This window comes from Perca flavescens, chromosome 4, assembly GCF_004354835.1.
Source record: "Perca flavescens isolate YP-PL-M2 chromosome 4, PFLA_1.0, whole genome shotgun sequence".
NCBI classification, from domain to species: domain Eukaryota; kingdom Metazoa; phylum Chordata; class Actinopteri; order Perciformes; family Percidae; genus Perca; species Perca flavescens.
In genome coordinates this window covers 21452450-21596628 of record NC_041334.1, presented here as the reverse complement: position 1 = coordinate 21596628, position 144179 = coordinate 21452450, and the positions used below count along the sequence as shown (strand labels likewise).

Here is a 144179-nt window from a genome sequence, read left to right as displayed (position 1 = left end):
AAAATACTGAGTCACAAGCAAAACATAATGCAAAATATGACCAGTGAATAAACGAACCAGCATGCATACCAACATGTATGCAGGCAAGCACGCAGAGAAATACTGCATTTACCGCTTTCATTAGTAGCAGCACACATCCAGGTCTGTGTGGCATTATCATGGAAGCAGTTATACCATAGGTCTGTGATTTCTAAATCATCCCATATCCACCAGGACTGCAGAAATAAAGAAATATTTTTGGATCAGATTTCAAAGACAGTTTCTCAGAATGAGTGCACAAAACCACAGTGACGTGCAGCATTGTTGTGTTTGGTTTTATTCGCACTACACAGGGATTAACGATGACATCTACTGTAAGATGAAAGACAACACAAGTTAAGGCATCAGTTTACATGGGAATCACCTTCTCCAGGGTAGCGACGAGGAGCATGGCCAAGGTGACCAGATGCAGCACAGTTACGAATATGAGCAGGAAGACCATGGCTGCTTGGAGATGAGGGAAAAGTCTGGTATCCTGCATAAAAACAACCCTGCTGTGTTATTTTTTTATTATAGGATGGTGTCTGTACAAATCCATTAATTTTATTATTGCTGGTTCCAAATAGAACCAACCAGCTCTGTAGTCAAAGAAACACCATTTCGTCCATGTCATTTAAAATGGCCAGCAGATTTCTGAAGGCAGTGGCCTGTAACAGTGGACCCTCTATCTGCCTCTTGAGGAAACTCTGAGCACCCTTATCATTGATCTCAATATCTGCACCGACAATCTCTGCCCATTTATTAGGCCACAAGCATGCAATGTCTTCAGAGCCTGTCCAGTCTCTGAGGATCAGAACATCACCTCCCTGTAACCGTTGTAAACAAGCATGCAGTCTGAACCCCTATCTACCAACGGTCTGACATACTGTTGTGTCCTTTTTATGAATCTGGGTACAAACTTTATACCTAGTATAAAAGGATGACAATCTGTTATTCAGGTTTTATGTAAAAAATAAAAAATATGATTGTATTCCCTTTTCTTAATATATTCAAACACATTCCCCAATGACTCACACCAAAAGTTAAATGACAACAACTCTGAATAAGAGTGATGAATGACTCAATCATTTGATCTGCTTTTTCCATCAGAGACATTTTTGAGAACACAAAAAGAGGAAATCACATTATTAAGAAAGACTTTTTGGGGCTGGTTCCTTTTTAGTTTAAGTTCCCCTAGATATAGTTATAAAAACACTACTTACAAAAATAAATAAAGACAGAAATTTGCATTGTGGCCTACTTACGTACAGTAAAAAACTAAATGAGGAATTATTCAAAAACATGTGTGCTGTTTTTCTACTATAATATATGTGGTTAAATCTAGAAAGGGCATAATGCACAAATCAAATGCATTTCATTTTTCCAATCAAAAGTTGAGTCTAAAATATCAAAACTGTGCATTTGGTACATTTGTTTCTGGGGCCAGAAAGAAAGACTGCTGCTTGGTTTCACAATTCATTAAATCTATTTTCAAATACAAGCCTAAATGTAGGACTAAAGGAAAATCTACTAAATGTAGACATTTCCTTTTCCTAAATTACCTTTCCACAACTGTACCCTTTCAGGAGTGGGTATTCTACACCTTGCACATGTTTGTCTTTCTCATCCAGCTCTGCCCATAGAAGAGAACCACTGTTGCTATTAAATTGTGGACAATTCAGAGAGGCATGTGTTTGATTACATACTACTACATCCGGTTTATGTAACATTTTGAGGTAACTGGCACAGACAAATGAAAGTAACCACTGAAATTGTAAGCACTGTGGAAGAACAGAAAAGCATCCTCATAAACATTATAATAAACAATAAGTAATAATAATAAAATATCATAATCATATCATGAAGGACTCTTTGCACATTTGGGTGTGACCTGCATCTCATGTGGCAATAGTTACATCATACTTAACTGTGTGAAAATCCAGGAATGACATTTCTGTTTATTCCAACATAACCCAGATGAAGTTCTTACCCTTCAGCTTCAGTGCCTTTGAGTCTGTACCCTTGACCGTCTTTGATTTTTTTTCACCCAGTTGTTGTTATCCTCCCTCTTTGCTCTTTTTGTCCTCACAGACGTTTTAGCTCCAAAACTTTGAGAGAAGGGTACAGATGAGGAATGTGGAGTTAGATATAGGAGGAGTTCTCAACACCCATTTCCTCTAAAGTTTCTCTGCCCTCCCCCTCAAATCTGTGGTCTGGACCAACCAACTCAACACAAAAAATAACATTCCTCAAGACCTGCATAAACACAGAAATTTTTTTCAAAAGCTATATTGCCGACATCCAATCTGCATAGAAATTTGGAACAAAACATGATGCGGTAATAATCTATTATTCAGACTTTACCGAAGTCAGAGTGAGGGGATTGAAAGGCAGGAAGTATGACTGATTGCTGCCCACATTTAACTGGATATGTGCAGGAAATCTCAGACCCAAGACACAAGTGTTTAATCTTAAATTGAATCCCAATAAAAGCATAAATACACAACACACATTAACATGCCATATTACCGTAATGTCGTCAGTTGCATTACAGCCATGACCCCTGTTGCATGTACCCTCTCTCTCTCCCCCCTGTTTTCAGTCTGCCTCTTCAACTATCCAATAAAGATGAAAATCATCTTGCAGTTTATTTTAATGCTGTTTATATTGATTGCACCTACAGACATGTTTATTTGGTCTCCAAAATTGATGATGTCATTATAGCCCGACCGATATATCGGCGGGCCGATATTATTGGCCGATATTAGGCATTTTCCAAACTATCGGTATCGGCATATATAATGGCTGATAAATGAATCTTTAAAAAATAAAATAAAAACAGACAAAACACCCTTCAACCATGTTATGAGTGTTGGTGTTGCATAGTTTGTCCACTAGATGGCACTCTACAACATCCCTGTCGGCAACACTTTTAGATTTTTTTGTTGTTATTGTCTTTTTGTTCAAAGGACTTTAAGTTTCATATCTTAAGTTTGTATTTTTATACATCTGTTTATGTTTTGTTACGCGTTTCTGGATTTTTTTTTTTAAACATACAGTACTGTGCAAAGGTTTTAGGCAGGTATGAAAAAATGCTGTAAACTAAGAATGCTTTCAAAAATGGAAGTGTTAATAGTTTATTTTCAGCAATTAACAAAATGCAGTGAATGAACAGAAGAGAAATCTGGTGTGACCACCCTTTGCCTTCAAGACAGCATCAATTCTTCTAGGTACACTTGCACAAAGTTTTTGAAGGAACTCGGCAGGTAGGTTATTCCAAACATATTGGAGAACTAACCACAGATCTTCTGTGGATGTAGGCTTCCTCAAATCCTTCTGTCTCTTCATGTTATCCCAGACACACTCGACGATGCTGAGATCAGAGCTCTGTGGGGGCCATGTCATCACTTCCAGGACTTCTTGTTCTTCTTTACACTGAAGATAGTTCTTAATGACCTTGGCTGTATGTTTGGAGTCGTTGTCCTGCTGCAGAATAAATTTGGGGTCAATCATACGCCTCCCTGATGGTATTGCATGATGGATGCCTATATTTCTCAGCATTGAGGACACCATTAATCCTGACCAAATCTCCAACTCCATTTGCAGAAATGCAGCCCCAAACTTGTAAGGAACCTCCACCATGCAGACACGCATTATTGTACCGCTCTACAGCCCTTTGGCAAACAACCTGCCTTATGGTACAGCCAAATATTTCAAATTTTGACTTTTTGGCTGCAACTCTTCCATGAAGACCACTTCTGGCCAGACTTCTCCGGACAGTAGATGGGTGTACCTGGGTCCCACTGATTTCTGCCAGTTCTGAGCTGATGGCACTGCTGGACATCTTCCGAATTCGAGGGAAATAAGCTTGATGTGTTTTTCATCTGCTGCACTAAGTTTCCTTGGCCGACCACTGCCTCTACGATTCTCAACGTTGCTCGTTTCTTTGTGCTTTTTCAAAAGAGCTTGAACAGCACATCTTGAAACACTGCTTTGAAATATTTGTCTGGGAGAGACCTTGCTGATGCAGTATAACTAGGCTACCTATATACTAGAATTGGTTGACCTGACTACACTCCTACAAAATCCCTGACTTTTTGCAATTACCTATAAGAATTGATGCTGGTTTGAAGGCAAAGGGTAGTAACACCAAATATTGATGTGATTTTAGATTTTTATTTTGTTCGCTCACTTTGCATTTTGTAAATTGATAAATATAAACAATCATTATTTATATTTTTTGAATAAATTCTTAGTTTACAGCATTTTTTCACACCTGCTTAAAACCGGCCGATTTACTTTTCTTTACTTAAAGTGCTCATATTATGCTCATTTTCAGGTTCATAATTGTATTTAGAGGTTATATCAGAATAAGTTTATTAGCTAAATGTACTTGAAGTATTAAAAGCAAAAGAACTCTGCAGGGGAAAAAATGGCCACTATGAGTATAATATAGGCAGAGGTGGGATACAGCTCAGTTTTATAGTTTAATCTATAACAACAATGCATGCATAACAAGTAGCTTACCTCAAATTAAAAATAGGATTTATAAAGCAATTACTTACATTCCACCACTGCCAGTAATAGAGGTAGGCCTATCGCATACTTTTAGTCTAGTTTAAGCCAAAGATTATGTGAAATGGATTCTTACACAAAGATTTATTTTTATTTATTTTTTTACTAATGTTTACCAGTAAATCTAAACTATTCACACTTAACGGTCCCATAAGACTCCTTCAAGGACCCACGGACAGCCCACAATCAACGTGCGCGTAAGAGCCGTGAGTTTTTACAACAAGTAACAGAACCTCGCACCACTCCAACCAGAGCCAATTGTACTTTACTGTTGGTTCAGCTTCAACCCTTATCACGTTTTCGCTGGTAGCCTATTGACGTGGAAGTCTCGAGTAGCTATACCGTCTCAAAGTTGTTAAGGAGTTGAGTGAGTGCGTACCGTTAACGTTATTGGACAACGGGGAGACGGACTCGAATGTTTACGTCGTAGTGTTAGAACGCGAGGCTGAGTTCTGTCTCGATGCCAGTGTGAGTTGATTTTCGGTGTTCGGAGTCGATCTCGGACTTTTTGAAAAAACGACAAAAAGTTCAAGCTGCAATGTGATGTGATTGATAAACTACGGTCAAAAGTTATTTAACACCGTAGGACAAATGGATCAACCAGAGGTACCAAGCACATTCTACTTTTTCTTCGTTTCTAACCTTAGCTAGCTAAAACTTTGGACCGTCAAACAGTTGATGAATGTAGCTCTGCAAGCTGGTGATTAAATTACATTAACCCCTCAGCATGTTGTTACATTTACCCCATGTAATTTAATGGTTGAAACCATCACCTTAGTCAAGTCAACACTATTACACAACAGTATTATCCGCTTGATCTCTAAAAGCTATGATGTTTTTTTTTATGGCTGCGCCATTTCATCAAATGGAAACGTTGTAGCTAGATGTCTTGCAATACGTGTTCCTACTGGCATTCATCCTGATAGTTTGCATCTTTTGGGATCTTCACTAGAATGTTAAACAAAGTTCTATGGGTTTCAGCAAGTGTGGCTGCAGAGCATGTGATTAATGACTGTTAATAAGGGGTGAACGTTATTACACAGGATAAAGTTTGGTCAGTTAGCGGTTATAGGCTGTTCAACTGCAACACATTGGCAATGCCAGCTGTCTCCACTGAGAGAAACAGCTGTTCCCCAAAATGTGCTAACAACTTAAATCACAGCTAAGAGGAGCGTCAGTTATCTCACTCTAGTTCAGAATTAGAGATATGTATCATCATTCATAAGAATTGTTTTGACATCTTGAGATGTAACATGTAAGCAGCATCACTCCCAGGAAAAAAAATTGATAATCACCTAATCTTATCCTAAAACGTTGTTTATGTATTTTAATCTTTTAGCATCATCAGTTTCCCTTACAGGGAGTGAACTGAAGTGACAGTGTAAGATAAAAAATACATATTTTAATAATGATATCTAGGGCTGGGCAATCAATATCGTGATATGAGACTAGATATCGTCTTAGATTTTGGATATCGTAATATTGTGATATGACACAAGTGTTGTCTTTTACTGGTTTTAAAGGCTGCATTACAGTAAAGTGATGTACTTTTCTGAACTTACCAGACTAGTTCTAGCTGTTCTATTATTTGCCTTTTTCTCACTCAGACATTATGTCTGCATTACTGATGATTATTTATCTAAAATCTAAGTTTGAAGATATTTTGTTAAAGCCCCAATTGTCAAACCCTAGAATATCGCTGCAATATCGATATCTAGGTATTTGGTCAAGAATATAGTGATATTTGATTTTCTCCATATCGCCCAGCCCTAATGATATCATATTCACACAGTAAAATTATATAACGTTCACATTAGAGACTGATTGGAAAGATGTAATTCAGTTTCTCCTCCAACAATGCAAGACAGTAAGCCCTTTGTAAGTATGAGATAAGGTGGTTTGTCTGTGACCTTGTCCACATACAATCACCCATACCATCTCTAGGAGGAGCCAGAGCAGATCGCCACATGGTTCAGTGAGCAGGGACTCCCTGTTGACTCCCCTGTGGAGGCTAAGCTGCGTTTGCTATGGAGTGCCCTCCAGCGCACAAGAAGTTGTCTGAGCAGTGTGACATGGGAACTGGACACCCAGCGCTCACAACACTTAGCAGAGATGGCAGAGGTAAGTTATCGCTGTTGAATTACCAGTGACACTAGAAATTGTCACGAAGAGCAGAAATAAATGAAGGTTTGTGTCCACTTTCTGTCTGTAAGGTACGCAAGTCCTTGGAGCAGATCCGAATCTTTACAGAGCACAAAGATGTTTTGGCTCAGGAGATACAAGACGAAAACGATCAGCTTAAGGAGCAGCTGCGACGTCTAATATCCCTTCAAGGTTGGACATTTTTACCTGTACACTACCTACAAATATGAATACTCTAACAGCATGAGAAGTAGTGACAAAATTCAAACTTCTGGATCTTTATCTGCACTATGACAAAGTCTTTTTAAACTGTTGTATGCTTTTCTCCCCCCTAATAGATTACATATTTTAAGAATATATTAAAGGCATTTTTGTCTTATACACTGAAGGCTTTCAACTTATCAGTTTTTACGGTATCATTCACAAGTTTTTCTTCAACACAAGCCATGTTAGCTGTCCTATCTTTTTTTTGGGGGGCGGGGGCATTTTTAGGCCTTTATTTCCACAGGACAGCTAAGGACATGAAAGGGGGTGGGAGAGGGGGAATGACATGCAGCAAAGGGCCGCAGGTTGGAGTCAAACCCACGGCCGCTGCGTCGAGGAGTAAATCTCTATATGTGTGCGCCTGCTCTACTAACTGAGCTAACCCAGCCACAGCTGTCCTATCTTGATTGATAATTTTTGAAGACATGTCATTCTTAAAGTTAGCCCCGCCGGAACTCTCTCATCCACTGTGTCCCGGATGGTTCCATAGAAAAGCCCAGGGAAGCGGCTGTGCGCTGCTCTTTAATGGAGGTGGAGCGGTTAACTGGATGTAGGCTACATTTACCAAACCAACTGTCACAGCGGGTGAGGAAGAGGCAACAAGGACAGACAGGGACAGGTCAGGGATTTATTGATGACATGAATGTACATAAGCTTACTGGCATGGGGTAGAAAGTCTGAACAGAAGTAACAGAGTCCACGGTTAACGGGAATGGGGAAATGTAAAAGGGTGCAGGCAGAGACAGGCACATATACAGAGTCAGGTTCCAGGTAACAGGAAACGTGTTGCAGGGTAAGGGGCTGAATGAGAGAGTCAGGTGGCTGGGACAGGTGGGAAAGTCCGGTGGATGGATGGGGAATGACAATACAGGGGCCTGGGGAAGTGGGGATGTGGCAGAAAAGCAGAATGGACAAAACAGGACTAAGGCAGACCAACCAGTTTTAGTCTTCATCCTTGAAGAACACAAGACATGTTGGTAAAGCTGACTTAAACTGACTGCATTCTTGAGACAAGACAAGACCCCAGACACCCCCAGTACACAGATATTCAGATTTTAAAGCATTAGAAATCCTACTCTGTCATCATTCTCTGTTGTGATTAGATGCCCAGATAAACGAGGTGGCTAAGATGCTGTACCAGCAGGGTCTCACAGAGTTGATTCACAGCAGCCCCAGTGAGCAGGTGGCCTATCTCCTGGTGGAGAGAGCCTCCTTACTTGAGATGAGTGAGGATCCTAACAATCTGACGGGTGATGGAAACACAGTCAGCCTGCTGGGATCTGAAGCCCAGGCACTGAACACCAGTGCACACCAGGTTAGAGGAAGAACCTTAAAGATGTTGTTTCAACTGTTAAAAGGGCATGCTGTACAGATACATTTCTCTGTGGGCAAAGAACTTATTATATTATGTGATCTAATGTTATTCCACAGTCTTCCCACAAGGGGGCACCACGTCACAGCCAGAGCCCATGGAAGAGACTCTTTGGACTCCACAAAGCTTCACAGAGCAAACATACTTTTGTTCCTGTATGTCATTTTATCTAGAGTAATGTTCCTTTATCCCATACTAACAAAACACTAAGTACTGCACTCAGGTCAGTTGAAAAATCAGGAACTATCAGCCACGCTGACTCCTTTTTTGTGTATCCTAAATTGCACGCTTGAATATGAGGATCTTTTTGCATGTTTCAAAACTTCCGTTTTAGCAGTATCAAGATAAACATTAACAACTTTTTTTGTTCCAGTGTTCTTAAGCTTTGTTACCAGCTCAAGCTAGGGAACGTTGCATGTCAGGAGAAATTCAAGATGCTACACTACTGATGCATCTTGATCCAGTGCACTTCTCAAGGTCTCTTGTCTGTTCTTGTATGCATGTATTTATGAACATTTCTCGTTTGTATGCATTGGGGTTCTCTTCAAAATAGGGTTATCAAATTAAAATTTGGTCATTTGGTCGGTTTGCTCTTTCCCTCTCTCTTTAGGCTGAGCCCAGGCATTTGGCTGGCCAGGCAAGCAGCATGGAGAGGGAATGTTCCCGTCTGGAGCGGGACCTGGAGGAGGCCTCCCGCCGGCTGGCCATGGCCCACAATGAGATCCGGCGTTTGACTGATGAGCTGGAGTCTGCTCATTTGACTCAAAAAGATTATGGTGATAGATATCAATTAGCTACTTACAAGCAAACTGTGTCATTCTCAAAGAGATTTGTCATGGTGATAACACTGTAAACTATCACCACTATGTCAACATTGCCTCTATTTTTCAGGAAATCAACACATCAAAGCTACAACACATACAAAAAACACAACACAAATACAACGGCTACAACACAAATACAACAGCTACAACACAAATTCAAAAGACAACACAAATACAAAAGCCACAACCCTTTGTCAAAATTAGAAAAATTAAAGCTTAAATCCTTGGGGAGGAACAAAATTGTGAATCCATGAGCACAGTTTACAACTCAGTGGACACAGTTTACAAAACTGGGCAGTTTATAAACTGTGCACGCAGATTTGGAAATGGTCTTTATTTTCTCAGCTGACATGGACGCTCACTTCCGTTGTAGCTATAAAAAAAAAAAACTGTGGTTTTAGCATTTGGGTTGTTTTTCTTGCATTTGTGTTGTGGCTTTTGTATTTGTGATGTAGCTTTTGCATTTGTGTTTTGGCTTTTGTATTTGTCTTGTAGCTCTTGTATTTGTGTTTTAGCTTTTGTATTTGTGTTGAACCGTCTCGGCCACCGTAAGATCTGATACTAACATTTGGTTGAATAAAATAACAATTGAAAAACTTAAATTATCAATGTTTGTATTTTCAATATGTTAAAATACTCACAATCAACCAGCATTTCGTAATCAAGAATGTGTGAAATCCTTTAACATGTATTATTTATAATCCGATGAGTGCATTATCTGACTTTATTTCTAAAGACGTGGTGGAACTGCGAAAGGCCAAAGAGCTGAACGATTGTCTGGACCTTGAGATCAGAGCCTTGAGGAGCAGGGTACGCACCCTGGATGCTGAGAAAAGCTCGCTGCAGCAGACGGTAAGATACCTGCTGGAATAATATATTTTATTGGTACACATTATGGTGAGATAACACCACATTCAAGATTTTTTTATTTTCCACAATTTTTGCAGTAGAGACTTTTGACTTTCAGTAACAGAATAAGCTTATATTAATAGTACTGGTAGGAACCACACACTTCACTCTCATTGATGTTTTGAGTTGGTAAGTTGTTACAAATTATATATTTGGTGTGGGGTGGACCGAACACCTTACATTGGCCTAATTTGTGCCCACAAAGGCAATATTTCAGTCTCTTATTTCAGACTGTGGGCCCACATTAAAAGTGGAGGTAAGTCATACTTTTAGCTGCGTGTGCGAGTTCTGCATGTTGTAAAACACATTTACAATTAAGCCTGAACTAAGTGCTGTTGCCCTTTTATTTTCTGTTGTGTTGACTCAACAAAAGGGGCTCAAACTCAGAACCTTTGATGCCATAGGCAGGTGCTGATCTCAGGGAGCTATTACCTGGGTGAAAATGAAAGTGGCCTCACAACATCTAGTAGACAAGGGCAGAGGTGTCAAGTAACGAAGTACAAATACTTCGTTACCTTACTTAAGCAGAAATTTTGGGTATCTATACTTTACTGGAGTAATTATTTTACAGCATACTTTTTACTTCTACTCCTTACATTTTCACGCAATTATCTGTACTTTCTACTCCTTACATTTTAAAAATAGCCTCGTTACTCATATTTCAGTTCGGCTTGTTTTCATTCCAGCTCGTCAGTCATCGTTCAAAAAAACACACACACAAAAAAACCCTATCCAGATCGCTCCATCCGGAGAGAGTGAATTTGATTGTGGTTGGATGAGAAGTATAAACATAGCTATTCCGACTCCCTATTGGTTCGTACGCGATCCATAACACCTGTACAGACCCGGTGCTAATACGCCACCGGTGCCTTAACGACCGTTATCTACCGAACCGAATAGCAACACGGATTTCGGTGCCTTAGGTGCCTGCGCGATGCTCCGAAAACGGTCTTTTCAAACCCTAGTATCTATACTTCTACTTGAGTAATGAATGTGAATACTTTTGACACCTCTGGACAAGGGGCAGGATTGCATGAAAATGCAGAATTTTAAACTACTGTAAAAAAAATGTATTTCCCACTAGAACATTCTGAGAATGTGTGTACTTGGTTAAGACAACATAGAGATGCCTGTAATTTATTTTCACAAGGATCAAAAGATGACAAAGTGATGTTTAAAGATGCTCTATTTTGCATTCACTGCAATGGCGTAGATGAGGACACAATTAAAAAATGTAATTCACTTTTTGAGATAAAATTCTTTTGCACACCAAATCTACAGTGACCTCTTAATGTTGTGATTTTTTTTCCATGAACATCAAAGATTTAGTTTAGAAGAATTTGCAGAATGTGTTTACACTACTGTGTGCAGTAAAAGGTTTTAATGCACTGTGGGCTAAACTTTTGATATAAAAATCTGAATGGTAAATTTGTGGTGGACAGTCTTGAGAAGTTCCCCGAATTTGGTGTCAATGAAAACCAAAATGTGCGTTGATTTATTATGAAGTTTGAAAGTACTGATTAAAATTAAAATGCTGACAGCTAAACGGTGTAAAAGTTTGTTTATATTTCAATGTAGAGGATTTCCAACACCGAGACGTACGACAGTCTGCAGCTGCTGTTGTCTGAAAAACAACACATATGTTGCGTTCACTTGAAATACGCCTCGCCAGCTTCGTGCTGCATTCAAAGTTATTGTAAAATACAGTATAATTTTCCCATGCAGTGGTTGTTTTTGTCGTTTAACAGGAATTTACTGGTGAAATAAGAAAGAGGCTCGATATTTATAGAACATTATATAATTTATTTTTATATAACTATTTGACTGAAATGGTTATCAGAAATAATCTCAGAAATAATTTATTTAAAAAAAAAAAAAAAAGTGTGTAATCATGTTACTGCATTGAAGAGCTAGCGCCCACGTTGTTTAATTAGCAAATGCACCTGCACCCATCTTTGCACCCATGGGCATGCTGGTCTTACAGGGAGGTGTGTTCAGGTGAATTCTTGGCGTATTGCTATCTTGAGGTAGCGGGAAAGGATTTAATTTCAGTATTGCTATTATGTATTTTAAAGGGGTGATAGAATGATTTTATAGGGTATTTTACACTGTTCCTTAAGGTCTCCTAATAGGGTATGTAACATTGGTTGGGCTGAAAATTGCCCGAATGCTATTTGGAACAAGAGCTTTTCTTCCAAATACGGTATGCTCATGAATATTCAGAATGAGCTACGCGCTGATTGGTTTGAGAAAACTACATAGAAACACATGGGAGACTTGACAGCAGGTCTCATATTTCAGACGCTGCAAAGTTATACATTTTTTATCGTGCTATTTTGTTATTAAATTCACTTCTGATACTTTTTTTTTTTTTACTACAAATTACTTTTTGGGAGAAGTAATTTGTAACTGTAACTAATTACTTTTTTAAAGCAAGATGACCAACACTGCATAAAAATAGGATCATAGTAATGCAAGTTATCATGGATTGTTTGCATGGCTGTCAAATACGCAACAACATTTATTTTAATTTTATTACATTTATATAGCGCTTTATCATAGACACTCAAAGAGGATTTGGAGGGAGGGGGGGGTGGGAATGCTCTCTAACACCACTAATGTGTAGCACCACCTGGGTGATGCACGGCAGCCATACAATGCCTTACAACGCCAGACCGCTCACCACACATCAGCTAGTTAGGGAGGGGGAGGGGAACATATTTTTAGTGGTGGGGGAAACTGGAGAAAACCCACGCAGACAACATGTAAACTCCACACAGAAAGGCCTGGATTTGAACCCAGAACCTTCTTGCTGTGAGGCCCCAACACTAACCACTGGGCCACCGTGCTGCCCAAACATGGCACCGACTATACATTTCAGCTCTCTCCCAACAAAAATAAACTGCTCAAGTTTAATGATTATGAAGCATCATCCAAGTGTTGCCGGATGTGTGTATCCTACGCTAGGTTGAGTGCAGTCAAGTTGAAAGATATGGATTACTTGCAAATTCCAAATGTATCACCTGTGTATATTGTTATGAAATTATAAATCTCCCATCAGTCAAACCTCTAAAATTTGATCGCGTAATGCTTCTCAGGTGGCGTCTCTGCAGAGGGAGGTGGAGCGGCTGCAGTCAGTTCTGCAGGAGCAGCAGCAGCAGCTCCTCACTGTGCAGGTTCAGGCCAAGCAGGCTAATGAGTTAGCTAAAGTAAGTCTCACTGTGCAAATCCTTGAGAATTACATGATAAGATTACATCTGCTTCAGCTATCACCAAAGCATGCAGAGCAGAGCTGGATTTTATGTCAAACAGCAAAGGTTGAACACAGTTTAATAAATCTTTGTGTGCATGGATATCTCCGCAAAGAAATTCAGTTTTTTACTGAACGGTCTCATACGTTTCTATTATTATTATTATTATGAGTTATGTGTCAAACATATTGGTATCAACAGACGTGATGCATTAAAGGAAGTTGCAGTCGACACTTGTCAGAATGTTGATCTTGTTGCGCTTCTAGTCCCAGGAAACTGAAGTGATTCAGAGCAATGAGATCTGCAGACATTTACAAAGTAAGCTCAGCGCTCTGTCCAGATGCCTTTTGGAGGAGTCAGAAGTGAATGATTCCAAAACATTAAAAGATTATTCAGAGGATTCAGATTACGTTAAAGACAAATTCATGAACAGACTACAATGGTCTTTGTTTCTTATTACATGATGTCAAAACCTTTTCTTATCCTTTCAGATACGATCGGACACCTCCCACAATGACCTGGATTACCCTATAGCTACCACCTGCAGCAAAGAAAACAATCTTCAGGATCAAAAGTATGATGTTCTACCTCTATAAAACATCCAGCAGCTACTTTATGTGAATTCCAACTCTCAATGTTGCAATAACACATAGGTCAGTGAAGGTTTCTGTGTGTGTGTTTGAAGGCTGTGGAAGCAAAATGAAGCTGATTTGGAGAACTGTGAAAACACTCACTGTCATCTGAGAGAACACAAAGAGCTGCAGACAGAACTACTGCTGCTGCAGAACAAGGAAAACACACTGCGTAAGGTAATTTCTTATGTATTTCAATATACTGTAATTGGTAATTTATCAGGACTTGGTTTGGTTACATATTACAACTTCCATTTATTGTACAACTGTCAGCCAGTACTAAAGGGTGGAAACTGTTGCCAGCTACATGTTAAGCTCACAGAAAACAAAGCTGTAAAATAATCTGAATTTGCCAGCGTAAAATAACGTACTGCATGCACTGTAACTGTTACTTTCTGTCTCTGCTGACATCTGTACTTTGGACCCACAGGAGTGTCCTCATTGCCAAGAGGCAGTGATGACTCTGTTGACAACCCAAGAGGAGTGCAAGACACTCAAGGATGAGATCTGTGAAGCCCTTAAATGCCTTGACAAAGAGCGGAGGTAACAGGCCCAAAAGGTGTTGCCGTCAGCTAAAAAGCTACAAAATTCCAGAAAACTAAAAAAACACAATATAAATCTTGTAATTTTTGATTTTAGCCAATAAGATTTCTATGTATGAACAAACACCAAAGTAATGTGTTATTTTGTTCCATCTCCTTTACAGTAAATACCATGAAATGAAGGAAAAGCACAAGGCAAAACTGTGTCGAGCCAAACAGAAATGTGATGATGAAACCACATGGCGTGACAAGAAGATAAAAACTCTAGAGCGAGAACTGTCCTTTTGTTCCCATTCAGTAGCAAAGGTACGTCTGCAGCTTTGTCCTACTTTACACAATTGAAACCCAGTAGGTTTGAGGTGGGGCAACTGAATGTCATTCTTGTTTAAAATTCCATATCATCTATTTCTTTTATATTTAATAAATTTTTTTATTCACATGACAGAGTTTAACATCAATATTTATTCCCACCTGTGTTAATATAAAATGTTTTGGTTTGGTCTGGAAAAAAGGATTACAGTTTTTTTTCTCCCTGTAGCTTCAGTATGGTAATACATTGACTAAGTGACCACTGTAACAGGCCGTCATGGTTAATGTTCAACTGTGGTAATAAGCAGGAGATGCCGAGTCATGGTGTAATTCCTGTATTATTAATTTTTTTTTTTTTAAATTGAGATTACGTGTAATTGGATGATGAATTGAAGGAATTCAAATAGTTTTTCTTTTCCCAGGAAAAAGAGCTTACCATAAGCATTACCGCGGAAAATGAGAAACTACTTGTTGAGAGGAGAAGGCTACTACAACAGCTAAATGAGGAGGAGCACAACAAGAACGACAGTAATCTTACAGCTTCTTTGTCCCAATGCAGGTGCTTAACTTACACAATCAACGCTTAACTGCTTGATGAAACACATTGAGTCCTACATGACTACTGCACATTTAACTAATGTGTGTTGATTAACAAAGAAGAAATGTTTGTTTTGATCTCAAGGGTGGATTTTCTAGAGATGGAAAACAAGAAACTAGGAAACAAAATACTTCACATGTCCAAGCAGCTAGCTGTCCTGGAACGGGGACTGCAAAACATGCAGTCGCTCCACTTTGCTGAGGTACCGGGCCCAGTTAAGTCTTCTTGATCTTTATATGCTGGAGTCTCTGCTGTTGTAGTTTGGCCATTGTAAAGCTACTTTAGATCAACTGCCTCCCTAACTAGGGACATGGCTAAAAGTCTGTAGCCATGCCAGCAACCATGTGAGACTGTAATGCTTCACAGACACCAGAAAACAAAATTGTTGCATGGATTGACAAGACACACACCAACCAAAGTATTGGAAACATTTTGACCAGATGAAACGTTAAGAAATCATCAAAGTAATTCTAAGTCATCCTGTGGGGGACATGAATGTGTGAAGCAATTCAATGGAAATTCATTTTCACAAATGGCAACCTGCTGAACGCACTAGATGAAAAGTCAGAGGATCACCAAAACTCTGGATTAATGTCTGTAAAATATCCATCCAACACTGTAGTTGTTGAGATATTTCAGTTTGGATCAAAGAGGTGGACCAACCAACCAAAATTGCCATTCTGCCATTCCTAGAGCCATGCCGCTAGCATAGCTAAAAATGGAGAGGCAATTTGGCTATTAGACCCTTTTGACAAGTTGGGTAAAAAATTTAAAGTTTGGCCTGAGAGTTGCATCATAGGAACCCCGTCAGACGTTGCTAATCTTCCTTTCAGGCTCATCTGTACTTTTTTTAGCCTCAGAAGAACTTGGCTCAACTTAGCTGTATACTAATGTTAGCATTAGCATGTTATAACACACTCACATTCAGGAGGTTAGCATGATAACGTGCAAATGTCATGGCAATCCATCCAATGATTGAGATATTGGATTATAGAGCAAAGTGTTTGACTGACAAATACTGATCGATCAACGTTGCTGAGCCACGCATCCACCTTTGCCAAATATTGTCTAATAAAGAAAGACAAATTAATTTTTTACCAATCTGACATTTTGTGTTTTATTTTATTAGGAACGGAAGAAAACCTCAAATCTTATGCAGGTTTTTAAATCCCTCCCTTTGCAGACTTCAAGGTAAGCCTGATCCCAATTCTGAATTTGAGCAAAACATATTTCCTTGTTAAATAAAAACACCACTAAATGAATTTTGATTCCGTCCCTAGTGTGATGATGCCTGAGTCATCTGATATTCAGGGCCTATTGGACAATACTCCGAGCAAGCAGACAGCCGTGACCTACTACCCTCACTGTTTGATCTCTGGGCCTCTGTCTCGATCAGCAGAGATGGGCTATCTGAATCTTACATCCGCTCCGGGACGCTCAGACCACTCCACTCCTCTGGCTGCCCTCAGCAGCTCATAACGTACATGTTCCTGAGATCTTCTGTCTGTCTGCAACGTGTATATATATACTGTACAGAAATTATTTTATTTTTAAATTATTAAACTTTTTTTTCCCCCTTACTTCCCTTATAATTTAATTTTCAATTTTATCCTGAGCACAACAACAATCTGGACACTTCCAGATCTCATCTTTTAACGGTTTAAAATCCAGACTTGTAACTTGAAAGCCTTAAAAAGTAATCTAATTTTAACACTTGAACTTCCCCTCACTACTTGAAACTGTTTCCCACACGATCAACACCGGCCGCTACATGTTGCGTTTTGTTTTTTTACGCCATTTAAAACGCACAGTGTATTCATTCAGCTGCATTTCCTTTCCCTGCTCTCCTCCGTCTCACACCTCACTCACACCCACACCATGAAAATGAGAGAAGACAGCTGGCGAAATACACAAGTTCACAAAAGGTTGGTATCTCTGGATACCTTTACACAATCACGCATTAAAAAGTGCTATAAAAAATATTTTCTATTCTGAATACAATGTTGTCATTGTGTTAATGTTGGAGTCCCGAGCCGATTCTTAACAAGCGTTGGCGCCTTCTTTAAAAAGTTAACTAGTCGCAAGTTTGTGGTAAAATGCAGTTGGGTTGTCGAGGACCAAACACAGCAGCTGTAAATAAACATCTTCCCCCCCCCCTCTGCAGCTTTAAATAAAATATGTAAATATATTGTTGGCATTTAGACTAAGAACAGTCATTTGACCAGTTGGCATCTTGGTCTGTTTAACACACTAAGACATCTGAATAGACAGTTGCTAAATCTCAATAGATTTCCAAACCCATTTCTTAAATAGTGCTCACAGGTAAATCGGTTGGATGTTTCAGCTACTTGTCAGTGATAGCTTCACACGTTACCTCCATTTCAAACTATCATGCGTACACAATATTAAAACAGAGTAAAATGTATAATAGACTCAAGCTGTGTTCCGTTCCACAATGTACATACACATAGGGAACACCCTGCAACGTCACAGACGGGAGATATCACTCCCTGCATGCGTTACCCTGATAACATAAACACCTTGGATACGTTGCTATTGTGGAAATTTTACACTACTGAAATGATATCTTAACGCAAAAACTGTTACCATCACATAACTTATTCTATTGAAATGTAACTTGTGAATAAATGTGATTTGATTAATTTACAAGATGTACAGAGTCACTCCAGCGAGACACAACGACTAATGGGTTATTTAGCTATCAACTTCCAGCGAAGTGATGAACCTTTGTTGAGTTCTTCCCTACACACTATACTGTTCCCTTTGAACTGCGCATATTTGCTCCCTACAGTTTGGGATCTCACTTAACATGGCTGGATACTCTGTGCAGTCAACTTCGCAGGGAACTACCAGGCGATTGGAACGCATGCCCAGATTAGGGTCTTATAAGTACTCAAAACAAATATATACACAACAATACTACTCCATAACTTAAATATTTTAGAGAAGCAATGTGGCCTTATTACCATATATTCAATAAACAGCACCAGAAACACAGACCAAACTAAATCATCTTGATTATCGTTGCTTTACCATAGTCTCTAAAGTGCAGCCAGGGCAACTTATTGGACAAAGCAAAATAACTTTCAGGAATGGCTTTTGATGGTCAGACCACCTGGCTGCAACAGGGCTGCAAAGTGGTCAAACTATTTCATTAGGCTTTAACGTGTATGTACTATTAAATGAAACGCATTTTTCCTTTAAAAAAAATAAAGAAACATCTGGGGCAGGTGCTTTGTGATATTATATTTCTCTTTGAAAGATTCTTACATTCTTAATTTCGACACCAACACTAGATACAGATAACAAAGGGCAGCAAATTGCTTTCCTGAATAGGAAAGCGGGACGGGCTTATGATTTATCTGTAATTCATAGGCAAAACAACCTGTTAAAATTAATGATTTATTCCACTGCAACTTTAGGGTCAATTCAAGAAAGTAGGAATTGGGAAACACACACACACACACACACACACACACACACACACACACACACACACACACACACACACACACACACACACACACACACACACACACACACACACACACACACACACACACACACACACACACACACACACACACACACACACACACACACACACACACACACACACACACACACACACACACACACACACACACACACACACACACACACACACACACACACACACACACACACACACACACACACACCTTGAGATAAAATGAACATCTACCAAAGGATAGCCACACTTGTAGGTATGCAAATAAATCCCCAAAGAGAACAAAGAGCAGGGAGCATGGGAACCTGAGAGCATAATGTTTGTCAGATAGTTTTGAATGTCATTTATGAAATATAGGAGGTGATTTTGCAATTAAGTCTAAAACACACTAAGGTGTGCGAAGTGTATCGTAATGTTTTGGTGCCCACAGTAGTCGTGTGACTCGTATGTCGCTCCTGTAGCCGATACTGGTGTCCCAGCAGTACTCCGGTGAGAGCACCTTGCTTGGTTTGTGAAGCCACAGGTACTTGTTGAGATGGCTTTCATCGTGCCACAGAGCCTCCACATTATTCTGTTTATCCTCCATGATGCTCTGATAGCAGGCCTCAGTCAACGCTTTTACACTCTTCCATGAGCCTCCAAAGATGGCAGCGTGGTAGTAGAAATCCCCAGTTTGCATGTATGCCTTGGACTTTGGGTTTCGATCGTAGGTAAACAACTTCTGTGGAAGGTGGTAGTAGTGGGCGTGGAGCAGAGCCACAGAATCTCCCAGAGCCTCAGAGCCAAATCTCCCAGTAAATACCTGATCCACGTCAAAGCAGAAGACGTGCGTGCAGTGGTGGCGAATATCCGACTCTATGACATCGGATATGGTCTTCATTCGCATCATAGAGATATCCTGCCACCTGGAGCTCTTCTCTACTTTGATAACCTTAATGCTTCGCTGAGGACGAAGCTTGATGTCTGGCACCTTTTCTGGCACGTCCGTAAACATGTAATACGTTACGGGCAAACCCACCATAAAGTGATGCTCTGATGAGTTCAGGAAGTTCTTAAGGTAAGCATCCAGGTACCTTTGGTGGAAGTGGAGACAAGAATAATGTCATGTTTTATTTTGTACTTCTTAATATGTGAGTAATATGAGCATGACTAATTCCTGAGGAAACTCGAGTCCTTTAATGTTTGCTATCTATCTATCTATCTATCTATCTATCTCACTCAGATAAACAAATGCACTAAATGAAATGGCAGTTGGCAGACCAGGATGTTTTTTTTAGGTCTGACAACAGTTTTTTTCATACATGTATTGTTGTATGTTGTTGTATGTATTGATGTGAAAACAAACCTGCCCACGGCAAACACTGTAAGAGCCACAGAGGATCCTTCAATCTTGTGCATCCGATCGTAAAAGTCAGGGTCAAACATCCCTTCCCAGATGATGGGAGCTTTCCAAGATGTACACGTTTGCACATCAGGTCTGGACCTGAAATACAAGACGACTGAAAGTTTAAAACCAACATATTAAAATGTCATCTTTGGAGGACTCCAAAAAAAATCTTCCTTAAAAGGAATACGCCACCGTTTGTTGAAAAATGGTTATTCACCGTCTCCTCTATATTTATATAGGTGGGAAAATGCATTTTTGTATCAGTGCATGCATTGTCTTAGTCCGGCGCCGCCGCCGCTAGCTTAGCTTAGCGTAATGAATGGAATCCTTTGTTGCCGTTTAGCATGTCATGAGTAAAAGTGACCCAACAACAACAAAAACAAAACCTAATTACTTCTTGTGGTCTGCATATTCACAACGAGTAAAAATAGCAATGCAGATTAAGACTAGATAATTTCCTAGGCAGATATTGATTTGGGACTATATTGGGTGGAAGTAGGCTACAGCCAATACACTACTACTCGGTCACAGAGATATCGGCAGCCTGCGGAGCTCCACGGGCTTTCGACATATATTTACATATATTTACACTTTGAATTTTGTCATGGTATTTATATTATATTACACATACTCTATGGCAGAGGTGGGTAGAGTAGCCAAAAATTGTACTCAAGTAAAAGTACTGTTACTTAGGAATAATATGACTCAAGTAAAAGTAAAAAGTAGTCATCCAAATAATTACTTGAGTAAGAGTCAAAAAGTACTCTGTGAAAAAACTACTCAAGTACTGAGTAACGTCTGATTTATTTTTTAACACAAGCATTCAATCAGACAGACAAAAATGCTAAATAATCATCTTTAGGCAAATTATAGTTCATCCAATCAATAAAATAAATTAAAATTAATTAATTACAAAATAGCTTAAATTAAAATAATCCAGGTAAATTCAAGTAGGCCTTCTTAAAAAATAAAATCAATAAAATAATAATACATACAAAATAAATAAGCACAAGTAACACAAATTTTCCAAACTACTATACTTTTTTAACCAGGCTCTGCAGGCAGAACTAGAACAAGGTAATGGAGCTGCTGTTTGGCACTTTTACTAAGGTAAACATGCTTTCATTATGAGGCCAGAGGCCTGGACTACGAAGCAAGATTTGGGGTTAACGAGGTAACTTCAGGTTCAACCCAGGGTTTTCTGTATCACGAAGGTGGATCACTTGATACCGGGTTCAATTGCCGTGGTAACTCATGCTGGACGCCTAACCTGGTCGGGAGCAGGTTAAGTTGGAGAGCAGAGATCAACCGGTGTAAAAGCACCGCCTACTGATAACGGCGTCACTGTTCTTATAGAAGATCAGGTAGAGCCCGGTGCGCAAAGAGAGAGAGGGAGAGAGCGGGTGTGCTCATAAAAGTTAAAACATTTAGAGACCGACAACCCTGCAAACATTTATATTTTTTATTTGCTCTCACGATCACTTCCACTGCCAGGGTTGCAACTGAAATAATAGGCTAAAGCAACGACAGTTTATGGAAAGGACAAGTATAATTATGGTCAGATCTTGGTCCTGACTGATGGGGAAGCGATATTGATAAGCGTTGATTTACGCATCAGCGTTGCCTATTTTTTGTTGCCAGCTGACGAGACTGCACAACTACGTTTTATTGGTGAAACACAGTCACGTGGTAGAGCCTTTAGCAGAAGTCTCTCTCTGTGTCAAAATAAAACATTAAAATGAGGCTTACGCGGGGGGGAATACAAACAATGACGCGTAGAATACCAAAGAGGTAAAAAGAAAAGTAATGAGCTCATTGTAGCCTAATGTAGCGGAGTAAGAGTAGTTTCTTCTTCACAAATCTACTCAAGTAAAAGTAAAAAGTACAGTATAGTGATTTAAAACTACTCCTGGAAGTATAATTTTTTCAAAAACTTACTCAAGTAAATGTAACGAAGTAAATGTAACTTGTTACTACCCACCTCTCCTCTGTGGTCTTACAAAGCTAACGTTTTTGACCAATTTCAATTTAATCAATTTTTGTGAATTGGAGAGGTCTCGTTAGGAGGAAGCTAGCTATAGCTCTGTTTGCCATTGATTCCAATGGGGAAACATTGGCTTTATTTACCTAAGAGAATCTTACATCTTTATTAATACAGTACATGGGTTGGAAGTTTTCCTTGCCCCCACAGCAATAAGTGAAATTGCTCATGGGGGATTTGTTGAGTCTTATTATTATAGAGTGTGGTCTAGACCTACTCTATCTGTAGTGTCATGAGATAATGTCTGTTATGATTTTCCCCCCCTCAACTAAATTCTAGCAATACAATACCAAACAATTTAACTGATTGGATTATTCTTTTTCCTTGTTCTCCATTTAAAATGTGCTTGTGTGTGAAATCATCTATACATCAGGGGGAATGACGTCAATACATCAAAGTTTAGTCCACATTGCCTGCTGTGTGAAGAGGTGCTGTGTGAAGAGGTGAGAGTGAACTTTTTTGTCCAGTAAAATTAAACTTTCCTCTGTAAAAAATGAATAAATAATAATCTACTATGTCAACGTAACAAATGTTATTATGGCCACCCAGCCCTCAAAACCATGCTGAATATCATTGCTTTATCAACCCAGCCAAAATGAGATTAACCGGCCACTAACACTAACAGATTAAGGGTGTGCTTTTCTAGGGCACTGTATGTTTGTAGGAAGTGTTCAAGCTTTATACATTTCAGTTTGTAAAACTAAGCATTGACTGTTTTACCTGTAATTATTACTGATATTTAACGGATTGGTTTCTTCTTTTTCTCAATTTAAAATTTGCTTGCGAGTTAAAACATTTATAATCTTTGGCTAAAGTAAGATAAGGAAGTATATTCTCCAGTCGTCTGCTTTAGTTGTCAGAGTACTGTGACCAAGTACATTTCACTCTATGGCTAGTAATATGCTGTAATAATTACACTAGTTAAATTTATTTGTATATTTGTAACTATATATAATTTTTCAAATTATGAAGGGTAACCTGATTTCTTTCAGTACACTATCAACCACATCAGCCTTATGTTAATATAAATTAAATTAGTTAAAATAACACTGGCAACACTTTACGGTAAGGGTACAGGTTTTCTGAATCTAGGTCACGCAGATCTCTGCTATTCCATTACAAAATTCACTTCTGAAACTTTTTTAAGCGAGAAATCAACTATGTAAAGCTCAAATATGGGCCGTTTTACGAAAATGTATGGCTAATTGCAAATTTTGTCCGACTGCGTGTCGGAGTTCAGCGGCCGGTGCTGCCTGGGTCGCTACATCGCTGCCCTGCCTGTCCTCCTTCACAGACCCCGGCCTGCTGTGAGCTCGATTGAGCTCGGCCGGCGGCCCGGTGCTCAATACCCGCGCAAACTTACCCTTTTCTGAGTGACTGGACTACCAAACCCCGCTGCCCTGACAGAGCTCCAGGGCCTGCAGCTCGCTGTTCCCTCTCCCCTCTTCCTGCTACCGGCCGGCCAGTGAGTGCCTGAGAGCGCGGTCAGCGAGCTTGTTACGCCCGCAATCTCTTACCGCAGCCCGCAGGTTCCAGTTAATCTTATAATGGATATGTGTGTTGAGTTATTTAAACAAACAATCGGGGAAATAAATGCCTCTTTTCCGCGAGTCTCATTAATACAGCCCGCGGTGAGCTGGAGTCCATCAATGAGAGCTAGCTAGCCTCTGTTGAAGATAAAAAAGTTAAAACCATGCTTATGTTTTAGTACAATATACTTTTAGTTAAAAAATGTAACTTAAAAATGTAAACTGTTGTGAGTGACACTGAAGCTGAGTCGAAAACAATTGTTTTCAATACTGATTAAGCCTAATCAACATTTGACTGCCTCACCCCAAACCTAGTTTCTAAAGAATTAATTAGCTCATATCGGTCATTTAGCATACTGGAGAAAGCTCCTTGTCCCCACACACTGAGACTTATTGTTTCTGCCTTTTGGGGAGCCACTCAGTCAGTCAATCAGCACTACCGTGATAAACAACATTTGTCTGTGACCTGGAGTAAACCTGAATTCAGAGGTGTGTCCTTAACCTGGGAGACTTTTCATTCAAGGAAAACACCCACAATGACACAGGAATATCATTTGGAAACAGAGGTGATTTCAGGGCTGCAAACTGTGACCCCACAAGGGGAAGCATGTCTTATAGTCCACTGCTGGCAGTGTTTCATGTTTGATTGTTTTTGTCATGTCGTTTTCATCGTGTTGTTCATTAAACCTTTTGCTTAATGTTTCAATTTGACCCCAGCCTCTCCTTCCTCCTCAGAAATCAAACGAACACGTCTTTTAGTATTTCTTAACACCTCCTCCTAACGAGACCTCTGACATTCACAAAAATGCATTAAATTGATATCCGAAATCGGACAAGTGTTAGCTAAGCTTTGTAAGACCTTGGGGAACCTGTACTATTCATGCCGTGACGAAATTCAAACTGTAAATACACTATAGTTATGCCGAAAGTGTAGCTAGCCGCAATCATTTCCCATTGTATTCAATGGGACACATAGCTAGCTTGCTGCTCCTCCTAATAAGACCCCTCAGTTCATAAAAATACCTTAAATTCAAATCGGACACAACGGTTAGCTTTGTAAGACCTTGGGGTAGCTGTAATATAAGTACCGTGACGAAATTCAAACTGTAAATATAGTTATGCCGAAAGCGTAGCTAGCTCTGCGATATTTCCCCATTGTATTGAAAGGGACATATAGCTAGCTAACTGCTCGTCCTAACAAGATTCTTTGCGTTCATAAAAATGCCTTAAAATCAAATCTGACACAACGGTTAGCTTTATAAGACATTGGGGTAGATGTTATATAAGTGGCGTGACGAAATTCAAACTGTAAATATATTATAGTTATGCCAGCAGCCAGCCGCGGAGCCCCGGTAGTGCAGTATCCACAAAGGGTGACTTCACCCTCGGTATGGAGCCCAGCATGCTGCCGCTTTCTTGTCAGACTGTGTGGAGCTCCTAAAGTCCGACACATCTTACCAAATTTGCAATTACCCATCAATTTTCGTAAAACGGCCCATATTTGAGCTTTATATAGTTGATTTCTCGAATAAAAAAAGTCTCAGAAGTGACTTTGGTAACGAAACATTGCAGTGTCTGGAATATGAGATTCTGTCGCGTCTCTAATGTGTGTGTATTGGGGATTCGCTCAACCAATCAGCGCGCGTCTCTAATATGTGTGTATGGCGATTCTCTCAACCAGTCAGCACGCGTCTCTAATGTGTGCGTATGGCAATTCACTCAACCAATCAGCCCATCTAAATATTCATGAGCATACCATATTTGGAAGAAAAGCTCTTGTTACAAATAGGGCCAAAACACAGGGAGGCATAAGGGCCAATCAAATATCAACCAGGCCATTTTCAGCCCAACCAATGTTACATACCCCATTAGGAGACCATAAGGAACAGTGTGAAATACCCTATATAATCATTCTATCACCCCTTTAATATCCCATGAATTATCAGGAATTGACGTGTTCATAGTCTGTCATTCGTGACCTCATACATGAACAACACAACTAAAGCATTAGGTACGTGGGCACATCATTATGAATTATTAAGCATCATGATTACCGTATTTTCCGGACTATAAGTCACACTTTTTTTCCTACTTTGGCTGGTCCTGCGACTTATAGTCAGGTGCGACTTATATATCAAAATATATATAATTTAACATGTTTTTACATGTTAATTCATACTGAAAACATTACCGTCTACAACCGCGAGAGGGCGCTCTAGGCTTGTGACAACTAGAACGCTCCTCCTAAAGACAACTGAGAAAGAAAAGAGATAAAGGTAGTAAAATATGCAGCTGAAAACGGTAATCGAGCAGCAGAAAGAGAGTTTGAAACTTATGAGGGAGACTGGCGAAAAGGTGACTCTTACTGCAATGAAGAAAACAAAGGCTAATCGGCTAATCGCGGGCTGAAAGCAAGACGGCCAGAGCTGGAGGAACGAGTCTGGAGGGGCTCGTTCACGGTGCAGTTACGTCTCCACGCCTTTTAATACCTCCATGCTCCACGCCCTGCTAGCTAGTTGTTCTGTGTGCTATTGTATAGTTCAATAACTGTTAATGTGTTACATTAACATACCGGACACCTACCGTATTCAGCGTATTGTTCTGTGTGCTATTGTGTAGTTGAATAACTCTTGTATTTATAATCTAAATAAATGCGACTTATAGTCCGGTGCGACTTATATATGTTTTTTTTCTCTTCATGACGCATTTTTTGACTGATGCGATTTATACTCCGGAGCGACTTATAGTCCGAAAAATACGGTATTTTTCTGAGGAAAAAAAATGTCATCACTGCGAAATTCTGATTTGAACACATCTTGTGCATAATGATGTGCCCACCTTACCTAATGTTTAGTTGATGTGTTGTTCATGCATGAGGTCATGAATGAGAGGCTATGAACTCATGTCAATTCCTGATGATTCATAAGAAATAAAAGGAATGAAGTAATGCACAAATCATGAATTAATTCATGAATCCATAATTCATGTACGCTTACCGTAAAGTGTTACCATAACTTTAGTTCAAGCCTATGGCAGCAGTTCCAAAGAATTGGTTTAGTGCCATGCAATGAAAAATACCTTTTCACAAAAATTTTCACAAGTTCAGTGGGTGCATTTTCCAAAAGAATGCTTTAATTCTGAAAAATAAAGTTGGTCCCACATGAAACTCACTCAATGTCTTTTAATATTATTTCTTAGATAGGTTACATACCAAGAAAATTCATGAATATTAACTGAGATAGCCCATTATGTTGTGAGCAGTAGGCCTATGTGTGCTGTTGGCAGAAAAGGGGAAATACCAAAGACCAACAGGTTAATTTGTTGCTTATGACTGATGTGATTAAATGGCTTCTCAACACGTCGAACGATTCCTTGGAAATATAAAAAACGTGAAATCTTGGTTCTCGTGCTTTGAAAACAAACAGCATTATGACTGTATGTGCACTGCAGCCAAAACTTTAGGTAGTAATGGTCTTACCAAAGGTCGAGGCTGGCGTCCACACTGTTGTCCAGAGACAGCATCTTTGCACTTTCCAAAGAGCATTTGTCCATAGGAAGGTAGCCTATTAAAAGTCTGATATCAAAAACAGAAATTACAGCCAAATTTTAATAATGTGAAGTTTGAATTTGGGTTTATGAATTGATCTAGTATGTGGTGTCTCTTATATTTAAATACAGACTCACCTCAAAGATGGAGATAAAAAGTAGAAAGCACAGAGCATGATAGGGATGCAAAGCACACATTTCAAAATGCTTTTTGTCTTCTGAACATATCTGCAGAAAAAAAAAAAAAAACATAGACAGTCAGATTAAACAGTAAACGCTTAATCTTATTTCAGGCTAAACAAAAAAGTTGTTAGTTAAAAAAGATGTTAGATACCCCATTGTTGAAAAACGCTGGCGTCCAAGCTCAGCAGACCGTGAACTCTCTTGTTGAAGAAAGTGAAGGCAGCTGTAGGTTCGTGGAAAATATTGCTATTCTGAGAAAAGAGAAGGAGGTGTTACACCTTTTCAAAATGATTCTACGCACAAGCTTGTTTGTTCAAATATGCCCACCAAAGTAGCCTACATTTTTAGATATTGGAGGTGATATTTTTGGTATTTATTCCAAAATTATACTTTTTTTGTTACCTTAAAGATAAAAAACAATTTTACAATATAAAAGTCAAACTTCTTGAATGTTAAATGTTTTAATACAAGCAGCATTTCAAGAAGTTTACCTTCATAAATACACTCTCAAACCAGAAAAATTATGATATACAGAGGCTTGCAAAAGAATTCATACCCTTGAACTTTTCCACATTTTGTCACTTTACAACCACAAATGTAAATGTATTTCATTGGGATTTTACATGATAGACCAACACAAAGCGGCGCATAATTGTGAAGTGGAAGGAAAATGATACATGGCTTTCAAATTTTAAAAAATAAATAAAAACTGAAAAGTGTGGCATGCAAAAGTATTCAGCTCCCTTTACTCTGATACCCCCCTGGCTGCAAATTAAATTTGCTGTCGCTAGGGTGCGTCTTGATTTCTAGAAGAAAGCCATTGTTGAAACAAAGCGATAAGAAGTCCCGTTTGCAGTTTGCCACAAGCCATGTGGGGGATGTTTTTGGCCTAAATGCAAAACGCTATGTGTGGCGGAAAACTAACACTGCACATCACCCTGAACACACCATCCCCACCGTGAAACATGGTGGTGGCAGCATCATGCTGTGGGGATGCCTTTCTTCAGCAGTGACAGGGAAGCTGGTCAGAGTTGACGGGAAGATGGATGGAGCCAAATACAGGGCAATCAAGAAGACTTGAGACTGGGGTGGAGGTTCACCTTCCAGCAGGACAACGACCCTAAACATACAGCCAGAGCTACAATGGAATTTAGTTTAGATCAAAGCATATTTATGTGTTAGAATGGCCCAGTCAAAGTCCAGACCTAAATCCAATTGAGAATATCTGGCAAGACTTGAAAATTGCTGTTCACAGACGCTTTCCATCCAATCTGCCGGAGCTTGAGCTATTTTGCAAACAAGACTGGGCATAAATGTCTCTAGATTAGGGCTGGGCGATATGAAGAAAATCAGATATCACGATATTCTTGACCAAATACCTCGATATCGATATTGCGGCGATATTCTAGGGTTGACAATTGGTGCTAGAACAGTCTGGTGAGTTCAGAAAAGGACGTCACTTTACTGTAATGCAGCCTTTAAAACCAGGAAAAGACAACACTTATGTCATATCACAATATTACGATATCCAAAATCTAAGACTATATCTAGTCTCATATTGATATAATATCGATATATTTTTCAATTCAATTCAATTCAATTTTATTTATAGTATCAAATCATAACAAAAGTTATCTCGAGACACTTTACAGATAGAGTAGGTCTAGACCACACTCTATAAATTCCAAAAGCCCAACAATTACAGTAATTCCCTCAAGAGCAAGCATTAGCAGTGGCTATTGCGACAGTGGCAAGAAAAAACTCCCTTTTAGGAAGAAACCTCGGCAGACCCAGACTCTTGGTAGGCGGTGTCTGACGGGCCGGTTGGGGGCGTGATGAACAGTGGTGATAACAGTCACATTAGAAGTCACATTGACTTTGAAGGTTATCGTGGAAGTTCATGTCATAGCAGGGCACATCGTGTCATACTGAGTAGTGCAGTCTCCTATACCGGATCCTGACTACTCTGTGCGTATGAACATCACAGCAGGGCGTTGCGGGATGTAGCGTGGCGCTGCAGAGCACGGGGGGAGGCTGCGGATGCAGCAGGACGCAGCAGGATGCAGCCGGGAAATGCAGAGAATCGCAGAGCATTGCTCTGCGAAGAAGAAACATAAGGACTCGGGGTAAACTCCCAGAGCTAGATTAGTAACAAGCATTTCTGGGACAGGATGCATACAAAAGTAACAAGTAGAGATGAGAGAGCAGCTCAGTGTGTCTTAGGGAGGAACAGCCTCCCCGGCAGTCTAGAATTGTAATAGCATAACTTAAGAGAGGCAGGTTATATTGCCCAGCCCTACTCTAGATGTGCAAAGCTGGTAGAGACATACCCAAAAGACTTGCAGCTGTAATTGCAGCGAAAGGTGGTTCTACAAAGTATTGACTCAGGGGGGCAGAATACTTTTACATGCCACACTTGTCATTTTTTTATTTGTAAAAACATTTGAAAACCATGTATCATTTTCCTTCCACTTTACAATTATGTGCCACTTTGTGTTGGTCTATTATGTAAAATCCCAATAAAATACATTTATGTGGTTGTAACGTGACAAAATGTGGAAAGGTTCAAGGGGTATGAATACTTTTGCAAGTTAAACAAAAGGAAAAAGATGTATTATCAAAATGTGATTAGTAGTGCAAAGCATGACAGTAAATGTGGAATATTCTTAATGATGTGATTGGCAGAAAATCCAAATTTATTATTATTAATTTTTCAGTTAATTATTTAAAAATACAGATCATCCACTTGCACAGCCCTGATTCAAATGGCAGATGACTGGCACAGAGAAATAGAAAATAAGTATTTAGTAGGGGCTGTGCTGTTGGATTTCACAGCGGCTTTTCATGTAATTGATCACAATTTGGTATTACAAAAACTGAAATGTTATGGTTTCATTTTGACTGCAATACTTTGGCTAGACAGCTATTTAGCAAATAGGAAACAGAGAGTGTACTTTAATGGAACTTTGTCTGAGGTAAAATAATTAAGTTGTGGAATTCCACAAGGAAGCGTTCTGGGACCATTGCTATATTCTTGATTTACCAATGAACTACCTTTAGCCTTACAAAAAAATGCAACAATGGTGAATGATGTATGCTCATGACTCAAAAATAGGCTATACATGGCGGAGTTCACAGCTGAGAGGTTTGAATGAGGAATTGCAGTCGGCATTGGAATGGGTAACAAATAAACCGGTTCTTAATTTAGCTACAAACCCCAATTGTTGTTGGGACGTTGTGTAAAATGTAAATAAAAACAGAATACAATTATTTGCAAATCCTTTTCAACCTATATTCAATTGCATACACTACAAAGACAAGATGTTTAATGTTCAAACTAAAACTTAGTTTTTTTTTTTTCCATCAAAAAACACCTGCTTGGAACAATCCACAGGTGAACACGTTAATTGGAAACCGGTGAGTGTCATGTTTGGATATAAAAGTAGCATCCCCAAAAGGCTCAGTCGTTTACAAGCAAGGATGGGGCGAGGATTACCACTTTGTGAACAACTGCGTTAAGCAAATAGTCCAACAGTTTAAGAGAATCTGGAGAAATCTCTGCACGTAAGCAGCAAGGCCAAAAACCAACATTGAATGCCCGTAACCTTCAATCCCTCAGGCGGCACTGCATTAAAAACAGACATCATTATGTAAAGGATATTACCATGTGGGTTCAGGAACAAACCATTGCCAGTTAACCCAGTTCAGTGTGCAAGAAAGTGCAGAAACGCCGCCGGCTTCTCTGGGCCCGAGCTCATTGGAGATGGACTGACGCAAAGTGGAAAAGTGTGCTGTGGTCTGACGAGTCCACATTTCAAATTGTTTTTGGAAATCATGGACGTCATGTCCTCCGGGCCAAAGAGGAAAAGGACCATCCAGATTGTTATCAGCGCAAAGGTCAAAAGCCGGCTTCTGTGATGTATGGGGGTGTGTTGGTGCCCATGGCATGGGTAACTTGCACATCTGTGAAGGCACCATTAATGGTGAAAGGTACATACAGGTTTTGGAGCAACATATGCTGCCATCCAAGCAATGTCTTTTTCAGGGATGTCCCTGCTTATTTCAGCAAGACAATGTCAAGCCACATTCTGCACGTTTTCAACAGTGTAGCTTTATAGTAAAAGAGTGCGGGTAATAGACTGGCCTGACAGCAACGGAGACCCCGGACTGTTGAGCAACTGAAGTCGTACATCAAACAAGAAAGGGAAAGGATTACACCTACAAAGCTTCAACAATTAGTGTCCTCAGTTCACAAACGCTTTTTGAGTGTTGTTTTGGAACATCTTGCAGGCATCAAATTCAAAATGAGTGAATAGCAAAAAAAACAATAGTTTATCAGTTTAAACAATATATATCTTGTCTTTGTAGTGTATTCAGTTGAATATATACGTTTAAAAAGATTTGCAAAACACTGTATTCTGTTTTTATTTACGTTTTACAGCCCAGCAGTGAAACTGCGAGGCATCATTAGTGATTCTACCTTTTCTTATTATTACACATCTTTCCTCTGCCATGGGAGTCTATGGCAGCCCATAGAACCGTACAGTAAAAAGTTGTGAAATTTGGCACATTGAATCGGGAAAGTCCCGTAATTCATTTCGCCAAGTTTTAGGTCTGCACCCCAGGCAGCCTAGCATCACCAATGGGTCAAAGTTGGCGTTGCATCCATGCAATTAACTTTTGAACCATATGCCCGACTTTGAACATCGAGATATAGTTGGAATCCTTGGATGAAGCTGAACTCAACGCACCCCATATATCCGCCATGTTGGACCTTCCGCCATATTGGATTTGATCAAAAACACTAAAAAGTTTAAAAAGGTCACAAAATTTCTCAGATTTTCACGGAACTTGGCACAGATGATCTTCAGACCAAGCCGCACAAAAGTTATTCCATTGCGTATTGATAATCGAAAGTGTTTGCCCATCACAGCCAATCAATAGCGAAGCCGCTAAACAGGAAGTGAACTCAGGGGAAGCATTCACATATCAAAACCAATATCAATACTTGGACTTATGACCCAATTAGGAGGAGGCTCAAGAAATTTGGTGACTTTTGACTTTTTGGGGGCGCTATAATCACAGGAAGTAGGCTCATATCTCAGCAATGCTTTCACGTATCAAAACCAAATTTGGTACATGGACTTGGGACCCTATCCTGAGGACACACAATAAATACGGTGACCTTCGACCACTAGGGGGGCACTAGAGATACAGGAAGTGAGCTCATATCTCAGCAACGTTTTGATGTATGAAGTCCAAACTTGGTACAGGGACTTGGCACTTGATTGTGAGAACGCACAAGGACATTGGTGTAATTTGGCCTCCAGGGGCACTGTAACAAAGTAAATGAGCGGATATCTCAGCCATTCTTTATCCAATTGCCATCAAAGTTGCTGTGAGTGCTTGCTCATGCCATGGCAACGCCATTCCTGCTAGTGTAGTGCTTGGCCCCCTCATTGCTGCTTGCAGCTATATTTTTTGTTATCATTGTTTCTGTGATGTTTTGAATTTTGTTTTGTTATAGTGCACTGCTATGTATAGATGCACAAGTTTTGGGGGCAGACTCCAGGAAGAATAGCTGTGGCTATGGCCCCAGCTAATAGAGATCTCAATAAATCAAATCTCCATCAAATTACGAAATACATTACGCAGTAAGTTTATCAACATTGTATGTCCACCATTGACTTGTAATCATTGTATATCAAAATAAAATAGTCTATATCAAATAATGCTGTCAAACTAAATAATTCTCATCAAAATAAAGTATGAGATGGTCATTTTGTCAAGAGAATACAAACAGCAATAAAAAAACAAAAGAAGGCAGTATTTGAAATAATATAGAGTAAGAATTAAATTTGATATACTGAATATGCTGTTTTACTGTAAATAAAGATGATGTAGTCTAGACCAAGGATCTTCAACAGGGGGTCCTCAGAGTCAAGGCAGGGGGGCCTCCAAACTATTGTTCATTTTTGAAAGTTTTTTTCCAAAATTAAAAAGTCTTATGAATAATAATAAATAATATGAATCCAACATATTATTAGCAAATATCAATCCCCACTGCTTACTGGCCTATAGGTAAGGTAGTCACTAAGGCCATCCACAAATACAGTTAATACTAAGGATTCACTGTGCCACATGTACTGAATGTTTTACATTAAAACATGATTTATAAAACCATGCCAACAATTATTAGGCTATTTTAATAGCTTAGCATTCTATGCAAAAGGATATAAATGCTTTAAGCAGCCCTACACATTATTGTATATGCAACTTCATTTTATACAATATATGTAATAGGGGGTCCCTGTTCCGTCTCTCTTTCAGTTAAGGGGTCCTTGGATTAAAAAAACTTTGAAGACCCCTGGTCTAGACTTTACGCTGCAAGATGTACACTTTCAAGGTGAAATGATGATTGGCACTGCATCGGTTTACATTTTCTGTTCTGTATCGACAACGAAGTTAGTTTTTATCTAAGACAACAAACCTTATTTCAATCACTTTAAGTTGAATCACGTAAAATACAGTGAGCTGATATGCTGGACAATATGTAACATTACTGTAAATTTGAATTTACATCACTGCATGGCAGCATTTTGACAATAATTATCACATACATTGCCTTTTCAGCGTTGGTGAAATAATTAGCAATTATTGCTCATGAGGCAAAACGATGATTCAGTGAATTCCAGATAATTTAAGAATGCGATCATATGAGTGTCTGTATCCTGAGGACTGAGCATGTGTGTGATTTGGATTTTTGTCTGTAAATTCATTATTTTGTTTGGCTCTGTTGTGATAATGAGTAAGTCGAAAAATACTGTAATAAGAAGCTTAAGAATAGGTCAAGAAGAGGATGAATCAGCAGGCATTTGATGTCAGCTTTCAGCGTTAGGTTCAGGTTATTGCGAATAAACTCAGGATAAATAGGTTTAACGTCTAGGAATATCTGGTGGAGTTATTAAAAATGATCGCATTGTTGGCTTAGACACATCTTCAAACTCAAATTAAACTGAACACGTTTGATTTTAAGTAAACCAAAGATATATTGTTTACTCAAAATATTGTACACAAAATGGTGTTGATAGCTAACTTACCTGTGAGTCGCTGTCACCCCCATACATCCATAACTCGTCCAAAAATATTCACAGGCCAATAATTAAACATGTACTTCAAGGTTCGCACACGGTGTGACACACTGCATTGGGTCCTCTGGTACAAAGTGAAGACGGAAGCGTATATGTATAAATGTCTTCTCTGGCGTCAGTTTACAGGTAAAGCAGGTAGTATTCCCCCCTCCACCCCCCCGCCTTCCTTGAGCCACGTGAGGTTCCTGCTGTAGGCCACACCTGTAGGTCTGCAGAGGTGGACTGGCTGCTAGAAAATGTTATTAGATTTACGTACGACCATTTCTGCTTTCCAGTCAGTTTTTACTTGCCTTTTTATGCGGAAGTTTCTCGAGTGTCCTTGTTAAAACTGCACGTGACAGCTCAGGATCTCTTGAAGACAATTAATTTACGCACGAGTTTTCCAAAGGATAGGCTAGTTGAATGTCACCAAACATGAGATGCAAAAAACTGTGTTGACGCACGACTGGACAGACATATGCACACAATTCTTCTTAACAGATTTATAAAGCTGTGTGCACCACGAGCCTGATTCCACACCCACAAGTTAGATAGATGTAGACACTCCCGTTGTCATCATTAATTCAGCAAATCGAGCTGAGAAAAAGACTATAACAACCTTTACCCATCATGCCTAAATGTTCTGCCTGGCCATTAATCCCAGTGAATGTTTCCTTGTGTGAGTAGGTGTGGCACTGCACAGTATGATGAAAGCTTTCTAATAGCTCCATTAAGTGACTATTCTGATAATACTGGATCATGGCTCACATGAATGTAGAAAATGAGAATTACAATTTACAACCATCTATCTTTTTGCCTTCTCATTGTTTTGATTCTCTGGCCTGCATGTAGACAGGACACAGCCAGCCTAAAGTGAACAGCCCTAGACAAGTTGACAATATAGGCTACTAAACCTGGGGCATGTTCCAACGTGCAAGTTTGCAAATTCCTGGATGCGTAAATGGAAGCCTCTGATCTCATGTTATTATCACGTTTTGCTCAAAAACATATCAAGATAATTCAGTATGCTGAGATTAAGACCCATGTTTTTCTCAAGTTTGTAGACCAAGTCACAGATCAACCTGAGAAGTCACAAACACAACTCCAGTAGATTGTTGACAGTGGTGGAGAGCAACTAAGTACACTTACTGTTGAGGTACTTGTACTTAAGTATTTCTATTTCATGCTGTGTGACTTCTACTTTCAGATTTCTAATTTACCCTACTACAGTTTACATTTATTGGTTACTAAGATTTTACATAAAAACAAGTTAAAGAAATGCAACACTTGCTTCATCATCATAATGTTTTCATGTTAATGAGTTGTTGGCAGTTCCACTAAAGAAACATTTCCCCTCTAAACTTCTCAGATGGTTCATTAAAATAACTTCATGAGGCCCAAAGATGTCAAATCATCCCAAATTTCACAAAAAAGCAAAGATTTGAGAAAACGCTTAAATAATTAGTAGCCTACAGATTTACTATGCCTGTTACCTTTGACATGTCAAAGGCCCTGTGTTGCAAAGGCATACAACTCTTTATATAAGCATTTTCTAAAATGTCAATGTTTAGGCCCCTAAACTACAACTCAATTATACATCATTGTAAAAGATCACTTCTGAGTTTAATATGTGCTGTGGAGTTAATGAATACGATGGGAAAAATATTGTATATGATTGACCGGAAATTCTGTGTACCCGCTAGTTTTTTTTGCTCAATGGGAGATGAGCTTTGAAAGGTAGCTGGCGGGTGTGAATGGCTCACAGCTGTTTGTGCCTACAGGATTTTTATCTGAGATTTTGTTTCTTTTATGAACTTTGAAAACTTGACGCCCGTTTCATGACGGAAGAAAGGATGATCGTATAGCCTATTGTTTGCATTCCTTGGGGAGCGCAGCGAGGTACGATGGGTTTCCATTCATAGTGATTTAGAAATTGTTTGTATGTTTGTATAGTCTATTTTGAAGCGTAATTGTTTGTAATCCTAAATGTTTGTTCACGTAACAAGTTTTGTATCCGTGAAAACATATGTGTGAAATGTTTGTGCATTTGTGTTTTCAATATAGTTTTCACGGTGCTAAGGTGATGATGAATTAACGAATGCTGAACGTCATGGCAAAACTATGAACGACTGGCAAACTAAATAAAAGACGCCTTATGCATCAGTCGAGACTCTCGTTTTTGGACCCAAGGGCTGTAACAGTGAAAACTCGACGCAACATCGGAGTTGCCTGCTATGCTGCATGCCGTCTTCGTTCTGGAGGTTGCCGACGTTGTTCCACGCTTACAGGCAAGGTCGTAGATTGGTAGCAAGCTTAATAACAGAGACTTCAGATGCGGTGAGAGACTCTTGTCAAGAAAAGAAAAGAAAAAAGGAGGGTAATTGAACTGTCTGCCTATATGGCCGTATCCTGATTTATCTTTTGTTTGTGAAGGAACTGTGTGCTAAATATTTGAAATGGTTGCATGTATGAAATGTTTGATTTATTTTCACTCTTAAAACTTGTGAAATGTGATGAAATTGTATGGTAAAAAGTTTTACATCTCGAAAGTTAATTTCAGCCACTATTTCTTATTAAGCTCTTTTGAATATTTAAAGTGGTTTGATGTTGCATTATCTTTTTGAGTAAGCCTATCTTAATATTTGAGGTGAGCAGTACTAGGCTACGCAGCCCTCTTATAACAACAGCTTCCTGAATTACTCAAATTTAGTCATACATTAATAGCGATACAAACATGTCTGTGTCAGGAGGAAAGGAAAAGTCCACTGAAGAGAAAGATTTAAGCACTGATAATGAACCTTCAACAGAAGAGAAATCTAGAGGCCCAGAAGAAAGGGTCTCTCGTGAACGAAAGGCTACAGAAAAGGGCAAACAAATGCGTGAAGAGGAAGCTAAAAGGCACGTAAAAGCTTTTTTGAGAGCCTATGAATCTTGGAAGCAGATAGCACGAGAAGCTAGAACTAGGCTCAAGAAATTCTGTTTGAAGGAGGATCTCAATAAAATAAACCAACAAGTTCAGAGTGGATATGACCGTGTAAATCAAAATTATGAGCCACTTCAACGCAAATCTCTTAGTACGTTAGAGATTGTGCAAAAATTGGATGCTTGTAATACACTGACAACAGAGATATGTGACCTTGTGAGTAGACGGCTAGATGTAGGCCTAGTTCAAGAGACCTTTAAAGAGGAAGCTGAAAAGGAGAGAGTACGAATGATCTTAAGTCGTGATGAATATAAATCTGTCTTTGGTGGGACAAACACTGAAAGTGTTACTTCAGAAGAATCCATCAAATTAGATAACCAGTCAATTACAAGCTCTAAGGCTTCTAGTGGGCGAGCAGATGCCGAAGCAGATCTTGCAGCTAAGCTAGAACAAGCAAAGTTGATGGAAGAGTTACAAGTTCAACAGACCAAACTTATTAAGTTGGAAAGTGAATGGAAACTCCATGAGTCACAAATGATGATACAAATGAAGCAGAAACAAGCAGAAGTGGAGCTGAAGTTAGAGGGGGAGAAAACAAAACTAAGAATGTTGCAAGCAAGCGTGGATGTGAACGTGGCTGCAGCTCGAGTTAGAACATACAATAAACTGGAAGGTGAAGTGGAGCACTTGGTAAGAGAACCTAATACAGCCTCTGCCGTCAGAACCACTCCAGCTATGTATTCAAACAGACCGTTCCAATCGCAATCATCATCTCAGAGTGTAACAGCCAACTTAGCTGAACCAATTGCAAGCTCATTAAGTCTAAATCGTCTGCCTGTTCCTGAACCAACTATGTTTGCTGGTGATCCTTTGAAATTTGTTGACTTCTTGATGTCGTTCACAACTTTAATTGACAGGAAACCTATCTCCGCTGGTGAAAAAATGCTCTATTTGAAAAGCTACCTCACAGGAGAGGCAAGGAAAGCTGTGGAAGGATTCTTTTACCGGAGTTCTGAGAATGCATACGAAAGTGCTTGGGCAGTTTTAAAGGACAGGTACGGAAATCCATTTATTGTGCAGAAAGCGTTTCGAGACAAGCTGATGAAATGGCCCAAGATTAGTCCTAATGATTCTTTAGCACTTAGAGATTTTGCCGATTTTTTAAGTAGCTGTGTGGAATCTATGCCCCACGTTAAAGGGTTTGCCATTTTAAATGATTGTGAGGAAAATCATAAGCTCTTGAAAAAATTACCGGACTGGATTGTACGTAAATGGAGCCGAATTGTAGTAGAACAGCTTGATGCATCTGGAGATTATCCGACCTTTGAACACTTTACTAAGTTTGTGCTGAAGGAAGCCCGCATAGCCTGTAATCCCATCACTTCTTCCTTATTCCTGAGCTCTAGCTCAGTAGATGAAAGGTTCCCCAAGAGGGCAAAGGCCCTCAGTACAAGTGCCCAAACAAAATATCATGCATTTAAGTCAGAAAGTTTATCTCCCTTCAAGCCAAAGCTGCCATGCCCTGTCTGTAAGGATGAATTGCACGGCACCGCTAAGTGCCCAGTCTTTGCTGCCAAGCTTATGGGAGATAAAAGAGCATTTATACATCAAAATTATTTATGCTTTGGATGTTTGCGTAAGGGACATATAACTAAAGATTGCAAAACACGACCTGTCTGTGGAGTGTGTAGCCGACGCCATCCAACCTGTTTGCATGAAGAGAGAGAGGAGAGATCCGGTGAAATGTCAAAGAGAAGCTTCACTTCTGGTTCTAAAGAAGGACAAGCAAATCAGGAAGTCCATAAAGTTTTTTGTCTCATGTAGTAACTCAGAATGCTTCTGCTACCTCAAGTATTGTCCCAGTTTTTTTGTCATCAGTGAAAGAACCTCCAGAAGGAAATTCTTACATATGCTCTTCTTGACACACAGAGCGATTCATCTTTTGTCTTGGAAGACCTTGTCAGAGAGCTGGATGTAGTTTCTCAACCATTACAGTTGAAGCTTAGTACAATGACTGCTGTGGACACAGTTATAGCCAGCCAAAGTGTGTGTGGTTTGCAAGTTCGAAGTTTTCATTCTGATAACTGCATACAGTTACGGCAAGCATACACACGTGACTTTATTCCTGTTGATAAGTCTTGCATACCAACCAGGAACACAGCGTCGCAGTGGTCTCACTCTAAACATCTTGTAAATAAGATGTCATCCCTTCAAGAGTGTGAAGTGGGACTATTGATTGGCTATGACTGTCCTTCAGCTTTGGCTCCCCTTGAGGTCATCACTGGAGGTGAGAATGAACCATTCACACAGAAGACAGAGCTGGGATGGAGTATCATAGGGGCAGTTAATCCCCACTTGGATAGGCATGGAAGTCAAAGATTCGTACATAGAGTTGCAGTGAAAGAGATGCCAGTTCCATCAGCCGCAGATGTCTTAAAAGTTCTGGAGCCTGACTTCAGTGAGAGGAATTCTGAAGGAAAAGGCGTCTCACAAGATGATGTGCGCTTCATACAGATTCTTAGTAAAACCATCCGGCAGAAAGAGGACGGTCACCTGGAGATGCCCCTCCCCTTTAAAGGCCACAGTTCCCCATCATTATCTAACAATAAGAAGTTGGCCATCATTCGTCTGCAGCACTTAAAGAGGAGACTGAAAGCAAATCAACAGCTTTGTGATCATTATAAGGCATTCATGGAGGATATGATCAACAAAGGAGACGCAGAGTCAGTTCCAGAGGCATCTGTCGGAGAGGTTGTTTGGTACATACCCCATCACAGTGTGTACCACCCGAAGAAGCCTGACAAATTGAGAGTCGTTTTTGATTGTTCAGCTAAATTTCGCGGCATCTCATTGAATGATACTTTGCTGACAGGCCCCGATATGATTAATTCCTTGCTGGGAGTTCTCTGTCGTTTCAGAAAGGAGAAGGTGGCCATCATCTGCGATATTGAAAGGATGTTCCATCAGTTCTTTGTCACCCCTGACAATCGCAGTTATCTGAGGTTTCTATGGTGGGAGCATGGAGACCTTGACTGTGAACCTAAGGAATATCAGATGGCAGTCCATCTCTTCGGTGCCGCCTCTTCTCCAGGGTGCGCGAACTTCGGCCTGAAATACCTGGCACAGAAATACAAAGCACATTATCCCTCTGCAGCGGCATTTGTCGAAAATAGTTTCTACGTCGATGATGGGCTAGTGAGTGTTCCCACAGTTGAGGATGCCTGTGAACTGATAGTTGAAGCACAAGAGTTGTGCAAGAGAGGAGGATTACGACTCCACAAATTCAACTGCAATAAAATTGAGGCTCTTCATTGTGTTGAGGCATCCGAAAGGGCGTCAAGGGTCGAACGCCTTGACCTCAACCCTGATTCAGTGTCAGTAGAACATGCACTGGGTATTCAGTGGCTAATTGAAAGTGATTGTTTCAGTTTTAATATAACTTTGAAGGACAAGCCAGACACACGCCGAGGCATTTTATCGGTCATAGCTTCATTGTATGATCCTCTGGGCTTTGTGGCTCCCTTTGTTCTGAGTGGAAAGTGCATTCTCCAGGAATTATGTCGTCGGAGCATTGGATGGGATGATCTGCTGCCTGAGGACTTGCGCCCACGATGGGAGGAATGGAAGGCTGGTCTACAAGGCCTGAAAGGAGTCTCGATTACAAGATGTTATCATCCACAAAACTTTGGCAAGATTGTGAGCGTAGAACTGCACCACTTTGCAGACGCCAGCAGTTTAGGCTACGCAGCATGTTCTTACCTTCAATATAAGAATGTCCAGAACAAAGTTCATTGCAGTTTTGTCATGGCAAAGGCTAGGGTTGCACCATCAAAGATCACAAGCATTCCCCGTTTAGAACTTTCAGCTGCTATTGTTGCAGCCAGAGTTAGTGTTCTGCTGAAATCAGAGTTAAACATGAAGATTGATGAAGAATTCTTCTGGACAGATTCTCAAGTCACTCTAGCATACATTAATAATGAAGCACGGAGATTTCACATATTTGTGGCCAATCGTGTCCAGCTTATAAGAGTGCACCAATCCGAGCCAGTTGCATTATGTTGATACAGAAGAAAACCCAGCTGATCACGCCTCTAGGGGACTCCGTGCATCAGATATTCTGTTAACAACGTGGCCATTGGGCCCTGCATTTTTGTGGAAGGAAGAGGTTTATTCGCAACCTACTTCGTCACCCGACTTGTTGGTTGGTGACCCAGAGGTCAAAACCATTCAGGCCTTTGCCATAAGAGTGAATGATTGCACAAACATGCTGGATCGTCTGTCTAGGATATCCTCTTGGACAACACTCCTTAAGGTAGTGGCGAGAATTAAGAGACTGGCGTCTGGACTAAAGTGTCAAACTGATGTTGTGACTATCGGAGAGCGTGAGAGTGCTGCCAAAGTGGTGATAAAGCTTGTTCAACAGCAAGCATTTAGTCGAGAGATAAAGGCACTTGGAACAGGAGAAAGTCTTCCACTGTCCAGTCCCCTTTTTAGCCTTGATCCCATTCTTAAAGAGGGCATACTTTGTGTTGGTGGAAGACTGAAACATTCATCTCTTAGTGAAGAATTTAGGCACCCATGCATTCTACCCAAAGATAGCCATATCACCCAGATTGTTTTGTCACATTATCATTCTCAAGTATGCCACCAAGGTCGAAGTCAAACCCAAATGGAGCTTAGAGCAAATGGATTCTGGATCATGAGTTGCAGCAAGTTGGTTGCGAAGCTGATACACAAGTGTGTTCAATGCAGGAAGCTGAGGCGTCCGGTAGAAGAACAGCGTATGGCTGATCTGCCTAAAGAGCGTGTTGAAGCATCTGCCCCGTTTACATACTGCGGCATGGACTGCTTTGGACCGTTCGTCATTAAAAGGTGTCGAAAGGAGTACAAGAGGTACGGCTTGATATTCACCTGCTTCTATTCTCGAGCCGTCCACATCGAAATGTTAGATCTATCCACTGACTCTTTTATCAATGCCTTACGGTGCCTTATCAGTCTAAGAGGTGGAGTGCGGCAACTCTACAGTGACCAAGGCAGGAATTTCATAGGAGCTAAGAATGAATTGAGAGAAGCACTTAAACAGTGTAACAATCAGGCTTTGGAAATGTTTCTGGCTGAGAATCAGTGCGAGTTTGTGTTCAATGCCCCATCAGCAAGTCATGCTGGTGGAGTTTGGGAGCGTCAAATACGCACCATTCGAAGTGTGTTGGATGCTACTTTGACTCAAAGTCTAGATAGGCTTGATGATTCCTCCCTGAGAACACTCTTTTACGAGGCCATGGCTATTGTTAATAGCCGCCCATTAACAGTAGATGGAATGAATGATCCCAACTCTGTTGAACCTTTAACGCCTAATCATCTAATCCTAATGAAGTCAAAGATAGCTCTTCCACCTCCTGGAAAGTTCGAGAGAGAAGATGTATACTGTACAAAGCGATGGCGTCGAGTTCAATATTTGATTGAGCAGTTCTGGAGTCGATGGAAAAGGGAGTACCTCCAGAACATTTCCACACGACAGAAGTGGCATGTGGCTAGGCGCAATCTCAGAGTGAACGATGTGGTCATTATAAAGGAAGACATCCTCCCAAGGAACCAGTGGCAGTTGGGGCGAGTAGTGGAAACCTCTACGGATAGTGATGGCTTAGTGCGAAGAGTGAAAATAAGAGTTGGAGAACAGAAATTAGGAAAGTCTCCATCTACACATTCTGTTATCGAGAGGCCCATCCAAAAGTTAGTGTTGCTTCTTAAAAGTGAATAGTCAGAAAGACTCATACACAGAGACACACGCATAATTCATCAGATTAGCATAACTCTATGCTTATTTGCACAATGGTCCAATATTGTGATAGTAACAAGTCTATGTAACTTTTAGAATCATGTATGATTTATTTTGGTATTATAATTATCATGACCTGATTGGTGGGAGTGTAAAAGATCACTTCTGAGTTTAATATGTGCTGTGGAGTTAATGAATAAGATGGGAAAAATATTTGTATATGATTGACTGGAAATTCTGTGTACCCGCAATGTTGAAATGTGTCCTTTTAGTGGCACCGTAGTTTTTTTTGCTCAATGGGAGATGAGCTTTGAAAGGTAGCTGGCAGGTGTGAATGGCTCACAGCTGTTTGTGCCTACAGGATTTTTATCTGAGATTTTGTTTCTTTTATGAACTTTGAAAACTTGACGCCCGTTTCATGACGGAAGAAAGGATGATCGTATATTGTTTGCATTCCTTGGGGAGCGCAGCGAGGTACGATGGGTTTCCATTCATAGTGATTTAGAAATTGTTTGTATGTTTGTATAGTCTATTTTGAAGCGTAATTGTTTGTAATCCTAAATGTTTGTTCACGTAACAAGTTTTGTATCCGTGAAAACATATGTGTGAAATGTTTGTGCATTTGTGTTTTCAATATAGTTTTCACGGTGCTAAGGTGATGATGAATTAACGAATGCTGAACGTCATGCTGGACTGGCAAACTAAATAAAAGACGCCTTATGCATCAGTCGAGACTCTCGTTTTTGGACCCAAGGGCTGTAGCAGGGCTGTACTGCTGACCATTTATTCAGAGTGTTCTGGAGAACTTACATCTCATTCCATTTTCATCAATTAGCATACAATAAACATTGGGTCTATAGTTGTATTATTAATTATTAATTGATTTCCATGTTAATGCAAATAGAGTACAGTTTGAGTTGCAAAGCCAGCACTGTTACCTCACAACAATGACATCACTGTGCTGGATCACACAGCTGAAGTTTTAAGAGTCTCTAATTGACTAATGGAAATGGCTTTTTGATAGGGGGAAAAAACACATTAAGGCAAAGGAAACCCCACAGAATGGTTTGCAAAATCATCAGCAGTGATGTGAAGTACTATTTGTAGGAAATTAAAACATGCAAAGTGACATGTACAGTACTGTAATAATGATGATAATGATGACTTAGCTTTTCAAAAACATTTTACAAAGTAATTTATATTTGCTCATTTGTACGTGTGGTTTTAACTGTTTTTTTTTTTTTTTTAACCTTTCATTGATATATTTCCTGATTCACCAACATGTTCAGATTAGACACAGACAACATGACATAAATAAGAAATTAACAGAAGTGCATGTTATCATAAAGAAGTTGAGTTTTGTTGCTCACCTAGATTCCTGTTTTTGGTTTAGCATAGACAGTGGTGGAAGTAGTACTCAGATCCTTTACTTAGGTAAAAGTACCAATACCACAATGTCCAAATACTGCATTTCAAGTAAAAGTTTAAAGGGCGTAGCTGGGCACTGCAGGGCATAGCGGGGCACTGCAGGGCATAGCGGGGCACTGCAGGGCATAGCGGGGCATAGCAGGGCACCAAGCAGGACCACGGCGACAGCTGCAACCATGATTTAGGTGCCACCCTAATCTAAGGAAAACTGCAGGGCAAGAAAAAATGACTCAGGGGAATAAGCTTCCCAGAGCTAAGTTAGTAACAAGAATTTCTGGGACATGAATGCACACAGATGGAAAGAGAGAGGAGCTCAGCGTGTCAAAGGAAGTCCCCCGGCAGTCTAAAACTATAACAGCATAACTAAGAGCTGGTCGAAGGCAAGCCTGAGCCAGCTATATAAGGTTTGGTAGATGAATCTGACAACTGAAGAGCAGCAGAGAAGAGAACATGTAAACAGTACGTTACTGTTGTAGCTGCTCAAGGTGGTGCTAGTTTATATCATTACATACATTAGATGGTTAAGTCCAGTGGTTCCCAACCTAGGGGTCGGGTCCCTACAAAGTGTCACAAGATAATTATGAGGGGTCGTGAGATGATAAGTGAGGTACAAAAGAAAATACAAAGATCTGATACACAGATTTGCAGTAATTGTTCTTAGACTTTTCTCTGATCTCTGATCTTAAAACTGAGAGGTTTAAAGGGGAAATATCTAGCATTAAGAAGGCTGAAATGGCATCCTTCATCTTATTATATTGTTTATCTTGTTTTGCATTACAATCACTTCACTAGGATTATTTCCTAGCGAGGAAAACAAAAAAGGTTTTTCACCATTACTTGTAATTACAGAATTTTTATTATAAAACAGTTTGACAGCTAATATAGTTTATTTACAGTATAGAGCATGCTATGACGTAAAAGGCAAATGTAAAGTGATAAAACAACAGCGTGGACCCTAGAGTTGTAACAAAGTTAAGGCTTAAATGCATATAAAATGGCAAAGTTTTCATTAATAAAACAATGGTAAAATTAGTATTCAAAGATGTGTAATGCTTCTGTTACACATTATAGCTGAAAACCAAAAAGAGTGACCACATAAATGTTTTCCAGGAAAGTAACACATCTGTCTGTGAAGCAGCAGCAGCAGCAGCAGAGTGGTGGTGTAACATTTATTCATTTGCACACTTAACGTGGACAAAAAAGCACGGAGTGCATGATTCAATGTCATATGAACATCATAATTATAAATATTGTGGCAAATTTGGCAAAATAAATGCATATAGATTATTATATTTTTAGGGGGTTTTGACTTTTACAAAAACACATTTTCAATTCACTTCCTGTACTTAACAGCATTTGAAAGCAGAATCTCTCACATTCATTGCATCAATTATAGTTTCAAATCAGATTGTGTGTGGTTTTTTATCCAACACTTTTTAACAGTTCTTATATTTTAGGAGATCTAAAGCACTTTTTAAACTTGACCAGGTTAAACTTGAGGACAACTTTGAGCATATTTTTAAACATTACAAAATACATGTAAAATAAAATATATCCAACCATCCATCCATTATGAGTCACACATCCTAGTCAGTCCGATGTTGGCACAGGGTGAGAGTGCGTTATGGCCACATGATTGTTGAAAGATTGCAAACACTGACATAAAAAGTGGCACAATATACATGAATACAAATTATATAAGCATTCACCTTTATGTTGACTTGGCCACTGAGCTAATGGAAGACTATTTCTGATGCAAATATTATTTTTTTGCAAAGACTTGAGTAAAGAAAGTTATGGACCATTTAAAAAAGACAATGTAATTTTGTTATAACACAAAAAGGTTTAAAAAGACAGTATGTACTGTAGCTGCCTGGAGCAATACTTACTTTGTATTTTTTTCTGTGAAGTCAAATAGAAAAAGACATTTTTAGGCCTGTCATTTCCAGGCCTGAAAGTGCTGAGAAGTCATCTTTGGATGTCCCCGATAATACTATCTGGTCAGCAAGAAAGGAAAGGAGGATATACTCACTAAAAGAGCACCTCTTCACAATATACTTGTACAATCTGTCACATTTTTGGAACCAATTTATGGGTTCAAAGTCCATCAGAAGAGCAGAGATGTCACAGGAAATGTCTCTGATGGGAGGACAGGAGATGGACGGGTGAGGAGATCAGATGAGGGAGATCCGTATAGGGATGGTGGGAGACTCTGTCCGGTGCTGGGGGGAATGATGGGACACCACATGTTCCACCATTGTGTGTTTAGACATGTGTTTCATAAGGTACGTCTCCTGGAAAAAACAACACTTTTAATCATCTCCACTGCAGTTAGTTCAGATTTGAAAATTTAACTTAAACTGGATTTCTAACTCACCGACGTGTACGCCCGGCCGCACATGCTGCAGCAGTAGGCCTTGGCGTTTTTGATGGCGTGTGCAGACAAGTGGATCTGCAGCGAGGCAGAGTCTGAATAGGCACGGTAACAGTTGGAACATTTGAAGGGCTTGTCCTTGTTGTGCTGCCTCTGGTGGGACTTCAGCAGGGGAAATAACAAAAAAAAAAACGGAGTCACTTTTGTGCAGCATTGTGAAGGGTATTGGCTCACAGTTTAAGAAGTGGTGGATCAAGGCTGTAAAACGGCTGGCAGAGGTAACGTGTTTAATGTTTACCTGCAGATTAGATAGCTGAGTAAAAGCTTTTTCACATCCTGGATGGCCGCATTTGTAAGGCCGATCACCTGTGTGGATTCTGAAAAATTAGGTAATCATTAAGCAACTGAAACTCTTTTCAAACCGGTCAGACAGGAAGCTTCAACACTAATATAACAAAACAACCCAAACTTATTTAATCTCTTTATGAAATATAACACTATTAAAGGTGAATTTTGTATTGGTTTACCCAGCGGCGTGTGTGCAGAGCAACAAAAGCTGGCCAGCAGAGAGTAAACAAGAAGGAAAAAGGACTGTGATAACTAGGGCACCTTTACACCCCTTCCTAACTGACTGGACCTTAAACACCAATTCCTAATACTACAACAAGTTCACGCAATTTTAAAGGGTTAGTTAACCAGAATTACAAAAAAATATATAAAGTTTAAGTTTACATTTTCTCACTTGTAGTAGTATTGAGTGATGCAATAATTTCTGAGAGTTCTACAATTTTGATTGTGGTGCTAACAACATCATCATCATCATCATCATTTTTTCACGGTTTTTCAAGTCTGTCTTAAAATGGCATTCAGGTGCCCATATTGCCTACAGTATATTGACCATTAAAAGACTGCGGTTTAAAGGTTCAACAAGGCTCTATGCGTCAGATACTGGTGCACTAACATGCCGGACCAGTTTTTAAAACAAAGAACAGCAAATTTTAGATTACAAGACACACAGAGGTAGGGTGACTTAAATCTCTTCTCAGGAGACCATTACTCCACTGTATTGTTACATAGCAACCATTTGTTTACTGCAATATTAATGTTCTGAATGTCGAGTACAGCACCTTGAAAGAAAGTCTTGACACATTGACACTTGACACACCTCTCCTTTAAACATTGTATGACAAAACATGAAAGCGTTATCCAATTAATGAAGTAATGTTATTAGCTCTCTAGCAGAATGTATCGCTAATTTCTCTGTCAAAGATCATAGATAAAGGTATTGTATTGTAAATGGAGCAATGGGAGACTATAACTAAATAAACGTTAAGAACAAGAAAATGAAGTCAGTGGTTTCAATATTGTCTTTACAAAAAGTACAGTTTTTATGTTTATTTTAAAACATTTATTAGAAGGGTAAATGTTGGCTTCTTCAGAATCAGTGTTATTTTTGGATAATTCAAAGTTTTCATAGAATATTTCTTCAGTAAAAGAGTTTCCAGGAAAACTATTCATAGTTAGTAGTCTGGGGAATATTACATAACACCTAAACTTTCCTTATTGTTTACAGCAGTAATCATTAGAGGAAAGACAACATTTTTTATATTCTTCTGTAATTTGTAATACCCTTTAATATGGTAAAACTACCTACGATCTACTTGTGCACTCAAATTAACTAAATTTTTACCCTTCATACTTGCTTGACATGGAAGTTTTTTTTTAAATGAAATTATAAAATAAAATGTAATCTGTGATTTAAGGAAAAGATTACCCCAAGTGTATTCATAAATCATTTTGATTACAATCATATTCCACCACAGCTTACTATTAGTGGGCTAATAGTACAAGTGGGCTGTTCCAGCTTAGAATATAAAGTATGTTATTTAAGCAGGATTAACAACAGAATACACTTATTCTCATCATAGCTTTGGTGGATATCAATAAAAAAAAAGACAAAACCGATTGTCAGAGATCTGACCTGGTGTGCTGCTGCAGATGGGAGAGCTGGCGGAAACATTTCTCGCAGTAGGAACAGCGGTAAGGTTTGACGCCCAGGTGTATGCGCAGGTGCTGGGCCAAGTACGATGCGTTTGTAAAGGACTTAGTGCAGTGAGGACACTTGTGAGCCTTCATCTCTGTGTGTGTTTTGGAGTGGATCTGCATGTCTGACTTGGAGAAGAAGGTCAGCGGACAAACTTTACACCTGTTTCAGAAACACAGCGACACAGATAGAAGACACACGTAAGCAATAGGCTATATAAATACATTATCTTATATTATTTTAATATTAATACATTTCTTAATATAAACTAAAAATTGACTTGACACAAAGGTCCCCGTCAGAGAGATACATGAATGCCCAGAACACAAGCTGAATTGTAAATTTGTCCTCATTATTGAGCAAGACCAAGTGTGGCCCGTTGCACTTTTGACTCTGCCTGTTGACTCTGATGAAGTTTTTAGCACTTTCCGTTTGCTTCCTATTTGCACATCTGGGGCCTGTTTCACAAAAGCAGAATATATAAATCCAGGATAACTGATAAAGCGAGGCTTGACCTAGTCTAATCTGTACATCCGGGCTTGGTGCGTTTCACAAAGACCAAGCCAGGCTGAGGAGGAGCAACTAGGTCGAGCCAGGCTGAAGTCATTCAGATAGATGCGCGTCCACAGCTTTCCTCAAAAGACCGCAAGGTCGATCACAGATTTACTGATGCCAAAATGGAGAATACGCATTGTACATACCTTATACAGAGTGAGCAGCAGCTTCTTGTGGAAGTATGATGACGTGAAACACATTATTTGTATAAAAAGAAAAAGAAAACGTGGCAGACGATCGCAGCCCGACTGAATGCGTAAGTAGCCTAAATATATATATATATATATATATATATATTTATTTATTAACTGACCACTGCTCTGAATTGAAGCCCTCATAATCATTCCATTCAAGAATTAGGCTACTAATCATTTGCACAAATTAACATTTGTACTCTTTGCCTTAAAAGTAAGCAGAAGATAATGTTACTCAGGAAATTTACCATGAAGATCAATTTTCTACACCGCTACAATATGATGCGTAAATATGTCTTTCACTCTGTTTCTCCCTCTCTCTCATGGGCTAAAATATAAATTACCTAAGTCATATTAACTTCCACTGCTCGCTTTTAATGCAAAGTGTACAACTGTTCGTTTTTGCAAATGACAGTGACTCATTGAATGGTTTCAGTCAAGAGCAGTAGTTCTTAAATGTATATTTTTAGACTATCATTCAGTCGGTCCGCTATTATTTGCCACGAGGAAAATATAAGGTCAAAAACCATTGGGGTGTCCTCTCCTTGTTGTTACATGAATGTACAGTAGCCTACATCACTAGATAGTTACTGGTCCAGTGAACTAAGTCTATAATTTGGGAGGATTGTACAATTAGGATATGTTCTTAAAATTGTACAATCCTCCCAAATTATAGTCCCAGTTTACTGGACAACACAAATTGTGTGCTAAGAATGCCAAATACAATGCACATGGAAGCGGAACAAACATGATCCTTACTGATCCTGGCTGTTAGCCTGGTCAGGAGCAGGCTAACTGCACAGAATAAATCTCCATGGTGATTTATGTGCCTCCGCTTTCGTGAAACCCAGTCAAGGCTAAATTCATCCAGGATAACCAGGAAATCCCAGCTTAATCCCTTATCTTGGTTTTATGAAACAGGTCCCTGTTCACGTTCAAAATCTCAAAACAGTGTAACAATGTTAAAACACATAAAAACTGTCTGTGTCCGTCAGTGGTGAAGAGTTAAGTATTTCTTGAGGTACTTGTACATTACTTAAGTATTTCCACTTTATGTTACTTTAAACTTTTTACTCCATTACATTTATAAAACATCTATAGTTACTAGCAGATACATTTATTATATACAAAACACATGATCAGTTCATTATAATGTATAATAGCATGGTGAGTACTTTTGATATTTATATATATTTACCTGCTAAGGAATGTATTTTTACTTGCTTGTATATTTAACCTGCAATAACCGATTTATTTTTGGCCAGCAGGACAGCAGAAACAAGCTGTAAACACAATTCTGACATGACATCACCTTGTTGATAGGGCAAAAATGTTAGCAAAGAGTTGCTTATTTTCACATCCAGCAGATACAGAGCAAATTTAACATTCATTTGGAGTCATGTTTTTGTTTGTTTGTGTGAATGGAAGTAAGAATGGTGAGAGTAAACCAAGACGCTGAAATACTCGTAGAACTGACAGGAACTGTAGAGTCCTGTGCTAAATTCTCTGTGGAGCACACAAGCGACTCCTTTCACGATTAGACATTTGTCATTTGATTCATAAATATAAAATTATTTATTATAGACGCTTTAAGTAACATTTTAAGTATTGTTGTATAGTTTTCATTTCGTTTTAATCTTTACTTTTACCCAAGTTAATAATCGGAGTACCTCTTCCCTCATTAGAGTCTGTGTTTGGTAAATATCTGGGACAATACGTTAAATTCTATTATTTTTTTTTATTCTATATTGTAGATTTAACCATATTTCAGAGTACATAGGGAGATTTACTGGATTCCTGGAATTGTGAGCCATGAGTCAGAGGCACTGCACTTTGGTTATCTATGCATCCATCTTTAAAAAAAAGTCCTTTCATACCTGTAGGTTTTTCCCTGTTTGGCAGTGATAGTGACACAGGACTGGTCGTTGCCTGAGGCTAGGATCGGGTAGGGCACCACCAAAAGAGACGACCCATTCTCTGCTTTGATCCTCTTACGCCCCCGTTCCTCCTTTGGAGGAGGGCCGAGGAGTCCGACCAGGCCCCCGTTGTTTTTCCCAGGCTCCATCCCGTGGCTGCAGGCTAACCCTGAGATGAGGTGAGGTGTGGGGGCTCGGCCCAGCCGGCTGTGGCTGCTCGAGGTGGGCGTGGTGGGGGTGATGATCTCTGAGGTGTTGAGGTTGCCTGTTCTGGATGCTAGCGCCACACCTGATCGGTGCAAAAGTTGGACAGGCAAGGACAGGACTGAAATCAGTTGTCATCAAAATTGCCAATTCATATATAAAGGGAAACAATCATGCAAACACAGACAAACTGTAACTACATGGACAAACAGCTAACATATACTGTATATAAGATATAATGGACATATGGTAGGATGGTTGGCAAACAACTGTCTTGTGTTTGAAAAGTAATTTTCCATTAAGTGTATATTCTTCTACACAAGTGCATTACAGAAAAGTCCAAATTTCCCAACATTATTTCCAGAACTAATGATGAACGAAACCCACAAACCGCAGACCTGAGCAAGACAACAATCTTTGTTTCTGTGTTTCTTTATTTCTACAGCAACAGGGAGTACCAACTGTACAAACTGTGGTTACCTGAGACGTGGTTCGTCCTGGAGGGATGGTCTATAAGTTGACGCAGATGCCAATCTTCCCATAATCCTCTGGCTTTTATAGCTGCCTTATCGTCCAGATTCAAGTTTACATCCCCCAGAATCCGACCTGGTAAACATGTGCAGGGAAATTCCCATTTGTTAAAGAGGGCCCTGGTAAGAGGGAACTGAGAGAAGCTGAACCAACTCTGATGATCTTGGATGACCAGTATAAAAGAGTAAAAACATATACAGCAGTAAATGCAACATACACATTGCAGTAGCAATATGAATCCAAAAACATCATATCTAAAGTAAAAACACTGACGGAACATTTTTCTGCACAATGAGTACTTTTAAATGTTGATACTTTAAAGGAGACCTATTATGCTTTTCTGTATTTTCTGTTCTGTATATTTTATGTCGGATGTTCATACTGAACTGGCCAACACTTCAAATAATGAGGGTAAAGGTGTTTTAAAAGAAATCCTAGATTTGCTACTTGCTAGAGTCAAATCCTCAGATTTCACACTGTTCTAAAAGCTCTGGTTTCAACTGTTTTGTTCTAGACCATAAACAGAAAACCAGCTTGGTATGACATCTTACCAAACCAGTTTCCTATATATGGACACACTACTGCAGTGTCTACATTACATACACTGCAACATGTAGCTACATGCTAACATCAGGGAAACCAGTAATCTTGACTGCTGATGTTAATTTCGGATCACATTCCTGCTGGAACACGTCCGGTTGTGTAGCGCTTGGTTTATATACTGCATTGCAGTCAGTCTCCGGCTGCAACAGACTTTACAGAATTGAACTGTACTAGGGCTATCAACAAATATTCTACATTCTAAATGTTTATGACCAAATTACAAACAGATTCGTGACACAGTTTAATCAGCATCATGTCCTGCCTCCTGCACACTCCAGAAGTCTACGGTGTTTAAAGGCTTCATGTGCCACTGAGCAACTTTCATAGGAAAAAAAGCCTGAGAAAATTCCGGTTATCACCTCAAATACTGAGCAATTTCTACTCCTGCATCATTATAAGAATCCTGACGGAGAACATCACTGCCTGGTACGGAAATAGCCCTGAACAGGACCACAAGGCCGGGCAAAGAGTGGTTCGTCCGGCTCAATAGGCGGTACCAGACGCAGCAAGAAAAAGGCTAAAGGAACCATTAAAGATCATCATTAAAGATGTTGCGGTGGGGTAGAAGGTAGAGCTTCTATGAGGACTGTTCTAATGCATAAATTGTAGGAACTGAGCGATTATGTTTCACTGAAATTGTATTTTATATGATTTCACATGACAAATAAATTGATTGATTAACATTTTTCTGATAATACTTACATACTTTTACTTAAGTAAGGATTTGTGGAAGACTTTTACTTGTAGTGGAGTATTTTCACAGTGTGGTATTAGTACTTTTACTTATTTGAAGGATCTGAATACTTCTTCCACCACTGGTAAAGAATGAGAACTATTGAGGCAGGTGAGGAGTACCTGTGACTGAGCTGGAAGCAGGGCGGGCGTGCAGGGCGATATCAGGCTGAGACGGGCTATGGAGAACCGGCATCTGGTGAGTTTTGGACATCCCGTGCTGGCCGCCATCCGACTGGATGGGGGGAGCCAGTAATTGCTGTTGGGAAGGGGCTGAGGCAGCGGGCAGATGTGGCGGTCTGATCTTCTCTGCCATCAGCTGCTCCTTGATTTTATTAATCAAGACTAGGTTATCCAGCTGACAGCCAGGAAACAACATTTGTGACAAGAGAACAGCCATCAGTTCAGGTAGTGTCATTTTATGAGACGATAGTTCCCTCTAGAGGTTGATACATGACATTGTACCCAAAACGTCCTTTGTAAACATCTGAATCGCTGAATTAAACCAGTGGTTCCCAACCTTTTTTTCTTGTGACCCCTTAAAAAGAAGCAACATCTACTTCTGACCCCTCATCACAGGTTATGGACTTTCTTTTTCTGATGTATCTAACCAGAATAGATAGTATCCAGTATTTCTCAAGAAAATAGGCTAAACTTAGAAGAAGAAAAAAAACATTTTCAGTTACAGATTGTTTTAATTTATCCCTTTAATCATATGGTGACCCCTCACCAGATGGGGGATATGTTGATCTTTTGACAAAAGGGCTTAATAATGTTTTACTGATATTTCAATGAGAAGATTTCAGGCCTGTATGCTAACTATGTAGCTAGAGCTAGCCTGGCTGTCCAGAGGTAAACAATATCAGCACTTTTCAAGCTCACTAACTGTTATATCTCCTTTCTTTAATCCATGCAAAACAGAAGTGTAAAAAATAAACTTAATCAATCACAATAAATATATAAAGTAAAAAAGGTAATTGTCATTTTTCAACTTCAGTTTTTGTACAGAATAAATGAACCATATATAATCTGTTGCATCTATGAGCTTTAAAGGTGCTGGTCAGCAGATGTTGTTACTTTTGGTTGCTGGCTTTAAACATTCAAATTCACTGTGCAGACAAGAGTGGTATCAATCTTCTCATCTAACTCTCAGTAAGAAACAAATAAGCATATTTCCCCAAATGTCAAACTATTCCTTTAAATGGTGCATTATTTAAAATCATTTAAAAAACAACAACTCTTTACACAACTCCTTAAACTTACAATACAATGATGTTACTGCTTCAGGTTAATGTGGGCTAAATAAGTGTGAATACCAGAGTCGCTCACCTGGCCGGGCATAGTGGAAGGTGGAGGCCAAAAATAGGGATTGTTAAAGAGAGGTTCAGCCATCCTGAAATAAATACATAAGGGTCATAAACAAGGTGAGGGCAGCCATCTGTCCATCAGCAAAATGTATATTGAGTACATATTTGTAGTCAGACTTCTGTAGTCTGGCTTGGGATCTCTTAAACGAAGCAATGTTTACCTGTGACTCCTCATCATAGGTGAGTGATTTTTTATTTCTTGCTCTAATTTAATGATGTTAAGAGTTGTTATTTACACATGAAAAGGCAAAGACTTGAGGAAACTTTGAATCATCTTGCGACCCCTCAGGTTAATTTTGTTTATTAGGTAGGAACCGCTACTGTAAGATATTCCTAACAAAACTGCCTCCTGTAAACTTATGTGAAGATCTATTGTTAGTGTACAAAACAGTAGTTAAAAACTTGTGTCAGTAGCTCTCTGCCCAAGCAGCAGCTGACTGTTTCACGCGATAGTTTGAGATAACTTGTCCCAGTCTTGTGATAGTGTGTTTTCAGAGACAGGGCTCCAGACTGCGACCAAATGGTCGCATTTTGTGACCAAAATTTGAGAGTGTGCGACTGAATTTTACATCCAAGCTTATCTGTCCTCTCTGAAAATTGACACAGAGCAGAGCTCTGACACAAACACACACACTCGCACACACGCAGAGCTGCAGACGGAGCAAACTACGTGGGCTGTTTTGTTGAAGTCACAGTGAGTCATGGCGATGCTGATACAGTGGTTTCAAGTGTGGTTACAGTTTTTCATAACTTCAAGCAGACAGTGTATGCTGCGATATGATATTAATGGCGAGGTGAAAGCGGTCGCGGTGCTGTTGACGTTACACTTCCTCGGAGACGAGCAGGCACAACGGTGGTTCCTGTGCCCTGGGGAGACTGACAGGCTGAGGTAGTAAGGCAAGGCAACTTTATTTCTACAGCACCTTTCAGCTACAAGGCAATTCAAAGTGCTTTACATGAAACATTAAAGAGCAATTAAAAATGGTCATGATGAACAGGCTAAAAAATAATATACAAATACAATAATGAAAAGATTTTTGTCTGTCAGTTTATCTTCTATGTTGCATCTTCAAAAGTGACACTGAATTTGAAACAGCACATTGTAATTTCTGCATTTATCAAAGTAATTATTAGTAATACAGTGGAAATTAGTAGAAATGTGAATATTTTGGTTAGCATGTTGATTTACGGTGTGTGCCCCTACATTTTCTGGTTGTGCCCCTAACATTTTCAGTTGGGGGCCACTGTGGTCCTAGTGAAAAAAGTTAGTCTGGAGCCCTGAGAGAAATTATGTATTAGCTCTCCCCCTTTCCCAAAAGTGCAAGAGGAGCCCTTGTTTCTTTACACGGTGCTTTATCAGAGATAGCAGAAAGGATGTTTTTGTTGTTAAAGGAGGACGTGAAAGTGAGTAAAGCAGCTTTTCCAACCACAAGACTTTGAGAAGGGCATGCTGCCTGAGAGATAGGCTCTGACATGATTACAACAGCTAGGAAACTCTCCAAAAAATGGTTATCAGAGAAAACAGTAAAAGTGAAGTGGCTCAGATGCTAATCTGTCTCTGTCTGTCTCCTCCTCGTCACACGGGGCCACAACAGAGAAACATTGAGTCTCACCTCAGTGTACAGCAAGACCTGAATGACGTGGTCAAAAGCTGAGAGGTCAGTTATGTAACTGAATATAAAGAACATGGAATAACTAAAGTGAGGATGCTGCCCAGACTTATTTGTAAGTGACACAGTAGTTATTTTCTATTTTATGGCAAAATAAGAGGATGACATAACTCTTTTAAAACAGAGAATATTTGATTTCTATGGGCTGCAATAAATTACACTGTTAGGCCGGATGGACAGAAACCTTCTCAGAGAGAGCTGCTTGCTGCTGAAGTTTTGGGCTAAAGGCTTTTCTTTCCATAGCTTCTTTTCTCAACCTCGTATGAAGTTTCTTCTTTAAAACATTTTGCATTGCGTGCTTTGGCACACTTCACCATTCCTTAGTCTGTTTGGCTTAGCAGAGGCATAACGCAGTCCGGATCCGTGAGCCAAGAGAAACAAAAACGATACGTTCAGGGGTACGAGCGAACAGTAAACCCCACAAAATATTTCTCTAATGATGCCAGTGGGGATCAGTTTCACTTCCTGGAGGCTTTCTGCCTCGAGAGAGCAGGCTCAGGAGTTTGACGGCAGCTGGACATCCTTGTGTCACTTTTTTAAACGACACGCTTCACACAGAAAATATTTTATGGCAGGGAGGTACTGTATATGACTTACAGTTACTGAGTATTGCTGTACATTTATACTGTATGTTGCATGTATGCCCCTTAGAATCAACCTGTAGAGTAAGGTCCAGATTGCACTGTTTTTGGACTAACTTAAACTTTTGCCAGAATAGTTGTGTATGTTTATGCATAAATGCAGCTGAGTTTCTATTCAGCTTAATATTTATGCGTGCATGTAAAAGGGTTTGAAGTATTTCTAGCAGGTAGGAAAAAAACTTGTACGTCCAGTATTTCTGATGCAGGTGCATCTTTAGGGCTGCAAAATAATGGTTATTTCCATTGTTGACTAATCTGCTGATTACTTTCTTGATTATTACAGTTGGTTATTCATATTGACACAAAAATAGTGAAAAATGTAATGTAGTTTCCAAGGGCCCAGGGTGATGTACTCAGACATATCATTTTGTCTGACTAACAGTCTAAAACCCAACTATTTTCAGTTGACTATAATATATGACAAAGAAAAGCATCACATGTTTGCATTTAAGAAGCTGGAATAAAAGAATGTTTGAGATTTTTGTTTGAAAAATGACTGAAACTATTAATTCATTATCAAAACTGTTTCTGATTGACTCTTCTACACATTCAACCAAGGCATTTATTAAATTAGTAGCCTACATCAAAATGTTGGTCCCTTTTTTGTTTTGTTTTCATTATTACAAAGTAGTTAATCTGGGCTGCTGTGGAAGTACTGGTACTGGTACTAAAGGGTTGTAATTTGTGACTAATGGTTAATACATCGTTTACTGATGTTTTATAGATCACTTAAGCTATTTAGAACAACTTTGGGGGTTTCAGGTTGTGAAAAATGTCTCAGACCAAAATCCATCCACTTACAGTATAAGCATACAACTGCTGACCTGATGGCTTTAAGGACCCTTTAATAATGACTTATTAACATAACTGGAGACTTGGTGGCCTATTATGAAGTGAAAAATCCATAAGCATTTATTTGAATTACTAACATGTTTAACTGCAAATTACTTAAAAGATAAATATCAGAGGCAGCCCAAAATATCTTATAATGGCGTATTACTGATCTAAAAGACATTAGTTAATCATCTATTAATCAACAATACCATTTGTTACAACTTACATCCAGCCCTTACAACGGATATTAGAAAGTGATACTGAAGCAATATGGCCCACTTAGGCTATGCTGTTAATTCTGTAATAACCGCCTGTTAGTATTATTAGGCCTACATAGAGGAATCTATCTATGCTCTCTTACATAGGTGCTATAAAATCCTACAGATCGTCAGTAGTGTTACCATAACGACGTGCAGGTGGCACGTATTTTGCAGACATAAAACTATTTCTAAATCTCAATATTTCAGCTTCAAAAACAGCATCAGTGTAACAAAACAGAAAGCGGATCATTGCTGTGAGATCAACTCCAGAGAAAAATACAAGTCCATCGCTGCTGAAACTAAAGTTACGGTTAACTTTTTGTCCTTTTTTGTACATGCTGTGCTGAGTTATTCTCCCGTTCAAAAGCCAAAGAAACAGAATCTGATCTTTAAAGCCTAAAACCTGAGCAGCTTAAACCGAGAGCATCTCCTCCGGAGAGAAACGATCCTCCGCAACGCCTCGCTCTGTCCGCCGCCTCTCCCACATTCTCAGACAGTTTATTAAAAAATTTCAGACAAAAGGAAAACAAAAATGGCAGCCCTGTCTTATTTTTATAAGCACTGGACGCCATATTCTGCAGATCCGAATATTTAGGAGATAATTCTCCAGATGTAATTAAACGCTCTTACGATGCGTCGGGGTGTGCGTATTTGCATTAAGCGTACAATGATTGTTTACTTTGATTTGCAGGTTTGAATAGCCCGGCTCGAGGAGGGGAAAAAAAAAACTGACACTTCCTACAACAATCATCATGCCTTAGCTGAATGCTCTGCAGAGGCTGAGCCATATAAACCCAAATGTCGATGTTAATACTGGCGCGTAGGGAAAGATCTTATTTGCACGACAGAAGAAAGGAAAGCAGTGTCACCTCTGCGCTGCAAATGTTCTTTTTTTTTTTTTTTTTTTTTTTAAATACAACTTTTGCATGGGCTAAACAAAAATGGTGACGAAGCGACACAAGGAGAGCTAGCTAGTGTGTGAGAGAAAAGAGCAAAAAAGAGGCAGAGAATTTGCATCGAGCGGCCAACATACCTGAACCAGCGAGGGAAGAAATAGCTATTTAATAAAGGATTAGACTCTTCTCTGCCTGCTCTCAGTCGGACTTCAAACCTTCCGGGTCGCCTGCTGTTCACTTCTGGGTGCTGCAGGCGTCTAAAAACACTGAGCTAAAACTGGTTTTTCAACCCATTTTCTGGTCCCTAATTTAAACGCTGACATTTCCTTGCAGATGTTGGGGTTGAATAAAACCGTGCACATGCGCGGGAAGTTTCATATTTAACTGTGTAATGACTGTTGTGGTGATATCGGCTGGTGATAGTATTGCATGTGTGAGCCTGACTTTCTCTAAGAATTAGTGGTCGCACTTTATTTTACGGTAGGCCTACATTAATATGACGTAATATGTTGTCAGAGCTCCAGTATCATAAGTGCATAGTGAGAATAATGTGTTGCAAGCTCTGTATAGAAGCCATGTGTCCGTCTGTCAGGTCACGGCGGTTATGTACAGTAAATATGAAGTGTAATCCGCTCAGTAGCAGCAGCAGCATGACAGGCTGCTAATATGCTCTGTGCTTAGCTCAGCAGGAGATGGCACTGATGCCACAAGAAAGAGCGGTTCAGCTTTATATACTGTCTATGGGTTCAGCTAGTGTTGAACATGTTGCCTCATGGCTGAAAGTCAGAGGAGATATACATGATGAGCTATCACTTTACATCTGAAAATGAGGCATTACTTAACACACGTCTGTTTAAAAAAATAAATACAAAATATGAATATTAAGCCAGGCACTTTGAGATTATCTGTAGGCCTTTGCAAAATGATTGGATTAAACCAGGGGTCTTCAACGTTTTTTTTAAACCAAGGACCCCTTAACTGAAAGAGAGACGATCAGGGACCCCTTACTACATATCTTGTATAAAATGAAGTTGCATATTAATCTGGTTCTACAATAATTTAGGGCAGCTTAAAGCATTTCTAAATACCTTTTTTGCAAATGTGAAACAGTCAATCCTTTGGGATGAACTGTATCTGTGGATATTTGCTAATAATATGTTGGAATCATGTTAAGACTTTCATTTTTGAAAAAACTTTCAAAAATTAACAATAATTTGGAGGCCCCCCTGGAGTGACTGTGAGGACCCCCTGGGGGTCCCGGACCCCCTGTTGAAGATCCCTGGATTAAACCATATAAATAAATTGGATTAAACACTCAATTTGCAATTTGTTTATCAGGTTGAAAACTGTTTTAAGGGAGTGGTCATTTTGGAGCCTGTAGTTTGTTATGCTGTTGATTCTTTTATTTTTGTATAGCCCAGGGATCTTCAACAGGGGGCCTGGGACCCCTCACAATGCTTTAGGCTGCCCTAAAAGTTATTGTAGGACCAGATTAATATGCAACTTCATTTTTATACAATATATGTAGTAGGGGGTCCCTGATCCGTCTGTCTTTCAGTTAAGGGGTCCTTGGCTTAAAAAACGTTGAAGACCCCTGGTATAGCCTATAATAATTTTTTTGTGTAGATTTTATGCTCAAACGTGAGAGCTCCTGCCATTGTCTCCTTCTGTACATGGTGTTGGCACATGCATATACAAAGTAACACACACACACAAATTTATGTTTAGGTATTCATAGGAAATGTAAAATTTCACATGACTCCATATCACGTCTTTGACATGAGTCAGACTGAGGATACAAAAGAGGATAGAGGTAGAGCAGATATTGAGTGCAGAACTCTGCCACACTTCTACAGACCCCTTACCACCAACCTATGGATGTTACACACTACAACCAGTGGTGGAAGAAGTATTCAGATCTTGTACTTAAGTAAAAATACTCATACCACACTGTAAAAATACTCTTTTACAAGTAAAAGTCCTGCATTGTAAAAGTATGTAAGTATCATCAAGAAAATGTATTTAAAGTATTAAAAGTAAAAGTACTCAATGCAGAAAAATCCTCACATTTTAGAAACTGGAAACAGTCAAAACAGTTCTGTCAATCAACTAAGTATTTAACTGTCTAATCATTTCAACTGTACTTGTAGGTCTATATATGGTTGAGCATTTTAATTTCTAAGGAAACATTGGATTCAAATTGTATTTGTATTGTATATAAGTACAGTACTTAGTAAATGTACTTAGTTTCATATCACCACTGCCTACAACTAAATACAAGCAGTTTACATTCACGCTGTTCACCCTGTACTTTACTACAAAACTGTCACTTCACTACTATACGCACAATTAAAATACTTTTAAAGAAACTAACTTCTCTGCTGCAGCTTCTTATGAGTCATCAATTGACAATCCTCCACTGGCTCCCAGTTAATGACAGGATCCATTTCAAAATTCTACTCACAACCTACATATATCTAAACAATAATGTGATCTACAGCCTAATCCTGCTTAATGAAACGCCCTGCATGTGTGTGTATTTGCTGAAACCTTTGAAATAACATACAGTAGTTTGAACAAGGTGGGTGTAACACAGGAATGTTTGTACATTCTCAAAGAAAATGAAAGATCTTTTATCCAGTATACCCTTCACAGATGTCAACAAGTTTATTTTGATTTTGAGACACACACACACACACACACACACACACACACACACACACACACACATGCATTTTACATCTCTCACTGTTAGTTGTCAGACAGGTTTTCTGGTCTGTACAAACAGCGCCACACCCTCTGAGATGCACATGTTCTCTCACTTCCACACAGGCCAGGTGCAGCAGGGAGCAAAGGAGGGGGGGAGGGGAGGGGGGGGGGGTCATTATCCCCATGAGGGCGGAGCAAAAGGGTGAGCTGAAGAGAACGGATGAAACATTTGAAGCTCATATTGACATGCTGCTCTGAAGGCTCCTGCGAGTCCAGGTAAGAACTAACAAACTTTACAACAGTTTTCGATGGAGACTCATAGTTTTCTGTTGTATGCAGGTTGAATTGTCATATTGTAAACATGTAATAAGAGATAATGGAATACTTTTAACAGGTTCAACCAGTCTCATTGTACAGTGTCAGGGTCAGGAGGTGGACAATTACAGTCAGGACACAGCAAAAGAGTCTGCAAATATTAACGTGTATTCACATTACTGAGGAGTTTCATGACATTTGCTGTTTCATTGCTGGTTTTAAATATCACGTTGTGAAATGGATTTCAATATAATGTTGACAGTTGAACTTATTCCTGTTTTTCATCATTTCTGATCGACTGTAAACAGCTGTCTGGTCCAGGGTTCACTACTAATGTAAACAACAAAAATATTGATCTGCAACCAAAGGGCAGAAAGATTCCCACTGGAGTGATCATGTAACATTATATACAGATATATTTAACATTGTTGGGGGTTTACTGACAGCAGAGTGCCTGGAATTCCTGAGCTCCTCCACCCCGAGGCAAAAAGAAAACCAGTTTTGTTCGATACGTTAACCTGCGTGTTTGTGTTGTCTTGTTGCAGCCATGGATGGTGTGTTGGAAGAAGCGGTGGTGTTGTGCGTATGCAAACTGGCCTGCAGTCTCCTCTTCCTACCCTCATTGGCTGCCTCCTACAGCCCCGTCAGCTTCTGCTGCTGCTGCCTACTGGTCTTTACCGACTTCCTGGTCACAGGTGAGTATCAGGAAGGGATCTTTTTATTTAGTTTTTAGCTAAGCTGCTCACCTCTTTTCACAAACTCTTGTTGGGAGTCACTGCTCTAATCCAATTCAGTCACCTAACTCATTGACACTTTTTTCTCCCACAGTTTTTCTGAGTGTCTTCTGCGTCTTTGAGTCCTGGCTGACTGAGCTGACCCCACTAGGTGACGTTATTGCCCTGCGCTTCCTTCTCTTTCTCAGCCACACATACGGTGCAGTGCTGCTCCTGACCACACCTCTGATCGCTCTGGAGACTCTGACCAGACTGCTGTGGCCTCACTCCGTTGTCGCTCAGAGGACAGCGAGTCAAACAGATGGACAATGTTGTTATGTTGCGGAGGTAACTGTGGAAGAGGAGGAGGGCAGCAAAGACAACAAAGACAAAAAAAAGGGCTTGTCTTATGTTGTCAGCTACCTCTGCTGCCTGTCAGTGTGGGTCGCCGTCGCCCTCAATGTCAGGTGGCGATGGAAATGGGAGGAAGTGTGGGCTACTACCTGTTTGCACACAACCAACTCCCTCATCAGGTGTTTGCCCAACCTATTCAGCCCCATGCCCAGCATTGTGAATCCCTGCTGGGGCATGGCCTTCCTCTCCCTCCTCCTGCTCCTCCTGACCACTAGCACGGGCCTGCACAGACGACACCAGGACCCTGCACATATGGCAAGGACACACACAGAGAAATATGGAGTTAACAATAACGGCAATAGTTGCTGGCAAAACCTCATTCCAGCGCTGTCTGCGCCCTCTAAGCCTGTGAACCCTGGGATGTCGGAGTCAGAGCCAGCACAGTGTGTTGACCCAGAGAAAACAGAGAGCAGCTGCAATGTTCACAGAGCGTATTCCTGGAACAGCGTGCAGATGTCAGAGCATCACCATGGAGACTTTGTCCTCATCTCCCCCCAGTGTTTGTCTGCACAGAGAGGACAGGAGCATGAAAAGACAAAGAGAGGTATACCTCTTGCATTTATCACGGAGAAATGTGTGGACTCACAATGCAGGAGCTTAAGTGGGTGGCGACAGCGGGGGTTTCCCTGCCCGGGGGTGAATGTAATGCTAGGGTTTGTGGGTGTTCTCTCCATCTTTGTGCTGCCTCTAAACCTCAGTGTGAACATTCTTCTGATCAGGACTATAGAGACTCTGCTGGAGCTGTGTATTAAATCTGCTATATCATCTGCAGCAAACACAAGCAACGCATCCACCTCTCACAAGGAAACACTTGTATAAGACCAGACAGGTGAGAATCTAAAGTGGATGCTGATTGGAGACTATTCGGAACAGGATCACCAGATTAATATTGCATGTGTGCAGACAGCAGGTCTACCTGTCAACACTGGCTTGAACAGAGTGTAAATAAGCATTTCTGAGCAGCTATTCACATGTGAGGAATAATGTGGAAACTGCTGAAAGGTGCTGAGGAGGCAGGTTGAGGCGTGCTTGGTAGAAAGACACTAAAGCAGAGTGAATCAGACGTCTGGAAGGCCTGTTTTTATTGTTCAGAACCTTAAAATCTGCAGCGATTGGTAATTACACAATGGGTTATAGAATGAGCCTCTCCAGCGTAAATAAGAATAATCTGGTGTTTTGAAAGTAGTAATATGAAGTGTGCTGATGTTGCATCACATAAAGCTTGCATAAAGCAATGTATAATAAATACTGAGTGACTTTATGGTGTAACGCAGATTTTTTTCATTCTTCTTTGTAGTTTTGTCTCTGTTCTTAAATCAGCTGGTTTCCAAGGATTGAACTACTCCACAGAGGTGAAAAGTCACTAAGTAATCAAGTAATGTACTTAACTACAATTTTGATGTAGTTGTACTTTACTTGAGTATTTCCATTTATAATCTACTCCATTACATTTCCAATGGAAATGTTCTGCTTTTTACTCCACTGTATTTATTTGACATATATGTTTAGCTTAAGATTTTACAATAAAAAAAACAAATGATGCCCTTATAAAATACAAAGCATTGTTACTAAACAGCTAGTTTCCAACCTTTTTTGGCTTGTGGCAAAAGGCACATTGTTCACCACATGTGAAAAATGTATTTGCCTGGCTTAAAGTCTTTAGGTAACAAAATGTAACAATGAAAAGCCTACCAGCACCTCTAGAACTCACTGATAAAACATAGGCCTAGTTCCCCTTAACTACAGTTTGACTTTTTTTTTTTTGGTAACGTGTTAATTAGTGAGCTTTAGAGGTGCTGTTACAGTAGGTAGATGATGTTAACTTTGGACAGAGCCCAGTCTTTATGCTAAATTAAGCTAAGCTAACCGGCTGCTGGCAGTTAACGGACAGACATGAGTGGCCTACTGCTCCTGTAAAATGGTACAAAGAGATGTATAGTGTAACTGGAGTAAGTGAAAGATGGCTGCCTTGTACTCACACATAAGACCCATCAAGCCTGAGCTGTCAAGTGTTGTAGTCGAGTGGTTTTCATACTTTCTTTTACATCGAGGACTCCTAAACTGACACGGACCACAGACCCCCATTTGATAAGAGTTTATCCCAGGGTTGGGATATAGTGAAAATAAATGATTCCCCTTTTTGCTGGGGACCCCCTGGAACCCCATCAAGGACCCCACTTAAAAAAAAAACAACCTCTGTTGTAGTCTAAAGGTGAGCAGAAATGCAGATGTCAACACCAGAGGGCACTCCGATACAACAACAACTCAGAGCGAAAATGTTTGATGAGCTTTGGGAAGTAACAGGAGAGGGATGAAGGGGAAACAAAAGAAGGCGTTTTTTTTGGTTGTCTTGCCTTTAACGGAGCCTCAGGGCTGAGTGAACGGCTCGCACACCTCCTCTTTCAAAGTGCAGAGACCTGTGCAGAAAAATACTAAAACCACGGCACACGCTGACTTGGGCAAGATTAAACAAGAAGGCCACGTTCCTTATGTGTTATGTGTTCATGCTATTTTAGGACAGATGGAGATACAGCCCAGATGTATCCAAAGGCAAATTATTGCTTCAGACAAAAGGTTATTGAGTGCAATGTTGTTGTTTTTTGTCGTTGAGGATATATATTTTAATGTTTTAATTATATAAATGTCATGAAAAATATCAAGAAGCTGTATGGTAGTATGAGAATTGAGGTAATTTCTTTCCTAATGGTGTTTAATAGTATTGCTTTAACAGAACACCCACAAGTGATCTAACTGCTCCCAGCCAGATGATTTTGGAGTCTCATAAGTTGTACAGCACATATTTTTAGAGGTAGTATTACTTTTTAGAATGTATCTATGGCTCAAAACAAAACAAAAAAGCCATTAGGTTACAACAGAATGCTAAAGTAACTCAAATTTGTAGGTATTGCTGTATATTCCAGTGTTTGAACATGTTTTTGAATGCCTATAAAATAAAAAAGAGAACTGCAATATGATAAGTCGTCCAAACAACAGTCCCGACACCTAAATATATCTTATTTTCAATAATATAAAAGTTCCTCATATTTGACAAGCTGGAACCAGTAAATGTTTGGTATTTTTGATGCTTTGGTAACATTAATTACCAAAACAGTTGGTAATTCATTTTCTGTCCCTTAACTGATTAATGAATCAACTAATTATTTCAGAAGATGGCTTCAAAACCTGTTTGTTTTTATTGTTGCTGTTTAATCATTAACCCCAAGCAATATTTAACCTGACATATTCCTAAAGCATGTATAATAAAATGGGATAATTGATCTGGCGGTTTGTGCCACCAGCGTTGTAGCTGCAGCTCTTGTTCTTTAACTGAAATTGATAACAAACGTGAGCCTTCATTTCTGTTTTTTTTACATCATTTAGGCTACAAGATTAAAAAACGATCCTGCCTCAGGTGGGCCACATCAGACTGGAATTAGATAGGCCTACTGGTCTCTCAAAGGAGAGCTCAGTGACTTTTTAATGAACACTTTCCCCTCAGGTAAAAATGTCTATTACAGGATGGACTGGACACCTTCTCCTCGGATATAAATGTCTCAATCACAGGAGTGAGAGGAGAAAAGTGCCAAATCAAAGCTGAGGATATGAAGAAACTCCTGAGGGTCTGCTGTGAATAAATGGCTTCAAACGGCACAGTTTGTTGGGGAACAGCTGCAATCCTGATGCAACAAGACTTAACTTCAGAGTGAAATAATAAAACAGCAGGGTACAAATTTACACAAAAAAAGATAAGTTTCCTGGGTTTCTGACGTAGTGTATGACTCATATCTTAACTTTCTATCATGATTTCAAACTGTATGATAATTTATTCCCACCAGTTTAACAACTAGTCATTCAAATGCATCACAGATGGCAAATGAAGAGGACCTATTGAAAGCGGCGTCTCACCCGCAGTGAGGGAACACTGAACCCATGCAGACATCTTGTTATTCATCATGTGACATGCCTGGGCCTCAGCCTATGCCAAAATAGGGAACAGTAATAAAAAGAGAGCATACCCTCTCACCTCCCAGCTGGATGGCTTAGCCGGGCTGAGAATTTGGCACAAATAAAATGTCTGGCATGAAACTCTTACTGAACTGGAGCAGGTATTGACAAGCGGAGGCAAGCCTTCCTACGTTTCAAAGACAATTTGTCTGCCTCCCAGGTATGTTTCATTTCGAGAGTTTCAGTTTCAACTGTGTTGATTTTCTAGCTCTCAAAGTAAATGTGATAGATCATGTTCACTCTTTGACTAAAGGCTAAAACATAACATTAGTGTCAGTATTAAACTAGTCTCGCATTGCCAGACCACCGCTGTGGTGTGGAGTGAGAGTATTTTTTTTGGGCATTGTCAGCTTTTATTTTTGACAGGACAGCTGAAAGGGGAGAGAGAAAGGGCGGGGAATGACATGCAGCAAAGGGCTGCAGGTCGGAGTCGAACCCTCACTGCGTCAAGGAGTAAACCTCTATACATGGGCGCCCTCTCTACCAACTGAGCTATCCGTGCGCCCTGTGGAGTGAGAGTATTAAAGCAAATTGACATGCATGTCCTCAGCAGCAATTTAGCTTGTGATGCTTTAAAATGAAACATGTTAACTCATGACCCATGAGTTATGTCAAAGGTTAAATTTTTTTTAATATCACTTGAAGTAAAGTGTAATTTTAATCTGAATTAGATAATTGCCTTGAAAGTTTGTACAGATGTATGGTCCCCAGAGAAGTCCCAGTGACTTTGGTGATCCTCTGACTTTTCATAGTGTTTAGTGCTAATTAGCTAATGTTAGCGTTCCTAAGCACAGCCTCACAGTGCTGCTCAAGGCTGTAGATTCTTTTCACATGCCTGAAGAGGTAAAACCATCCAGTATTTAACAAAATAGCAAAAATATAAGCTATATCTGAAAAAAATAACATATTTCATGTAGCGGATTGATTTCTTCATCTCTTTTAAATTTGTAATCATCCCGTGAACCCTCAGAGTTTGTGACCCCTTGGAGGTTACGAACTTTTCAGATTATTATATTATATTAGATTATTAGATTATTCAGTCATTGCTACGGCAGATTCTTAGACTTTTAGTGCTTTAAAGTGCTCATATTATGTTTTTTGGCTTTCTCCATCGTTTATTGTGTTCTATCTTTTTTGTGCACGTTATAGGTTTACAAAGTGAAAAAGCCCAAAGTCCACCCCCAAGGGACTTCCCATCTCCAACAGAAAACACTGTTCAAAAACTGCTCCAAACAGCTCTATTGTAGTCCAGCCTTTACTTCTGTGACAAACATGCGTCACTTTGTAACACACGTTATAATGCTCGCCTAGCTGCTAGCATGGCACAACCTCATACTCTGCTTCTGACTGGGTAGTGGTCCTTAACTAACTACTGCACATGTGCAACTCCCAACAAAGATGGTACAGAAGTGAGATGCCTCACTCTGTAGCAAAAACAGAGAGCTCAACACACAGGGTGAAAAGATGAGCTGCCGCTATGTGCAGTACAACGAATATATGGTGTTTTTTGAAAATTAAACCATGTAAACCTATTCTGATATAACCTCTAAATACAAGTATGAACCTGAAAATGAGCATAATATGAGCACTTTAAGGGTTACCTGCATAAAACATGATCCCAGTAAATTTCCAGAAAATTCTTATTGATGCTGATCTACAGCCTTTGTGTTGATCCACATCCAAACCAGGACAAAGATAAAGAGACTAGCTGATTTTAGCAGTAATTTATTGTAACATTAACACATTTCCCACAAACCTCAGCTGCAGCTAAAGCACACTAGAGTGTGTTCACACAATGATGGGTGCACAGCGACCATCATCAAAAACACAATCATTATAATAATCATTAAAAGTGTCATAGTTATCATCATAAATCATGTTAACAGTTAGTGTCATCACCATCACCAGTCACCCAACATCACCTCACAATAATCTCCTTAATATTCAAACAGAAAGTCTTAAATGAAGCAGACTCCACTGAAGTCCGCAACACAGCAATCTTGGGTCAAATTTAAGCATTTGTTTTGAAGCACCACCTGGTCAGGATTTACTTACAATAGAGTCTCAGTCAGAGAGAAATAAAATGACTAAATACTGTCCTGATTGTCTAAACCTTCTGGTAATTATTATCTTCACAAATGACATAAATCCTGTTTCACAAAACAGGTTTACAGAGTTATGTGGATACATTTGCTGAGTAAATCCCAGGAAAAAGACCTGTCCCAGGTTGTTTAACTTAGTAGATCTGCCCGTTGCTGCTGCAGATCTGCACAAGTTAAAACAAATACCAAAATAGTTTGCAGATGCTCACCATTTGACCCTAGTTTGCAACATACTGCACATACCGGAATCACATCCTACTAAAACAAGGGCACTGCCCCAATTTTCTTTTAAATGTACAACACAGACAACACACACAAATGCTAAGATGTACAGTGGCAAAGGAAAGATGAGGGGATTTTATTTTTGCTCGTTCTTTTTTTGCTGCTGTAGATTTACCAATTTTCTACCTGATTCCAAAGTATTCTGTAATAATCACTTTTGGCCACTGATGGGCTTTATCAAGCACAACCAAAGCTGGATTTAAAATTATAGCTGAACCAGGCTGCATACCCATGCACATGCCCACCCACCCACAGACACATCCATCAGTATGCTGGACTTGGCTGAGCGACCAGAGCCTCTTAGAGCAGATTCTGCAGGACTTGTGTACAACTAATGATGAACAAGAGCACTTGAGGCACGTGGGGGTGCAGAAATAAACATGTATGGGAATAATCAGTCTTTTTCTTTTATTATGTAACACAGTGACAGCCTTGGGAATGCCAGTTGCACAGGAATAGCATATTTATCCCCAGTCCATTCGTCTATCATTTTCCTTGATCATTTTTCAAAACAGCTTGACTTCATTTACATAAATTATATGATTTAAAATAAGAGAGGCTGTTGGTCTCAGTAAAAAAAATTGAGTAATAATTCATCTTTAACCTCTTAGATTTTTTAAATCTGAGAAGTTATGCTTTTACAATTAGGAGATATCTTCTACTCAGACTGCATTGATTAATAATAAAATGTAATGTTCTTTTGATTAAAGACAAAATGATCACACATCATGACTGAAAGCAGAAAAGAACTTGAAATCAACACTGAAGTGGACAAAAAAAAAACCCACAGGTATAGTGAACGCTGATGGCTAGCATACTTGTGGTTTTGGATCAGAAACTTAAACATGAGCCAGCATGATGATACTTATTTCTTTTAACCCTTGATACTCTATATAAAAACATGCAAGTCCTTACTCCATCAGTAGCAGCATATTTCTGGACAACCTCCACCTCCAAACACACCTTCCCACCACGCGTGGGTAGGCTGGGCAGTTGATACGGACGGGCAGCCTATGAACTACTTTTAGATTCCTTTAGTTTGTTCTAGATGATGTGGATAATCGCTGGTGCACATAGAACAAGAGCTTTCCTTGCAATGATACTTGACTGAACGGACCTGCAGGAAGAACCAAGATCCTGGTCTCAGACAGGAGTAAAAAGTGCCGACAGACTTGACAAGTTCAGGGTGGACTGCTGGAGTCGAGTGTTGTCAATCACATTCCACACACAAAGCTAAGCCAACTGTACAGCACAGAGAAGACAAGTGACCAGTCTTCAGTGTCCTCTTGCTTGAACAGAGAGGGGACGTCAAGTCTGACAAATCTGGAGCTTGATAAGGAGAGCGTTGTCCCGAAAGGTGGGCCTGGGACTTTAATCACTTTTTTACATCACTGTCGCAGACCCCAAAGGAGCCCAGGAGTCCCACTGTCTCCATTTAGTGTGGGCCATTTCAAGTCACGCAACAATAACCGCTCAGGTTTTAAGAGCAACATCAAGCACAAGTCTTCACTGAACTGAAAGAAATAACATTTCAAACACCCTATTAAACATTTTTAAACAGATTTCTTGAACATTTTTTTAAAACCTACACAAGTCCTGTGAATTATCGGTCAGGACAATCACGACCACAGATGTGTGCAGCTCTTAAAGGCGTACAGTGTTGATTCGCAGTGGCTGCACGTTCTTGCCGTTGGCGTGGCTCTGGCCAGGGCTGAAGTAGGGGAAGACCTTGGCGGGGAATTTCTCCCGGTAGGTGTAGAGCCAGGACATGTCGTCAGCGTTGTAGAAGATGAGCAGGCCTTTGTGGTAGTCCAGGTACACCCCCACCTTCTCCAGCTTGCTCTTTACGTTGAGGCGGGTCCACGGCTCGGTGCAGGCGCTATACTGGTTGCCGTCGTGCATGACAATGCAGTAGAAGCCACGACTGGGCTGGATCTGGATGCTGCCCTTGCGGCTGACTGTCTCATGGGCCACACCGATCATCCACTGGGTCTTCTCCGACACCATCACCTCCCAGTAATGGACGCCCGACAAGAAGCCCTCTGCGCCCAGAACAGACACCTCCACGTCAAAGCGGCGCGGGGAGTCCTGCAGGGGCTGCGGATGGAGATTCCCGTAGGCCACTATGGTACAGTCGTCTGAGAGGATCAGTCTTTGATGTGCTGTGATGGGATCGAGGGTCAATGCTGCTGGCACTGAGGAAGACGAGAAAAGGGAAGAGACAGTTTTAGCACAAAGAGTCTGCATTTATCTCACTTTTAGATTTAACACTGTGGACAGAAAACAGCTGAGACACACAGGCCAGTCATCGGTATGAGAAAGTAGGAAAAAACAAAACCATCATCAATATGTTATGACTTAGCTTGGCCAAACAAAAGCGAGGACCGCAGTGTCATTTTCAGCGCCTCATTTTTCTTCAGATGCTATGTGAACAGTTTAAGGCTCAGGCTGTAAGTAAATACACCCAGGCTGCTCAGGCACTTTACAGGAGAGGCGGAAATTTCTGTTAAAAGGAGAATTCCGGTCGATTTCAACACGTAGCTCTGTTGTTTGTAAATTTGGAGTGCTGTCAGTAGCAAGAAAAATCAAAACAATCGGTGTTGCCTACACTGTGTTATCCTCCTGCTAGCATTAGCACCCAGGAGGCTGAAACCGGGCAAGTTTTAAACATGCTTTTAGCCTCTTAACATGTTCGAAATGTCATTACAAGTGCCTACCCATGTGAAGCGATTCCTTCCGAGTGAACACAGTGAATTGGACTGCAGTAGATGTGAAAAAATGCATTAAAGTTGTGCTAATTCAGCTCTGTTTAGTTCCGGTGTTGAGACCATAGACTGTATGTTATTAACAGTCTATGGTTGAGACGGCAAGAGTGCTTAGGGACCGTCTACAAACTACAACACTAAAATATTTTCAAAAATAGGCATATGCTTATTTATTTTTTTAAAGTAAGTGCTATAGTACAACTAGCAGGAGAAAAGTTATAATTGAGGTAAGTTTGGAGACACTACCTTATTTAATCATTAAATTAATAAATATTTTGTATCTCTTTTCGGTGTTGTACTTTGTAGACAGTCACTAAGCACTTGTCTTGCCGTCTCAACACCAGAACTAAACAGAGCTGAATTAGCACAACTTTTATGCATTTCTTTCACATCTACTGCAGTCAGATTCACTGTATTCACTTGGAAGGAATCCCTTCACATGGGTAGGCAATTGTAATGACATGTCGAACATGTTATGAGGCTAAAAGCATGTTTAAAACTTGCCCGGTTTCACCCTCCTGGATGCTAACGCTAGCAGCAGGATAACACAGTGTAGGCAACACCGATTGCATTTTTCTCGCTACTGACAGCACTCCAAATTTAAAAACAACAGAGCTACGTGTTGAAATCGACCGGAATTCTCCTTTAAGGAAATATCCCCTCTGTGTATTATCCAGAGGAAAGCCATTGTCAATGAAAATAGATGCTGCTGAATTCCATATAAATTTCATTCACTTCCATTGTTTTATAGTGGAGGCAAACATTTCAAAAGACAGAAGACCTCTCTAAACCTGGACAAATAAAACCAAAATTATCCCAATGCAAACATACCACTAAAATAAGTGTGTTTTTTGTTATTTGGATGAACTCACACTTTAAGACCAACAACCCAGTAGAGACATCACCAGTACTGTACTGCCAGAGTTAAAGGAGGTAATTAAAGCCATGTCTGTGGTAAAAGATGACTGATGGCTTGTGTATTGTACGGTGCACCCAACTGCGGCTCAACTCTTATTTCAGGAGAATGAGCAACAAGTGTGGCTGCAATTACACGCGATAGTTTTTTTAAATATGTTTTTACCTTCATGCATAAACTAGAATCTTCAAAGTCCCCTCCAGAGTCTGCTATGGTAGCTCAATCTGAGCAATATCAGACCACAGTTGGAGTACAAATAATACAGTGAAGCAGAAATGACAGCGATGGGAGGAGCTGCTCCAGCTTGCTCCACAGGCTCCAGGCCCGTAGGAGGCTCTCTCACTGTGCAGTTATGTGGTTTTACGGAGGGAGAATTTGCACCCATATCTGCTTATATGGGAACCATATCATGCTGAGCAATAACGGCTTGTTCTCTTTGCTCTCAGTTCCTCTGTATTTGTATCAGCTGGGATAAATGGAGGTGAAATGTTTGGCGCCCGGCCAGCGGACAGGACAATGCCTTCTCCAGTCAATGACATCGCCAGTGTTTGTTACAATCATGTCATTAAAATTTCATAACCTGAGTGCCTCTTTGTGTCATACAGAGAAACCTGCAAGCGTACACACATCAACGAAGAAAACCATTTTTCTTGCTGAACATGAGAAGGGTGGAAAAAAAAGCACAGTGTCTAGTAGTTATTCCCGCTAACCCATCAGTGACAGCGAGGGATGAGGGACAATGGGAGGAATGTCTTTATTTCGTCTCTGGCAACCGCTGGTGATGGATCGTAACCAATTGTTCCATTTGGCAGCCAGTCGAGGGAGACCAAACGACTGCCTGGCCTCCCCCCGGTAGGCAGCGGGCTAAAATGGGAGATTTGATTGAAGGAGTAAAAAATTCCTCAGCACATAATTTTAAATAATCTCCTGTGAGTGAGTGATGGCTGTAGGGCAGAGGGAGTAGAGCTCCTCTTGGCACTGTCAAACACAGAGGGGCATCGCCGCCCTCCGGGTCGACTACCATTTCTCCTCTGAGGAGGGAAAAAAAAAAAAAGCACAAAGCATCCCAGCAATCCTAATTCAGGGCAGGATCAGTTCCTGCACTCCGTGTTTCTGTGTCAAACGTTCAGCTACTGAAGGGAAATTAGATAATCAACCTGTTTTTAAAAGGAACAGTTACACATTTAGGAAAATATGGTTTATTTGCTCTCCTGCTGAGAGTTGATCTAAAGACTGATACCACGCTCCCATCTGTCTGTTATATTAAATATAAGTCTACATCCAGCTAGACGATGGTTATCTTTGCTTAGCATGAAGACTGAAAACATGGGAAAGCAACAAAGTATGGCTTTGTCCAAAAGTAACAAAATCCTCCTACCAGCATCTCTAAAGCTTGCTAAAGAAACAACAATTTGTGGTTTTACATAGGCACCCGGCCAAGGAATACACTGGCTCATAACTGTGAGTCATATCACAAAAGAAACTAAACAGGAGAGATTATGGGCTCCGTCTTACACATGGCGCAAAGCACAACAGTCATTGCTAGTTTCAGACCAACGTCATTTTCACACCCAGCGCACAATGTGTAAAAAGCAAATGTACTTGCGCCCATCTGTGCAAACATGGGTGTGTCTTAAAATTAGGTGTGGTCAGGCGCATTGTTGGCACGTAGAGATCAGAGAGCGACTGTGTGCCACTGACCAACAAAAACCTGTTCTAAAGTCAATGGCGCAGTATTTTCCTGGTATTTGAAGGACACATTATTCAATAGTAAGTGATGAACGAATTGCAGTTATATCTGCAGCCCTGCAGTTAATCTGCGGATAATTAACATTTTGATTAATAGCAGATGTGGCTGGGTGAAATGTTCAGGTTTCAATATGCATTCATTAAAGTTAATTTGACTGACAAAACATTTAGCATTTTGCACTGCCGAGTTACCACGGTTACCACACCGCACTCACATTTCTTGGCAAAGCCCTGCCCTACTTTGCTAATGATTGGCTAGAAATTATTGGTTGGCCTCATACCATTGGTAGGTGGAACTACGATGATGGTTAAACCCAGTGCATCAAAAACAAATCCCATGTGGACTTTTTAATTAAATAATACTTTTTATTTTTTCTATAATAGTCATACGCCGGATATCCATCACCACGCCAGGGTACTTTAAGCCCTAGGTGAAGAGTCTGCTGCTTCGCGCATGAGCAGATCCTTTTCCTCAGCAGAAAATCGCTCAATTCTCCAATTTCCTGAATCCGCCGTTTATATAGCAATGCGCCAGGTGCAGGCACATCTGGCTTTTAAAGGGAATGGGAGATGAAACTCTGATTGGTTGTATTCATGTTATGCACAAAACACACGTATGATTAGTTAAGAGAGTAAATACAACCCCTAAACCCATTGCACCTTACTTTGCACCAAGATAATGCGCTGTTTAACTAGCAAAAGTGGAGTTGGACAGGCCCTAAATGCACCTGCGCCACGCACTTAAGACCATGCGCTCTATAGATAGGTTTAAATTAAATTAGTGAGCTTTAGAGATGCTGGTAGGTGGATTTTGTTACCTTTGAACAGACTAGCCATTTCCCCTTTTCCAGCCTTTATGCTTAGCTAAGCTAACCGCTGCTGACTGTAGCTCTATATTTAACACACACAGACATGAGAGTGGTATCGATCTTCTCATTTAACTCTCGGCATAAAAAGCAGATAAGCATATTTGTTAAACCGTTCATTTATCACCTGCAGTGCTTTACGCTAAATGACACGCTTTATATTTACTAAGCAGCATGTTTGCGTTACATCCATCTCATGTTCCAGTCATGTTCACATACCTGGTGAGATGTCCTGGAAGAGAGACTTCCATATTGTGTACTGTAAGGGCCCCATATACTTGGATGTCGGGAAGTCTTCATACGTCAGATTGGTCTCATGTATCTTCCCTTTAATCCTAGACAGAAAAAAACAGATCAATAACAGTCTAAATCCAATTTGCCGCTTTTCCCCAAATAATACTATTGGTTTGTTCAACCCACAATGTCAATGTTTCACATACTTATTCTGGTTTGTGTCTTTGAAATGTGCCATTATTGAAATTAAACCGCTTCATAAATCTCCAACAATAGATTAGAAGGTATCAGTGAGAGAAGGGATCAGCTCTAACACCATTACAGTATGATTCAATATGAACCTCCGCATGAATCACTCAGTGCACTCCTACATGTAGTGCGAGAGTCCAGAAGAGATATTGAGTGAGTTGTTTACCACATTGAAATCCTGAAAATAACAGCGCAGTATGTCGAAAAGGGGACCTTGTGGAGAAACATTATTATAAACATTATTTGTGGTGTATTGTCATACAATGAGGAATAAAATACAATGAATATTATGTTTCTGTAAGTACCATTCATGGTGTGTTCCAACGGTACAATTTTTGAATGATTGCCAAAGTGTGACTTAAGGACAGTGAAATAAAATAAAATCCAAAATGTTTGTTTCCTTGGTTCTAGCTGAGTGAAATGTACATTGGTCATACCTGCTTGTCCATATTTACATACATTTACAATCTCTTCTCAGACATGATATCATCAACCTCCAGTTTAGATGAAATAATACTAAATAATATAATAAAATGTTAATACTGTAAATTTAAAGATAAATAATGTTTAATTCAAACACTCTTGCAAGCTCTATATTCAACCTCATTAATCAGCTTTAAGCTATTAAACTGTTCAATTAAATCGTCCTCAAGTACCCCTCTTCCAGATTAAACTCTACAGCTGGTTTATTTCAGGCCTAATACACCATCTGTTCAGGGATTATCTGATGCTGTTGCTCAAATCTGTACTTTCTACAAAAATGTAAGCAACCTCACGTTACGCACCAGCAGAACACACATTTGGCATGTTGTGAGCTATTATCATTATAACAACTGTAACGGCAAATATGATGATGCAAGACTTCAAGAGTTGATAAAAACCTGATCCTTCTTGAAGATAATGTGTTTACAACCACATTTTGTTTCTTATTGGACTGCAGTGATGACACTGGGACTGCTTTAGCAAACTCAGAGCAGGTGAAGCACCTCTCAGATGTGACGGCTACTCCCTCCAGGAAGTCGTGTCGTTCCGTCTCGTTAAGGCGCTCCTGCAGGATCTTGATGCCCTCCTTGACGTCTCGCAGCTGCTGGCTGTAGCGCTGGATCTTGTGCTCGATGTCGGCCAGCTTGCGGGCAGTGTCCATCTCCAGCTCTTCCAGCATGCTCTTCTGGCGCTCGCGCAGGAAGCGGTGAAGGCGCTCGAATGCGTCGCCGATGGTAGCGCGCAGACTCTTGGCTGAGGACTGACAAAAAGAGGCAAAAGAGTGTTTACACCCTCAGCCGGGCTATTTATAGCTGTCATTACACAACTCTGAAATAGACTTTGTACTGTAGTTAGCGGGGTTTATTGAGCGTTATAGTCACAATAGCCTGGCTCTTAATTAGACATGGGTCAGCAATTCAAGGACTAGCAAAGTGCTCTAAATTGTGTTAATATTACATTAACATTCATTCATCGATTCAGCTTGTACATGTATTGATTTTAAGTGGCTCTCTGAACAGTGTGTGTACAACCTTCCACTGAGAAAATATAGCGTTGACACTGAGTATACGGTTACAGAAATAACCCAAAAAGATGACCAGGATGGGGTCCCAAAAGACATCCTGCCTGTGAAGATGGCTGATTACAAGACTGGTGGACTGGCAGAGAAGCTCAAGCTATTACAGACCGAAGCCAAGACTGGACTTCATTCAGATGTTTTGTTATAAGTTTGCCTGTCTGTCCGAACAGTCATCATTTCAATGAAAAAGTTGAGCTTGTGTTTTTACACAGATTAAAAATAAAATGAAATCTTACCTTTAAATAGTACCTCAGAACACGAGAATATTAATGAATCACAGTGAAATTGATCTAAACAAGAATTTTATGTGAAACTAGTTCATTTTCAACCATTCCTCTGATCCTTTCAGGATTTACAGTAGGATCTGTGAGCTGAGGTTTAATTACACTTGCCTAAAATTCAATCAATCCCCTTCAAACAGCATGTTCCTCCTGTTCTCTCAGAGACCGGTGGCAGGTATTCTCGCTCTGCCTGTGGGAAACTTTTCAGACAACTATTTATCTCCAAGCATGAAAGCTATGACATTAAGGTGGGCTGTATTCCCAGCCCTCCTACCTAGTTAAGAGTTGAAAACCAAATGGTGTGGAGGAGGAGGAGGAAGAGGAGGACTGCAGCAGCCCAGCTATCAGTCTCTCAGTGACGTGTCTGCTGCTTTAGCCCAGCAGGCCGTGATGGCACTGAGAGGGTGTCTGCAGCCCTTGGAGACAAGAGGCTGGCTACCTTTCAGGGAAGCATGTGATTATGTGGCGAATCCCCGGTGGGAATGTGAATAGGACACAATGTCTATCCTTCAGACGGAGAAAAAGCACCCACGAGCCTAGGACTCAAATTGCAGTGCAAGATGGACACATTCAGTTTAAATGAGAGTCTGGCTGCTGTAGTGATTCCTTCGCAAGAACTGAAACACGACAACATTACTTTTCTGTTTTGAAGGATTATATATATATATATATATATATATATATATATATATATATATATATATATATATATATATATAAATAACGTAACACACCTACATTTCCAAGTGAACCGTCAGCGGTACAGTTGCATTGTGGGTAATGTAGGTGGCAGGTTTTCCGACAAAAAAGAATAATTTGTGGAATAAATATGACAACATTTCTGGCTCTGCTACATCGATTGAATTTTTAACTGTCCATCGTGAGTCTTTCAATGTTATAGAAGTGCAAAGCTAAATAGGTGGAGTACTCTTAACAACAATCTGGTAAAAACACAGAAGAAAAATATCTTCGGGCAACCTGAAATTTAGAAAGATGAAGTAATGCCGGGAGACGTTTCATTCTCAGCTACCTAAACGCATCAATGAAGTCACAGTGTGGCTCTCTTCCAAGCAGAGCACTCTGTGCAAATGGATGTAAATCTAATGAGATCAGCTCATTCCCAATGAGGAGTGGGGGCGGCTGAAAGGCCTACATCTAGCAGTCAGAGTCAGTCGATGGACAGGCTAAATGGACAGGGCCTGGCTCTCTCTGGCAAAAAGACAAGTGGTGCTGTGACGTCGGACAGCAAGTACAAAAACAGGAGAAAGAGAAATGTGCTCCCTAAATGACAAATAACGCTGACGGCTGCGACATGATCTCTGCCAGAGACCCTTCCCTGGTCAATAGCTTCAATGTCACTACAGGAGAGAGGAGAGGAGGAGACGTGCATGCGTGTGCGTGTGCGTGTGCGTGTGTGTGTGTGTAGGTTGAGGGACTGACATATTGAGTGGATGCTCATGGTTCACTGATTAAAACAAGGTCACAAGGATCAAACAGCCGCTCAATAAACCAATTTTACGTGTCGGAATTGAACTGTCAGTCCAAATCAGTTTGGAAGAAAAGATGGATAATCAGTGACTGAAAGACTGCACAAGTTAAAAAGACCTGTTTTCTTTATTTCCTGCTCGTTCAGACTTGTTTTACTAAGTGAGTATTACTGTCTCATTTGGATGCTTGAGATGCAAACAAGGACGTCTTGTCGAATTAAGATGCACACGGTCCGTTGCGTCCGATATTCGATGCCATTTGTTGGTGTATAGCTAATTACTTGTAAATAAACAAACATTCTCCACATTATTTTCTTGTTTCTCGATTAATTGTTGTACAGGCATGAAAAAGGGTCAGGGGTGAAAAAGATGAGAAGGATATTACCCCTGTAGGGGGGTCAGGGGGAATGCTCCCCCTGAAGAAAATTTTAAATATTCCATATTTTAAAGCATCAATCTGATGTATTTTGAGATGCATTTTTTGTCAACCAACAGTGTAATATTTCAATATGCACTCATTAAAGTTAACTTGACTGGCAAAACAGTCTAACAGTCTAAACTCTGGGACAAGGCCGTTATGTTTAAATACCTGCCATGCTGATTCCAAACAGACAGCTTTATCAAGTCAGTTTGGGCTTCAGATAGCTTTTACAAATCATGTTCCGCTATGAACGTGCACACACGTATTTTTTGTATCACAGTCGGTCAGTAAAGGCGCAGTCGCAGCGGTAGAGGTTGTTGCCGGTAACGTACTCGTATGACAGAGAGCACGGACCAAAGCTTTGTGACTAGCATCTAATGACTAGCAAGCACTTTCTTACCGCTGCTGCCGTATGGTATCTTCCTTCAACATGAGCTGCAGAAGCACCCGGCTCCCTCAGTTTGAGGCACCAAGTGCTGAACGACTTCCCGTCTCCACCCTTTTCCTCTTGTCCTCTATTCATTATTTATTTTTCTAAAATAGTCATACGCCAGAAACTGGGAACCAGGCCCGAGTACTTACACCACCCCCCCTCCAACATTTTCTAATTGAATCTACACGATTCACGTAGGTCACCTATTTTGGTTTCAAAACTGCGAATTTCGCCGAAAGGTGAGTGATTTTCACATCTGGTTGTAAATGTTAACCCAAGCTACCGTCCAAAAATTGTTGTTTTTTTGTCCAACCAACGGTCCAAAACCCAAAGGTAAGAGCTGAAAATGATTAGTCGATTAAGTGATTAGTCTATTGAAAGAAGACATTTTTGTAATTGGTTGATTGTTAAATCGTTTTGTTTAGAGTTTCTTTTTAAAATGTATTCTATGATATTAAAGGAGTGTTTTTGGATTTAAAACTGTTCATGAGACAAAACAAGACATTTGAAGATGTCACTTTGGGCATTATTTATTTTCTGACGTTTTATAGAATAATAATCAGCAGATGAATCAGTAGTGAAAATAATCTTTAGTTGCAGCCCTGAAGAAGTTTACTATCACTTTTAGTTTATTACTATTAGTTTACTATCAAATAAGACAAAAAAGCAGCATGTTCACAACTGAGAAGCTGGAACTTGGCGGTATTTGATATTTTTGCTTGAAAAAAATGGCATTTAATCGCTATTCAAAATAGTTGCCGAGTTGATATATTAATCAATTAAACCACAGATTGTTTCAGTTCTAGACCTTAGTGACAATTACGGTAGTGCTGAAACAATTAGTCGGTCAATTGATCACTCTTATGTTGTGTATCCAGCAATTGTCTGGCTCAACTGATCTTCATGCTGGGATAAAGCCTGACATCCGCCATCTCCACTATCTAGTTTAAAGAAATGCAATTCCCCTATCCCAGAATAGGTCAGATCCATCGCTGACAAAGCGCTGTTGAGATGAGAGAGGTCTTGCAATGCGAGACTAATCCTGCAGTAATGGCAAACAATCCCCTGGTTCCAGCTTGCAGAATGTAAAGATGTGCTGCTTTTTTTTGTTGATATCATTGTAAACTGAATATTTTTCAATGTTGGTGGGATAAAGCATGGCTTTACCTTATGCTCTGGGAAACTGTTATGGCCAACACTATTTTCTGACATTTCTACAAACTACAGTATATAGATAATGAAAAAGATTTTTAGTTGCAGCCGTATGCAGCTGAATAATTGCTGCTGGTGCAAATGTTTCAATACCTTGGTCTCAGTAAGTTGTCTTTGCAGGAGCTGCAGGGCCTCCGTGTGTCCCTTCTCACTGTCCTGCAGGGTGGCCAGCTGCTCCTTCATCTCCCTCTGCAACACAACCAACAAGTCAGTAACTAGTGATTGAAATTCAATGAAACAGAACAGAAGAATTAAGCAATGTTGGAGGAGTTCATTTAATGCTGTAGGACACTCCTTTCAAATTTAAAAAAAACTCCACTTCTTTGCTCAAACAATGTCTCATAAACACTGTCAGTTACAAGAAAATAATGCTAATATAGTTGGCAGACAGATATTTTTGCAATTCTATTCTATTTATTTAAATTGTATTATTTGCGTAACAGCTCTCTTCGCTAGGGTGCGAGGCAGCAAAGATTAAAGGCTCAGCTACAAAACAAGCAAGGCAGATGGAGAGCGAGATATGAAAGAGATAAAATGAAATCTCTGGAGATGTTGGGCTGTGTCAGAGAAAACTGGGTCTCATCTCTAGTCAGGCACACGCTGGCAGAACCTGCACCACTCAGCCACCTCCAAGTCTCCCCGAGGCAGGAAAGGGGCTCTGCGGGAGCTGGCTGGGACGGCTGCTGTCACGAATTGTGCAGAGTTTTTGCGCAGGTCCCATGTGCCGACAACACTGGCACACTTTAGGTTTTAGGACAGCAGTGGTTCAGCAGATTCCCTCCCTTAAGTAGTTTATACAAATGTACAAGACTCAGGGTACAGCTCTGCACTTTGTTAAATCGGTATTTGGCTGATGTTTTCATACTAAGAAAATAATGAGGAATAAAATGGTAGAGAGTTTGTAATTCAGTGTCTCCCTCAAACACTTTTGTTGATAGGACACGTTGGCTTTTTGAGAGAATACTACATCACAGGGAATAAGCAATCATCCCCAGGTTGTGGAAGTACTAACTTCTGTTACTACAATGAACGATAATATACAAAAGACATTTCTAATAAAAAATGACACAAGGATACATTGCATCATGTGACCTTGAAAATCAAACCTGACCCTTTTCAAACTGACATATTTGAGCCTGAACCACTGCAGTATTTAATGAGCAGGCAGACTATAAAAACCTCAAAGTCTTTTTGGTGGTAAAATAGCATTCTGGTAACTATCTAAAGGGTCTTCAACGTTTTTTTTTTAGGCCAGGGAGCCCTTAGTTGAAAGAGAGACCGAGTAGGGACCCCCTACTACATACGTATATTGTATAGTTTGTACAACTGAGTTAAACTGGGCCAAATAGATATAAATAAATGGTTATTATTTTTACATCATGTTTTAACATTAAACATACCATACATGTACCTTGGTTGAATGCACTTACTGGACGTCGCTTTGGATTAAAGCGTCAGCTAAATGACATGTAAACTAAAGTAATGTAATACATGTGGAAGGAAAAGTTAATCCTTAAACTTAACTGTATGGCTACCATAGTGGCTACTTTACCTATAGTGCGCTTATCTTCAATGTGTAAATCATTTTTTTCCCCCACAAATTGGCCAATTTATATTTGCTATTAATATGTTGGATTCATATTAATGCATATTTTCAAACATATTTCATTTTAAAATAAACTTTCAAAAAGATATTTTTTTCACATAATTTGGCAGCCACCCTGCACTCTGCAACTCTGAGGACCCCCTAGGGGTCACGAACCCACGGTTGAAGACTGCTGATCTAAAGGATCTAGATTTCTGCTGATTAATAAAAGTGTTGGGCTGACAAACTAAATTCTAAACAACTACTAAACATCAGGGGAAGAATGCTGTTACATTGACATTTTACCTTTGTCAGTTTCCAAAAATGTAAACAAAAAAAGGGCCCAAAGTACTATTAAGCACAACACAGTGCAATATAAACAGAAAATGTGCATTGGAGAAAAGCCTTACACATAAAATGACAATATATGTGTGGCAGTAAAAATGGCATCATTGCCTTTGCTCTGGTTTAGGGGGAAACAGAAAATTAAAAACAAAGGAGACAACCTGGCACACCGCTCATTTATTTCAAACCCCCCGTTAAGCCACCCCTGCAGCTGGTCTCTCCCCTCATGTAACCTGTGTGTCACACAGTGTCACCTCCCGACTGCAGCAAAAATCCATCAAACGGAACTGTCAGCTTAGCGGGGCTAATATGTGACCATCACTCAGCTAGCGGGCTAAAATAAATGCCAGAATAGATCTCCACTAACAGGAAAATGCATAATAATTTAACCATCTGGAATAGAAGAGAAAAAAGGTAACAGAGAGGAAAATAAATGCCACACGTCAATTTGTGATGTATTAGACAAGCCTTGACCTCGATCATTAACTACAATATTAGAAAAGGAGCAAAATGTGGTCTATTGAAGATGAAGCATGTTTCCTCTCAAGGACAGAAACAGCGGAAAACAATGGTTGGTGCAGAGGGGGAGCGTGACTCTCCATGCTAATGATAGGAGTGCGGCAGGCTCAGCAGGCTCTCCGCCTCATCGCTACACGCTTGTCTGCAGCAGGTCAAAGGCCGCTCCCACACACTGAGAGAGACCAACACTGACAGACTGGCAGAGAAAACATGCTCCTCCACTCTTCTGCTGCACATTGTCTGTCTGACTGGTCAGAGAGGGGCAACTTTAACTGTGGCTGCCAACACGGCAATACACGGACGCATTAACATGGACCCACACATTTCTGAAAATCCAAAATCATCTGCACAAGGTTTCTTTCAATAAACTGCATTTTAGATTCATGTTGTCTGGGAGTTTTGAATCATCATTGTCTGCATTGCAGTTTGTTTATTCCCTTTTTAATATGTTTATTGTTTACTGTATGCACCTAATACACACAGGCAAATTCGTTGAAAGTGCCAACTTGTTTAGCAATAAATCTGATTCTGTAACAAACAGGATATATCTACTCTGAATAGAACTTGTCGCTAAAATTATATGCACTTGGAGAATGTGTACTTAAGCTGACTTTAAGCAGGCAAAGCTACAAGGAGCAAAAATCAACCTTGAAGAAATCGTCTTCATACACTTAAAGGCCCTAAACCTCCTTCATAACATGCAATTACATAATCCTTCTTAACCTTCCTGGAAGCAAAAACCATCCCTTGAGTATCCTACAGATGGGCATTTTCTGTGTTGACCTTTAAAGAAGAAACTGAACATAAGCCACAGTTGTTGTGTCCATTACTACACATGGAATTATATCTGAATTTGATTCACTAGCACTTTGAGGAAAAGTGAGCATGATTGCAGTCAAACCATTATTATGTGACAAAAACAAAAAAGACTGACAGTGAAGATTGTGTGTGCAGGCAGTGTGCAAGTGTGTGTTTTTGTGTTGTGTGGCGAGGAGTCTCTCTCCTGTCTATTGCATCTGGCCAACACAAGTCTGACATGACATTTCCCCAGGACGTCAAATTGCGGGAAATGGGGGTCACGGCTGGGGGATTTTTTTTTTATCAAATGTTTTTTATTAAACAAACATGAACACATTTACACACCTGCTACAGGTAACAGAACATACATGCAACACCCCTACAAATCTAAAATTAATTTCATCCTGCTGTCATTCCCTTATTCCACTTCCTCTCCAGTCAGGTTAGCACTTCTGGTAGATATACAAGTAAATAAATGAATGAAATAATAGACTATCAGTGCATGTTTCTTTAGAAATGTGCATGGGGCTTAAAATCCCTCAACCTTTACTTACAGCTGCGAGCCTGATTATATTCAGCAGCTTGTTCAGAATTGAAAGAGTGATATTGGCTTCAAACTGCCAGCCCCGATGAAGAGGGGAACAAAATAACATGCAGTGTCACAGCATGAATAATAAAAAGCCTACAGGAGCAGAACTTTCTCTTACAAGCAGACAGGACTAGTTTCCAGTGATTTCATTTCCATGCACTGATGAAAGGAAACAAAATTAAAAAATAGCAAAATACACTTGCAACTCATCTACTTACCGGAGGACATACAGAATGCACAGCCAATGTGCTACTTAGACTTATAATTAAAGTGGGATCTCTTTAATCTGTTTATCATTACAGAGGGAATGCAAACCCCAGCAGAGCACACAATAACTCAATGAACTGCAAGTGATTTTCACAAGGACAGTTTGGCATAACCTTCGTCGAGCTGAGGGTGTAATTCTGTCAGGTAGCAGACAGGGTGGGTAAATAGGACCTCAGCCAATAAAAAGCAGTGAACACACTGCAGCCGTTACAGTGAGGCAGTAAGCTTTATGGGCTTGTTGTAATTTAACATGGAGCGGGTCTGAAATGTGCTGCCTACGCCCCTCTGACCCTTACACCCAGAAACAGAGTCACAGGGGGAACAACACTCAAGGCTATCGGCTCGGATATTACAAGGGAAGCAACACACAAGTGTGCACCCACACACAAGAACTCTACTATTTTTCTTTACCAATAAGTATCTGTACACACTGATTTGATTGATTTACTTTCATGTGAAATGTAAAACAGCCAAAAGGTTGCCCTGCTGCATCGCATTGCCTCTGGTACAATGAGGGATTTCATTTTAATCATTTAAAAAATAGATTGTACACTGCATCCTCACAGCATGTGTTCTCCGTGCAGCGTGCAGTAACACGTGTCGAAAATAAACATGATGCCAGCAGACTCTTCTCAGCTCTCGTGTACTGTGTAATGAATGACAGCATGCGCTTCTCAGCCGCTCCAGCAACAGACGCAACCAGAAAAAACTATCGGCATGGATTTTTGCCGATAACGATAGTTCCACCAATCAACTATCGGTGCCGATTAATCGGCAAAACCGATGAATCGGTCGACCTCTAGTCAGTATAGCAGCCGCAGCTCTGCGGCAGACATGTCCGTGCCCAATGTACGGTATTTTTGCCGTAAGGGTTCTTTCAAATCTAACCGGTTTGGTTCACTTCTATCAAACTGATTTGGTTTGGTTTGTTGTGGTGTGAAAGCATCAGTCAAACTCTGGTGCGGTCTTAAAAACCGGGCTAAGACGGCCTGAAAAAGTGTGTCCAAGGGCCAGTTGAAAGCGGACTCTGGTGCACAACAGACCCGTCTGCTAATTGTTGACTTTCAAGAAAGAGTTCTCCTATCTGTAGGCAATAAGCAATGCATAGTCTTTATTTATGTTATTTATGCACATAAGTATTTGGTAACCATGGTAACAACTGGGCCATTCTTCATTTATTTGTCAATTGAGTGACACGTAGCGAACACATATTAACAATCCCTCCATTATAATTTGGTACAAAATACCTCATACTGGTTATGTTTCTACCTACTTACCTACCTATATATATATATATCTGTGCGCTGATGATGCAAGATGACCAAACATTTTCAATCAATGAGTTACGTCACGTGTCAGTCCATATGACGTCATTCTTACAGCTCATGGTTTGTTCGAATTAAGCCAACTAACTAAATGAACTAAATGGTAACAATGTATCTTCTTTTTGTGTATAAGTGTAACATTTTCTAATATTCACTCCTGCTCCATCACATGTGGGAATTCTGTGATTCAGGAAGAACATAGTAAATTAGTAAAAACATCAAGAGGAAAGATGAAACATCAACACACTCATTACTAGATTTAACTGAAGGTAAAGATGGCACACACACACGCAGGTATAAAGGGAAAGAAGGAAAAAGAGGAGAGAGCCAAGATAAATAATCTGTCAGACCAAGAGTAAGTGGAATTCTACAAAGTGCTGCGTTTTCTAGTTGGGATACAGAAGCTAGGAGTAAAAATACACAAATAAAACCAGCAGTGCACCGTGCAGGTCTGGTTGTCCCAATGAAACATGATGACAAGCGACTAGCCTGCATGTTCCTGTCCTCGCAGTACAAGGACCCTTTCACAGCGCTCAATGCCAAACCGAGTGCAGCCTGAAGACACTGACACAGTGAATGAGCTAACAGCGGACCTCGCTGTGTTTTGAGCTCTGTGTGAGCAAAAATTAAACTGAGTAAATATCTTCTCTCCACCCCCCCTTTCATCTCGGACGCATTGTTCCTACAAGGACAGTGAGTGGCCATTCAGTGCGGAATTAAAATGCACACTAAAAACTTCTGGGAATGCAACACAATGTGTAAGCACCAACCTTTGAAAAATATGTCTTGTATATATATATATATATATATATATATATATATATATATATATATATATATATATATATATATATATATATATATATACACACACACACACATTAGTCATCATTGTCATAGATAAGCAAAGAGAGGCTGATTTATTTGAGCTGTGTGCAAAGTTATGATAAACTGTGGGCCAAAGGATTCAAGACCAACCAATAATAAATGTTTCACCTGTCTGTCTGGTGTGAGAGACCCCCCCCCCCAGGAGGCAACCAAAACAATAACTTGTAAAAAGAAACAAAAAGCAGAACAACAAAAATGCTGTCTCAGGCTGCAAATTCTGGTGTATTGTGTTCCAAGACATCAAACTGAGCTCAAGCTGCGCCTTACATCCCGCAGCCGTGTTTCCTCTAGCATCAGCGGAGCCTGCAGCCTCTCCGGGGGGACGAGTGCGTCCCAGCAGCCTGAGCTCAGCCAGCAGAGCAGGCAGAGGCCAGCTGAGCTGACTGTGCAGGACTGGCTCAGAAGGCTGCAGGACAGAGACACACTATTCACCTCCAACATCTGTCCTAGTGAGACAGAGGCAGCCTGAGACAAAAAGAGCCTGTACAGTATGTGTGCATCTACTTTCAGTTCTGGACTAATGGAAGATATGAGGGATCATTATTTTTTATTAGGGTTGCAAACAACTAACAATTACTTTCATCATTACCTTCCGCCATGGAGGTTATGTTTTTGGCTTGGTTTGTCCGTTTGTTGGTGTCTCTGTCAGCAGGATTACGGAAAAACTACTATTTCAGACCTGCCAACCTTGAAAAACTTTTTTTGAGTAGCAACTTACTGATTTATTGTCGAAGTTCTGGTTCATTAACACGGCGGCACGCACGCGGAAAAATGTGCCATTAAATGTCAAATCTGTATACATTTTAAACACTAGAAAATAATTATGTTCAAGTAGGCTACTTGAATTAAATAAAACATTTTATTTAAATTATCAGTCATATTTAATTCAATTAATTGGATCATAATATAATCCAATAAAATAAAATATATTACACTGCATAATGATCACTTTTACTTTTGGTACTTCAAGTATATTTTGATAATACTTTTGTACTATTTCATAGGGAAGATGTTGAATGCCGGACTTGTAACTGACAAGTAATTTGTAACTCTACAACACTGTTTTTTCTACTTTTACGGCAATACATGATGAGAGTAAGTCTTCCACCTCTGAAAATCACCACCATCAACAGTCGTGCATGAATACCTGCAGCTGTGTAACACTGAAAACACACCGCTCAGTTCAGCGTTTCCTTGCAGCTCTGCTACAGTAGCAGATAACCGCTAACGTTACCTGCCGGTCACATGGTCTCTAAACAGTCCGCTCACAGTGAAGTCCTGCACGGATCAACAGATGTTAAGAGTCCGGCGGCTGCTCGCTCTGTTTGTTATGCACACCGGACAGATTGATGCGCTCACAGAGCCAATCTTTGCTACCGCTCGGTGTTTGGCTAGCTAATAAGCCGTTAGCCTGTTAGCGCCGAGCGGCCAAACCAAGGTCCGACAGACACATTCCGCACATCCTCCGCTCAGTTTAACAGGGTATGTTGTAATGTAAAATGTATACCACTACCCCCCCCCGGTACCGGTCAGAGAGGCGTGTTTACTTTGTGTCTCGGTCCCCCAGTCAGTTTTTAATTAGCCTACATTAGTAACAGTTAATTTTGTTACGGTATGAACTTAATCATAGGAAAGGCAACCTTTGTAACGAAATCCAAGACTTTATAAATGCAAGGCTTTATTAATAATAATATAAATAAATAATATTTCTCCAAAGTTGACAGGTAGGCTACGTAAATTAATTCATTTCACAATTTCACCTTTCTACATCAAATCCGTTTACCTTTGCAAGCACCGTCCTCCCTTGGAGAAACCCATTGATATATGGGGGAAACCAACCAAACAAAACGGGAATGAGGGAGGAATGAATAACCCTATCAGTAGCCGATATTCCCGCTTGACATTAGAGGAAGGGACCCGAAGGTGTGATTGGTCGAACTCTTCTTCTTTAGTTTTTTCTTCCAGCATGCTCGTGGCTGCTACGCTGTTTTAGCTATATGTTTTGCTGCCTACTACCATCAAGAGTTAGACTGAGACGGCTAATGCACGTCAATGAGTGAACTCAAAGCAATTACCTGATTTTCGCGTAGTTTAAAGTGACAAATCATATCACTGTATTTTGATGTCAAAATGCGTATCTACTACGCAAAATGCGTACAGGTTGGCAGGTCTGCTATTTTTATAAAACTAGGTGGAAGGGTGAAGAACCCATTCAATCTTGGAGTGGATACAAATCACAGGGCGGATACAAGAATTGTTTTTCACTCTCGTGAACATTGCGAGATAGGACATTTATGCTGCATTCCTGTGGTGTCAGAAAAATCTGAAACATGAGTTCCTGATCATATTTCATGGCTCAGCCGATCCGTTTCTTTTGCTCTTCATTGTTACATAAATACTGGAAACGGCTATCGACATGTTGTTTAGACGCTCTGAGCAACAAAATAAAACACAATAGCACATCTTTGTAGTGCCTATGTTGTTTCCACATTTCGATTTAAAGCTCATCAACACGCCGAAATCGAAAGAACAACTTCCCAACTCGGGGAATGGGACCATCCGTCGAGCATTCTTAGTTCATTCTAGTTTATTTTTTTTGACTCATTGATTTAGTGTTGAAAAAATTACAAGATTGATTTAACAATTGACAGAAAATTAAATGCCAACATTTTTGACAATCAATTGATTGCTTAAATTGAATGTGAAGCAAAAAGGTAAATCTTGAATTTGAATATATTTAGGTTGTGGATTGTTGGTCAGTGTAGATAGTAGTACTGTTTTAAGTGTTTTGACCCTAGTGTGTTACCGTACTATGGGTGGCTCTCGGGAGACGGCCCCCGGAAATAAGTGTGTATGTACGGATGGAACTCCAAGCATGTAGACGCTGTATCTGTTGAGCTGTGGACGTTAATAAAAAAGGAGTCAAACTTTCACTCGGTTACATTATTGGCAAAACAACAGTCAGCCAAAACAAAAAAATTGAAGACATCCCCTTGGGCTCTGTGTTGGTCATTATTGACTATTTTCTAACGTGTTCCTAAGTGAACCAGTTGTTTAGTTTAAAAATGTCAGAAAATAGTAAAATAAATGCACCACAATCACAAATTCTGTGTGATTGTTTTATCTGAAAGATATTAAATTTACAATGATAAAACAAAAGCATCAAATCAGCCCATTGAATTAGCTGAAACCAGAAAATGTTTAGCATTTTTGCTTGATAAATGATCAGATAGTTAGTAAATTTTCTGTTGAAATGTGTTGATTTTCCGTTGTTCGACAAATTAACTAAAGGTTTAATGTTCAATTCTCAAAGTAAATGTAGCTTTGTAAGGACAAAAAGGCAAATTCATCAACTAGCCTTATAACTGAGCACTTTAAAAATATATCTACTGTTACAATTAATAAAACGGGTCTGCTGTGACTTGCTCCTGGGTCAGATCACAAATGACCCAAACATCTACTACATCTATTTTACAGGAAACATTTGGTAAGAGCAGTGGGGATTACTGGAAGCACTGATGCTGGCGGCCTCCTCCAGTCCTCTGAATATAGGGCACGTTGTGTAAATGATGAATGCTCAGAGGCTGCTGCTCCACTTCCTGGAGTGAGGAAGGGCACATAGTATGCAAATGTTTTACTCCAAACATTAAAAGATGAAGTCAAAGCAAGACACCGCATGTCGATTTTAATATTTTTAACCTTAAAATGAAAAAGAATCATGTCTGAATTGCTGACAAAATGTCTAGAGAGTCCACACACAGAGCTGTGGGAGTAGTGCGAACAGAGTGTGTGGTAGCAAAGTAGCTGGATGTCTGAGGGTTTAGGAAGACAAGCAGGTTCTTAAAGCCATCAGTGTTAAGTTTGATAATCTACACAGCGCAGGACAAGCCATTTAAGTGGAACAGGGGGTTTGTTGTTGGCACTAGAGTGGAAATCTGAGAAGTGTGGAGCGATAAGAGCGGACCTGCTGTTTGCAAAGAGTCACCAGCTTGGCAGAAGCCACTCAGTGCTTCACCATCGGCCCTGAAGCTGTTACAGCAGAACTAACTTTCTATAACACTGTTTAAATAAGCAGTCTGTGGTATATGAACAATTTTCACAGCTGGGGTTGGAAATTGATTTGACAGTCTGCTTAAATGCTTACGGGCCTAAAATGGAATTTCAGAATATTCTCACTACAGCAACCGGTTTCAACCCATCTCCAAAGAACTATCAATCAACCCTGTCAAGAGCAAGACGCTAATCTTGGAGAGGGCTATACATCATCTCAACAGGCATCTGATAAAAGAAAACCAAACATTAACATACCAAAGTTTGACTTCCTTTAGGCCTGTGAGATTACATACAATCCAAAACAAACCACAAGCTTCTCCCATGAATCACCGTCTGTAATTATCTCCAAAGAAAGGGATAATTAGTAAAACTGGTTTAAGTGGCTATATTTGGAAGCTTTGCAACCAGAGTCAAACCTTTCAGATTTTTTCATTTTTGTATAAAAGAGAGCCAATGTGAAACTGGAACTTTCTGGAACAGCACCTTACTCAACAGTATGTTGTGCATCTGTCACCATATTTTGTCTATAAAGGAGGGTATTTTCAAAAAAAGAATAAATCTTTATCTACTGAATATTTCAAACAGCATTTCACATATTACGGAGCATTCAGACCAAAAAAAGCGACCCAGCGACTTTCCGCAGGGTTATGTGGCTGGGGGTGAGGTGTGGGGGACGGGGGACGGCCTGTTGTGTTCTTTAACCCCCCAATGTAGCACAAGTAGACTTCATATTTCCCAATTGTTGTTTTCTGTCAGATCTTTTATAGATCTCGACATTTCCGAACGCACTTGAAGTAGGGCAATATATTGTTTTTTATCGTCATCACAAAATCAACTGGCGCAATATACACATTGCGAAAGGCTGCAATATATCGCAAAAGACACTCAGAGATTTTTTTGTTAGTAGAAAGAAATTATCAGCAGAAAACTGCACTTAAAAAAAACTGTCAATTCTTTTTTTAGTGGTGCCTTTTATATTCAATTCAATGTTCAATTTGTTCAATAAAAGAATTTATTAATTAATTTGTTTGTTTTAATTTCAACAAAACAATTTGTTGTATTTTAGAATACTGAAAGCAGTAATAATGCAGAACTGAGTACACTTTAGTATCCGTTTATTTAATACAAGCAAAAATCACGATATTGAACAGCATTAAGGCATATCGCATATTTTCCTAATATTGTGCAGCCCCAACTTGAAGGCAGCTTTATTTCACAGGAGAGAGAGAGAACGAAAATAGATGAGAGAGACATAGCGAGTGCTTTATTGTTGCAGGAAACATTAAGCTATTACACAAACTCCTGGGCAGTTCAGGGTTTGGGTTTAATTTTTTTACCCTCATACATTAGTGTTTTAAAACTTTCTTGTGGCAGCGATAAAGGCAGCGATGTTTCCGGTTTACTTTACGGGATTCTCACACCACCTCAAATCATAGCTCAAAACACACTGTCAAGTATGATCTCCAGCCACATGAATCGGCCATGGCAGTGTGATGTGGGGTTGCGTTTCTCCAAAAGTTGAGTCAGTCTCAACTTCTTGCCGCAGTCAGGCAGTGTGAATGAGGCCTTACAGGTCAGACTGCGAGGAGTTCAGAAATGTCTAACAGCCAGACAGAGAGGAGCGAACACAGTGTGGATGTTTTAGATGACAGAGATTCTGAGAAAGCTGACTTAAGAAGAGAGTGTTGGTGAATTGTAGGGATATGGACAAAATTGTATGCTGAAAACGACCCTTGCAGGTTCTCTCTGTGCCTGTGTGGGATTTTTGACGCGTTTCCTCACAGTCAAGACATACAGGTGAGGTTAATAGACCTTTTTCACAGCAGACATTGTGACTTGTCATAGTAGGAAAAGCACAGCTGAAATTGATAACCTAAACGATGGCTCAATTCCATCAAGTGTCCCAGTAAGATATTTCAGTGAGTCAGCATGCACAATACCAGGACCTCTCCTAAGTGGAATGCAACCATCATTAATGGTTTTGAATACACCTGTGCTTTTCCTACTATGACATGTCAACATGTCTGCCACGAAAAAGGTCTATTGTGTTTCAATGTGTCAGCTCTGGGACTGACTGGCACCCTGTGCAGGGCGTAACCCTCCTCTCGCCCAATGTCAGCTGGGATCGACTCCAGCCCCCCATGACCCTCTAGGATAAGCGGGTAAAGCTAATGGATAGATGGAACCAAGCTAGAATGACAGTACCTGCACTGGTAAATTTTCATGAGAGCTGTAATTATTTGTACACAAAGTAATTGTTGTTTAACTTGCTGTGGTGTGGATTTGTATTAGAATATGGAAAGTAAAAAAAAAGTTATATTTGAATAGCTCTTTCAACTTCTTTCCACAATTGTATTTTGACTGTCACTTCAAATTCCACTGTTTCAGCAGTGACACACACTGACATTTTCTTCAGTTTAGCCTTTTCAAGTTTGGTTTCAAGGGTCATTGGGCTATATTTGGAAGGTTCACCTGACTATGCAGAAACGAAAAAAACAAAAACCAAACTCACATGCAGGCATAACAACACAGCCATGACGAAATGCATTTCCTGCTTACACCATCATCTCTTTCCCACTGCACAGTGATTTTACTCCCATTTCGACCCCTTTTCCACCTGGTATCAAAATCCAATCTATATGATCTGATCACAAGTGCTCTAAGTATAGGTGGTAATGAATCCTGGACGCATTGAGATTTGATCACTCTGACCACATCAGTGAGAACGGGTATGTGTGCTGGCCACATTAAGGACTGCCTACTCAACTGTGAGCGAAACTACGTGCTCGTTCAAAGTATTTCTGAAATAAATAAAATAGAAGTGCCCTGTTACTTTGTCATTTTAAAGCTTTTATTTTGAAGCAGCAAAATCAGGAAAATAACTCCTATATTTGAACATGAAACTGACATGAAAATTTTTTTTTAAACCTCCTTTTCTCCTGCCTGACAGACTGTAGGCCACACTTTTTCATTAGTCATCGCACATTGTAACGTATGATTTATGTGAGAGTAACAACTGAAATGTATACACACACACAGACAGACACACACACACAGACAGACACACACACACACACACACACACACACACACACACACACACACACACACACACACACACACACACACACACACACACACACACACACAATCAGCCTATATGCAAATGGAAATTATCTGCATGTTTATTTGCATTTAGAGCGGGGAAATGAGATCCAATCACAACTGGTCCCTCAGGATGCATTTGGAGAACAATTCCGCTGACAGGTGGGAACACATGTACACAGATCCGATTTTAATACAAGGTGGGAAAGCGGCTTCTGTGGACACACTGGGTAAACACACCCTGAAAATGACCCTTGGATATGTTTGACTGCCAGCAGATTTTCACCACAACCAAATACAAGCTTGTGCTATCTTTTAGAAAAAGCTTCTTAGGATTAGTCAAACCTCTAACAGTCACCAATAGTCAACATGTTGTTAATATAAAACCATGTAGCATGTGTCCGGCGCACAAATCACCTTGTGAAAAACATGTGGTTGCATGCCAGCCAGCTCCACACGGCAGGGATAAAAAACAGATTTGTTTGCCTCTACTTTGTCTTAGCGGCACGGGTGCAGCTGGAAGCGATTCGGTTGTAGCGGTTGTGTATACACTATGCAGGCGTGATTGCTACAGCTTGCCAGCAGCTCTATCTGACCAAATAAAGTGTGCGTCTGCTTCTCTTTCATGCAGTCCCCTGACATCAAATACATATTTGGGATGTATGCCTCTTTCGTCAAGTCAGACTGTGAAATAACACTGTTTCTGCAGGACCTGGTAGTACAGTTCCATGAATTTTAAGTATAGCCTTCAGTCAGGTCTGCATGTTATTTAATCTCCTGATGATTTCCAATAATCTACATATTGAAGCCTGGATCCCCATATTAAAAAAAACTCGTTTCGGGGACTGCTTGAGCAAAGAGCAGGAGAAAAATCAGTTTACAGTTAATGATGTTAATGTTTGTGCAGTATTGACCAGTTTCAACCCAACAAAGGCTTCCAAAACTTCATACACTCAATATGATTAAGCTCAGTCTTCAAGAACACACTCTCTCTGTTTCAGTCCTAATTATAGGGAAACCAATGCCATATAAAAGTATTGTGTGCTGTGCAAACACAATACAGAAAATAAAGAGTAAAAACACAGAGTACATTATTAATCAATACTACCACAATATAAAGAGACCAAAGTAAATCACCTTTGAAAAGCTAGTTTCTGTTTCACTTGCTTCAGCCAGACTATGCAATTTCTATCGTGGATTGCTTTCACTGGGCTCTTAAAAGGTGCTCTAAGCCAGTGGTTCCCAACCTGGGGTCCGGGCACCCCCAGGGGGGGCGGCAAAGATCACAGGGGGGGCGCAAGACTTTATCTGGTTTGAGGTTGAGGAAAAAAAAAAAAAAATATATTTGCACATGTTAAACAAATTATGATCAGCTTTTCTTAGACATGAGTAGGGGGGGCGCCAAGGAAAAAAGGTTGGGAACCACTGCTCTAAGCGATGTTGTGTGATGGCACTTGTTGTCATAGACAGTATATAATGGACCAATAGACCCCGTTGCTCTGGACGGAGACCAGTGAAGGCTATTAGAAGCACTTTTCCGGTGATGGCCAGCTTTACTGCGCAGCCTCCAACTGAGAGAGACAGCGTAAATGTGACGTGAGCAACCTGTCTGAAAGTTGTAAGTCTTCTGGTAGCTGTGCCAAGAGAAATCTCAATCATTCCCAATGTTACAGCGACGGAGAGCGTAGGTATATGTAACATGGACACAGGCTAATAATTGATCAATAACATGCTAGTTAACATTAGTAATTAAACCTAAACAGCTCACATAAGTCGAAACTGCCTGCAAGCTTATCTTGTACTATACAGTAATTCCTCTACTATGTGACACAATCGTTGGCCTATTTTTACAAAAACTGTCTGCTACGGAGCCATAACGTGAGATACAAGGCAATGGAGCCTTTTATACATTGTCGTGTTTCTTTAGAACTAAACAATGGACAAATAGAGTCTTTAAACGCTTCAGATGTAAAGTTATTCACTGTTAAGTGACGTCAAAATGAATGCTAGTCAGTGGAATGCTAACGGGAGGTGATGGCTTTGTAGCATCAAAATGGCGCCATAGGAGGTTCGAGTTCTGAAGCGAAGCTTACCCCCTTGCTTGTTGTTGACGTTCAAAAGTATTTTCAAACAAAACTTTTCGTGGTGCAGGTTGGCACAGCTTGTTTGTGTTGGTGTTAGTGGAGCCTGGGCTGCCTACAGAGACTACGTGTTTGTTTTTTTTTACAGTGTGTTCAGGGGACAGGCAGCTCGCAGATAGTGAGATGTTTACTGTATGTGAAAAAAAATGTTGTAGCCTAAAAAACGCATGACATCGCTAAGAGCACCTTTAAATGTATATCTACTACTGTGCTGGACTGAAAGATTTCAGCCACTAGTGAATTTAACCAAGATGAGACATAAGAGCTGTAGTTGTTAAAGGCTTTGTCATTTAATCTTTGTTAAAATGACAATGCTAAAATCTAACGCCCAGCACAGTAGTAGACACCAATTCAACTTAGAATAGACAGAATTTCTTTTTTAGCTTTTCAGACAAACAAAAATAATTTTTGGCTTGTTTGTGCGATAGACACAGACTCTGTACTAAATTTAACAATTACTTATTAAACGCTAAATATTAAATTTAAATAATATATAATTAATAAATAAACAGCTTTAACAGTTGTAATGTGCAATTTTAAGCTCAGTAAACTATTTAAAAAACGTGCTGTGTTACTCGCATGGCTCCCATTATCCTCCGTGAAACGCTCTCTTCCACTTCGCCTGACAACTCTCCTCCAAAACAAACAGCTCTGAGATAACAGAGCTCAGCCCATAGCTTCACTCACTCAAAGCAGACAGTATGCGTGAAATAAAAACAGATCACATAATATCACTGTGTGTAGGGTTTATAGCGTAATATAGCCGTAATAGCGTGTAATGATTATAAAACAGACAACGGCTGTGTCTCAAAGACCGGGCAACAGCCGGGACGTTGAGAATCCACATACGAGAGGTGATGAATAGTTCCAGTCACTTTGTCATGTATTCACTTTATTGAAACAAGAGAAAAAAGCCTCACTGATGTGAAGGACAGAGACACACAGACACACACAGACACACACAGACACTCTGCCTGACATATGCCAACGCTCCGGTAAGTCCACTCACCTTGTCTCTGCCCGGGCATGCCCCAGCTGCCCGCACATTTGTTGACATACTCCCAAACAAACAACAACGCACGCAACGGTGAGTTTTCTTTTTGTAGGCGGCTGCCTAAGCTGCAAAATGCTGCGGAAAACCCTGAGGTGATTTAATGCAGACAAATTCACGATTTAGTTGTTATATTTTTTTGTTTCTGTTGACAGAACAAGCTAAAAATTATAATTTTATTGCGGGTCATAAATGCTAGTTGTTAATCAGGCAAGAAGTAATTCCTGCGCTGCACTGCAGAAATTTGGTGCAAATCGATACAATAATGAAGTCACCTTCTGATAACACCTGTTCAGGTGATCACCTTGATTTACATTTAAAATGAAAGTGGGTTAGAGGCAGCAGACCATTATCATCTTAACTTTAGTGCCACACAATCCTCATTCACATTAAAATGAATGTTTACAGATTTAATCACTCTGGAGTGCTTAAAAAAGCAAAATTTTCATGTGACAAAAACATCAATTTAGTGTGGACGAAAGGCCAAAGTAAAGAGAAAAAGATTTTTGACAGATGAGTCAATCAAGCAAACAAACACCACCACCGAGGCATGCCTTGTATTTCAAAAAGGAGTTTTTTCTGTCACTTCAATATATTAGAGTGCTGATAAGACGGATGTTCTTACTTGACTTTTCCTGATTAAAGATGCAACATTTTTCACAGCCCTCTAAACTATCTGACAGCTCTTACACTTTTAATGCTCGACAAATGCGCACTTGTTTTACAGCTGCAGTTATTGTAAGCCACAGCAGTTAAGAGCTCTGCAAAATGCCTAAACTATAAACAGCTGCTCAAGCAGGAAACCTCCGTTAATGTGCAGACTGCGAGAGATGATGAGTGGAGGAAACCGGGAGAGGACAGAAAATACAGCTGGCTGCTCCCCACTGATTAGCCTGACCCTGGAATCATGCTAAATGCATTATGGGAAATAAACAAGCTCTAAGAATATCTGGCCAGAGAAACTTGAACTTGAATTGGCCATACATCACATTAACAGGCAATTTAGGAGTTAAGGTGTTTAAAACAGCTAATACGGATATAAATTATTATGCAGGCGAAGCCAGGCCAGTCATGCAAAACTTTTATTGGGTGTTTTTCTCCTACCACACATAATCACAAAAACTGTTTATTTAACAAGTGTTTTTTTTCCCCTCTTGTCTGGCAATTGCACAAATGTTTTGCAAGGAACTGCTGCTTAATTTGACACCATTTCCCTAATCCCACATCTAAAACACACAGAAACTGAGCATCTGCCTGTTTATCAATCATCTTCTGTCCCTCTGCACCTGGGGTCCGTTTCAGAAAGCAGGTTTAGTGAAAACTCAGAGTTTGTTAACCCTGAGATGAGTGAATTGTGGTGATGAGTGGTATTCTGTTTCAGAAAGGGAGGTTAATCAAACCTGAGAGAGAGGGGTAACTCCAGCCTGTTTCAGAAAGAGAGGTAATTTAACCTCAGAGTCACTTACTATGGTAACTGAGCCTGTGAACCTAACCTGGTCGGGAGCAGGTTTTCTTCAATAAACCTTGAGTTTCTCTGTCAGTCTCCTCCCTCTGACACAGCGCGCTTTCATTTCCTCATTTCATTCATTCAGTCTGTATCAGGCGCATAAAAAAACCCAGCTGCTTTCTCAAAACATGGAATTTCCTTTTGTCGACGATCCTGTTGATGAAGAAGCTGTATTACTTCGCAGGGAGTTAAACATACGTTGGGAGATGATATTGAGGCCCCGACTATAGATGCATTTTCATCTCCAGATAGCTAAACTACCTATTTGAGCGGTACTGTTTTTCTTCCCAGTCTACCAGTAATGTAGCCTACATAACCTTATCCGTCCTCATATCACGAACGTCACCCATTGTGGACAATAATCTACATCCCAGCAGATTCTTTGCGTTACATTACTTTGTTTTTTGCAGTTTTCCTTACAACACTGGTGATGCGGTACATATTATTAAAGCGCCATCAAAGGAGTGTGACTCGCTCTGAAATGTGTTTTAAGCGTTTTTGTAGTGTTCCCTAGACACAAACCAGTAAGAGCCATTACAAAGGAGTTCCACAGTAGGCCTATTGCAGGTGAATGATGTAAAAAGCCTCAGAATGGGATTAGTACTTTTTTGCCTGCAAGATTGCACTTAAATGAAATAGATTATAGGTTCAATACCATTTTACAAGTACTATTATACTTATGATTAAATATGATATTAATACACTATATTGGAACTTACGCATACCACAGATTTGTATGTAAACAGAAATACAGCTCGACTCTTTCATTTCGACAAAAGAGGTATTTAACAGGTAAACTTCTTCATGCTCCTTCTCTCTCCCCCTACCAGGGACTTGTTAGTTCAGGGAGCGGGTCAAACCTGAGTCTGGCTGATGGAAGCAGTTAATGAGGACTCCTATCAGCAGCACGTCTAATTAAATCATCTGTAGAAAATCACGGACGCAAGGAATTACAGGAGATTACAGCCCAGTCTTGCCCTGCCCAGACCGTCGAGAACAATGGCCTGTAATCTGTCTTAATTCCCCAGCTAATCAAGCAACGCAGGGCTCAAACGTCTCATGGCTGCAGCGCCTGGATACAGCAGTTCACATCCACCCAAATATCAAACTGACAGACAAAAACTTAAAGGCAGAAAAGCATGAATAATAGCTGCTCTGTGACCGCTCACCACTGATGGATTTTTTATACAGTATTTACCAAGATCTGAAATTGCCTCGGCACAGAACCTATCTTCCTTAAACTCTCATTTCATATTCACCACTTTTAAAAGGCTATTGTAAAAAGTAACATATTTCACTGCCTGGTCTTTTTCATTTAATTAAATCTTTATAGCAGTGTCACTGGTGTGGAGGCCACTCCCTGCTGATCTGACTCACATTAGGGAGGCCTGGGCTCAGCATTAAGCCACACTTTAAGCCGCAAAACTTTAAGGACAGCACTTCCCCTTTCATCCACTAAGATGATCAGTAAATCTCATCTCTCCAGCAGTGATCCTTCCTTTCCCTCTCTGGCCTGCCAGACCAGTTACAGCACGCACGGCAGCCCTGTGACCTACAGGTTTAACCGTCAGACAAATACATGTCCGACTACGGATGTCATACAACAGGTACAACGCATTTATTTATGATGAATCATTGAAACAAAAAACAAAACCTCTTTAGAAATGGCTATTTTTGAGATTTTATCATTGATAATTTTGCTGAGCAAAAGTTGCCAGTTTACTCAGTACGCTTCTAAAACTAATGCCTTTTGGGGATATCTACAGTATATGACTCTGTATTTCATGCGACTTTCCCCTCTTTCCATAGTTCATACTTTTGTAGTGTTAGGTCTGTATTACACCTATTGTATATAAGTGTGGGGCAACAGAACATACACACCATAAATGGACAGTGTTGAGTGTGATAATGCGTTACAGTAACGCAACCACTTTTTCGGGTAAAAAGTAGTGGAACACGCTACTACTGAAAAAATGAGTTCCTTTTTCAATTCGGCGCAACGTTACTTCTCCCAGGGACAGATTTGACAACGATGCTGCCTTCTCAGCTGCACGCTCGCAAGTTCCACATGGGACGTGACAGGCTGGTAGCAGAGTAATCATGGCAAGCGAGAAGCAGCCAAAGCTAACTTTTGAGAGCTTTTTAAGCTTCGTGGCTTTTTGCTGGACGGCGCTCTGAGCCAGGCAGACACAAAGCTGACAACCTCACAGATGCGGTGGTGATGGCCTCTATACGCAGCAGACGGCTGCGGACTTGTGTCGGTTGCATGTACACGCAAGGATTTCCAGAAAAGAGGCTGCACGTGTCTACGACAATGCACGGACCCCGGTACAAGTCGATACAGACATTACATAGTATACACTAACACTGTGTAACGCCGATGACCTGCCGATGTGCATTCAATCCGCGCTGGACTCGTTCATAATGATTCAGCCGTCACTCTGTGAGTAGAGAATCAAGTCTGCAGTGTAGTTCACACACTTCACTGATAAACCAGAGATTGGCTTTAAAAGTAATGTAAAAGTAATGAGTAAGTAAAAAGTTACTTTCCATAGGGGGTAACTAAGTAAAGTAACAGATTACTTTTTTAAGAAGTAATGAGTAAACACTACTTTTTAAAAGTAACTTCCCCAACTCTGTAAATGGAATATGGAGACTAAAAAGATAAAATCTGGAAAGTGGAATTTCAGCCAAAGATCAATGTATTAGACAAGAAGGATGACGATGCCAACAAAAACTAGCAAATCAATTGCACAAATCAAATGTTCAACTATTTTTTTTTTTATGTGTTCGTTTAGTTTTATTGTCTTGTTTTGGAATTTCACTCATCACTCATTTTACTTCAAACTCAATGGTGTGAGCATAGGTTTTCGTGATAAAGAATTTAGTAGTAGTAGCAAAGAAATGCTCAAGATGCCCTTATTATGAGCAGGTGGGGAGGTACTGGTTAGTCTACCATCTATTATAAGAATATTTTAGTTCATATTCTTCTGGGAAACACCTGTTAAGCTAAAGAAGGTTCGTAAAATGAATTTTACAATCACCTTAGCCTTAAAAAAAAAACTTTGGGAAACGGGGCTCTGGTCTCTTTGTACTTACAGTATGTGACTGTAAACATCTTTCACCTCCTGCCCTCTCTTAAAACTGCTAGAAAACACATGTCAAATTGCAAACACGACTCCACTTTGCAGAAGGCCTACATATACTTCTAATGCACAACAGATGTATCAACATCTGATTCACTTAACTTACGCTTAAGCCAAAGTCATCATCTAAATAAGTCAAAATCAAGTCAATCAATGCAGCAGTTTGCCGAAATAAACATGGAGTCCGGCTCTGTCCTGCCTCAAGCACCATCAATGGTATCAGTAATAAGTGCAGTACAATGTACGTCCTCATTCTGCATCAGGATATTATGCCAGCACTCCTCTAATGGAACATAACTGTTCTGTCTCTCCCCATGGCTCCATTTCCGCATGAACGCAGCCTCTCTGCCACACCACCCTGACTGACCGCCAAGCTGGACAAACTCATTTGTTTGGGGGTGGGTGGGTGGTGGGAAATTAGCAGAGTGAGGGACTGTAGCTTCCTCAAAAGAATTTGTTACCAAACAAGATCTGTGGCTTTCAATAAAGCACATATCTTCAAAACAAGAAGATTACGGAGAGACAAGACAGCACAGGAGCTAAATAAAAGAGACATGAAGCTGCTCGAGAAAAGGAGTGCAGACTGAGGCAAGCCACAGGGGAGATGGCAGCCGTGGGTGCCCTTGAAATTGCCTGACTCATTACTGCAGCAGCACGGCCATGTGTGGTGATGGCAGGCTCAGAGAGAGCTCTCGGCTGGGCTCTGACAATTGGAGAGTGAAAGACAGCCCTGTTTATAAACCACCAGAGGAACACTTCAAAGGCTGGCATGCTCATTCTTCCTTTTCCACCATCCTGCATTACAGCAATGCAGACAAGAAAAATGGCAATACGTTTTTATGATTAAACCCTGTGTTTGTTATCTGGTAAGGAGGGAATACATAGGTATAAGAACGGTGTTAATTGAGGACAGCACACAGGTGCATCTGGACACTTTGAGTGACAGGTCTGTGTGGGTGATTCAACACCACGGAGTAATCATTTAATTCTTCAGCTGCGTGGGCTTTAGTCTAACTCAGACCAGCATTACTGCACAGCTGCCTGCTGTTATACCATCCACGGTATCTACTCTATATTCTGTGGAACAAAGTTAAGTCCCCAAATATGCATGGATAACCAGGGGCCGCAGTCTTATTTCCCTTCTTGTCTGGTCTTACATCGCTGTCAAGTAGAGCGGAAACACGTCCCTTGGGCAAGTAGACAGCAGGATGGGTCTGTCCAGCTCTGCAACACTGTGGTCGCACACAGCCCACTGAGAGCCTCGATCATCACAATTAGGGCACAGTGGCTGCTGTGGCTTCCACTTTGTCCTACGCAGGAGTTGACTGCCAACTTTAGTCCACAGTGGTGTGATAATAAGTGCAGCGCCTCGTCCAGCTCCAATCAGGGTTACAGCGATCCAGCCAACCTCTATTTAAGATGGCGCCAGTGCTCCAAGTGTAGCGTGACTGAGGGAGGGAACTGTAATCTCTCATATCCATTAACCATGTTGCCTAAAACAAAAGGCATTATTTCCCCCCAGAACATAAAGCACGTACTGTACTGGGATGTGGCTCGGTAGATACAAATGTCTGACTCTCTGGTTATAACCTAATTTAATTAGTTCAGAGTAAGACTGACAAGCCAAAAAATGTCACAACAAAATAATAGAGGATCAAAATGATGAGACTGCTTGGTGTGTATTAGGAATGGAGATTTCTACTGCCGATTGTGCCTCAGTTTAATGTTTTAGTTCAAGAAGTTTAAGATCTGAGTTTGAGATTTTTTCTGAAAATTGAGATTTTGCATTTAGAGTGCTTTCTGCTCTTGTACATTATGTTTAAATGATGTTTAATGCTGTCCAATATGACTGGTGGAATAAAACCCCTCCTAATCAGAATGCATTAGTTTCCTGTTAAATCTCCGCTCCCTGAAGCGAATGGCAGAGCTGCAGACAAATCCTCTTCGATCCTACCTTAATGTCCTTTATGTTGAGAAATATGCGCAAGCAAGCAATTATGTGTTGGGTGAACGTTTGCCAGACGTGTGTTCGTCACCCTGCAACGGTCGGGTGCTGAATGCGTTTGTGCATTACAGATTTGGCCGCAGGAGCGTTTACGGGGGGGGAAAGGATGCAAATCAGCAGGAGGTAAAGCTCTCAACTCAGCAACAAGACTCAAGGCCTGAGGTCAGCGGAGTGACATGCCAAGCTAAAGAGATTACAGTCTGCCACAGACTAACCAAAAGCTGCCCTCGTCAGTGAACACCGGCCAGCCAAACACACTGTCAACGTGGTGGGAGTCGGTTTGACAATATCAAATCTAAGACTTGAGAGTTGTAACAGTGAAATTCTGATAATTTGACCGACACACAGCTGCTGCGGATCACGACAGACTGCACGTTTTTATACTTCTGTATGTCATCATGGTGGCCCTTTGTAGGGCTTGGTTCATATGTTTGAGTCTGGGTGTCTACTATAGATGTTGAAATTTGATATCGTCATACTTGTACAGTAGCTCTGATTGTGAAACACACTAACCATCTGTGTTCTGCTGTCTGAAGATAGAAGGGTTAACACCATCAAAGTGATGGGAGGACATTTCTATGTCATCCTGCTCCTTTAGCGGATGATGGGGTGAGGATGACGTAACTTAAAAGCAAACACTGCTGGGAAAATGGATAGTCACAGTGAACCATTATTACTCACTCATTATTAGCCACAGTTCTGCAGAACCACACAAAAGAGTTGTATCACAATAAGATGAGAGAGCAACATATAGAGATATAGGAGAGAAAGTTTAGACCAATCCCAAATCCCATGTGCCAAACTGTCAAACAATTTAGCTCAGAAAAACAAGCTTTGGCTATGGACCTACCAAATCATTTCCCACCCTACAAAAACTCTTAAGGTTCATTTTAAAAAGAGGCCACCAAGTTGGCCCGGCATGTACCACTCTGGCCCAGTTAGTCATAACATTGGAGCTGATTGCTGCTGCACTTTAACACATCCGCTCCATGCTGTTTTGGCACTTTATTTGAGCATTGTTGAGCCTCATGCTAAAAGTGAAGTTTGTGCCTGCAGGCACAGCTCTTACACATTTGTTTTGATCTGACACACAACTCATGTCTACTCCCTGAAAGGAAAAAAAATAATGGATAAGTAAACTTGTAAGTTGACTAATATCACAGAGTATTCTTTACATCTCACAGCTCACTCTCTTAGGTCTGATATGTTAAATTTGCGGTCTGTTCCATGCATCCGGCTTCAGACCCGTGGTGACCGACCTTTTGAGTCGAAAGCCCCTAAGCTTTGGAATGCTCTGCCTCAACCCTTATGGTCCTTTAAAAACCAGGTAAAGACATACCTTTTTAGACAGGTGTTTGGTTGACATGTCTGCAATCTATGTATTATGTTATTTTAATTGTGTATTTAATATGTATTATGTTCACTTGTACGTTTTTTATGTCCATGTAAAGCACTTTGTGATTTCATCTGTGAAAAGTGATTTATAAATACATTTTATTTATTTACACTTACACCTTAATTCAGAGAATAAAGTTCAGTTACTGAAGACACAATCCTGATAAAATTTACTTTGTGAGCTCAAACAAACGTGACAGATTTTAATTGTAACACCATCTGCTGCCTTGTTCTGAGGTTTGTGTTTGTCTGTAAAGATAATCAGACGTAATGTAACAAACCACCCCACATGAAGAACTAAAAAGACGAGTATGCCAACTAAGCTCATCGTGGGACATGGTTGTTTCTGATGGGGCCTCTGTGTGCTCATACTTTCTTTCACTACTGTAGATCTGGGAAGCCTCCAAAGCTCCTGCCAGAGTAGAAAATGCAAAACGCCACCCTGAAAAGAGCTCCAAGCAGAGGGACAAGCCGGTGTCCAAGAAAAGAGAAACATCTTGTGCTGAGCCTAATTACTTCTGCTCCAAGATTACACGGTTTTGACCTTTCTCAGGCTTTCAGTACAGAGCCTGATTGGAAATTAAAGAGGACAGCATTGATGTTCACAGCGCTGTTAATTATATTCAATACTGAACACAGAAGGGCACCACTGTAGCTCTATGCTACCTACTAACCGTCTCACTAGGTTTACATGTGAATCTACTAATTTAATTAATTGTTTTTGTCTTTTATGTTTTTAACTCCTCACAACCACCTCAATGGAGTTAATTAGTTCCAATCTAATTAACAACATCCCTAAAGACTAATATTAAAAAGCAATTGATATTAAGCCTGATAATTAGACTGAATTGCCATTTCATTTCACTTATTTATATGGCAATTTTTGTTTGCAAAGTTTATTTTTATTTTGACCAAACCAAATCAGAATCAGACTTTATTCATTATGCACAATGGATTTGTTTTGGTGCAGGTGTCAGAACAGCAAAGTAAAGAAATACGTACGTGAAAAAATAAGATTAGATAGCTGAAGAAGACAACACAAAAAGCGTAGCAAATAAATTGTAATATGAACATTATATGACAATATACAAATAGCAATACATACAATTAAGTTTACAGAGGAAGTAAGGGTCTGTGTGATGGGTCATATAGTGTACAAAGATTACAGTAATGTTATCAGGGAAGTCCAGTGCAATCATTGATTTAGATAAATAACCAATAAGCGAGTAAAGTATCTGTCCTGCAACTTAATTTTCAGTCAACATGAAAGCTGCAGTAACAGCTGATAGGAGCACCTGTATAGCTGCATAATCTCATCATCATCCATTCTTGCTATTTTCCTGGCCCTTTTTCTGGCTCTGGCAAAGAAAGATGAGGTCCCAATTCCTAATCCATGATTACAAAACTCTGATTGAGAAAATTTGAGGTGGTTTCATATTCTGAGGTCTGTAACTGACGGCCATTCAAACTGTCATTAAAAATATTCATGACAAAATGCCCTTCATCAATTCTGTGCCACTATTCTGCATCAGATGGAGTTTATAATTCAGCTGCAGTCTCCATATAAACCTGCTCACAGATTCAGAGCAGTGAGAGCAAAATGATCTTGCCAGTGATACGGGTTTGTCTGAGCTGCAACGGGAGAGCGTAAACCCTTCAAAAATGCAAAGATGACGTTTTCTGTTACATCAAGCCAATCTTAATATCTACATTGGTAACAGAAGACTTAAGAAGTGAGACAGACTACATAACATTAGACTGGAATGTGTTTCTTTACATACTGGAACAATGAAGAAACAGGATTAGGAGCTTTGTTTCACAGTTATTGGATTTTGGCTCTATGGGAATGGAATTATCCAAACACTAACACGAAAGGAAACACTGAACCATTCCTGGTAATGTGGAAAATATCACTCAGTGTAAACACATATGTCACATTAACATAAGCTTCATAAGGAAGAGCTAATATCTACAGAAATATTTCCAGAATTTAAATGTGTACTTTAAAATAACCATTGCAGACATTATCAAGGCATTTATTCACTTTCTAAAAAATAAAAAAAGTTTCAGACGGAATGACACCCAACTGATTTCACAGGTGAGCCAGTTAATGTGGGCATTAGGGAGGGATAAGCAAATTAGACATGTTTCACTCCTAAGCACCTATTGCACCCAAAGTACTCCTAAGCAAAGCACAACATTCCCAAACTGCTTTAGTGGAGCTGCTCTGGGGCAGTAGAGGACTGAGGCTGAACTGTCTGGGCAGCTCCCATGGGGAGAATGAGTGCAACTGCCTGAATGTGGCACAGAGTGCCGATGGGTTTTAAGAAAATGTCAGCCTTACCCTTGCTAATGAGCTTTCAGAGTATGTGTGCTATAACTGACCTGTATCTCTTCGTAAGCCTCGTCAATAGTGGTTACTTGGTGCTGCTCGTGTAGTGCCGGCTCGTCACAGAAGAAGCACACCAGACTTTTGTCGGTGAGGCAGAAGAGCTTGACCTTCTCGTGGTCCTTGCAGGGGTAGGAGCTTCTCTGAGCGTTAAGGATGGCGTCCAGCGGGAAGGCCGAGTAGCGCTCCACAATGTTGGACAACTTGAGACTCGGTGAGAGGAGAGGATCAGTGAAAGTCCTGCGGCACTCAGGACAGTCCCGCACTCCGTGAAGCTCCTGTCTGCTCCAGTGCTCGGTGATACACTTTCTGCAAAAGTAGTGCTCACAACCAAAGCTGACGGGGTCCTGGTAGATGCTGAGGCAGATTGAACAGAGGAGCTCGTCCTTCAAGCAGCAAGCCATTTGCAAAGACGGAGACGGAGCGGCATCTACGAGGGCAATGCTCTGGAGTTGAGTGTACCTGGTTTAATCTTCAAGTGAGTTTACTGCCATGTGGGAGTTGACGAGACAAGTTGACAAGATCTTCAGGAATCTTTACCTTTACGGCCTCTGTTGAAATATGACAAACAACAACAATTAGATGCCACTAATATTTTAATATTCATGCACTAAGTGCAAGGGCTAAAACATTTATATCAAACAAATCATTAACAGGGGCAGATTCACTTGGTTAAACATTAACAAAACCGACTTCAATCAGGGGATATTTAACATATAATCTTACTCATAGTGATTTAAGTAGGCTGTCATAGCTGGCTGTCATTTTTCAAGCAAATACACAAACCAATTCACAGGTTCCAGCTTCTCAAATCTGAATATTAGTTTTCTGCATTTTTCTAGTATTTTGTGATAGTATATTAAATACCTTTTGGGTCTTGGACTATTTGACCAACAAAACAACTAATCCAAAGAGTCCCCTTGGGCTCTGGGAAAATGTGATTTTTCATACAGTTATGACATTTTTCAGACAAAACGATTCATTGCTTAAGAAATCAATCAGCAGATTAATAATAATGCAAACAATAGTTGTAGCCCTGTTTGAAAAGCACGTTTACTCAGAGTAAGTGTTTTTGATCACCTCAAAAACCAACACAATCTAATGATAATATGAGACAGAACCGGCAACCTGTCCCTGGTTGCTCGTCACCTCTTTCTTAACAATAACGTTAAACTCAATTTAGCTTTTACATGAGAGCAGATGCTATCTAGTTTCACTTTGTTTGCTGCCTCCTTACCTGAGGAAACACCTGAATATGTTGATGCTTTCATCAAAATACTTCTCCATCTTGCTACATCTCTTTCCCCTATCATTGTGTAGGATTTGTTGATTTCTACAGCAAACTGCCTGCACCAACCAACAGGGAAACCGGGAAACACCTGCAGCGGTATTATCTCCCCTGTCTCCAACCCCTGTGTTAAGAACGCTTACCTTTATGAAAATTCCCATTATGAAGAGGGGTTCAACAGCCCGGACTGAGCGTTTTTAATTATCACCATCTACCACAAACTGTCGAGCGAACATTTATGCTATAGCTTAGCATACATGCTATTTAATTGGCTTGCTCCACATTGCTTTCAACCTGGATTTGTAAACACAACCGACAAGAACCACGGACACAAAAATGGGGCAAAACTAATTTAATAAACTACATATTAAAAAAGTTGGATTCGAGGGGTGGGGGGCATGTGAGAGGTTAAAATATATAAATATGACACTTCTTATTTGAAGAAATTGATAATAATGGAGAGAAAAAAGCCTCAACTCACGAACCTCTTCGCAGTGACATCCGCGGCTCCCAATGCAAGTGTTGTCTTTCAGGAAGGAGAGCAGCACACAGCGGCAACAGACGCAACCAACTGCAATGAACTATGGAGGGGGGTTATAAAAAATAATATTTGCATGATAACTTCTGTTCGTCGATAAACACGTTAGAACAGGGAATACGAGTTCATTTGCATTTAATTTGAGTAATGTGATCAGTGAATACGAGGCTTTAAAAACTAACAATATGAAGTTTAACTCCCTCTAACAATGGACTGGCTCAGACCTCCTCACCCCCTGTTCTCCCGGTTAGCATCGCTGCTTAGCTACCTTGAGTACAACAAATAAACACGCTAAAATACACTTACTGCAACTAGATCCGTAAAAGAAACTGTTTGTCTTAAAAAGGTAAAACGAGTGTAGGAGTTGCCATAAAAAGGGACTGTCACTGTTCACTGAAACGCGTTTATGAGCCGAAGGAGAAGGGCTTCCACCGGCTGCAGTGTCTACCTTCAACCAGCAGGTGTCAGGAGAAAACACTTTATTCTCCCCAGTACACGTGGTGGAGGAGTGAAGGGTCCTTTTTTCTAACAGTTATGGGAGAATCACAGGTAAGTATGTGTTGTAAAATCTTTAATCTTTTGTTTAATCTGCCTCTTGTGAGTCCCCCAACTTTATGGAAATACTAAAATCACTGACAGTTTTTGTTTATGCTGTCTTTAACATGATATCTACAGTATGACACCAGTTTAGAATCACATAGCCTACATGTTTTGTAGGCTAAAACTAAACTACCATCAGTTTTGGAACACATTTACCTAGTTCAAATTTGACATAGGCCTACTACTTTTAGTATTTCCATTGAATATGCTACTTTATACTATGAATCCACTACATATAAAATGGAAATAATGTACATTTTACTCGTCTACAATTTAATAAAACTGTAGTTACTTTGCTTATAATGATTTTGTGTACAAAATATAGTATGAGCTAAAATAAATTATGTACCGTTATAAATAAAACAACCCATAAGTATTCCCAACTTGTATATATTTTAAATGATTTGTTCTTAAATTCTATCCTATTATTATTTCATGTATATTGTATCCTATTATTTCAGGTATATTCTGTATGTGTGCTGTGTAGGGCTGTCCTCGACTAAAGAAATTCTTAGTCAACTAACACTTATACGATTTTGTCGACTAATCGATTAGTTGATTTAATTGACAGAGCTGTGCGCTTTGAGATGTGGTTAAGACTAGAAAAGCACAATATAAATGTAGTTAATTAACCATCTGTAAAACTGAGTTTCTTCTCAATCTTGTGTTTACCATAAATGTGCTCAGAAGTTTCTTGGAAATAAGTAATTAAGCATGAATAAGCATAAAAAATGACTAATCGACTAAAGAAATCTTAGTCGACTAAGACCAAAACGACCGATTAGTCGACTAATCGACTAAGAGGTGGCAGCCCTAGTGCTGTGTGTCTGATATTTTGCTATCTATCTATCTATCTATCTATCTATCTATCTCTCTCTAAAGCAGTTAAGATTAGCTTCACATTGACCAACATTAAAATGCTGCTTACACTGTGATGCATCAGCAATAGTAATCTAATACATTCATTATATAGCACTGACAGCCTCTATCTGGCCTAATGAGTACTTTTACTTTTTACAATTTTATTTACCATTATTCCCATATATGCCTGTACTTTTAAATAAGATTATTAATGCAGGACGTGTAATAGACTAGTATTCTTTACATTTTGGACACTTATTTACTTTTGTAAAATATCTAAATACTTATATTATTACGTTGTATGACATCTTTAAGAATTAAAGCATAATTCTTTCACACAAATTTGTAAGTTCTAAATCAAACAAATTTGTATATTTTACATATTTAAATATTGTTATATGGGATATATTGGAGGTGGGGCTGTAATTTAATAAAAAGATATGTAAGTTATGTTATGATGACTGCAGACTGAACGTCATAATTTATATTCCTTTTTAATTTACAACTAGCCTACTTGTACTAAATCACTGAAGGAAAGACAATATTCACATTTTTATTAATTGTATATACATATAAACACAGTGACAGTTGATGACACAAGTGTATCTTGTTACATACACTTGTGTCAGATTGTTTTCGATGTATCTTGACAGAAAGAAAAAAATAATTGATGTCAGTCATCCATGCAGGTGACTCTTCATGCACTGTAACTTTCACTCTCCTGTACTGACATCAGTGATTGTTTTCCGGCTTCTTGCTGTGGGATGCTAAAGGACCTCTCTTCCTCTCCAAAGGGGAGTTTAGAGTCAACCTGCATTAAATCTGTGGGCGTGACAGAAGGTGTCCCGCAAGACCCGTTAATATTGAAAGTGATGTTGACATTGACATGGGGACTGGTGGTCACTGGACTGAGGACCTGTGGGCTGGTGGGCTGAGAGGAGGACTGTGTGGGAACGCTGGGCTGGGGGGTGACTGGCTCTGAGTTGGAAAGTAAAGGCCTGGGCTTCGACAGAGCAGAGTGAGGATTGTAAAGAGATACGGTGGATTGCAAAGGACCGATGGACTGCTGGCTGCTGCAGCCGTCTGTTTGGGCTAAAGTTTCAGTATTGTTACAGTACTGACTGTGGCCACTGCAGGCTTTCCCATTCTGCAGCAGACACTGTTGTTCTGGTGAGGTTTCTCTGAAGGAAGTCAGCTGTGTTTCCACCAAGTAACCCTGATTGGTCTGCATTAGAAAGACATAAAAAGGTTGATTCTCAGTATTCTGTATGGTACAACTATATTTAAAGGTATTCAAGAAGAAAAGCCAAGGAAGACTCACTTCATCACCACTCTCACAATTCCCATTTGCATCTACTTTAAGATGAAATCTTGCAGCATCTGGGTAAAAAAGCAGAGTGAATGTTGAGTAAGGTAGTGAAAATGTGACATAAACAGTTCCTGATAAAGATGTTGAGAAATATAGGTCATTATCATTCTGTATTTCAAGTTGAAGATAAATATAACATAGATACAATCATAGATTTTACACAAAACAAGGACGTGATTGATGCACTTTTTTTTTATTAATTTTTTTTTACAGGATTGCAGTTACCTTTCTTCCAGACTGGTTTATAAAGGGCCAGCAGAATGATAGCGATGAAAAGAATGAATACAATGACACCGGCAATGACTGCAGCTAACAGAGAGGTAAACACAGACACAACACAGAGGTAGAATAAAACACTGATTAGACCTCACAGTTTTCTCACGATGACATGCTTAGAAGCACAGAATAATTTACCGTACCCAGTGTACTGTCAGATACTGTGCTTGGTGGCGGGGATTTTGTTGAATAGTTGAACACCACCTCTGAAACAGATGGGCTGATAGACAGTGTGGAGTCTCTCGGTCCCTGTGGAGCCTTGGAATCTGAGGTTGCTAATACTGTGCTCATCACTGTACTTGCAGTTGTAAACACAGGTTGAAGCTCTTTTGTTGAGGTTTGAGGTTCACACACTGTGTCCGAGGTATTGTTGCCTTTACTAACAACAGCCCTCCCGTGACAGCTGGAGAGAAACAGAGGGAGAGAGAGAGGTCAAAGATCTGAGCTCCAAACAGTTGTGTCTAGTTGTGACTATCCTTCACTCACTTTGTATGAGGCCGACAGGGGTCCGTGGTGGAGGCTGAGTCAGAAAACGTTCCAGTGGGGCACTGTTCACACCTCACATTTGAGTTTTTTGTCCCTGTGAACAACACCCAGATGTGTTGCCATTTAATAACATTTCACTATCAGACATCACAATTCATTTGAATTGTATGCTACATACTGTATATGTAACATGTTATACTTTGGATTAGACTAATAATTAAGTTTGACAGTGTATGTGGTTTATATAGACCTTAGAGACAGGTGTTCGTAACCACTATTATGATGGACCTGATATAGTTATTACAATAAAAACATTGGTGGCTTGATAGTCAATGGGAAATGGGTATTGTTAATTGACCATTGCAGCATTTATACTGGAGTCCATACATACAAACTGTAATTCTGTTCTTGACAGATTGACAATTTGATTTGCAATGATTATAATTGAACCTCACAAAAACTAGATCTTACAAAGGATTTATCCCTACATTTTAAAACAAAATATTGAAGTATTACATGTATGGTAAACACACAAACAGTGACATTTGAAAAATAGCATTTGCTGTACCTGGCACAGACACTCCAAAACCAATTTTGCATGGGTTGTACTTCTTACATGATGTGCAGTACGGGTCATCAAATCCCATGATGCAATACATCCCAGGCTTACACACACACCTGGTTCTTGTGGTAAAGGAGCAGTTCTGGCCATACCGCAGATCTTTGGCTGATTGTATGTAAAATAAAAAAAATTATAATGTTTTGCTTACAGTTATGTGTTAAAAATGTAACAAAACAAATTATTTCAACAATTTGCTTCTTTTTTTTTTTTTACAGAGATTTACAGTGAAACCACTGACTTTCTTTGCATTTGCTACAGGAAAAGCAGTTTCGAGCGTAGTTCCAGTTCTCCATGTACTGGTATGTTGAGCATTGTTCACACACAGTGTCAGTAGTTTCAGAGCATTCTTGTTTCAGCCGCTGTCCTGTTAGAATATATACATGAATAAATCCACGTTAGTCACTTTAAATGCATTTTATAACAGCACAACAGCATTGTAACCTGTAACTCCAAAATTCCCACTAACAGACAAAAACGTAAATTGTGCATCATAGTACCATGCGGTTATCTTGGTTTGACTTTGTTTACTGGTTAAAATATATCATCACATCTGCATTGCCTAAAACAGTGTTCATCACAGTCAAAAATAAAATGGTGATACATACTTGTTTGTATGACAGAATTCTGGCTTACATGTATTTTATGTCTTGGGAGGTTTTTATTCATAAAATGCACTGCCATTAAATACTTACAAATTTCTTTCAATAATGCAATTAGTAGTGTTAATTAAGAGATTGTGTTTGTGCAATTTAGTACAGACATTTTACAGCTAAAAAGCATTCAAATAAGCACTTGCTGCTACACTTACTCACTGCATGGTAGATAAGTGGTATGCCAAACAATTAACTCTACACTGAGTGGGAGAGATGAGGTCAGCGGCACATTGACACACGATCAAATTACTGCATGAGCACATGGCCCAAATCAAGATTGGGAAGGTGTTAGGGAGAAAATATCTGATGAAAATGCTTCCAAGGAAATTTCACAATGAGAATCTGTCGATACTAATGTAGATACGTTTGACAATGTTTCTGCATTCCTGCTCTTCATGAGCAGTTTTAGCATCTGTCTCTTTAAGCCCCTCTCCCGTCTGCTCTGATTGGTAAGCCTGATATGGGCTTTATGCATTTCTCTGTGGATTAACTGTTTTGCTACTTTTACAGTATTTATATAGCACCTCCACCTTCTTTATAATAAATTAAAAAAAACATGGTATCTCACAACAAGATGGGACCTTTATTAGAAGTAGAAGTCAGTAAAGTGAAAAAATAGCAACACTTGCTGGGAAATCCCAAATAGGGTAAAAGGAATTCAGCCATCATCAATTTCATTATTTACACTTATGCATTTCCCACTGTAACATGTCAAAATGCCTACTGTGAAAGAAATGCCCATTACAGTGTAGACAGAAGTTAGTTTACATAGAGCAATGCAGCAGCAGTTTTCTGCGCTAAGCTTATCGTTAGCATGCCTGGCTGTCTTAATTCCAAGGCCAAGGAACACTTTAACTAACTACATTAGTATGAAGGGTTACAGGTTACACTAAAAACCTAAACAGCCCTGTTCACAATTGGCATATCCATGTGTAGCATTTCCCAACTCTGTAGCACAGTAGCTGATCTTGGAAGCTAAATGCTAACATCAGTGGCTCTGTCCTGCTTTTATTGGATTTGGGGAAGTTTACACTCTCCAACAACAATATCCAAGATAGCATTACATTTGCCAAACACATTGGTTAGTCCTCATCCTAAAAGCCTTCCTCACATTCAAAGTAAAATATACTGTTTGAAAATACAAACAAGTATGTTATCTAAGCAGCCACACAGGGTTATGTTTGAACAAAATAATAAGTCTACCCTTACATTTTTCCTTATCAAACTAATAATACTAGGACAGAAAATTCTGTTTCTTTATTTTCATGTCTTCTACATGGTTCATAACTGGTGAGGATGCTTTTAGCACTATATCATGTATGAAGCAATTAAAGATACACTACTGGTCAAAAGTTTGGGGTCACTTAGAAATTTCCATTCCACTCCATTCCAGACACAATACCTGCTGAGATCAGTTGTATTGTTTAACCAGGGCAGCAGTTTTCAGATTACATTATTTGCTTACATAATTGCAAAAGGGTTCTCGACTGTTGTAGACAGAAGTGGCTGAAGAAACACTTGAAATTCATGCTTTTTGGTCTAAACGTCATACCCAAATTAAAAGTGGTACAGCTCCCATATACTTTGACACTCAGGGGTGTGCCTGATATCATTGGAAAGGTGATTGATGTGGGTTTGTTTGTGTATTTGAGAAGTGTTGTATTTTGTAGTTTTTTGGCTTGTTTATTTGCACTTTTCAAATAGAAATAAAAAAACGCACAGACATATTTGTAGAAAAGAATTCATATAAAATCCATTTTTGAGTCTTTTAGCTTCTGAATTTTTTTCTGTAGTAAGCTGAGACGTGGCTAATGCTGTGTTGTCTGTCACCTGTCAGATGTGTTTACAGCAGTGTATTTTAATAATTTTACAGATTTATAACTTGGACAGAAATAAAAAATCTCCATTCTAGCCTCTGTAACTCTGTGTCAGTAAGGCCTAGAATCGCCCTGACACTTGTAACAAAAACTTGAGAATGTTTCCTTTCCAACTATATCAGGCACACCCCTGAGTGTCAAAGTATATGGGAGCTGTACCACTTTTAATTTGAGTATGACGTTTAGACCAAAAAACATGAATTTCAAGCATTTCTTCAGCCACTTCTTTCTACAACAGTTGAGAACCCTTTAGCAATTATGTAAGCACATAATGTAATCTGAAAACTGCTGTTCTGATTAAAAAAACAATACAACTGATCTCAGCTGGTATTCTGTCTGGAATGGAGTGGAATGGAAATTTCTAAGTGACCCCAAACTTTTGACCGGTAGTGTATAATGTAATATTTCTGCATTAAAATGTCTAAAAACGACTACACATATATATTTTTAGTTGTGGCTCACATCCCAAATGTTTCCAACAATGTTCAAAACCAGAGAAATCTCAAATTTTAATCAATGACACAGAGATTGTCGCCTGTCAATGGCTTCAAATAAACTTTGACCCTTCTAGTTGCTTTAACTTCCGTTAATACACGGCAACAGCAGATGATACTGTACGCTCAAGAGAAATCATAAATCATACAGTGTCAACGAATTATACTCAGTAACAGTAATATAGAATTTCTTTCTGCCACACATCATTTCTTTCGTGAATTACATGCCACTTTGTGACACAGTAATACAGTAGAGACCTAATTTATTGATATGATATTTCAACATCGATCAAGCTTACTACAATGTGCTACGTTGACTAGTGGCTTATGCTAATGCTTGGTGGCTAAACCGTACGGTAACGTTATAAGGTTACAACAACGTTCAACATGCTCACACATGCTCATACATGCTGTCTTTGTTCAGATCCCGCCTGCCACCCCCACCCCTACTAGCAAAGTAGATCTCCCAGCGACATTTTACAGTTAACATATAAACCTTTCAGTGCCCTTTGGTGGACAAATTATGTACGAGCAACACTATTTTTTAATTTCTAGTGTACAAAGTTGACTCGCTTCATGTTTTCTCACAGGATGAAACAAGAAAACTAATTTGTTAAGCTACAGTAGGTGCTGTTCACACCTCCACGCCCAAGCTTCTACCAATGTTTCACAACCTATCAAATAACTTTTATTTTGTACTGAGGCAGCTTTGTCTTTCAGCACACTATGTACCAGAAAGGAGTATGTGTATTATTTAAGAAACTTTAACAATTGCAGTCAGACTGCACTTACCAGGGGGACATTTCTTGCAGCACAGCTTCAAATCATCTAACAGGTACTCTGTTGTTGAGTTGCGACAGTTTCCATCTGAGTCTGCCTGATAGGGCTGAGAGCAGACCTATGGGAAAGAGTGAAGAACATAAGTCTTTTTTCTCGTAACGCTCTGACAATGAGCTGCATTAAGGCTGGAGGGCCTCAAGCTTCAAGGTAAATTTAGTCATTTTGAAATTATGTGGGAAATATTTACAGCCCACTTGTATATCAGCCAGACATTTTTTTTCTTGAAATGCACCTGCTCTGAGGTCAACCAATCAGCAAGTATAGTCAGTTTAAAATCAACAATTTAGTCACTTGCCGGCACAGGAAACAGGTATGTCGACCAATGACTGGTTTGGTTTTTCACCCTTTTAAACTGGAGCTTAAAGTAGCGCCAGACCAGCCTGCACCTACATTTTCACCTATACAGTGTCTCTTTCTCTCTGTTGGGCCCTCCAAAATCTTCTGATTTAGAGCACTGTACATGCAGCTTCTTTTACTGCCTGAAAAACGTAAGGCGCGTTGGTCGGGTTCTGGGTGCCTACTCTTGACACTGCTAAGCAACCGTAAAACAAACTAACCGTATCATTGACATCTAACATATCCACGTAACAGCTTAGTTAGCTATATTCTTATCATTGAAAATGTTCAGAAGGGTCGGACAAATGCTGTTTGTGGGTGCATCCCATTGATGTATTAAACCTATCCTACACAGTGGTGTGGCATGACATGTAATGTGCCCGTTTTTGATTTTTAAGTATTTCACATGTCACAGAAACCACTTGAGGGTGAATATTGTTTTTTGGATGTTATTTTATTCCGGCGCTCCGGAACACACTCTGGTGCACAGTAGGGATCAACCGATACTGGTTTTTAAAGGCCGATACCGATTCATTAATTAACTTTATCGGTTATCAAGCAAATAAAACCAACCAAATGAGAGAGAACGTACATCAAAGCCTGTTGCACAACGTCGCACACCGTTCCAAGGGAACATTTTGTTCAACCAGGAAACCGAAGCAAAATGGTGCACACCGTTTTGAGATGGAATGTGCCCCTGCTCTTATCATAGCTCTCTAAAGCTGTGTGCGGCATGGAGGTCCCTGGAGCCCACCGGTAGACAATTACCTTATATTTTTAGGTTCATAAAATTTACCTGATTTCACAAATATGTGATATTACTATAGATGGCAAGATCTGCCTCTGTCAAAGATTGGACCAGCCATCTCCAAACCGCTGCAAACACAGCTGCAGCTGTGATATCTCAAGACTGATATTTACGAAAGAAAGGAAAGATACCGGCTGTTTGGTTGTTCTTCGTCACGTGACATGCTGTGTGCATTGCTGTGTCCCAAAAGTTGAACTTCGTTTATCTTAAGGGTGCAGCAGCCATCCCGCCCTGAAAAATAGGCGTTTGCGGCCCTTGCGTGCTGCGACAGGATCGCTTGAGTGCGCCTTCTGTTTGTTCCGTAATGTTATAAACATTCATGCTTTTTTATTTTATTTTTTAACAGGACACGAACCCCGGTCTCCTGGGTGAAAGCATGGCTGTTATACATCCATGGGTGAAAGTCCTGTGTTTGTTTGGCACTCTTATACTTTCTGTTTGCTCCCGTCTTAGGTATTACAACCAATAAGTACAATAAATCGTAAATATGGGCCTGATCGCTGATTGTACGAATTACTTATGAAGTTGTTATTTCCGGGAAGCTCACTCTTTCCCTCACACATACCAAATTATCATAAATACTGCTACTAGAACCACTGTATTGCTTTGCTAAAAAGTCATGACACAATGCACAGTTGCTGATACACCTGTCTTGTGCATAAGAAAGTCTCTCACCACAGAGCCCTCCAATGACAAGCAGTAGTTAAAATATGCTGACAGAAGCAGCGCATTTCTCGTATTACAGGAAACGGAGGCGGCAAGCTAGAAGCCCTCGGTTCCAATGCACGGACCTCATCTGTGGTGTGACCACCAGTAGCACGGGATGTGATGATCATAAAGATAAACTTCTGTGAAGCTCCGCATTATGAATTACTGACAGCCTATTGAAAAGAACATGCTGTTTTTCCTTTTTGCTCCTGGCTGCATTCCTAAACTCGTGTAAGAGGAATGCACAGGGATCCTGGACAGAAGTACTAAGGGTTGCTTCATTACATAGCTTGGTGTCTTAACAATGAGATATTCAGTCTGAAACTGCATCAGATGCCAAGGAATTGAAACCAAATATACAGTGGTGTGAAAAAGTGTTTGCCCCCTTCCTCATTTCCTGTTCCTTTGCATGTGTGTCACACTTAAGTGTTTCGGAACATCAAACCAATTTAAACAAAAGTCAAGGACAACACAAGTAAACACAAAATGCAATTTGTAAATGAAGGTGTTTATTATTAAAGGAGAAAAAAAAAATCAAACCATCATGGCCCTGTGTGAAAAAAGTGATTGCCCCCTTGTTAAAACATACTATAACTGTGGTTGTCCACACCTGAGTTCAATTTCTCTAGCCACACCCAGGCCTGATTATTGCCAAAATCAAGGCATCACTTAAATAGGAGCTGCTTGACACAGTAAGGTCCACCAGAAGATCCTTAAAAAGCTACACATCATGCCGAGACCCAAAGAAATTCAGGAACAATTGAGAAAGAAAGTAATTGAGATCTATCAGTCTGGAAAGGGTTATAAAGCCATTTCCAAAGCTTTGGGAATCCAGGCCACAGTGAGAGCCATTATCCACAAATGGCGAAGACATGGAACAGTGGTGAACCTTCCCAGGAGTGGCCGGCCGCCCAAAATTACCCCAAGGCGCAGCGACGACTCATCAAGAGGTCACAAAAGACCCCACAACAACGTCCAAAGAACTGCAGGCCTCACTTGCCTCAGTTAAGGTCAGCGTTCATGCCTCCACCATCAGGAAAAGACTGGGCAAAAATGGCCTGCATGGCAGAGTTCCAAGGAAAACCACTGCTGAGCAAAAAAGAACATCAAAGCTCGTAATTTCTCCAGAACACATCTTGATGATCCCCAAGACTTTTGGGACAACATTCTGTGGACCGATGAGACAAAAGTGGAACTCTTTGGAAGGTGTGTGTCCAAGTATATCTGGCGTAGAAGGAACACTGCATTTCATAAAAAGAACATTATACCAACTGAAAATATGGTGGTGGCAGTGTGATGGTCTGGGGCTGTTTTGCTGCTTCAGGACCTGGAAGACTTGCCGTGATAAAAGGAACTATGAATTCTGCTGTCTACCAAGAGATCCTTTCCTTTCTGTTCGTGTACTCAAGCTGAAACGAACTTGGGTTCTGCATTGATCCTAAACACACCAGCAAGTCCACCACCGAATGGCTGAAGAAAAACAAAATGAAGACTTTGGAAGCCAAAGTCCTGACCTGAATCCTATTGAGATGTTGTGGTATGACCTCCGTTCATGCTCGAAAACCCTCTAATGTAACTGAATTAGGACAATTCTGCAAAGATGAGTGGGCCAAAATTCCTCCAGGACGCTGTAAAAGCCTCATTGCACGTTATCGCAAACGCTTGGTTGCAGTTGTTGCTGCTAAGGGTGGCCCAACCAGTTATTAGGTTTAGGGGCAATCACTTTTCACACAGGGCCATGATGGTTTGGATTTTTTTTTCTCCTTTAATGATAAACACCTTCATTTACAAATTGCATTTTGTGTTTACTTGTGTTGTCCTTGACTATTGTTTAAATTGGTTTGATGTTCCGAAACACTTAAGTGTGACAAACATGCAAAGGAACAGGAAATGAGGAAGGGGGCAAACACTTTTTCACACCACTGTACATAGAAGTTCCCAGTACTACTTTCTACTGTAATGTAATGTAACATTGTCACACAGCGCAAAACTGGCATGGATACATAAAATAAATGATAAATTCTTCTTTTGTTGACTCCATGGCAGGTAACAAAGTTAGCCGGACTAGAAACATGTTAAAAGATAAAATGTATTAATTTACATTTCAGACATTGTTTATCGACATAATTTTACAAATTTTCAAATGCTGATTTTGAAAGTACTCTGTGTGTATAACTTCACACTCGCTTGAAGTAATCGAGAAACTGAAATTTAAACCAACAGTTCACAATGTGTTTCAACAGCATGTTGATCATCAGAAGAATTCGGATGCTGGCGGATATCCAACTTGTCCAGAGTCCACGATAAACACAGCAAACATGCATTACAGAGTCAGACACACTTCCTACCTTGGTAGTTTGGGCATTCAGCAGAACCAGCAGTACAAGTATATCCTTCATTGCTTCTTTATAGCAAATAGTAGACTGTAGAGGATACAGCCACCGGTGTGTGCACTGTACTGATCATTGTCTAAAGGTGGGCCAGCCGTCTGTGCGAACAGGAGTAATTTCCTTGAACTGAACTGAGTGTTTTAAAGGAAGGAAATGAGCACGCAGGCTCTAACCTACATTCACTGATCTGACATGAATAAGCATTAATTATGAGGTTATACAGAGTTTAGATGAAGTTAAACAATTATGCTATACTTCCAAATGTCGGACAGTTGATTTTATTTCATTTATTATATATATATATATATATATATATAAAAAAAAATTATATTTATATAATATCATTTTTTTTACCTGCAGCTGATTAGAGGAACATTCAGTGGAAGTTTTCATGTTGTATTGGTTTACAACATTAAATCAAAATAGATTTGTGAAAAACAAAAACAAGAAAACAAAAAACCTCCACTAAGTAATTTTAATTATTTATCTGTTTGCATAAGTATTCAAGCCCTTTAACGGGACACACCTACATCATCACTGGTGCGGCCAGTTGGTTTTAGTAGTCTTATAATTAATTACTGAAATGGAGATGACCTGTGCAAGAGGTTTCTATCTGGAAGGTCCAATCTTTGGTGATATCGATATCATTGCAAAACCTACTGTACAGTATACATAAATCCTTTTATTTCAAAGCTAATGAGATGGTCCCACTATAGTAATCAAAAATATGAAGCCCCTACATTAAGTTATTTTCTCATTCCATCATTCATGAATTAACTTGAATAGTATGATGGCTGCAGAAAAATGAAATCATGTGAAAAAGAGTTAACTTTCTATGCTGCTCCATGTGTGGGAAATAAGCAGCACTGACTTTTTTGTGAAAAAAAGAAAAACAAATGATGTCACTACCTAAACACTAGTGGTCTAATTTAGATTTCCTCTTCTTGTTTATATACAGACAAGTCTAGATGCAGTACAGTCCCACAATTTGAATCAGGATATAGATATAATTCACAAAGTGTTGTTTAAAGAATGTGTGGGGGTTTCTTCCCTTTGACAGGATATTGTAGCTGATACATGCAGTTCCACATGCATGATTACAGAAACCTCCCTATAACCAGAGGCCCAGGTTGGCATTGCTGAAGTGTCACTGAGCAAGGTACTGAAACTCTACATCATCTCCACTTTACACTTTGACCTCCATGTGGGGACTTTACTTTATTGCACTCTGCCCACTACTGACTACTGTGGTCAAAACATGTCTTCTCATAATTCAGCTGCAGTAATATACATGTCGTGCCTAGTTTAATGCCCCTACTGTATGCCTCGTTCTGTTCCTGTGTTAGGCGTTGACATTTCACAATAAAGTTTCCCCTCCCACATCTTCAACATTTCTCTGGTACTCATTACACCAGTAGCAGCCCTGTTGTCCATTGTGGTCTTGTTATATTTTGTATGTTACTTTCATCATGTAATTCTGATGTGTTATTTTAATGACATAGGCCTACCTTCAGTGTTTAACTGGGTTGGTTGCTACAGCATAAAATGGGATCAGCAGAGGTGAAACCTCAAACAACAAAATTGTTTCAGGTTTTGGTGCACTGATCTCGTGCACTGTATGCTACTGCTGAGTAATTTCCAAAAGTACTGCATATTAGTTAAGACTTTTATATGAACACACTGTCTGGCTTTATTTTTTGCTGAAGTCACATTAAATTTGTATTGTATGGTAATGCAGTGCAGATGTTTCAGTCTGATGATATCAGTACTGAACTAAAAAAATAGAGCAGGCATGATGTTCAAAGTGATGTCTTATTGGTCTTAAGTAAGCAAGTTTCAAATCCTGTTACTATCTGTACCGTGTGAAATGGAAACCAATGGCTGCCCGAAGGTAGAACAATACATGATTTTAATCTAAACAGTACAGCGTGCTTTGAAAAATGGGTGGCATTATTCATGAAAAAAAAGTTTTATATAATCATTATCTGCAGATTCAAGAATTTACCAATGAAGTTAATCACCTGTTTTCATCTCCCTTTGATAAATACCAATCACCTCGTACCTTTCTGAGAAACCATTGCGGTCTGAAACGGTAATGTAAGCCCTACTTCAGCATCTGATCACTGCTGAGTCTTCAGTGTTGGATTATAGACAGAATCCAAATCAGTTCTGAATCAGTTAATACTAGTATTGATCTTAGATATCTCAGTATGATGTTGTAGTTTCAAGTCAACTAGTGTCACTGCAACTCATAATCGCTGTCCTATGAAAATGAACAAAGCATAAATAAATGCATGCCATATGGAGACTTAAAGATATGATTTAATGAACTTCAGAAGCTTTACTTCCCTTCAAAACTGCTTGTGGTAACAAATGTAGCTCACAAAGCCTCATCTCACACAAAGCTTTGTCATGTTACAGCATCCCAGTTCTAAGATGATGATCAACAGTCAGATAACAGCACACAGCTTTGAACAAGCGGTTTTGGCTACAACATCAAAGTATTGCAGCTTCAACACAACAGAACAAAATCATATATTCCTGTTGAACTTTAATCACAACAAAAAATAAAATTACATTTTCTTTGAGTTCAGTCCATTGGTAATGTGTGTTGCTTTCAGTGAATGTGTGTTGACACATTTTGTTTATACTATCTTATTTCTTCAAATGTTTTAGCCTGCAGGACATAACGTTAAAAAACTGAAGTGTCACAGGTGGGATTGCTACAGTATGTGGATTTAAGCATAAGGGGTGGTGGTTTTCCGTAAATTGCACCCAGCTTCAGTGTTTTTACAGTGTTTTCTGTCCTACAGTCAGGAAGTGTCAGAGGAAGTTAAAAACAGAAGTATGCATGGACCTGGGAGCCAAAGCAAACCGCTGGAAAGGGCAACAGAGATGATTCATAATGACTGCCTTAATGTTGTGAAATTTACAAAGAAAACTCAAATTTAACCTCTGCCATGCGATTCTAGAACAACCTAAACTGTGGCGTAACATTATGAACTCTTGCTTCACATCCACAAGACTGCTGACAGTCACATGTGGAGACTAAATCTGTCCAAACTTTTTTCAGATCAGAACAAAGAAAATGCAACTCCTGCCAACATGAAATATGCTGCTCTGTAGATGATTCCCATTTCATTTAACTGCCATGTTATTAATCACAAAACATAAACAGAAGACAACCTCATTATGTTCTTGAAAACAAATTATCTCATGTTTCAAATGTATTAATCTATTTAAGAAGAGGCATTTAGTTACAAATGTTCATGCATTCTTTTGAGATCATTGTTCATATTGAAAAATCTAATTTTGACACAGATATAGCAGAGATATTACAGAAAAACATTATTGAAAATAAACATTAACACAGAAATACAATACAGAGACTTAAAACCAGAGAAAAAAAATAAAAGGAAATAAGTTTGGGTGGGGTCAAATGGCTAACAGGAACTGCTGTAATCACATGAAAGTAGACTCTGACTGTTTGTTAGTGCTAGGGTAAAATGTGCTTCCTAGTTTTCTTTTGGAGGAAAAGTGTTGGAAGTTGTGAGGAGCCAAGCGAGACACATCTGAGATTGGGTCAGAGATCTGGTTTTTGGATACTTTGTGTGCAGATTGATCCTGAAAAACATTAAAACCAACATATGAGAAACATTATTCAATAACATTAATAAAAACTGCATTCCATTTAGATAAGCCAGTTCCAGGGACTTGCTATTGTGCATGCTGGTTCACTGGAAAAGCTTACTGTGAAACTTAATGGAACTGAGCCATTGTTAACGTTGTTAGTTCCACATGTGCTTTTCCTACTACGACAAGTCAAAATGTCTGCTGTGAAAAAAAAGGTCTATGATATTTTAGTTTGAGATACAGTAGGAAGCCAGCAGTGGGTCACCTCCAGTTCCTTGTTGTGTGGCCCGGTGGAGCTCTTCATATTCAGAATGCTCCGCAGATCGAGGCTGCTGGGTGGCTGCAGCGTTATCTGACCTGTGTTTGACCAGCCGGAGAGACAGTGCTGCACAAGACCAGAGCGATACATGAAGATGATACAATTTTAAACTGAACATAGAGGTGTCAACACAATATGTAAAGACTAGAGAGGACAAATGGCACAGCTTAGTAGTCATAAATTGTCATGCAGTGGTGTCCCTTACTCACCGATGGTAACCCCAAACTATCAGAAGGGTCAAAACTGCACCGCCGATGAGCCTTGTACTTGTAAGGTGGCAGGAGGGTGGAGCGAGGGATGCTGACCCTGACAAAAGAAAGCTCATGAGACAGTAGACACACTGCTACAGTGGTAAAATGTGGTGATTTGAAAATAACAAGAAAACAGATTTTTGATTGTAAGAGTTATCTCTTAAAATAATTGAGAAATAAAATTTGTGAAAGGCTTTGCATTGATTTTGAAGTACTACCTAACCCCTTTCTGCAGGAATTCTCAAACATTTTCATGACATGTACCCTCAACAAATTGTAGGACACAGACACAATTTTGCATCATTAATCGCTTATATTATTTTTTATATAATAATGCATTAGTCATTCTCAAAAAGGGTAAGGGTGACTCCTGGGAATCCTTAAAGCCACCTAGACATGATCTGCTCTGCTCTGGCTGTGCCATTGTTTTCTTACGGGGAGAGCGGTGGAGACAATTTGGAGGAAGCGCTACTATTGGTGTGGCGCACAGCTGAGTGCTGCGCTCAAAGTTCAAATTATTTCAACTTTGACCTTGTTGCCGCTGACCTTTTTGCAGAACCAAAGCCAGAATCAATGATGATGTATATGTCTGCGCTGTGCTTTGCCTCTGTGCCTGCACTATGCTCTGCGCATTACCTTGCAGTTTTACCTCAGTTCATGTGTAGGATGCCTGACCCCAGAGTCTTCGTACATACCCACTTCTACTGAAGGTAACATTATTTGACAGCAACATTCACAGACATACAAATAAAGCCGAGAACAGGAATTCTTTTAGACTGTAGTACGTTAACAACAGGGGAAAATAACACCATATAAAAATGTCTCAGCTTCACCTAAGGGCTCCCATGCCTTCTGGATTATACAAGCAGTAAATAAAGTAAAGTAAATAAAATTAAAAATGTCTGTCACCTGGTGCCAAAAAAGTGCTCCGTTGTTCCTAAGTTAGGGCTGGGCAATATATCGATATCATATCGATATCGTGATATGAGACTAGATATCTCTTAGATTTTGGATATCGTAATATCGTGATATGACATAAGTGTTGTCTTTTCCTGGTTTTAAAGGCTGCATTACATTAAGTGAACTTACTTTTCTGAACTTACTGGACTGTTCTAGCGGTTCTATTATTTGCCTTTCCCCACTTAGACATTATGTCCACATTACTGATGATTATTTATCTAAAATCTAAGTCTGAAAATATTTTGTTAAAGCACCAATTGTCAACTCTAGAATATCGCCGCAAATTGCGGCCCGCAATATCGATATATTTGGTCAAGAATATCTGATTTTCTCCCTATCGCCAGCCCTATCCTAAGTGTTCATAAAAAGGCAGTTAAAGTGCACATCATCATTACCTGATGAGAGCCGGTTCAGCAGTAGTGTGAGGGTGCGAGGATTTGTGTTCTTTGCACACCGGGCAGCACTCTTGAGAGTGAAGTGGGACAGGGAACAGTCTGCTGTTAATCCTGTAAGAGAACGTACCTGAACAAAAGGTGAGCAAGCAGAGGTGAGAATTACTTCAGCCATCATGAAAAGAAAAATGAGAGTAGCCTTTAAATAAATAACCCTTCTTACATTGATGAGTATTTGTGTTAGCCTCTGGACTGTCCTTATCTGTTAGCAGCGGCAGGACTGAATGGTTCTCCTCAGGAAATCTATCAGAGAGAGCAAATTAATCGTAATGTAATGAAGCTATCATCAATCACAGGTAAACCTGGCTGACACGCACAATCAGTCGCAAGTGCAATCAAGTGTGAAGCACTTACTCCGCTTGTGGGCTGTGGACACACTTGTCTTTATTTAGCGATCGAAACATGTGCAGATCATTGAAGAACTCATCAGAGCGCTCTATCAAGGAGTCCTCAGCATCCAAGACTCCTTGTAGAAAACAAACATCCTCGGTTAGGCCTTCATTAGATGATTATGTGTATAAGAAAGACACAGGTAGACAGAGATACCAATATGGCATACCTGCTATCCAGTCATACCCAAGTAAAGGCTGCAAATGATGCCTGTCTGAGGCAGATATCTCTTCACATTCATCAGACTGAAATGTGACTTGACGCCGCACCTCCCTCTACAAAAACAAACAAGTAATGCAGAGTTAGTAAAATCTAAGTTTTATACAGACAAATGTTAAATCTAATATTTACCAAATCATCTCCTACTGTATATTTCCTTACTAGTTGGATACACCCCCAACCATGGTCTCACAAATGACCAATGTAGGGCGTGTGAGTGACCAACAGTGTCAGTGGGGAAAATATAGGAGATAATAACAAAAATATTGGGACTTTTGGACACAGTGTGTTTGGCTTAAAAGAAACTGAATTATGTTGAAAACGTTCTGAGACAGCGGATTAATTTTTTTAATTCTCTCAAGGTGTAAACCACGGCTGAGTTTCCAGGGACATGGCAGGGAGTACCTTTTCAGTTTGATTATGAATTATTACTTTAAGACAACCAGTTTTAACAATGCTGGAGATAAAAAAATAGAAACAAACTTGAGTAGACTGTCATTGGTACTTATTTCTTACCTGTTCTTTGCTGTGATTTACTAGACAGGACTTGGTGCTGACTGGCCCAGTGTCATGCAACCTGCTGTGGACAAGAGCATGTCTGTTGCGGTCTTTGAAAAGGTCCGATGGTGGTGTAGGTTCAGCAGTCTCTCCTTTGTGGTCGGAGGTCAAAAATGGTATTGGAATAGTGCCCTGGAGGCCTGTTTGTCGTTCACATGTATCTGCTGGAGCAAGGAGGAACAGATTTCTTCATTGACTCCAGGATTTTTAGTATAAGTATATAAGTATAAGGTTTGTGATAAGCAACACAAAACAACATGAACATACAGTAAAAAAGGTCAGAGCACAAAACATATTATTCCCAATTTTATAAATCACACACACACACACACACACACACACAAAAGTTGTTTAGCTAACGTTACTGTTTACAAAGTAGATAATTTACTGTTGAATTAACATTACATTTAGCTAATTGGATTAAAAAACAACTCACAAAATATATCGCTTTGTGTTTGATGTGCTGTCTGTGTAGCTCAAGCATGTCAAAATAGTTTCAATTGTTTGTTTGTTTTCTAGTTAACGTTACTTTTGTGCAGACATTTTGAAACAATACAAATGACGAAACTTGGACGAAACACCAGTCTCATCAGGTAACTAACGTTAGCTAACTTAGCTAGCTATCTGCTGATGACTTCTCTCGTGTCTTTGGCTTAATGTAAACAAACAGTTTCATTACCCGCAAATCTCACGTTAGGCTTGGAGAGGGCGGCCCGGGCAGGACCTCGGTCTCCACCAGTCAAGGTCAGGATCTCTGCTCGGTCTCTCCTCGCCTCAGCCTCGTCCTCTCTCTCCCTCTTGCGGCTCTGACTGCAGCCGCTCAGCCGCTCCAGTTTTTCTCTCTGCTGCATCAGCTTGTTCAATAAAACTTTGTTACGCTCTCGTAAAATATCCATTTGGTCCGTGGATGACATTTTTCTTAAATGTATACCACGTTAAATGTACGTTTATGCAAGTAAGGATGAAACAAACCGACTTCAGGCTCTTTTGTGATTTATTTTAAACTTTAAACCAGACGCCACCAGCTCTATAACAACGCGTTGACAACAATGAATTGATTGGCTGTAAACCTTCTACCCATCATGCCTTGCAACCGTCCAAGTTTTTTTTCTTAAAGTGACAGCCACACATTTGTTTTTGTGTGTGTGTGTGTGTTTTTTTTTTTTTTTTACAGCCTATTGATTTAAACCATAAACCAAAACAGTGCTACGACCTACTGGGAAAGGGAGACAACCTATGGAGACAACACAAAACAGGACAGGAGATGCAGCAGCAAGATACTTAACATGGCCTGCCTCTGCTTCTCGAAACGGTGGTGGATTTGAAATAACTTCAAATCAAGGTAAGAAATAAAAGTGCAAATTTGGTCAGTGATTTCTAAAATCTGTAGGCCTATATTTGAATGGCTCTAGAATGGGTCCATATGATTCAGTCTCTGCTCTGTAAAGTCTCATATGCCAGGTGCATGCAGTAGGCCGAATCATGAGGATTTACTTTATGAAATAATGTCAATACGCTCAAGAGTAATAAAACAAGGCTGAGGTCATATTCATTTTAGTTCCATCCTGTTCATAAAGGATTTCTTGGTAATTAAAGAGTGGACAAACTAGCCAAAAACACTGTTAAATAAAGAAAATATAGACGCATTAGCAATCATTTGTCTCTCAAAATCAGAAGGAAAGGGCATTGTACGGAAGGAAATCAAGAGTGGCATCAGCATAATTGGGAGATAAGAGGAAGACATTCCATTCAACATACATCAGGTATTGGGAGAAAGAAGAGTAAATATAAAGGAGAAGACAATCCTGAATACATGAAGCAAACTTCACAATATAGGGAAGCATCCAACTGTTTGTTTTTTTTGTGATCATTGCCAGGTGTCAGAAACTGTAGAGTGTGTGCTTGTCAGAGCGACAGTGAAAGAAAGAGATGAAGGACATGAACCGAAAAGATTAGGGCTAACAAGAGCAGGAGTAAATAAGAACATAGCCTACTGGAGTGTGGTGGAAGGAGTCTTGGAGGCAAGTGGACAAAGCAGAAGATGCTCAGCTTCCTAATGAGAACAGGAGGAAAATCTGAAAGACTGGACACTGAGTGAACTAACTCCAGTAGATGGCAGTAGTGCAACATGGATGCAAGCTGCCGTTAAACCAGAAGAAGGAAACAAGTAGGGTTAAAAGGGTTTTATTTAAATGAAACAGGTTTAATATCCAGAATAGAACTTCTTAATAAAGTTGTTTTTGTTTTTTATTTATTTATTTATTTCAGTGTAAAGTCATGATGTTACACGCTCCGGTACAGTAGGTGGCGGCATGCAACTTAAACGTTGGTTTGTAGCCTGCTAATCAAACTAAATAAGAAGAAGAAGAAGAAAGTAGTAATAGTAGTAACGTAGTTACGTAGTTGTTTCCCTTGGTTGACCGTTAAGACATTTTAATCCGCAAACTCCTTCGAGTTGTTGAGAATTCTGTCCAGGCAGCGATATTACGAATTCCACTATGGCCACGCCAAGACCCGCCCTTCAATAGCGTTCACACACTACTATTGGCCAGGCGTCCATGCTTACATGTACAGGTCCTATCCCCTGACCAATCCCCTAACCCTAACCTTAACCACTCCAGGTGAAATGCCTAACCCCAACCAATCGAGCTGCTTCGTAGGGCGGGTCTTGGCGTGGCCATAGTGGGATTCGTAATTTTGCGTCCAGGCAAAGCAGTAGCCTAGTAGCAAACAGCATTTTTTGGTGGTGGCAGTATACGTCGCCGCCATATTGGACCGGGCTACGTCTCAGAAGATTAACGTTTGTCTGGAAAAGAAATGCCTGACTCGTGTGCAGCTTGGGGCTGTAAAAACCGTCGAACAGCCCAATCCAGATCTCTGGGAATTACCTTTCACAAGTAAGACTGAAGAGTTGTTTTTGGTTGTATTTGTTCATTATAACAATATGTTGAGAGCTAACTAGTTTACCGCCAGAGCTAGACTAATAATACCTTAAGTATATACCGCATTGGCCGCTGCTGAGCGAGACGTCGACGCGCCCGCCACATTGGTATGGGGAGCCGTGCCTCCAATGTATGTGTATCTTTCGAAACAGGAGGCCTATCCACAATTAAAATCATAATTGCTCGCGGAATTTTCAAGTGATTTGGGTTGTTATAAATGCGAGACGTGTATGATACACTACAGGATTCATTGGTTTAATTAAGCTTGCAGGTTTTCACACCAAAATAGTAGGCGGTTTTAAGCCTTAATATAATTTAAAACAGGTGAGTTGTATTAAAAAAAAAAATCACCCCTCGTCCTAGTTATCACGAAGGGTGAAATTAGCTATAGAGACCACAACTGTTTTTAGTATTGGGCTGTAAACATGTTTATTTTATTTTTTTTAACATGGGGCTCTATGAGGATTGACCTACAGTCACAGTCTATGGCAGGGATCTTCAATAGGGGGTCCGGGACCCTAGGGGGTCCTCAGAGTCAATGCAGGGGAACCTTCAAATTTTTGAAAGTTTTAACAAGAATCCAACATATTATTAGCAAATATTAATCCCACTGATTAGTGGCCTATATGTAAGGTAGTCACTAAGGTCATCCACAGATGCAGTTAATCCTAAGGATCCACTGTGCAAAAACATGATTTATAAAATCATGCCAACAATTATTAGACAATTTGAATAGCTTAGTATTCTATCCAAGAGAGGTTATGTAAAGGCTTTAAGCCGCCCTTCAAGTTATTGTAGGCCCAGTTTAATATGCAACTTAATTTTATACAACTTATGTAGTAGGGGTCCCTCCTCCATCTCTCTTTCAGTTAAGGGGTCCTTTGCTTAAAAAGACCCCTGGTTTTTTTGACTTGCCTCAAGTGGCCACTTGATGAACTGCATTCCAGCCCCAGAGCTGCAGTTTCAGTAACATACATGACAAACATAATTTTCTGCATCTTACTGATGTATTAATTACGTAAATAAAAAATTCTTTACCTGACATAAGCTAGCATTAGCTTAATTTAGTATCAGGACAGTCCCTTAACTTTTTGTTAGATTAAAAAAGAAGGATTACCTTTACCTGTTTTGAAGTAGGCTATCAAATTCAACACATTCATTACTGTAGAATATTTAAAAAATTTCCATCTGTGAAATGGTATTCCATGTTGCTTAGTTTGGGCATTTATTTTGCATGAACATCAAAAGCAGCACAAAAGATTTGTATGACAAACTACTCATTTTAGCTGAGCGACTGACATATTAGCTTACTAGCTGACTTTTCTCACACTTTGAAGGTTTCCCAAAGCGAAAGAGGTGAGGAAGCAGTGGGAAATAGCTGTAAGAAGGAAAGGTTTTTCCGCCAGTCGGTCCTCCGTGCTCTGCAGTGAGCATTTCAAGCGGCAGGACTTTGACAGCACAGGACAGACTGTCAGGATTAGAGATGGAGCTCAACCATCTGTCTTCAATTTCCCGAAACATCTACAAAGAGTAAGTGTATCACTAGATTATAAGAATTTCATAGCTAGTCAATGTCACACCTTGATGAAAATGTTTTCTTTGTTGTTGTTCTCATTGAATGTTTAGGATTCAATGATGTATTTTGTAATACATTGTGTGGTACTTAAACCTAGTTTTAAGTGTTTTTTTTCCCTTCCACTTTAGCCAGTGGCAACCAGGACAACAAAAACCTCAAGGAAGGCTGAAGAGAAGCTGCCAGTGGACTCTTCTCCACTTTTGAAAGAGACTGAACCTCTCAATGTTGTGAGTATTTGAACTAGCTACGCCCCAAACAGCTGTAAGCATCATGGCCCTGGTCATAATCAAACCTGGAAGTCAGTCAGAGTTAGGGGTGCTGAGAGAAAGTCAGTCTATAATGATGTCATACAAAATTTGGATGGTTTTTGCATTAATTGGAATAGCTAGGATCATTTTTATTTAATACTTATTAGCAACATTTTACACTAATTTCAGAACATTTTACACTACAACAGACCGCTAACGTGAACACCAATGTGTATGTCGAAGCAGCCACAGTAACTACTCAGTCAACAACACAGAACTGCTGTATAGCATTAACATAGTTACTGGAAGGAGAGGAAGAGGGAGTAAGGCAGTGTATGGATGCAGGTGAGAGATGTGACCCATAACCAGGTTATCATAGTTTACTGGGCTGTTCAGTGACATGTATGTTGCACATGCTAAGCAAAAATCGGTCTGTGCTTTGAATGAAATTGCCGCAGTAGCACCCTTGGGGTATGGCTTTGCGCCGCATTGGTGTGAGACAGAGCTGCTTGTTTGTGTGAGGTGAGGGTTTGTGTGCTTGTTTGTGTGAGCTGAATTGACAGCACATCACTATTGTAGTTGCGGATGTGCATATTAGCCATACATTTCCTATGTCTGCCTGGTTGTCTTTAAATACAGAATCTGATTAGAATTGAATATTTTAAATATAACTAGACTAAGTGTTGTTTGAAGAGCAGCAACATTAAAGTTTACAACAGCATAATCTCTTTATAAACTGATTAATATCTCACTGGAAACATTTTAAAATGTCAATAATATAAATAGTAATATCTCCAACATCAAAATACTGAGTTAAGTTTAGAAAGAGTCAAGATTCAAGGGATAGAATTGTCACAGTCAGTCTCAGTCATTCATCCTATCCTCTGTCCTCCCTCTGCTTTGGTGAATCAGGTACTCACACCTAGGGCTGGGTACTGAACGTTGATACTTTTATGGCACCGACATTTTTTTAATTTATCTTTTCGTGCCAAATTTCGGTTCCAAAAGTGTCTGAGCGTGTAAGTGCAAGCTTATCTGTCCTCTCTGCATATTGACACAGAGCAGAGCTCCGACACACACACACACACACACACACACACACACACACACACACACACACACACACACGAGGTGCGGGCGGAGTAAACTGTCTGCAGTTTTGTTGAAGTCACAGAATCACGGAGATGCTGATAAAGTGGTTTCAAGTGTGGTTACAGTTTTTCAAAACTTCACGCAGACAGCGTTTGTTGCGAGATATTAATTATATAATTAATGCACCAGACAGTTGTGACTTTAAGGGATGCTATATAAACATTAATCATAACCTGTTCATCTTTCTTTTTACTAGGACCACTCCTATGCATTGCCTTCATCTCCCACTGATCTTAAGGCCAGACTCAGTGAAGCCTTGGCTAGGGTGGAGAGTCTGGAGCGAGAGATGAGGAACGTGAAGGACCGAGAACGGAGGGCAAAGAAGATGGTGCATGGTCTTCTGGAAGATCTGAGGAGGAATCGCCAATCCCCCTGTTTTGTAAAAATAAAGCATAAATTGTACAGGACAAAACGTAGAAACTTGCACATCAGGTAGAGCCTAGAGCTTTTTTTGTTGTTATGAATGAGGTTCTATTTTTATTTTTTTACTTTTACTTATACCAAAATCTTAGTTTTCTGGATGTCTTGCGGAGGGAGGACATAACTGCTGTAAGAAGCACAGGATCAGTCTGTTGTGGTGTTAAAAATATAATTTGTAATATTTGTGCATTGAAATGTCTAAAATAGACTACCTATGGTATGTGTGTGTATATATATTTGTATAGTGTACTCTAATCTTAGGTAAGGATTGACATGTGGAATATATTGTAACATTGTGTCTTTAGCTGCTGGCTAATGTTCGCTTGCTTGCTCGATAACTGGTCAGCTACCACCTCAAATAAAATCTAACTAGTTACAGTATGTGGGAAACGCTGCAGCTGTTTGATTAGAATGACATGACATTAGTTAACAATCGTAAGTGTAAAAACCTTTTAATAGATGAACTCGTCCGTGAACAGATGCATTTTAATCTGCAACGGTAGTACATGAAGACAACTCCCATGATCCCATGCAACTTCACAACATCATCAAAAGTCTGTTTAAATTATAGCATGTAAAAATATAATATTTGTAATTATATTTTACAGTCCATAGTTTTGATTGAGAGACTCCTAGTGGCAGAAAATTACACTATTGTACATTTAATATATGCTGTTTTTAATCCCATATTTTTGAGAGGGAACAGAGAGCCCTCTGCCTTTTTAACCGGCCAAATGTCTTCACTACTTATTTTCCTGTCACTATGCATATCTGTTTTTATTGCTGCTGTTAACCCCACAACAGCAAAAAATGCACTACTGTTTTTTTTTTCTTGTGTAGTATAAAGGGACTACAACTGTATTTAGTTGTGCAACCCTGTGTTGTACAATGACAATAAATTAACCTTGAATCTTGCAATATTTGGAGTATAATTGCACAATGTACACATTATTTATTATACAGTATATATACCTACACACACGTCTATGATTTAAAGTGCTCATATTATGCTTTTTCTCTTTCCTTTATTGTTATATATCTTTTTGTGCATGTTACAGGTTTACAAAGTGAAAAAGCCCAAAGTCCACCCCAAATGGACTTCCCATCTCCAACAGAAGACACTGTTCACAAACTGCTCCAAACAGCTCTGTTGTAGTCCAGCCTTTACTTCCGTAACGAACGTTCGTCATTTTGTAACACACGTTATAATGCTCGCCTAACTGCTAGCATGGCACGACCTCATACTCTGCTTCTGACTGGCTATTAGTCCTTACCTAGCTACTGTGCATGTGCAACTCCCAACAAAGCTGGAGTAGAAGTGAGATGCCTCACTCTGTAGCTAAAACGGAGAGCTCAACACACAGGGTGAAAAGAGGAGCTGCAGCAATGTGCAGTACAACAAATTTAGTGTTTTCTGAAAATTAAACCACATAAACCTATTCTGATACAACCTCTAAATACAATTATGAACCTGAAAATGAGCATAATATGAGCACTTTAAGACATGTTGAACAACAGATGGCGCTATTTACCTAAAATGACATTGGGAGAGACACTGGACACAGTTGATGGTGGTCAAAACAGATAATGCAGAATAGTTAATAACATGGTTGAAGAAGTATTAAAATCCTTAAGCAAAAGTAGCAATACCACAATGCAAATCATACTTTATTAAAGCACACGTCTGGGGACATGTTTTCTCGTTGTCTTCAAATCCCAACATTGTGTTGAGAATATCACCTGTGTGGCCAAACCCTAATAGGCCTAGTTAAAACACAGAAATGAAAATATGTTTTCAGTAGGATCCAATGGGCTTGGGACTGAGTGCCACAGACACTGATGGGATTTGTTGACAATAGCAAAAACATAGTATATTGACATCCTTATCCTTTAATGCTGAAGGTAAGGTATTAATGTCACACATACTGAACATATTTCAGATGATCATACATTTTGTAGTAAAATCTGTATCTGCAGAATAAACAACATGCCGTTGTAAAAGAAAAGCAGTGTAAAAAATAGGCTACAGTATTTTCCTCTGAAATGTAGAAAAGTAGAGAGGATCAAGTACCTCAAAATCGTATTTAAGCATAGCACTTGATTAAATGTCAATTACTAATAAGGAGAAATGCTGTTAAAAGTAGTCAATACACAAAATAATGTCAAATTAATTCATAACGCATCTTTTAAAGAATTTAACAAAAACTGAGCCCTTACTAATAACTAAAGCAAAATGCTTAAATACTGTAATTCACACTAAAACTCATGGAAACTAAAGAAAGAAACAAGATAGTCTGTTTGAGACATAACAAGCCTTCAAAGCCTAGTTGAGCCTAAACAGTACAGTACCACTACAGTCACAGGGAGAACAGGGACAAAATAGAAAACCATATTAGGTAGAAAGAAGAAATCAACTTCAGACGGTTTAAAGAGGAAACTCCTACAAGGACATATACAAGAGTTGCCAGGACAAAAATAATGAGCCCATGTGTAGCCTAACATAAAAGTATACATTCACAATTCAAGCTTAATTATCATTATTCATGATCACTTTAGGTTGAAATTGTGAGAGGCTTATGAGAACAAGTATTTAAATCATGCTTGCTTAGAGATCTGCAGCATTTAGAGACAGACTCTATATTATCCACTTGTGCACCCTATCAGGAGGCACATGCAGCTGTGCCTGAAAGCTACTACATCCACTTCAGGAGGGAGGACGCAGGTCACGTGAGAAGAAGGCTCAAAATGATTATTGTAATTCTGGTAATAACATATCTATAAGAGCTCTGTTTCAAAAATATATTACTACATTTCTGTGGTAGAATTTCCAGGTTACACACTCATGCTGCTAAATTGAGATCATTAGTAGTACCTTAAGTCACATTCATGTCGTAGGTTAAAGCACAATATGTTCAGTTCAGAAACACTATTTCAACTGGCCAAATGCAACTTTGCAATATATTTATGTTGTGGATGCAACCACACTAGACATTTTTGACACACACACACACACACACACAGGAAAGACACGCACACACCTAAGGATAGGCTCTACTGCAGTATAGTCAGGCTGACATTGTTTTCAGTCTGTGCTGAGGTGTTTGGGTTCATGATTTAGGTAAGAATATGTGTTGCGCCAGCAGTGGTGGAAGAAGTATTCAGATCCTTTAAAAGTACTAATACCACACAAGTAAAAGTACTTAAAGTTTTAAAAGTAAAAGTACTTAATGCAGAAAAACTCCTCACGATCAAAACAGTTCTGTCAATCAACTGAGTGTTTAATCGGCTAATCATTTCAGCTGCACTTGTACGCCTATATATTGTTGGGTAGTTTAATTTATAATAAAACATTGTATTTATACACGTGTTCTGTGTGCAAAATCTTAATTTGTAAAGTAACTAGTAACTAAGGCTGTCAGATTAATGCAGTGGAGTAAAAAGTACAATATTTCTCCCTGAAATGTAGTGGAGAAGTAGAAGTAGAAAGTGGCATGAAAAGCAAACATTTTTGTCAGTGTAGCCTGTTGAATTTTACACTCAGTGGCTAAACCTGTAAAATCTAATTTAATTTAATACAAAAGCTCAGCCACAAATTCTACCTGTGTAGGATAGATTCCTCTTAGTTTACACATCTAGCTAAATTGTATTCCAACTTCTTTTTAAAAAAAAAATCTTTGTAGATGTAAACACATCTGTCTGAACACCAGATATTTCTATACAGTATATGCCACTGAATGCTCGTTGCTGTCCTGATCCTAAATCAGCCTATGTTCAGTTAAACGTAACACATCCAGCATGAGTTTAAATACACCTTCAGGAAGACAGGAACTTTCAGGAACAGAGAGTTGGGATGGCATTGCACAATAACTCGTGGTTAAACTGTACTTCCTGCTTAATTTTCTCCTTAATTGAGTGCTCATTAAATGCTACTGTGTAAGTCATCTAAGTCTCCTGAACCTTCCTTATGTACTATATGTTAAATGAGTTGTGCTGCTCCTGAGTTTTACCTTAACATTTGCTATACCTACCTTTATAAAAAAAGAATCTGAACACATTACAGGCACATTGCAATGAGTTTCCTTTATTAATTACAGTTTTGTATGTGATTTCTCCATCTTAACTTTTTGATAGGTTGATAGAGTGTTTGTAAAAATATTACCAACATGTTCAATAGGCATAAGTTCAATGTATTTGATCAGATGCATGCATGCATGCATAGATAATAGTATATCCAGGGAAAAGTAAGAATTTTTTGTTAAAATGTTGGCTGATTGTTGATGGATCAACATGTTTATTTTCTCCCCACTGTATCACACTTAGAGGACAATCTGGGCTTGTAAAATTGGCGACAGTAGAAAATATTCAGCCTCTGCTGGGTATCTTGATGACATTAGTTTATTTACATTAAACCTGTCCATCCGTGGTGGCAATAATGACAGGGTTGCAGGTGGTGCAGGGTCACAGCTATAATCATATGCCTGATCCCCTGTGGAGCGAATGGTGTGGAACTGCGTGGGCGAGCTGCTGTTCACTATTCCAGTCACGGCTCGTTTGCATTGAGAGCTGTCCAGGCCAGTCCAGTATGATTAGTTGACCACAGTAGTGTGGAGTTGCACCCCATTATCATTAAACGGTGGCAGTCATGAAGTCATATACTCCTCCCTGTCTCTCTAATTACACCCCCACGGTTGGGCTCCAAGCAATTACTGCCTGCCGCCAGAACGCTTCATCGTTCATTAGGCACAGATAACGGACACATCAACAACCAAAACACAAGAAAAAGGGGAGTTACTCATATTTCTGCCAAACAACAAAATATCACCTATTCTGACGAAACTAAAAGGTGTATTTTGGAGAAAGGTGCCAAAAATCATTGGAAAATGAAGACTAATGAATGAGGAATCATTTTATATTTGTCTTGATATTTTTTGAGGATAAGTGTGTCATGTGTCTTTGTGTCCTTTACCCTGTCTCGTTCAGTGTAATGATTTGTATTGCCTTATAGTCTACCTTTAGGGGGCTGACTGAATCCTTATTTGGGGGAAAAAAAACTCACTTTTTAAATAGAAAAAAGTAGGCCCTATGATGGTCTGTTGTTTATGTAGACCTAGATCTGATTTTTCAAATCTGCATGCAGTCTGACAGAACAATGTACCAACTGATTGGTTCCAAGACTTTATTTAATCACATTTTATCTTAATATCTACTAAAAGTGATTCACAGACTAAGTCAATTAGTTGAATGCCATTTACAAGAAGAGTGGGTTAAATATTACCAGAACAAACCATAATCATCTATATATACCCATGAAGAGGGAAAGTGATTTACAAATTATATTGCCACACATTTTTCAAATCCTATGTATTTCCATATAACTGTGAATATCAGACTAAACGAGCAACAACCAAAGTTAAAGTTTGGAAAAACATTCGTGTGTGTTTTTGTATTAGGAATTTATCACTTTTTCACTTAATCCCAAACCCTAACCCTTCATCAGGTCTGTGACCTGACAACATGAGCAAACAACTCCACAACTATCATCAGATTTGCATGAACGTACGTGACATCACCTTTTTCCAACTGAATCCCAAACCCAATCCAAACACACGCAGATGTCTGGGGTTCGAATCCGACCTGTGACAATTTCCTGCGTGTCTTCCCCCTCTGTCTCCCCTTTCTCACCTAGCTGTCCTGTCAAAAATTAAAGCCGGAAAAGCCCAAAAAATGATCTTAAAAGTGTCAACTCATTTAGTAACGTGTAAATAAGAGCGCTGCTCGATTGAGAGATGTTTGCCCTGAATGCACATAAAGATTTTCTTCAAAAAAAAAGTTTCCTCGTGATAAGGTAGATGATACAAATACACACAGAAACGTGATCTCCTGAATAGTACAGTAGATAGTATACAGTATACAATTGGGGGTTTATCTCAAAACATATCTAAAGACAAAGCAGTGAAATTGTATTTGGGCTGAGCTATTGGTTTTATTTACCTTAAGTTAACCAACTGTTAGAAACGATCCCTCTTGGCTGTGTGAGTATTGTTTTAAAGTAAAACGCACACTGAGTTGCAGTGTACATGTTGACTTTGGAAAGCACAGTATGCCTGTTAAAACATCATTTCTACACTTATCTTGAGTTGAGCAATTATTCAGGGAAACCAGAGTTTGTGGTTATACAAACCACACTGTGTGAGGGCTTTGAAAAGAAAACTTGGTATTACCACATGGTCCACTGCTTGCAGCTATATCTCTGTTTTTTTATACGATTTGGAAAGTCTCTCTTGTTGTGGAGCGGCCATTGTCATCGCAGTGGGAATATGAGAAGGCAAAAGAAAATAGCTAGCAGCCAAGGTACAAATCCATTCTGTGTGTGTGTGTGTGTGTGTGTGTGTGTGTGTGTGTGTGTGTGTGTGTGTGTGCATGTTTGCAAGCTTGTGGTTCTGTTGAAAGACATGCGCCATTAGTTCTTTGTAACAGCAGCCACCTCTCCCAAAAAGCTTTTTTTGTATTTCCTGGAACCAGGCATCTCCAAATAAATACTAGTAAGGTAAGACTGTGACAAAGCACAACGAGCAATAATATCAGAGAGCGAAAGAGCGGCCGAGTGTCTGATGGAGAAGGAGGGGTTTCTGACAGAGGGGGTTGACTAACAGGATTGGTGAGGGAAGTGTTTTTTGCTGATAAAGAAAGGGAAAGGGTCGATAGTCCCCATCACTCTAGCGATAGAGGTGGATGCCATTAAGATAAGGAGGATTAGATCTGCCACCTCGCTGTCCTAGCTGCTATAACCTGAGGGACAGGTGGAGAGTAAAAGACCCCATCCAGTGGGGGTTTGTTGTCACCTTTCAGTGGCCAAAGAGACTTATTCATTTGGAGTTTCATAGGATAAAGAGCAACCCAAGCAGCATTTCAAATCACAAGCAACTCTGTTACAAGCTTAAAAAAAACACACCCACAACCACAAAACATTGTTAAAAGCGGTGGAAGAAGTATTCAGATCCTTTGTTTGTTTGAATTTTATTTCAAGAAAGTTAGTTAGTCATACTGTCAGTTCCAAACTAGAAGAAGCTTGTGTTATGCTGCGCTAATCGCTCCCCCTTTTGTTATTATTTTCAGATTATTTCTGTGTAGTTTGACAAAATTAAAATTTCAGGAAAAAACAATTAGTTCTTGTTAGTGTCTGTACTGCTGCTACACATAATATTCACAAATGCAGACCAGACTTTTAAAAAAGTTTTATTTTCTATCTACAATGTGCTGTTTTATATTGTTGCAGCAGCACCAAGTTATTGAAAGGAGTAAGCAACAAAACATGTGCACATGACAAACATGCACAGAAAGAAAAACTACTTCTAATACACACTAAACATTTTCCCTTTA

The 144179-nt window shown here is 39.7% G+C and overlaps 8 protein-coding genes and 2 long non-coding RNA genes across 17 annotated transcripts in view; 4 read left to right on the top strand and 6 right to left on the bottom strand.

Annotated features, from left to right (window-relative positions):
* Positions 1-2166, bottom strand: part of emp3a (epithelial membrane protein 3a (MAM blood group)) — a 3555-nt gene extending 1389 nt beyond the window's left edge. The window contains exons 1-3 of the mRNA XM_028576965.1: positions 2009-2166; positions 404-514; positions 113-215 (exon numbers count right to left, since the gene is read on the bottom strand). Coding sequence (XP_028432766.1) covers positions 113-215; positions 404-481 — 181 coding nt within the window. The 5' untranslated portion in view covers positions 482-514; positions 2009-2166. The remainder of the gene's footprint in view (positions 1-112; positions 216-403; positions 515-2008) is intronic.
* A 2608-nt stretch (positions 2167-4774) lies between these two features.
* Positions 4775-17432, top strand: si:dkey-264d12.5 (coiled-coil domain-containing protein 30). 4 transcript variants are annotated; one of them, XM_028575392.1, is made up of 16 exons: positions 4775-5199; positions 6538-6714; positions 6807-6927; positions 8103-8314; positions 8431-8526; positions 8982-9147; positions 9932-10047; positions 13203-13313; positions 13847-13929; positions 14041-14164; positions 14418-14530; positions 14694-14835; positions 15261-15397; positions 15521-15638; positions 16620-16627; positions 16717-17432. In XM_028575392.1, the coding sequence occupies exons 1-16, from the start codon at positions 5185-5187 to the stop codon at positions 16913-16915; spliced, it is 1938 nt and encodes a 645-aa protein (XP_028431193.1). In that variant the 5' UTR covers positions 4775-5184; the 3' UTR covers positions 16916-17432. The 4 variants fall into 4 exon arrangements, with proteins under 4 accessions (XP_028431193.1, XP_028431192.1, XP_028431191.1 ...); XM_028575391.1 differs by having other exon boundaries at positions 15521-15650; XM_028575390.1 differs by having other exon boundaries at positions 4776-5199; positions 16566-16627.
* Positions 17433-19122: 1690 nt separating this feature from the next.
* Positions 19123-35426, bottom strand: LOC114553924 (alpha-1,3-galactosyltransferase 2). Its single transcript, XM_028575393.1, has 6 exons — positions 34734-35426; positions 27785-27884; positions 27589-27678; positions 27383-27478; positions 20293-20430; positions 19123-20020 (listed from the first exon to the last, which is right to left on the bottom strand). Exons 2-6 carry the CDS (start codon positions 27787-27789, stop codon positions 19336-19338), a joined length of 1014 nt encoding a protein of 337 aa, XP_028431194.1. The 5' UTR covers positions 27790-27884; positions 34734-35426; the 3' UTR covers positions 19123-19335.
* Positions 35427-46045: 10619 nt separating this feature from the next.
* znf362a (zinc finger protein 362a) lies at positions 46046-60150 on the bottom strand. 2 transcript variants are annotated; one of them, XM_028577070.1, is made up of 9 exons: positions 59849-60150; positions 55373-55436; positions 54167-54401; positions 52658-52783; positions 51935-52262; positions 49246-49470; positions 47563-47641; positions 47268-47426; positions 46046-47184 (listed from the first exon to the last, which is right to left on the bottom strand). In XM_028577070.1, the coding sequence occupies exons 2-9, from the start codon at positions 55433-55435 to the stop codon at positions 47065-47067; spliced, it is 1335 nt and encodes a 444-aa protein (XP_028432871.1). In that variant the 5' UTR covers position 55436; positions 59849-60150; the 3' UTR covers positions 46046-47064. The 2 variants fall into 2 exon arrangements, with proteins under 2 accessions (XP_028432871.1, XP_028432872.1); XM_028577071.1 differs by having other exon boundaries at positions 54167-54368.
* Positions 60151-69576: 9426 nt separating this feature from the next.
* trim62.1 (tripartite motif containing 62, tandem duplicate 1) lies at positions 69577-111825 on the bottom strand. 3 transcript variants are annotated; one of them, XM_028577048.1, is made up of 7 exons: positions 111666-111825; positions 111307-111402; positions 109530-110084; positions 82519-82614; positions 77912-78273; positions 76767-76882; positions 69577-72446 (listed from the first exon to the last, which is right to left on the bottom strand). In XM_028577048.1, the coding sequence occupies exons 3-7, from the start codon at positions 109935-109937 to the stop codon at positions 71896-71898; spliced, it is 1533 nt and encodes a 510-aa protein (XP_028432849.1). In that variant the 5' UTR covers positions 109938-110084; positions 111307-111402; positions 111666-111825; the 3' UTR covers positions 69577-71895. The 3 variants fall into 3 exon arrangements, with proteins under 3 accessions (XP_028432849.1, XP_028432851.1, XP_028432850.1); XM_028577050.1 differs by having other exon boundaries at positions 78017-78273; positions 111666-111824; XM_028577049.1 differs by lacking the exons at positions 111307-111402; positions 111666-111825 and adding an exon at positions 110965-111299.
* Positions 111600-116109, top strand: LOC114554942 (uncharacterized). The gene is made up of 3 exons (XR_003692493.1): positions 111600-111908; positions 114403-114509; positions 115789-116109. It is a non-coding gene; the product is annotated as an uncharacterized LOC114554942 (long non-coding RNA).
* On the bottom strand, positions 113358-123809 carry tnfrsf1b (tumor necrosis factor receptor superfamily, member 1B). The gene is made up of 9 exons (XM_028577051.1): positions 123638-123809; positions 119390-119495; positions 115812-115937; positions 115520-115678; positions 114952-115045; positions 114609-114868; positions 114415-114498; positions 114142-114200; positions 113358-114045 (listed from the first exon to the last, which is right to left on the bottom strand). Exons 1-9 carry the CDS (start codon positions 123686-123688, stop codon positions 113518-113520), a joined length of 1467 nt encoding a protein of 488 aa, XP_028432852.1. The 5' UTR covers positions 123689-123809; the 3' UTR covers positions 113358-113517.
* Positions 123810-125983: 2174 nt separating this feature from the next.
* Positions 125984-131527, bottom strand: miip (migration and invasion inhibitory protein). Of its 2 annotated transcripts, none has more exons than XM_028577052.1 (9): positions 131141-131527; positions 130420-130625; positions 129854-129959; positions 129649-129760; positions 129458-129537; positions 129238-129364; positions 127841-127937; positions 127578-127697; positions 125984-127303 (listed from the first exon to the last, which is right to left on the bottom strand). In XM_028577052.1, exons 1-9 carry the CDS (start codon positions 131373-131375, stop codon positions 127142-127144), a joined length of 1245 nt encoding a protein of 414 aa, XP_028432853.1. In that variant the 5' UTR covers positions 131376-131527; the 3' UTR covers positions 125984-127141. The 2 variants fall into 2 exon arrangements, with proteins under 2 accessions (XP_028432853.1, XP_028432854.1); XM_028577053.1 differs by having other exon boundaries at positions 130420-130622.
* Positions 131528-132051: 524 nt separating this feature from the next.
* On the top strand, positions 132052-132711 carry LOC114554948 (uncharacterized). Its single transcript, XR_003692496.1, has 2 exons — positions 132052-132224; positions 132339-132711. It is a non-coding gene; the product is annotated as an uncharacterized LOC114554948 (long non-coding RNA).
* Positions 132712-133114: 403 nt separating this feature from the next.
* si:ch73-130a3.4 (THAP domain-containing protein 6) lies at positions 133115-137180 on the top strand. The gene is made up of 4 exons (XM_028576557.1): positions 133115-133358; positions 134741-134933; positions 135108-135206; positions 136576-137180. The coding sequence occupies exons 1-4, from the start codon at positions 133279-133281 to the stop codon at positions 136813-136815; spliced, it is 612 nt and encodes a 203-aa protein (XP_028432358.1). The 5' UTR covers positions 133115-133278; the 3' UTR covers positions 136816-137180.
* The last annotated feature ends 6999 nt before the right edge of the window (positions 137181-144179 follow it).

What these genes read in the sequence shown, in the direction of transcription:
- si:dkey-264d12.5 (XM_028575389.1), top strand. An exon ending in ACGTCTAATATCCCTTCAAG is followed by an intron (nt 6,928 to 8,102) that starts GTTGGACATTTT and finishes TGTTGTGATTAG; the next exon opens with ATGCCCAGATAAACGAGGTG. An exon ending in AACAATCTTCAGGATCAAAA is followed by an intron (nt 13,930 to 14,040) that starts GTATGATGTTCT and finishes GTGTGTTTGAAG; the next exon opens with GCTGTGGAAGCAAAATGAAG.
- LOC114553924 (XM_028575393.1), bottom strand. An exon ending in TTTTTATCTCCATCTTTGAG is followed by an intron (nt 27,479 to 27,588) that starts GTGAGTCTGTAT and finishes TTTTGATATCAG; the next exon opens with ACTTTTAATAGGCTACCTTC. An exon ending in GACGCCAGCCTCGACCTTTG is followed by an intron (nt 20,431 to 27,382) that starts GTAAGACCATTA and finishes CTTGTATTTCAG; the next exon opens with GTCCAGACCTGATGTGCAAA.
- znf362a (XM_028577070.1), bottom strand. Translation starts at nt 55,435, where the DNA reads ATGGCTGAACCTCTCTTTAACAATCCCTATTTTTGGCCTCCACCTTCC. An exon ending in CAGGACGAACCACGTCTCAG is followed by an intron (nt 52,263 to 52,657) that starts GTAACCACAGTT and finishes TGCACCGATCAG; the next exon opens with GTGTGGCGCTAGCATCCAGA. An exon ending in GCGGCCGGGCGTACACGTCG is followed by an intron (nt 47,185 to 47,267) that starts GTGAGTTAGAAA and finishes TGTTTTTTCCAG; the next exon opens with GAGACGTACCTTATGAAACA.
- trim62.1 (XM_028577048.1), bottom strand. Translation starts at nt 109,937, where the DNA reads ATGGCTTGCTGCTTGAAGGACGAGCTCCTCTGTTCAATCTGCCTCAGC. An exon ending in AGGCTTACGAAGAGATACAG is followed by an intron (nt 82,615 to 109,529) that starts GTCAGTTATAGC and finishes GTTGTGTTGCAG; the next exon opens with AGGGAGATGAAGGAGCAGCT. An exon ending in CTTCCAGGACATCTCACCAG is followed by an intron (nt 72,447 to 76,766) that starts GTATGTGAACAT and finishes CGTCTTCCTCAG; the next exon opens with TGCCAGCAGCATTGACCCTC.
- tnfrsf1b (XM_028577051.1), bottom strand. Translation starts at nt 123,688, where the DNA reads ATGAAGGATATACTTGTACTGCTGGTTCTGCTGAATGCCCAAACTACC. An exon ending in CTGCAAGAAATGTCCCCCTG is followed by an intron (nt 115,938 to 119,389) that starts GTAAGTGCAGTC and finishes ATATTCTAACAG; the next exon opens with GACAGCGGCTGAAACAAGAA. An exon ending in TTTTGGAGTGTCTGTGCCAG is followed by an intron (nt 115,046 to 115,519) that starts GTACAGCAAATG and finishes TGTTGTTCACAG; the next exon opens with GGACAAAAAACTCAAATGTG.
- miip (XM_028577052.1), bottom strand. Translation starts at nt 131,375, where the DNA reads ATGTCATCCACGGACCAAATGGATATTTTACGAGAGCGTAACAAAGTT. An exon ending in TAAATCACAGCAAAGAACAG is followed by an intron (nt 129,960 to 130,419) that starts GTAAGAAATAAG and finishes TTGTTTTTGTAG; the next exon opens with AGGGAGGTGCGGCGTCAAGT. An exon ending in TGGGTATGACTGGATAGCAG is followed by an intron (nt 129,761 to 129,853) that starts GTATGCCATATT and finishes GTTTTCTACAAG; the next exon opens with GAGTCTTGGATGCTGAGGAC.
- si:ch73-130a3.4 (XM_028576557.1), top strand. Translation starts at nt 133,279, where the DNA reads ATGCCTGACTCGTGTGCAGCTTGGGGCTGTAAAAACCGTCGAACAGCC. An exon ending in CTGGGAATTACCTTTCACAA is followed by an intron (nt 133,359 to 134,740) that starts GTAAGACTGAAG and finishes CACACTTTGAAG; the next exon opens with GTTTCCCAAAGCGAAAGAGG. An exon ending in TCCCGAAACATCTACAAAGA is followed by an intron (nt 134,934 to 135,107) that starts GTAAGTGTATCA and finishes CTTCCACTTTAG; the next exon opens with CCAGTGGCAACCAGGACAAC.